The sequence below is a fragment of the Pezoporus flaviventris genome, unplaced genomic scaffold (genome assembly GCF_033815535.1).
Source record: "Pezoporus flaviventris isolate CSIRO_AGI_PZ_B2104156 unplaced genomic scaffold, CSIRO_AGI_Pfla_v1 ptg000007l, whole genome shotgun sequence".
Taxonomy (NCBI): domain Eukaryota; kingdom Metazoa; phylum Chordata; class Aves; order Psittaciformes; family Psittacidae; genus Pezoporus; species Pezoporus flaviventris.
In genome coordinates, this window is record NW_026892555.1 from 52,043,861 (window position 1) to 52,188,039 (window position 144,179).

At 41.8% G+C, this 144,179-nt stretch overlaps 1 protein-coding gene across 9 annotated transcripts; it reads left to right on the forward strand.

The window, feature by feature from the left end:
• Window positions 1-472: 472 nt before the first annotated feature.
• Window positions 473-107,930, forward strand: MTCL1 (microtubule crosslinking factor 1). 9 transcript variants are annotated; one of them, XM_061448787.1, is made up of 17 exons: window positions 473-927; window positions 11,201-11,425; window positions 12,922-13,080; window positions 56,061-56,120; window positions 58,205-58,282; window positions 62,171-63,496; window positions 64,448-64,603; window positions 72,644-72,736; window positions 75,545-75,775; window positions 77,272-77,460; window positions 83,476-83,643; window positions 89,298-89,552; window positions 93,609-93,914; window positions 96,686-96,717; window positions 98,338-99,892; window positions 103,385-103,442; window positions 106,672-106,811. In XM_061448787.1, exons 2-16 carry the CDS (start codon window positions 11,228-11,230, stop codon window positions 103,421-103,423), a joined length of 4,845 nt encoding a protein of 1,614 aa, XP_061304771.1. In that variant the 5' UTR covers window positions 473-927; window positions 11,201-11,227; the 3' UTR covers window positions 103,424-103,442; window positions 106,672-106,811. The 9 variants fall into 9 exon arrangements, with proteins under 9 accessions (XP_061304771.1, XP_061304766.1, XP_061304767.1 ...); XM_061448782.1 differs by lacking the exon at window positions 103,385-103,442 and having other exon boundaries at window positions 106,672-107,930; XM_061448783.1 differs by lacking the exon at window positions 103,385-103,442 and having other exon boundaries at window positions 58,208-58,282; window positions 106,672-107,930.
• Window positions 107,931-144,179: the final 36,249 nt, after the last annotated feature.

A 144,179-nucleotide genomic window follows, 5' to 3' on the forward strand; every position in this document is an offset into this window, starting at 1 on the left:
GGACCGCCGCTCCTGCCGCCGCCGGGCGCCTCCGCGGCCGCCGCTGCCGCCCCGTCGCCCCCGGCCCGCGACATGGAGGCGCTGAACGGCCCCGGCCCGGGGCCCGGCGACGCGTTGCGGCCGCCGCCGTCTTCGCCCGGCCACCACCACCCGCACGCCGAGAAGAAGAGGCTGCACCGCGCCCCGTCGCCCGCCAGACCCTTCCTCAAGGATCTCCACGCCCGTGCCGCCGTTGCCGCCAAGCCACCGCCCGCCCCTCCCAAGTCCCCTGGCCTCCCCGGCCGGGCACCCCCATCCCCGCACCCGGGAGCCCACCAGCCGGCCGCAGGGCTGCTGGCGGCGCCGGGCCGCCTCTCCCGCCGCCCCGCCGCCACGGGGTGCAAGGCCGCCGCTGCCGCCGTCGCCGCCGCGGGCAGGGCGGGTGCCAAGGCCGCCCCTTGCGCCAAGCGGGCTGCCCGCGGGCCGGAGCCGGGCCCCGGGGGTCGGGGCGGGGGGCGGCAGCCCAGTGGCGAAGCGGCCCCGCCGCCCGGCAAGGGCAGGAAGGGGAAGCGGGGCGCCGCGGCGGGCAGCGGCCATGCGGCAGCGGCGCTGGCCCGGGTGGGCCACACGGACAGCAGCTCCGATCTCTCCGACTGCCCCTCCGAGCCGCTCTCCGATGAGCAGCGTCTGGCTCCGGCCGCCAGCAGCGACGCTGAATCCGGCACTGGTTCCAGCGACCGTGAGCCGCCCGCCGCTCAGCCCGCCGCAGAGCCGACCCGCACCGGTGCCGGCCGCGGAGCCCCGCCGACCACCCGACCCAGCGGGGATCCGCTGCCCGCGCCCTCGGGGGGAGGACGAGTCCCGAGCCGCGGAGAGCCGCCGCCGGCCGCCCCTGAGGAGTTGCAGCGGGAGGTGGAGGAGCTGCGCTCGGAGAACGAGTACCTCAAGGTGAGCATCGCCCGCGGAGCCCGGCGTTGGCGGGTCCTCGCCCTGGGAAGGGGAGGAAATGGGGAAGCAGCGGTAGAGGCGCAGCTCTCTCCTGGCCGGGACTGTAGGGTCCGCGCTGGAGTTGGCGAGTGCATACGCGCAGCCTGAAAACACCTCCCGTAGGACCCCCCGCGCCACCCCTGCAGACCAAATGGCCAACTTCACCTGCGGGAGAGAAATAGGGGCAGGGAGAGCCCGCCGGGGGCCTCGGCGCTTCCCCCCAGAGCGAGACAGGGCACCACTTAAGGGCAGACACGGTGCTTCAGCGTGGGATCACGGCTCCCGGTAAAGCCCCGTTAGTGGCGGCTGGATGAACCCAAATGTAGTGCAACATGTGCTGTGTAGCAACACTGCGTTTGGTTGACGTGGTGGTAGCTCAGCAAACCCCAACTCTTTCTGAAGCGCCGCAATCACTGCGCTGGTTAGCAAGATCTTGCTTTCCAGGAACTGTTTTCCTCAGTACCACCCTTTAAGACAAGCCAAAGAAACTGGTTTGCTCCTTTGCTGTGGAAGGAGTGACAGGTTTATGTTGTCTGTTTGTTGTGTTGCTTTATCACTGGGAAGCGAAGCTACTCATTGTGAAGTACTAATGGAATAACAGAGCAGCAATGAAAGGTGTCATTGCATCCTTGTGCAGGTCGAAAAGTACAGCTATATGCATTCATCCTTGGAGAAACAGGAAAGCTAAATGCAGGCGTGCACTGAGCTGGGTTGACCTGTGGGAACCTCTAGTTGGACTTGCACTTACAATCTGATCTTTTGGCACAGTGAAGAGGTTGCGTCCATAAAGATCTATAAATAAGATAAGCTGAGATAATTGTATAACCACATCTACTGTACCATTTGACTCTTGCTAGTGAGAACAATCTTTCTTCCCTGATGTTGGAAGCACCTGGTTGTTAAGCAAAATGACCGTGGAAATCCATGGGAGTTTTCTTGGATAAGGACTGGAGCTGGGCTTAACCTTGGGAGGGAAGGGTGGTAAAGATACAGACTGGGCTTGTTAAGGGCTTGTGACTAAGGAACAAGAAACAGTGTTCAGTGTAGCAAAAGGTTAACAGTGGGGGTGCTGCAAGCTTCTTTGCTGGATCTGGTGCTGCTTAATGAAGTGGGAAAAGGAATGAGCAATGATACAGCAAAATTTGCAGATGGCATTAAGGCTTTTCTGTCTTAACTCAAGCCTAGAAAAGATCAGACAGAACTTAATTGTAGACTTGAACCCTGAGAAGTGGGTGAAAAATCAAGGCAGAAGATGAGGAATAAATCTCGGTACTGAAAATTTAAAGCACTTGGAGAGGACTGAGTATGCACTTTTCTGGGTTTTAAATGTGTTGTGTTAACTCAGGAGCATAATGAGAAAAGGAGCAATGAATATCTCTGCTCAGTGTGACACTGCAGGCAAAAATATGTTAGATTTCAGTGGGAAATGAATGTTATTCTTTGAATAACAAAGACAGTTATAATAGATCTGTAGCTGTTACACAGATCAATAAGTGTACCTGAAATACTGTGGGCACTTCTGGTCACCTATGAAAGAATAACCCAGAACTAGAACAATAAAAATTATTGGCACATTGCAAAGCTTTTTTACAGCACTTATTGGATGGAAAACTCTGGGGTGTGTTAAGTAAATGTAATAGTCTATAAAATGCTGAGCAGCAGAGAAAGCCTTTATCAGAAGCTTCTGTTTTACTCGACAGCCCAGAAAGAAGAGGTGTAATGAAGTCACAACTGGTAAAAGCATTGAACTGGTATTGCTTTTTAAGGAGTAGGTGAACTGACACTGCTACTAGAAGTCAGAGAGACCAGAAGCCCAGGAGCATCTCTTTGCATTACAGGATTTGCACAATTACAGTACTTTAACCTATTATGAAGAGTGTTTAAGCTTCTTGTTTCATATTTAAAGTAATTTTTAACTATAGGAAACTGAAAAAAATAGAGTGTGTCTGAATTGTCTAGGACCAGCCACTGTTAGGGTGTCTCACCCGAGGGACTTTCTGATCACGGGACCTGACTGATATTGACAAGTCATAGAACCATAGAATGGTTTGGGTAGGAATGTACCTTAAAAAGCATCTAGTTCCAGCCCCTGGCATGGGCAGGGACATCCCCCACTAGAAAAAATTTTATTCTACGTAGTTTCAAACTTCTCACCCTGTGCAACAGTGCCTTCAGGTCTTTCACCTTGAGGTCTTCATCATCTACAACAGATGTGTCCCAATCCTTCTTTGATTTGGACTATCGCTTTTTTGGGCTACAAGTAGTTCTGAGACCAGTAGGATACTACAGACTGGTTTCCTGGGGCTCTGTGTCTCAGCTGAATTCTAGTGGGCTTGTCCTGGTGCCTTGAAAGCCAGCTGGCACTGTCATCTCTTCTGAGTGGAATGAGTGCATGGTCTGTCTGCTCTCCTTGGCCACCTGGGTGCACGAAGTCCTAACAGTTCTGCTCCTCTCTCAAAATGTTTGGAAACAACCCAGTGGTGTCGAAGTTATCAGGAGGATTCCCAAACTTCATTTTCCTTTTCTGGGGAAACCTATAAAAACCTTCTGCAAATTAAAACCACAGCATTGCCCAAGTTGTTTATTTGTGGGTTTGTTCCTCATGTTTTTTACATGCAGTTCTCTAGTTTGCTGTTAGAGTTTTGTTTCCCCTTTAACTGGAGGGGTATAAGGGATAACAGGGAGGCTGTCAGCTGTAAATAGACAAATAATGAGATAAATCCCAGAAGAAACTGTTAATTTCGTGAGCATAGCCATATGCTGAGTTTTTTTTGTTTTCACATGCCCTTATCCTCTCTGCAGCTGGAGTGCAACTGTAAATGTGCACGATTTTAAAGCCTGTTTCAGGGAAATTTATGCTTCACATAGGAAGCTCTTTCATGTGTCTGGAGCATAGGTTGTAGAACCTTGTGTGTGTATACACACACACAGAGACTTAGTGCTAAAGATTACTGGAGATTAAAGGGCTACCAGAAAAACAAACCAATTGCTAGTTTTTCTTTCTCATCAAGAAGTTCTAGAAGGTCTCCCAGAATGCTGAATGGAAGCTTTTGCAGGGCAAACTGTTAGTGATGCAAGCATCTCAGACTTCATGTCCTGTGAGCTAGATCTCAACCTGATATCAAGTTACTACCTTATGTATTTCCAGGAACTTTGATTTTGCCCTAGATGAGACTTTGGCTCCAGCAGTGGCTAACTATCAATAAAGTTAAGCTTGTAAGTGAAATGGTTGAGGAGACATGTTTACATTGGCAAGTGTCTCTTCTACTGCTTCTGCAAGAGCTCGTCATTGATTTCACTTTCATATATTTCTTGTGTAACCTCATTTGAGCTACCTGTGGGGAAGACTGTAATCCTACAGTAGCATTTAAAAGGTATTGCTTATTTGTTGATGTGCAAGAGGAATTATGTTGTGGAGCCAGGAGGTCATCAGTAAGTGCTAGTGGAAGGTGAAGTTTTAATTATTACTCCTCAGTACTGTTAGTAATAGCAAAATACAACCCACACAGGTGGTTGTTTTTCAGGATTACTTCAAAGTGTCCGGCATGTGGAGAAGCGTCTTGCACTGTGCAAGTCCTTGGGAAACTTTGAAAGAAGCTCTTTGTGGTGTAGAGCCCTCTAAAGGATAAGGGATCCTAAGGAAGAGGGCCCAAATTTTAGCAATTTTCTAAATTCAGCAATTTTAGCAATTGCATTGTATTTCTTGGCATCCTTGAAACTGTAGGTCTTCAAGTCTGTAGGCTTGAGATGAGCTCATGAGGAGTAATAGCACCATTTCTTTTGTTAACCTGCAGGGAGTTGTGTATGTCAACGGGTTTTGCAGGGCAAAAATCATGTGAAGTGATGGGACCAATTTTTTTCCATTTAGCGAGGGTTAGCGGGGTTAGCAAAACAAAGCTCACTCTTCATCTCTGCCTGACAAGCTGCTATTCCCACCTGGTGACTGATGGTCCCAAAGAGAATGGAGGTGATAACCCTGCCTGGGGTAGAAAACCCATGTGGCTGGGCCCAGCTGGAGGGGACAGTCAGCTGTTGGAGGGAGATGTCACTTTGGGGAAGAATAGCAAGGCAGTGTGCCTTGTTAGCTCCAGCTGTGTCCCTGTCAACCCCAGTGCTGCCTAAGGGGGTTTAGCTGCGTGATGCACTGGGCAATAGTTTCTCTCGGTGGGCCTAAATAGATTATATCAGTGTTGCACCAGCCAGACAACTGCTTAAACGGCTTCAGCCGCCACAGTTGAGGAAGTGTGTTTGAAACAATGCTGGGGCTAATGCTTGAATGAAGCAGAAAAGCTGCCAGATGCTGCTCTTGCTCTCGGATCCTACACGCTTAAACCAGCCGTGATGTTAACAGGTGCTTGTGGTCCTGTGATTTTTTTTTTTTTTTTTTTTTTCAGTTTTTGTTTTGTGCACAAGCTTCAAACACTGTTAGGTCGGTGTGTGACTTGTAAAGTAGTTTGGCTTGAGAGCTAAACAGCAACATCAGTGGCCCAGGGGCTTTAGGTTTGTTAACATACTTTGCAAGAGGCAAAAATAATAATTACTTCCTTCTTCCCAGACAAAGCTGTTTAGAGCGTATTTATCTGTACTGCAATTCTGCCATAAAGTGATATGGGGGATGTGTTTATTCCTTAGCAGTAGCATCTCCTACATATAGACAGTTTGAGGTGTTTAAAATACAAAACCAGAGATTATGTTCATGAATCTCTGCTTTATCAAGGACTTTCTAGAAGTTCTGGGTTCGCCAGAGCAATAGCAGCTACCCATTGTAATTTCCACCACTCCTCCCTTCCTCAGTCTACTCTCATATCATTGAATGTATATTGAACTTCTTTCAATTTTAAAAAAGTAGTAGTGGCATAATTATAAATATGACTATTGGCTAAATGAATAAATACTTCTATGTTTTACATAAACAGTTGAATTTCATCCTTCATTTGCATTTTCTTAAATACTGTACATTTTATTGGTTTGTATGTTTTTGTCATCCTAGCTGGCAGATATTTCCAAGTTTAACTGATGCATTCTAATTCATAGGAGGCTTAAAATTTTCAGTTTGCTAATGTGCATAACTGTAAATGCATGATAATGAATTCAGTATCCATACATCTTTTATGCTATTCACACTCTGCGTTAAGAGCTTTTTCTGTATTGGCCAGTAATTCAGCTTGGTGGGGGTAGATAAGCAGGCTGACCTAGAGGTGCTGATGCCCTTACTCCTGCTTTTATATGCAGTTTAGGGGTCTTTGGATTGTTTTTATTCTGCCCCATTAAATGGAATATACCTATTCTACATGTGTTTTATAGCTGTCCAGAGGACTCGAGAGAGTGGAGCACATTCAGTACACCCCTGGAGTGTAGGTCTCTCTTCTACCAGAACCAGAAGGAATCTGGTTCTTGCATGCTCTGTGGGCTGAATGACTGTGTAGTTGGTGGGGATAACTGGAAAATTTACTTTCAAACCTCATTACATATCTCAGCCAGGCTGGCTGGGTAGACACAGCCCATCAGTTGTACAAGTATGCCTGGTTGTTTCAGTGGGAATGCCTCATGAGTATGGGTTACTTAGTGTAATGGCTGTATGACCTGACTCTTTCTCTCTCTCTCTTCCTCCCTCACACTCTCTCCCTTTTTTTTTCTTTTCCAGAATCCTGAACAAGACATATTCCTATAATTTACCCTTAATTACACTTCATTATAAATAAAATCCATAATAAACAAGTATGACATCACTAAAGGTATTAATGAGATAATGGCTTCTCTTCTGACAGGCAAGTCTTCAATTTGCACAGCACAGATGTGAAATGACACCATCAGTATGTATTTGGGCTATGCTGTGATGTAAGCTGCACACAGGCTTTCACCTTTCGGCCAATTCACCTTGGCTTTTTACATTGACAGGCAAACAGTGAATCCTAAGTCTGTTGCCTTTGCACTGACATCTAGGGGAATCCTGCAAATGGATCAGTTGCCCTGTGTTCATACAGTCACCCTGTGAATCTCAGATGAGTGATCTCTATTACACCCCAAATAGCAGACCTCTAGGAAGTCATTTGGGCCAAGTATCTGAAACTGTAAGTGGTTAGACTCAGGAGAAACTTAGATTTCTACTGCAAATTTGGGAAAAGCTGTCAGTTAGAAGGTTTGTTTTCTTTCCTATTCTTCTATTTGCTCTTTCTGATGACCAGGGTGACATCTGGAAAGCAAAGCAGTTTAGCTTTTTCCTAAACAATATTCCAGGACACTCTGCATGCTGCTGTTCTTACTGAAAGTAATAGTGTAATTACCATTAAATTAAAAGGGATCAAGAGGAGGCTCTCATCCCCTACAGGAATGTATGGCAAAATGAAGCTTCTTATGCCTGCACTTGACCTCTCAGTTTCAATTGCCACTTTGGAATGCTGCAGCAGGTCCTCCATGTTTAAAGAAGGGAGCAGGCTCTCGTTTTTTTTTTTAGGTACACAAAGAGGGATGGCTGCTTTCTTACTTGTTTGGTTTAATTACTTTTAAGTGCCTATTCTGATCTCTTCAGTTTTACAATATTAAAATCCATTGTATGAAGCACAATACCTCCTGAGAGAGACCTTTAATTCTTACTCACGATAATCATAGTAATACGAGCAATACATTTTAATGAAGTCAGGGGTTGGGTTTATCTAGTGTTTCCGACCACCTCACAGCCAAAGCATCTTTTTTTTTTTTTTTTTTTTTTTTGCAAACTACTAAGTTTGGTATTTTCAAGGTTCTGATTTACCTTCAATTTCTCTAATGACTGGTATGTTTTCCTTCAAAGAGGTAGGTTTGCAAGTTTAGTAAGTAGGACCATCATAGTGTCAGTTGTAATTTCTACTTCTCTGAGTCTTCAACCTATCTTCCTCTGTTTTGTGTGTGCTCATCACTTCAGAAGAGGAGTTTAAGGTGTTCTGGTTTTATAGGTGTAACCGTAACAGCTCTGACTTAGGTGATGCTAACTCAAGGTTTCAGCATCTACAGCAGACTCACAAGTACCTTCCAAGGAGAACAAGCTGTTATGAACTGGAAGCATCTACAACCTTGCCAGTGGTTTTGTGGCCTGTATCAAGAGCAAGATTATATCTTTACTATAACTAGTAAAATATTATCCCAGCATCCATAATTGTGTGCTGTCATACAAAATCTAAGTCACGTATTCTTTTCCTCTATTTTGGTGTTTAGAAGGTGACATGCTCCTGTATATATATTTTAATATATAGAAATGAGACTTCATCTTGCTACTCATCTGTCCCATTTGGGTTTGTTTTCCCTGGTCTGAGCCAACTATGTAGGTGCAAGCCCCAGGCAGTGCAGTAACACAACAGAAAGTGGGACTGTATGGTGAAGTTTCCACTTCTTAGACACCCAAAATGTCTGTGCCTGCATTGTTTTTGCATATATGTTGCCATGTTCTAAAGCTCATCCAAAGGATGCTGTATTTCTAACTACAAGGTCTGGGACACAGTCCCATTTCTATATGGAAGTTTTGGGAGCAGAGAAAAAACTTGAGTTTTTTTTTATCTAAAGAAAATAATTTATCTGCAAAATTACACTAGAGAAAAGCAAGCTATGTATTTATAAGCAAAACCAGAGGCAAGAATAACAATAAAAAATCACACACTTGCAAAATCAGAGTTGTGCTGTTGAGGGAGACTGAGAAAACTTCAGGTTTTCTGAAGGTAAAAGACAGGCCTATTCCTGAAAAACAGCTCATGCCAATGCTTGCAGCTTTTGTGGAGCTACTTTGGTGAGAGGAAAGACATTGGATTCAAGTTGCCAATTGAGGCAGAGTGACTCTTAAGGCTGGGAGAGCTCCCATGCCTGCTGAAAGAATCTGGGAATATAATTTTCACTGGGATGACTGTTTCAGGGATTGGGTGGTTTAAAATGCTGTGACTTTCACTTCCCAAATTTGGTTGTAATAAATGCTTTGAAGTCAAATATTGTACATTATTTGTCTTTAGAAACCAACTGTATTTTACTAATAAGTATATAGATAAGAAGAAAGTTAGAGTTGAGCAGTAACATTAGAGTTGCTTTTTGCAGGCCACTTAATACATGAAAGCTACTGCTTAGTTTTTAAATAGAAACATCAGATTATAACCAGATCCCACTAATTTGTTGATGCCTGATATTTTTCTTTGTGGGTTTGTGTTTCAAATTCTCAATTTACAAGCAAATTATTAATCTAACATCAGCATTCTGAAGATGATATTAAAAAGTTAATTGAACTTAAATTTAGTTCAGGTAGATTCAACTCCCGAGTCTGCAGACAACCCTAAGGAATAACTTTGGTCCTGTTCATCCCAGAGGGCTGTATTAGCTCTGACAGGTAAAGACTGTACTTTCGGTATGAGTACCTTAGCCAAAATACCTAGCTCATAAACTGGTAACACAAAAGTGTATTCCTTTTCTTAAGTTAAAAAGCCACTGCCACTATCTAATCAGTTTCTATCAGCTTACTGGGGAATAACCCTTTTGCTTCTCCATCCATGTAAATATCTTACTCCTGCAGCTCTCCCAGGGAGACTGTGGGACAGGATGCCCCTACAGCTGAAATCTGAATATACTGGGAATGTATAATGATATAGTTTGGGGAGAACTCTGTAGAGCCCTGAGATGGCTGTACTGGTGGAGCAAAGCCTCACTGCTGAGTCCAGAGTGGTCATTTTGGAAATAACAAGCTTTGTGCTTACCTAAAATTTGACTCATGCTGGCTCAACTAACTGAAGTTAAAACATAGCTGTATATATACTTGTCTTTTTATACGTGGATGGGATTTTGGTCAGAATAACACTGTAGTTCTAACATAACCATGCTAACAATGCTAAAGAAGTTTAACAAGTCTTCCTTTGGTCAGGACTCTGCTCAGAGAGAAGATCTGTCCCTCAGTTACTAAAGCTTCAGTGGAGCAAGATGAATACGGGCAGAAACATGACTGTCCATCAGTTAGGACACGGGAAGGGGGAATGGTTGAGAGGACTACCAGGGGGATGCAGGCAGACATCTTCATGGAGAGACTGGACAGGGATGGTCCAGCCTCGGTGGGAGCTTTGTCAAGGGAACTAACCCCATAGCAGTGCCTTCTCCATCCAATACAAGTGTGAAATATTCTCCAGCCATCCTTGGTATTTCAAGTGTCATTTATATATCTAAAGTGAGGTGAAGATGCAGCTAGCCCTGGTGCAAGTTCTTCTGTAGACTTATTCAAACCATGTTTTGCACAGAAAATTTGTTTTTTATAATTTCAAATGCAATTTTGAAGAAAACAATTAAAAAATTAATAGTTAATTTCAAATATTCTTGTCCTGTCTCTTGATTATTTTTTTTACCCCCAACTTAGTTCAGAGTTAGTAAAGTCATAGTTTTTGTGTCATGCAGTAGTTTAGCGGCTTGTACCTTTGGGCTTGGAAGACCTTTATAAGAGTTTTAGCTTTGGAGCTTCAGTCATGCACAGATTAAACAAATGGGAATGATAGAGCTTATCCTCTTCAGCCATAAATCTTTAAATCTGACTTTAGAGAGCATGTGCTGTTCATGGTATGATGTAAAATTGGGGCAGTTCCTGATGCCCAGAAAAGAATGACCAGGTTATTCCCAGGGGCACAGGTTTAATTTTGTCCTGGTGGTCCTGTTATTGAAATGTGTGTGCATGCAACAGAATCCCAGTTTCTTCCACACCCAGCCCATCTGTCACTAAGCATGTTCATGGTTCTAGGCTCAGATGGGACAGCATTTTCATGTGGAGCAGTTTGGTATTTGGTATAAAGATTCGTTCAAGTTTTCAAGGGACAACTTCGTTTTCAGGAAGTGCTGGCTGTTAAAAGAGACATCACATAGAGATGCTGATGTAGCTGATTAAGTAGGTTTACTGTAGTCTAAATAATATGCATTTCATATGTATATAAATAATATGCAAATTCAGACATGTATGTTTTAATTAGAGATAGTAAAATGAAGGTGTCACCAGTTTCAGGAGACAGATAAGCATATGTTCTGTTTTTAAATATTAAAGCAATGGTAAGAAATACAACAAATATTCATTAATTTAGTTCAGCATAATTAGTCAATGTTGGGATAAAACTTCTCTTCCTGTGACTTCTGGAGCTGCATGTTTCATTCTGTATCCCTTCATTAATATGGTATCCTAGCAAGCATGTTTCCTATTTTGCTCCCATGGGTGAGATTTAGAGGTATGATGGAGAACTGTTTTGACTTCCCACAGGATGAGCTGGATGAACTTCGGGCTGAAATGGAAGAAATGCGTGATAGCTATTTAGAGGAGGATGTTTACCAGCTGCAGGAGCTCCGGCGGGAGCTGGACCGGGCAAACAAGAATTGCCGCATTCTGCAGTATCGTCTCAGGAAAGCAGAACAGAAAAGCTTGAAAGTTGCACAAACAGGCCATGTGGATGGAGAGCTCATTAGGAGCCTGGAACAAGATTTAAAGGTGGGTGAGAGATTCATATTCATAGTGAAAGAGAACAGACCAGAATGTGGCTCCCTGCAATGGAAGGGATGGTGACACATGAAACAGGCAATAGCTCTCCCAGTGTCAGGACCAATTTCCTTCTTGCGTGGTAGAGAACAGATATTCAGCTTATCATCCTAAAAAGATGTGTTAGTGAGTAAAAAAACATGTGCTTAGATTCAGAATGAAAGAAATGCTGTCAAGTTACATTTGTGCATTTGAAAGATTAAAAGGGTCTTGTTTCATTAGTTTCACGGAAAACCTTAGCTTTGCAAAACTGTGTAAAAAAACTTCATATGCTTTTCCCAATTCATGTTCTTTCCTTCCTTTTCACTTCTTGCTTAGGCTAAATAACTGGAAAGTAAACCTAGTCAAAGTTGCATTTCTTAGTGCCTCGTAACAGGAACAGACTGTTAACAGTACTTTAGGAAGGCAGATAGAGAATCAAAATGCTTTTTCACATAAAACCACAAATTCCTGTAAAAAGAGTTCAGAAAACTGAAACAGTTTTTATGTTTTTTCAGAAATGTTTCCATCAAGGCTAAGCTTTGCATAGGCACAATGCTTATCTGGCTTTACTCATCTTTCTTAATATTGCTATCCTGTAGCTCTCTTGAAAATATCTTCTGTAGGGAGGGACTGCTTACCACTAGAATTACTAAACATTTTGTACTTAAAAATGCAAAACATGAAACCTTTGAAACTGGAATGATTGGTTCCCAGCAGTGGAAATAAGAATGACATACCAAGTCATCAAACGTTTCAAAGTGTCAGAACTAGTTTTCTCTTTTATGATAGAAAACAGTGATAACCTTGTAATAATAGAAATGATATATTACTCAGTAAAAATTTTGTACATAGATTCAAATGAAAGAGATATTGAGGGTTTTTAGTTTGTTTGGTTTGGTTTTGCTGACTTCTTGTAATTCAGTAATTCATCATTTTGGTTGATGAATCACCTTCCCAAATGTTTTTTGAGTAAATATTTATTCTTGTTAGGCTGGACTCAGAAAACCTAAGCTAGCATGTATTTCTATGCTTTCATATCACTCTTGCTCAGATGTGGCAAATTTCAGTGGATGAAACTGCTGCATGCATGTGGCTTTGATCAATGGCCTGTCAACTTTACAGCACAATTCCTTGTCTTTTGTTTTATCGACATGATATGCTAGAACTTTGATGGGAAGCCTTGGTATCTGCTTGTTTCCTCCTGCTGTTCATGACATTGCCTTAGCATAATGTGGAAAGGGAGGTGGAGACAGGTAATCAAATATATTTTCAATTCGGATTTCTTTATTAGAAATGAATATCCATTTTGGTACTTGCAAGGCTTGGAGCTTTTCATCAACAGTCTCATAATTGAATTAAAAATCTCTCAGCTGTCTAGGGCTGTAATATGCTTCCTGTTGTAGGAGACATACTGTAGCTGTTGCTCCTCATGGATCCTCTTCATGTGTTTGTGCTCTTCTGACCAGGTAGCCAAAGATGTCTCTGTCAGACTGCACCATGAGCTGGAGAGTGTGGAGGAGAAACGTGTTAAAGCAGAAGATGAAAACGAAATCCTTCGGCAGCAAATCATTGAGGTGGAGGTATCCAAGCAGACACTGCAAAATGAGCTAGACAAGTTAAAAGAGGTAAGCAGTAGTCAGGGAAGCCATGCAGATTAGTGTTGCTGGGTAAAATGGGAAATGCGACACACAGGCATCTTAGACTAATTCTTAAATGAAATGCTTGCTGATATGCTTGTACAATTGCCAAAAAGGTGTCCTTTGCTATTTGTCCCAAGTGGGTTGGTAATTTAGAAGGAATAGAGAGTTAGATGAGCAATGCTGGGGCTTTTGTCCAGGGCTTCTCACAGGGCTTCTGTCCCATTTTAAACTGGCTTCTTAAAGCCTCTTTTCCTACTGGAGTAAAACTGTCTTTCATTTGATTCCAGCTACCTCTGACTCTCGTTTACACAAACTGGGGCCTCTACCTATTTGAGAGTCAAATGAGATATGCATGACTTGTCTCTGAGAGATGGTTCAGATAGGCAAGCTGTTGTTTTGGCTAGTGCTCTTCAATGGTGACAGTGGGGGCCATCAACATGAGCTAGGCAGCAGGAATGTGGTCTGTAATGTATAAATAACATTGCCCTTCAGGCACAGAGATGCTCTCTGTTGAGAAAAGAGATCATTTCAATTGGAGCTGACACACAGTCATACTGGGTGAAGTAATGATCCTTGGAAGCAAGTGAGTTGAGGAGCAGGGATCAGTAAAGGAAGCCAGATACTAATGGTGGCTCTTTACCAGAGCTCATATCCCAGTCTGTAATGGTATTTCCATTCTTTTAATAGTATAGCAGCCTTTGCTCTGTTTTGAACCAGGTTGTGATAGAGCATTTAAACATAATGAGGTAAGGCATTTATCCTCTGAGCCCTGATCAGATTTAGAGAGGTGGTGCAACTGTGCATTGTTTTAATCTTTCAAACATTGCTTGCAAGTCAACTGGTGCAATGCCTGACTCAGTTTTATAAGGACAACCCCTATTTAATTTCTCTATGTGTTTGGGTTGTGAGTGCAGCATAAGAGTTTTGAAGCATTTGTGCCTAACAAGGCAGATCATCAGCCGGTGTAGATATCAGTGTTTCTTATATATTACTTAGGAGCCTGACAAAAAAGATAAAGTCTGCATGGTGTTTTGCTATTCTTATTTCTCAATGTTATTTGTGAATGCTGTGCTTAATGGACATGATACCATGTTACAGGGTCTATAGTCTAAATTCCATACAAAAATGCTGTGCCATCAGCTACCCAATATATTGCTTGCTGATTAATACCCAGGTCCACTAGATACTGCTTAATAATCTTTAAGCAGGTTGAAGAACTAAATTGTGGGTGAGCAGTGTGAAAGAAACTGGTCTAGCAGTGCCAGAGTCCCAGTCTAGCTCTAAACATGCTGAATTTACCCTGCTTCTTAGATTGCTTCAGCCTAGCAGGACAGGGATGCCCAACTGTCTCTGCTGCATTACAAGTCAAAGTGAATCTACCCTTACTTTGGAAGTAGACTTTGCCCTGTAAGGGCAAAGGCTAGACAGAAGCTAGGGTAAGGGGGAGATGACAGGTAGAATGATGGTATGTGTTCATGCTGATCTGGAGGCATAGCAGGGCATAAGATGCAGTAGAAGTAGTAGAGATAGTCTGTTTTTTCATAGCATGAGTGGTGATTTCTCTGGGAGTCAGAATTTCAAGGGGTCACAGTAACTGAGAAGACTGAGGTTTGGGTCCTCAGCAGATCACACGAGGACAGATGAGCAAAAAGGTGGAGAAACACAGTGATATGAGTGCCAGATAAGTATGTGTTTGTAATGCTGTTGACATTGTTGGGGGGGGGGGAGGAATCTTGCCTCAAGATGTATTCAAGTAACTACCAGAAGCAGTGCCTCTTTAGAAGCATTTAATGTGTACAAAGCTTGAAAGGAATGTACTATAGATATGTCAGTGGGAAAACTAGTGCTTTATATACCAGGAGAAAGTGGCCCAAAGGCCACATAGCTTCTTCCCAATCCGTCCTGTCTATGCATCTGTCTATCTGAAGGCTGACACTTTAAAGGAGTGTCTTTCCTATCCAGCCCTGGAGCATTGCCTGAGACTCAGTTAGACAGTATCACCCTCTGATATAGCCCACTGTCACCAGAGCTCATTTTCTGTAATCATAGAATTACCATAGAATGATTTGGGTTGGAAGAGACCTTGAAGTTCATCTAGTTGCAACCCTCCTTGCCAGGCCAGGGACACCTTTCACTAGATCAGGATGCTCAAAGCCCTGTCTAACCTGGCCTTGAGCACTGCCAGGGATGGGGCAGCCACAGCTTCTCTGGGCAACCTGTGACAGTGCCTCACCACCCTTACAATAAAGAATTTCTTCCTAATATCTAATCTAAATCTACCCTCTTTCAGTTTAAAGCCGTTACCCCTTTGTCCTGTCCACACATGCCCTTGTAAAAAGTCCTTCTCCAGCTATTCTCATAGCCCCCCTTCAGATACTGGAAGGCTGCTATAAGGTCTCTCTGGAGCCTTCTCTTCTCCAGGCTGAACAAGCCCAATTCTCTCAGCCTGTCTTCATACGGGAGGTGCTCCAGCCCTCTGGGCATCATTGTGGCCTCCTCGGGACTTGCTCCAACAGGTCCACGTCCCTCTTGTTGGGGTCCCCAGAGATGGACACAGTGCTCCTGGTGAGGTGTTGTGAGAGCAAAGTAGATGGAGATAACCACCTTCCCTGTCCTGCTGGTCACACTCCTTTTGATGCAGCCCAGCACATGGTTGGGTTTCTGGGCTGCAATCTCACACTGCCTGCTTATGTTGTGCTTCTAACCAACCAGCATCCCCAAGTCCTTCTGTGCGCTGCTCTCAATCCATTCTCTGCCCTTCCTGTGTTTGTGCTTGGGATTGCCCCAACCCAGGTGCAGGGTCTTGCACTTGGCCTATCCTTGACTGTTCTCAGTTCTTCTCTGTATCATCATCTGATCAACAAAAAGATTTTCTCACATCTGCATTCATGTTCATTGCTTCATTCAATGCTAATTTCTGCTTTGTCCTGTATACAATTCCCTCAGGTCCAGTTTCTCGCTGCAGTGGATGGCATATATGTTGATAATGTATTTTGCATGCTGAAATATCTTTAGGAATTGTGCACATCTCTGAAAACACTCTTTCTTTAGAGCCACCTTAGTTTCGTATCAGAATCTTTTGAGGAATTTCTAATGTTTACAGTGTTTAGTGCTGTTATATAGTCTTTCACCCCGGTACTTGTTTTGATCTCCGGTGATACTTTCACCAGGTTTTTTGTGTGTGTGTGTGTGTGAAGTATGTGCAGGTTGCTCTGTCTAAATAAAATTCTTATTGCCTTATAAAAAGCCTTACAGTTTTAACTGGGAAATTAATTTACACCTCCTTCTGACCATGTAATTTCAAGTTGCTGTGTTAAGTACATATGAGGTAGGCTTTCTTCTTGTGCCACTGAATAACACTCCTCAGTGTATCTTGGCTTTGCAAATAAAAGAAGCAAAGTTACAACAAAGAGAAAGGATGACAAGAAGTCACCTGCCATGTCCTTCAGAGTGCTCTTATCTCCTACTGCTGTGTCATAGCTAATGTACTTTATTCCCCAGTCTCAGATGCTTCTGAATTTCCATTTGATGACATGCTTTCAGAAGCTTTTGCACTATCAAAACCACATCTAGACTCTTGTTCTCCTATCTGCCAGGTACTCCCCATCATCAAAATATTCTGGTTTTCAGATGTTTCAATAAGGAGCTCTCAAATCATCAGTGAGTCACTGCCGGGTTTTTAGGACAATGCCACCTCTTTCCTTTTTTTTTTTTTTTCTTCTCTTTATTCATAAGCATGCTCCATCCCTCCAGCCTTTTGCAGTATTTCCTATAGATGAGTTTTGAGCTAAGATACAACTGGTAAGGATTCTTAACCGGTGGTTGTGGATTTTATCCAATTCTGATGTCTTCCTGATAGACACTGTTGATGAATGTCTTCATCAACACTCCTGCATTCATTTTGCTTAATCATGCCACTCTGCTTCCTTTTTCTTAAAGTCCTCTTAGATGAAAGATAACACAGTGTTTTCCTTTCCCATAATGTTTTGTATTTTGGGTTTTTTTTCTTCACATCTTGTTTATCACAGTGTAGGTTCATCAGTCTGCTACTTTTGGCTGAAATACTTCCACTAATTCTTTTGAAGCTACTTCTTTCACAAGGTAATAATGTTTTCTGTCTGAATGTTTTTTAACCTTACTGACTGTACCAAGTTTTTCTGTTTCAGTCTTCCCAAACTGCTGCAGCAGTGTAGTTCATTGGGTTTGGGTTTGTTTTTTTCCCCCACAATTCTCTATTCACCTGCGTTTTCAGATTCTCTTTTTCAATTCTTCCTTTATTTTTTTTTTTTTTTTGGTGAACTTTTCAGCTGGTTTTGGGCTTCCCTCTGATGCTTTTTTTGTGGCATTCTCCGTCAAAGCTTCAGAGTTTTCCTACCACTGTGAGCACTTCTTTGTAGCATATCCTTGCAAAACTGGGATATTTCTTAGAACTGTCCTTTCTAGGAATTTGCTAGGATTTTCTGTGACTTACCAAAGCTGTTTTTGCCTTATAGCTTTAGAAGCAAAGGCAATGTACCGTCACTGATTCAATAAGTACACATATCACTGCCAAGGCTTGCTTGCTTTTTTGTCTTGTTGTCTAGGTTATTAACATCTCCACTTGAGTCAATAAGAGAGAGGAAAAAATTGTTCCATCACTGACAGGTTACGTCAGCAACATCCCTGCAATTTTCCTCTTCTTAATATCTTAATTTAGGTCATGAAAAATAATTATGTATATTAAGAATTTAACGTGGTCAGCCAGCAAGCATTCAGGAAACTCTTTCCAAAGCTTCCTTTCTTTGCACCAATGCGACCGCCTTACCAGTTCTCTCCTTAGCAACACAGATCTACAAAACAGATCTTTCCTTAAAGGCTTGACAAAAACAAGTAGATTTTCTTTGAGATCTGAACATCTTCCACTCTAACCCATACCAAACAGCACTTCCTTGGAGACACCAGGGCATCCTTAAGGAACATCTTCCTTATATTTTCTCAGCAAAGAGAATTTACAACTAGATGATCTATCTTGAGTGTAAGTTTAAACCATGAAATAATGCTTGGCAAGTGTTGAGTGCCTTTATGTATAGCGACCATAAATTCCCCTGCAGTTAATACCTCTCAGAGTAATTCTCTCTCTAATAACTCTTTACCTTGGGGAGAATAAACCATTTTTGCTACTTACTGTAGCAGTATGCTGAGGTAGCATGTGACCCTCTCCTGTTCCCCATGGGGAGAATGAGTGAGTCCATTGCATGTTTGCAGCCTGGGTTTGAAGTTGTGAGCCAGGGAAGAGAAAGAGACGTGGCCATGGCAGTGCTGACACTGCCTGGGAAGGGTAGTCCTGCCGGGCTGGACAAAGAGAGGGGAGGAATAGGGAGGGGAGGACAGGATTAGCAGCTGCCAAAAGATTTTATGTGAATGCTATGAAATAGTTCAGTAAGAAGCAAATGAGAATGGTGTGACTGAAGAAGAGGAAGAAAAAGGCATTTATTGCTTGTGGGACAGCCATACCGAGCAGGTGACAGTCTCTACTGCTGCTGAAAGTAGAAGTACAGGAGGGGGAGCAACAGGAGGTGTTGCTTTCTCTCTTACAAGGACCTCTGGTGTGGCAGTGAACCTCCCCCCATGACACTGAGGTTTTCTTGGCCAGCTCCTAACTAGTTGAACTAATCTGTGCTTTAAATTCTCCTCAGTATTGGGAAAGTTAGAGGCATGAGTGCTGTTCTCTGGGCATGTTCATCTGGAAATCATTTCAAGTTGATGGAGGACCATGGCTGCAACTTCTGTTCACTGGTGTTTTTACAGAAAGGCAGAGGCAAAATGGAAAGGCAAGAAATACTGTTTCCATTCATTTCTGCATGAGAGGACAGAAGTTCAAGTCCACTGGCCGTTAGTAATATCTCTAGCGCATCTATTTAGGATGCAGACTGAGATGAAAAGCAGTACGTACTGTAAATGGGCTTTCCCATGTTACCTGTGGGCTTTTTAGGGCAGTGCCTTCTCTCAAGGCTCTTTCATCCAAGGCTTAATTGATAATGGGGATGCTGTCATGCCTGAGCTTCCCCTCTCCTTCTCTCCTACAGCTCCTGATTTTTGAGGCATAGCTCAAAATCTGCTGCTTTTAACAGTCAAAGTAATTTTTCGGTTAAAATATCTGTACTTTTTAACAGAGTAAAAAGATGCATTCAGATGCTTATAAAAATAATAGAAATGTGCGAGATGAGATCTTTCAAGCATATTATTTAGAGGCAAATTTTGTTCTCAAGTGCATGTGTACTACTACACTTAACATCACTAGAATAGAGAGTGTTTTGGTGATAGAAGAATTTAGCTCTATAAACATAATAAAGCAAAAGGAAATTTGGAGGCTATTTCTTAGAGCTGAGCATGACAGTTTGAACATTTTAAGTAGGGCATAATCATGTAGCATGTGTAAAGTGTGATTATTCCAATCTGAAGTCACTTTTCCCTCTTTTTGATATAAAGATACGGTGCAAAGTAATACACAAATGTCAAGGAAATTATTCTCGGTGAAAACATGCTTGTTTATAGAAAGTATTACCCATGTTTTCATAATGTTCTTTTGGGTGAAGTGGGTCTATACTGTGAAGAATCTGATTTTTGTGATATATGACTTTTTGTAGTTATCGAGGATTTTAAATGATGGGAATTCACTGAGACTTGTCAGCTGTAGATTCAAATAGCATTAAAAGGGCTAAGCAAGATCACCATGTTTACTCAGTAACCTGTTTAGAAGTTACTGCTTGTGACAGTTGTAAGTAATGAAGTCTCGTGCAATAATCATCACTAAAACCATTAACTGAATCAAAGTTTTACCACAGCACCATTTTGTCTTCAGTATCTTTTTTTCATTGTGATAAATAATGAATTGGTACCTAAACCACAGTGAATGATTTATGGCATTTCAGGAGCTGTACAGATAGTGAAATGGTCTGCACAGCGTTAGTACAGACAGGATGGAGGGAAGATGTGGGAATAGATCTCACTAGGCTCAAAATGTATAGCAGCTAAGAAGCAAACTCAGTAATGTAATTACTTTTTTTCTCCAAGAAATTTTATTATGTCTTATAATGCACTGTCCATGTTTCTTTTTAGAAATTTAAACCATAGAGTTAAACACACTTCCCTGAAATTTTCAAAGTGCTTTGTGCCAGTCTCTTATGCTTGTAAATGCTCCCCCCGGCCCCAAACGGTATCTGCATCTAAATTTGTGACGTACAAAATGAATTTTCACCAGGCTCCAGCTAGTCTTTACTCTCTAGATATTTGCTGTTTGTCCACACTTACCAGCAATAGTCTGACACTGCTTCCAAATCCCGTTAGAATGCTGGAAGTAGGGGGTTTTGAGAGAAAGTAATAGTGACTCTGCTGATCAGATCCAGAGTTTTATTTCATGCTGTTCTGTCACTTAGACTGGACGCAGCCTCTCAGCTCAGATGTGGGCTTCCTCTAACTCACCCACTTGCTCTCAAGTACTTTGGTGGACCTCAAGTAGCTTTTGCATATGGAGAAATTACGTTTAAGCAATGGCATTTTCAGGAGGATCAATGAGGTATCGTAGCTGCATGGCTGTCCAAGTGCTGGTTAGGTATAAGGAAACCTTTCTGTAGGACCTGAAATGCCCCACTTCTAATGTGTTTTTCTTACTATACAGCAAAAGTCTTCCAGTAACTAAAAGAATGCTACTCTTTCAATAACAGAGACTGGCATGGAGATAACCTCCACAAAGCTCAAATTGTGTATCAGTCTCCCCATCCTCCACCCAGCTACCAAAAATAATTCTGCTGCCTGTCACGTGGGCTTCAGCAGTGACAGTGCAAACAAACTGTAACCTCTGTGACATCTGTGTAAAACTTCCATGGGAAAAAGATGGACTTATTTTTTACTTTTTATTTTTCCTTCCCTTAATCTATGCACAGCATAATGAAAGGTTTTCTTCAGCAAGCCCTTGTGAAAAATTGGTAACAAATCCTTCAGGTGCTGTTTTGGGATGAAAAATTGGGGCATGCTTTCCATATTCTAAATCATGATCCAACTGGGGTATAAGTCCTCAATGAAGTCAGTACACTTTGCTTTCCTTGCCAAGGTGTGGGCAAGACTTTGTTTCAGGGCAAGGAAATTTTCGCAGCATGCTGCTGTTCTGTGAGCAGAAGCAGGGATTTAAAGCTGGAATATCCACAGCTGAATGTACAAGGAAGTTAATTAGCAAAGTCCCTTGTCTTTCTGCTCTTTGGTGAAATTCAGATCAGCCACCATCTGGCAACTGTTCACAAAGAAAGTGTCGTACAGTGCTTGTGGTGGAGATGGGTACCCAGGACATGATGGTTTCAGAGATGTCCTGTGATCTGCCCACCCTGCTCTCCTCCCAGGGCTCAGAGGAGCCAGCACAGATCATAAGTGAATCTGGCCTTGAGCATATCAGGGAGCTCCAGCTAAGGGAGAAAGGGTACATAAACCTATAAAAAAGGAAGCTGGCATTGCCAGCAAGCTCAGTGCCACCACTCTTGTGAGGCACAGCTTTCCTGCTGCCCTTTGGCTGGCTCACAGTGAGCAAGTGCCAACTGTTTTCATCTCACATCGCTGGTAATTTCATCCCAGATTCTGGAGCTCTGGGTAGTGGGATGGAAAAGAGGAAGATGCAGTCTCTCAGTGTGAGAAGAGGAGCTTTGTGAGATGTATGGTTTTTACCAGATTTCCCAGACTGCCTGTGGTTTTTGTTGTGGTGATATTGCGTGTAGGAATATGTGTCGCATAGGAGTATTGGCAACTATGGGGCAGCACTGTCCAGAAATGCTTAGGCAAGTGAAAAAAAAGTCAGAGCTATTGATTTTTGTCCTTATTTTAAAGGGTTAATTGATTATTTCTCTTCTCGGATTAATTATTTACACGTGCTTCTCTAGCTCTGTTTTTAAGAGGACCTTATTGCACCGATAAGTTATGAATTATTAATGCTGCACCACTCAAGCTGTCAGAGGATGAATGAGGGAGAAAGTTCTGATGGTCTTGGCAAGTTCAGCATTGCCACATGCTCCAGCGCTAGGTTTTCCCCTGCCCTATCCCCGGCATTGTGGCTCTGCCACCCAAAGCCTTACTGGCTGTCAGGCAGCCCAGCTTGGCAGTGCATCACATGTCCTCCAGATCTGCCAAGTAGTTCTCTGTTCCCCTGAAATGGAAAAATGGAGTTGGTCGGTGCAAGTAAGTCAAGAAAAGGATTTAAGTGGCAAAGAGGTGGAATTGAGCAGTTGTGAGCCTTTAAGCAACCACAGATCAGCACATTTTGCACTTTTCTGTAAATAACCTGTTTCTTTTATGCCACAGATGAGGACACTTTCACCCATCTTGGTCTTCTCACAAGCCCAATTCATGCCAAAATGCTGGCATATGCAGCACTTCAGCCTCTTTCTTATCCTCGCAGGAGTGATCCCCACACCTCCATGGGTTTTGCCAGCAGTTCTATTGCCAGGGAACTCACTGCAAGGCAAGTTTTTCACCTTGTTCCTATACTCAGTCTGCTGAGAAGTGCAGGAAAAGATTCTGTTCTGTGGGAGGAGGCAAGACGAAGCCTTCACTTGGTTTTGGTTTGTGCCTTGATGTGAGAAAGCCTGAAGTTTCTTTTAGGTTCATTCAATCTGTAAAAAATATGCTATTTGCATCTAATGGGTACATTACCTATGTTTTCTTGGTTTCCTTTTCTTTTTACTGTCTATTTTGTTGCTAGATGAAAGCTTGAGTCCAAATGAATATAAGCATTAGAAGATAGTCTTACCAGAATATAGAAATTTTAGGTCTTGCTCCAGTGACAGTAGCTGGTGCTGGGGAGGGTCAGTTGTGGTGATATTTAGGGACATCAGTATAATGTCTATGTGGGCAGAAGGAGCACAATGATCCATCTGAGATTGCCAGATGTACGTATTAGTCTATTTCAGGCTGCTTTCTCAGGGATCACTCCAAAATAGTTACAGTCCAATCTATTCAGCATGCTCTTGCTGCAGTCAGCTGTGCCAAGAGAAACTGGGTCTTGTGCAGAGATTGGTGAAGGCAGCTCTCCCCACCATCGCTGTCTGCAGTGTTCAGTATAAATTCCCATTCCTGATTTCAGTGGTGTCAAAACGGCAGACTTGCAAGTGATGAAGGAGGGAATAAAGTAATTAAATGACATGATAAACAGTTCTAAAGCAGATTTAAATCTGAAAGCCTATGTGTTCCTTTTCTCTTTAATGTTTTTCATCATATATAATATATTTTTCTATGAAAAAAATAATTGAGGATTATTTGTTCATGTTCGCTTTCAGTTCTCGAGAATCTGGTCCTTCATAGAATATTTTGGGTTGGAAGGTACCTTTTAAATATCATGTAGCTCAACCCCCCTGCAATGAGTAAGGGCTTATGCAACTGTATCAGGATGCTCAGAGCCCTGACCAACCTTACCACGAATGTTCCCAGGGATGGGGCATCCACCACCTCTCTGGGCAACCTGTTCCAGTGTTTTACCACTCTCATCATAAAACATTTCTTCCTTATGTCCAATCTAAATCTAGCCTCTTTTAATGTAAAACCATTGTCCCTTGTTCTATCACAATAGACCCTACTAAAAAGTCTGTTCCCATTTTTCTTATAAGCCCCCTTTAAGTATTGAAAGGCCACAATAAGGTCTCCCCATAGCCTTCTCCAGGCTGAACAACTTCAACTCTCTCAGTGTGTCTTCATAGGAGAGGAGCTCCAGCCCTCTGATCATCTTCTTGGCCCTCCTGTGGAACCACTCCAGCAGGTTCATGTCTTTCCTATTTTTAATGACACTAGAGCTGAATGCAGTTACTTCAGGTGGGGCGTCATGACACTTGTGTAGGGGACAGAATCACATCCCCTGAACTGCTGGTCATGCTTCTTTTGGTGCATCGCAGGATACGGTTGGCTTTCTGGGCCACAAGCACACATTTCTGGCTCATGCCCAAGTCCTTCTCCTTAGGGCTGCTCTCAATTCCCTTATCCCCCAAGCCTGTGTTAATACCAGGGATTGCCTCAGTCCACGTTCAGCACCCTGCACTTGGCCTCGCTGAACCTTGGTGCCATCTGCAAACTCGCTGAGGGTGCTCAATCTCACTGCCTGTGTCATTTATGAAGATACTAAACAGTACTGTCCCAACACAGAACCCTGAGGGACTCCACACATCGCTGATCTTCATCTGGACACTGAGCCGTTGACCACTACTTTTTGGATGAGATCATCCAACCAATTCCTCATTCACCGCACAGTCCACCAATCAAATCCATATCACTTCAATTTAGAGAGAAGGATGTTGTGGGGGACAGTGTCAGAGGCCTTACAGAAGTCCAGGTAGATGACATCTGTAGTTCTTTCCTTGTCCACTGCTGTAGCCACTCCACCATAGAAGGCCACTAGGTTGGTCAGGCTGTCTCAGACCACCTCCTTGTCCTCCATGTGCCTTAGCACAGCTTCTAGGAGGATCTGTTCCATGATCTGCCCAGGTACGGAAGTGGTTCCTCTGATCTTCCTTTCTAAAGGAGTCCTAGTTTTCTGGTGCCATGCTCATGCGTCTTATATGATGACTTTATTAATTTGTTGATTATTCCCAAACCAGAAGATGTACTGCATATTGCCACAAGTATCACAAACTGTGGGCAGTTATAGAGAAAGGTTCCCATATTAGTCTGAAATGTAAGTCCTATGTTACTTAGCAGTATGTGAAATGCTGAAAGTTATCTGTGGGAAGGAGGTTACTGTTGTACCTTGACCATTACGCATCAAAATGGATCTTTGAAATGCCCAGCACACCTCCCTTTTGGTGTCGTATCCTTCATCTCCTCAGAGGGCTTTCCTGTTTCCCTTTTACTGGTCCCTCCTTGCTGGGATTCTCACATATTTTGTTCCTTCCTTCTCTTCTTCACTCTGCATATTGCAGATGTGGATGCTAAGTCGATCCCTCAGTCCTCCAGTGTATAGATGCAAACCAGCCTTTGAGGTTAAGGGCAGCTGTGATGGGCAGTCTCTAGTGCTGGGAGCTGAGCTGTGCTGTTTGAAAAGTGACTTTACAGCTGCTGCCAGAAGCTTTTGCTCCACTCAGTCAGGGCTTCAAGCAAGCACAAAAATCTTGAAACAGGAAGATTTTCCTGTGCTATTCTGTGTTCCACCTGCTCAGCTTCCCTGGGAATACTGCAAGAACGTTCCCTTGTTGGGATAATTTGTCACTTCCATTCTGGTCCTGACTGTAGTAAGTTCAAAGGTCAAGCAAAATTAAAAAGCACTATGTCAGTGAACATTAAAGTCAAGGTGGGTTTGATCCTACAGTGCTGATGTCACTCTTGGATAAAGTTTTGCATCTGTTCAGTTTTGTTTGAGTGAATAGTGCATCAGTCCATACAACCATAGAGGAGACAGTAAGTCAAGTAGCACAAATTCAGAGGTAGTCCTGGCTTCTTTTGGCCACAACTGTTGTCAGAGTAGCATGTGTAACAATGTTATGTATTCTCTGGGGGTAGAAATGTAGAAAATGGAGTTTCTGTGGCTCTGCACAGGAAGATTAGGCATCAGCATTCCTGCAGCTGTCTTTCATTGGACATGGCTTTGTGCTATTGGGGTGTTGGAACAAACAGATACATTGCATGAATTGCTGTCCTTCTGAGTTGGTATGAATAAGCACTATGGAGATCTTCAGCATTGTTGTTTCTTTGCAATAAGATGATCAGGAGAAAATTTGGCAGTAACTTTCTTAGTCAAAGGGAAGGAAGAGGAGCCTTGTGGGGATGAGTATTGCTGGCATGGATATGTCACACATACTTCTTCACAGATGCTTTCCTTAGAAGTAAGAGCAATAGAAAGGCTGTAGATACCCCTCAAGTATCCACAAGTGATACTCCACAAGCATTCACAACATAATGCTCCACCAGAAGTACATTACTTCTTCAAAAAATCTGGTCTAAACAGAAAGATTTCCGTAACATTACTGCTTGATTTTTCATAGCGATCACAAGCCAAGAGAGAAGGAAAAGGGAGGCCTTTCTGTACACTGTCTTCAATTTCCTAAACCAACCAGCATGTAATTCTCAGCTTTCCAGGATTCACTGAGGCTGGTTACTAATAAAGGCATTTTCACAGCTAAACCTGACAGTCTGTTAACTGGTTTTAAATGTGGGTGTTGATTGGATCCTGGCACCTTTATTCCAGGTCATCAGCTGACATAATTGAAGGGGACAGGAGCACTAACCAGAATGCAAAGGTTGTCATTCTTATCATATTACAATCTGGTCTTTAAAATTGAAGCTGTCTTTTCACCCCATTCCTGGTCTGCAACTGATTTGGTTCCTCACTTGGTCACTTTAGCTTCTTGCTCTGCCATCCTGGACTTGAGTTTTACTCAGCAGCTTGGAGAGGAGAAGGGGCACAATATGAGATTTCCGCTTGGGCAGTCAGGAGGGGAAATAGTTCAGATAAATCGCCCACCACTAACGGCTCATTCACTCCTGTCTCAGAAGGGGGAACTGCTGGGTGAGGACAATGTGGCAGTAGCCGCTTGGAGACTTGTGATGGGGGATGAGGTATAGAATGCCTTGGAACACTTCTGAGTTTGCTTTAATTTTCTTTTAGGGGGGCTTCTTGTGGTGCAACTGCTTGTAGCTAATTATCCATAATCAAGACATTTCAAACAAAGCCATTAAGACTAATAATTCTACTGTCTCTCTGAAATTCTTCATAAAGGTTTAAAGCCTTAAACTGGATTGGCAGGTTGACATTTGCAAGGATTGTTTTTACCATGTGAAACTGCTAGCATAAAAGAGTCTAGGCATCATTAAGGATTTATTGAGTTTCTATTTTCTCCGTAAAGTACTTACTATTATTTTTAAATGAAAGATTTACGGTAATGAAATCATTAGTGACTGTGCATTTAGGGTTTTTTTCTGACAGCACTCCTAGCTATTATAGCCAAGCAGTCAGACTCTGGCTGTAAAGCATGCATAGCAGTGACAGCTTACCTTTTCCTCTTTGACAGGAGATGGAGAATTTGACCATAAGTGAGCAGATGTCAGAATGATCATAGCTGTCTGCAGGGTTTTTTTTTAAGGTCATGGTATAAGATCTCTTTGGCTTTTTACTGTTTTCCTTCTTTAATTGCAGGCTTAGGGGGGGGTTATGACTGAGTGTGTGTTACAAAAGTAGTCCTGGGGAGTGATGTGATGAAGAAATGCAAAGTGAAATATCACTTACTGCCCAAACAGGGGAAAAGTCCAGATCAGTCTGTGTTAAGCTTTTTAGGACTTCAGCATTCAGTTCATGGGAATTTTGAAACACTGGAGAAACTGATGACAGTACTTACATATTTACAAGGGATTGGAGGTAGGGGGATTGAATTCCTGGAGGTGATAAAGGTCTGATTGCTGTGTGTCTGCAGTTTTTAAAAAACAGAGAAGCTGGCTATGCAGCCAGGGCAAGTCAAACCTTCCCAGGTAACAGTGCAACCTCCAGAGGCAGACTGCCCAAAGGAGAGGTTTTCTTCTGTCTCAAACCATTGATTGTTTTTACAGACCTAAGAAATCCTTCAGACAAACACATAGGCATCAAAGCAACCATTGTTTTGGTTTGACATTCATTAGCAAACAATTGTGTGAGGTTTGATAAGGTAATTTAATTATAGCCAAATAAATTATGAAGGTTTCAGTACCTTGCAATTGTGGGTATTCTCAATAGTGGGCTTTAAAAACCTCCAGTTACTGTTGTCTTGTGGAGTGCGTACTCCTACCTGCATGATGTGGGATCCGGCAACCACGCAGTCCCTTTTCTGATCTGCATTTTGTCAACCCCAGACTGTCAATTCAGTGTTGCAGCAACAGGTAATGGAATAAATTCTGGAATAGATGAAATACAGCATGCTGCTTTAAAAGGGTAGTTTTTGTCTTGAAAATTGTATGTAAAGCAATGTCCAGGGCTTACTGTTTGATTAAACAGACCTTCAAAGTAAATGTTTAGGGTACTTTTTGATTACCAGTCCTGAAATCTTAGCATGGGATGAGGTTTGTTCATAAACAACATCAGTAACAGTAAAACAACAGTAACAACGGTAAAAAGATGTCCTGATGAACAGACTGTATTCCTTGGCACAGTTTGATCTGCTATGATCAATAGAGGTAACCTCGTCTTACAATAACACATCAGAGGGCACCGGCCAACCCAACAGCTTTTACCTTCAGTAGCAGATACTAATCCGTTTGTCTGCTAGGAGGAATGGAAGAGAATACATCTCCTTCCCTTTCTTTGCTGAGCATGAGGGGAACTACATGTACAGATGTTCCTCTCACAAAACAGTTGCCTGATCTGCCATACAGCTGGTGCATGGGGCAGTTGTATGGTGCTTCCCTACTTGCAGATATATCAGCTGCAGGTTGCTGCCTCTCTTCTGCTGCCTGCTCCTGCTCTTTGGTGGGTTTGGAGCATTTGCTAAATGAGGGATATTAGAGCCAAAAGCTCAAAGTGAAAATTCACCTTTGACAGAGAACATATGTCTTAAATCCTCTAACAATTAATAGTTATCTGGGATTGTGCATGTCTTCCGTATTTTGCCTCACAATCATTTGCAGAGTTTTCATGAAAGGGAAGCAGGAGGGGAAGAAGATTATAATGCCCAGATTTTTAGAGAGTGGTGGTACAAAGGGTGGGATTTTGGAAACAGAACAGCTCTTTCAGATATAAAACGTAATAAATTGCATCGGCATAATGATGCTCAGCAGAAGCAGAAAAGTGAGTAGCAGAAAAGGAATGTAATTTCAATTATGCCATAAGTTCACTTTCAGCTGGCACAGACAGCTCTCAGAAGGCAGACAGAATTTCCTTCCTAACCTTAATGAAATACAAGCACTCTGGTTTTAATTTGCAGTTGGCATTTCTTCTTTGACGCAGCAGAGGTTGGAAGACACCTTCCCCCCTTTTTTGGTATGAATTTTATTTGCCTAGAAGCATTATCCGTTTGTATTATTCATTCCTTGTTTTTTACAACATGAATTTCCTGTGATGATCTCATGATGTTTATGGCATTCCTTGCAATGGTGTAAACAGAGGCTGATGCCTTGTTTTCATATTTGGGTGTGGTAGGGAATATCCATATGCAAACTGTAGCTCAACTACTCCCAGGGAGCCCTATCTACTGTCAGTTTGAGACTCATTCCAAGTACAAGGTAGATCGTCTGCTAACAGTGTCAGTCTAAAGTTGGTCTCCATTGAGTTTCAGGGGTATTTACACAGTAGTGGGAAAAGATAAATTAATGAAGAAGAAAGAGCATGTGGAAAGTAAATGTAAATTTCTATGGATTGTCATTACAGCGATAACAAAAAAAAGTCATCGATGAAAAAAAGTCAGGAATGTTCAGAGTTGTTGTGTGTGCAAGAATTTGCAGTAATCCTAAACTAATTTTTAGCCAATATGACTACTTAAAGTATGAGTAGCTCTTTCATACTCACAAAAATGAAAGGAAGGCACTTCAGAGTGTTTACTGACATTTACTAAATGCATTTAGGCTTATCAGAATACTTTTAGTCAGAGACCCTCACTGTAATTCACCAAAGTTAATAAAATGCATCATGGAGTTCTCTGTGTGAGTTATCCAGGCTTACTGATGGGGAAGAGAGAGGCGCAGGATTATTTAAAACATATACTACTTTTTGTTGTTGTTATTGTGCCTGATCTCTTGAGTAGGGATAACCATTGGGCTTTGAGGCCCAACCACTATGCAATGAATTCTTATCCTTTTAGTGCAGCTACAGTAGTTTGTCCAGGGGTACTTTGAAGACATCTTTTTGTTTTATTTTGTTTTTCAGATTAGAATTGTTATGTACGTGTGTGGGAGTTTCTTCCTGGTTTGAGTATCCTTTTGTTGACAGCACTCCAAATCACAGCTTTTAACAGCAGTCTTTAAATCCCCATCTTTTCTCCTCGGTGTCTACTAGAGAAAATGTTTCTTCCGCTACTTACTCTGCTCCTTCAGTCCAAGACAAAGTGACTTTTATGCTGGCACAGAGGGTTGCTGGAGGCAGAAGCTATTGCAGAATAACTTGTTGGGTAGGCAGCGTAAACAAGTCACCAGTCTGTGAAACTCACGGCTATGTGATCATCACTAAAGGGCAAGGGTTTAGGGAGACTTAAAGGAGACTAGGCATGCATCTGTATGAAATGAACAACCGGACCTGTCATACGAATGCAAATATTACCACAAGTTTTAGGAATTAAAGCAGCACTGGATTTAGGATTGAAGTGTACATAAAATTTGGAGATTTACCTGAGTTCCCATTAGCTTGAAGGGATTTCCTGTAAAAGCTGCTTATTTTGGGCAGTGATCATCCCTAACTTGCTTTCCAAAGGGAATGTGCAGGTGTCTCTCAGTCCGATATGCATAACCTTGCTAAAAAAATAGTGAAGCTGAGAAGCTTCACAGCTCCAAATCCCTAACAGAAGGGATTACATCTGAATCAGCCTTGGGTTGAAACTCCAGTTTCATATTCTTCCTTCATCTGAGCTATTCAGAATCCTCATTCAAATGTCAGAAGTCCATTTCTGTAATGTGCTTTGGCAGCTCAATTTTTTTATTCTCAATACAGCTTCCGGACATGACTGGCTTTTCTTAGCTGATGCTTATCTTCTGCTCAGGAACTTTAATTAAAAATAGTACATCTTAATAATGCAGTCACTTGTGTAATTTTTCTCTGGCAAAATAAATTAAATTTAAGTAGGCTGTATCATCTTGCTGCTTACTGATGGGGCTTTTTTCTTTTTTTTTTTTTTTTTTTGGAATGGAAAGTACTAGATAGATGAACATCTAATTAGTAATTCAACTGAACCAAGATCTTTATTTTTAGTACTTTCTCCCAATAATAAATAAAGGAATGATAAGGTTATGGAATTTCTAGGAAGTCTGAAAGTCTAAGTTTTAGCTGGTGCATGGCTTTAACAAGCCTTTTTAGCAAGGTTTAGACTATCATCTTGGTTGTATAAGCTTAATCCTGACTGTCATAAAATAGGATTTAGTGCTGTTCTGTACCTTCCCAGAAGAGCTGGAGTATACAGGATTTGTGTGGGTAGGTATCTGAGAGGAACAGCTGTGTAACAGATCTGCAGTAACTCATGGAGCCTGTGGGCTGCAGCATCATGGGGGGATTTGGGCTCTGGTTTTGTGCAAGGGAAGAGCTGCCACTCAGTGCCAGCCGCCTTCTCCAGGACATGAAGGGATGGACATGGTGCAGCAGAGCTCAGCACAGTCTGGTGGGCACTGCTCTTTGTGCTGGGATGGAGAAGCCAAATCTAGAGAGAGGTCAAGATCCACTCAGAGATATGTATTTCCATGATCACTGAAATGGGTTAAAAAGTATTCTCCAAGTTTTTAAGTCCTTTGGACAGAGGTTATATAAAATCTGTTGGTCCCCTCTTTACATTTACTAGATCTAATGTAAGAAAAATAGGAGTCATAGGTATGACCAAGATATTGGAGTTGTTACGCAGGTGGGAAGTGGAAGGAAGGAACTGGACAGCGCAAGTGCTGGGTGTACTGCTGCAGCTGGTGGTACTGCTGCAGAAGTGAGAAGAGGACAAGAATTAATCCCATGCCACCTCAGCACCGCTTGGAAAATTCCACCCAGATTTTTGGATTTTATTGTATCTTTATTATGCTGAATTTCATAGTGTCCTGGGTCACTTGGCAAAGGGACCAGTGGTGGTTTTCCATCTCTTCTGTAGGCTAGAACTGATAGGTAGGTAGGATTAAAAGGTTTTTGTGTGAGTTCAATAAATAAAGCAGTGCTTAACTGCTTTCCACAGACTGCTGGTCTTCAGGCAGACCTTCACAGCAAACTCACCTTGCTGGACTTATTCCCTTACTGTCCCTGGAAATAGATAACATCATCAGCTGGTTCCTTGGGTCACCTGTTATTTTGATGTGCATGGTTAAATACTCATGTATTTTACTACAATTTCAGAGTGCTGCATTGTCAGAGAAGCTGTGCTTTGGAACATGGGGTCCATTTATGGTTGTTTCCTTTGTAGACAGCCATCATCCTGCTAGCATTCAGGAGACGCGAGCGACTTTCTTGCTCACCTTTCAGTGTGTGGACACAGGCTCACTGGGTGCTGGAATCACTTGCCTGAACTCACTGGAGTGGTGCCTGCCTAAGATCACATGCCTAGTGGGTTGGTGCTGGTGGAGCCAGGGCTGCAGTGTGGTAAATCCCTGGGAACAAAGCCACCTCTGGAACTGGAGCCCAGGAAAGAGCCACGTGCCTGTCCCTGCAAAAGCAGCATCCAATATGTCCTTCTAATACTGCCCTCCCTGAAAGATTGCTCAATGGCAGCACCAGGTTCCTTCTCTGACCGTTTTTCTACCACATAGGAAAATAGAGCAGAATTGCTGTTTGCACCCAAAATGGCCCCACGCAGAAACAACTTTTATCCACACTAGCTGTGGATCTGGAAACAAGGATAGTCTTGAAATGAGTCTTACGGTGTTCTTTGTGGGTAAGATCTGGGAGTTGAAGACTACCTGAGAAGGAAGTACGTACTTCCTATCACACCCCTCCCTTTGAATCAAATCTGACAAAGGGTGATTAATCACTGACTTGCAAAGAACTTTATTCATCAGGTTAGCGGTGAGACATGATTTTGTTCTTCAGGAGTTTGGTATGCTTCATATGTCTATTTCTGACTCGCGTTCCTTGTGTTCAGTGGGAATTCAAGTGGTCGATGGTAAAGGTAATATGGGGAGGTCTTTACCGAAAAGTTGAAAAAGGCAGAAAAAATGAAGTTTTGAACTTCCTTGGAGACTATTCCTTTGAGTCAATATTCAAGGACATGGAATAGCATGGAATTACTGGTATCAACCCCAAGGCTCTTTTCACCCACTGCACAGGTTCTAGCTTTGTGCAGAAAAATTACGCATGGTCTTCTCTAGGTGAAAACTGAGTATTAGAGGCACACAGAAACTCCAGTGGGAACTATCAGAGCTGTTAACAAACTTTGCTTTCTGGCATGCACATGCCTTAGACCTTTGCAAGCACGCAGAGTATTCATCTGAGGATGCAGAGATGTGTATTCCAGCAAATCTGCTACAGCACGCAGTGAATGCTAAACAAGAAATTCTTGAACAACTGGAGGTGGGAGGTCTTCAGTATTTTCCATCATAAATTTTAATGTATGTAGCAGACAGAAGAAGTATTATATAAAAAGTTAATGCTTTCAGATTTTTCTGGTGCTGACCTATGGCAAGGAGGCCAGTATTTGTATTATTTCCGTGGTATTTTTTTCGTAGGGGAGGAGTAAAAGCAAAGAATAGAGATTTTAACTTGAAGCCATTTGTTCCTGTGAAAGTATGATTTAAAACAAAAACTTGTTTACAAGTAGGAAGATGTGAAATCAAAGTCTGGCAAGGTAGAAATAAATTTTGTTTATAAATAAAACTTCCAGATAGTTATGCCCGAATTTTTTGGAACACTTTTTCTGTCAGAGAGACCATTATAAAATGCTAGTTTCACTACTTTGATTGTGAGGATATTATCACTTTATGTGGCCCCCAAATATGCCAAATACTTAACGGAAAAGGCAGAAGACAGTTCTGTCATAATCTACAGTGTAAAAGTGAGGCTTACATTAACTGTATTAACAGTTAACGATTAATTTTCTAAGCCATTGGCTGCAATATATCTGAAATTTTAGCAATGATAAACCTTCTAATAATGTTTCTCAGAGACATGCAGTGGAACCTAAATACAATGTAAAAGAGGATTTATGCTGAGAAGATAAACTTGTTTATGGGTACGCACTGAAAGAGATTGTAATAAAGTCTTACTCAAAGCTCCTGCATACATTCAGACTGTGGGCAGGTCTTCCTATTTATATATGAGTTGGGCATATATTACTAACTGGGAAAAGGCGAGCAATGTTTTCAATCTCTATTCCAATTTTTTCCTGTAACGTGGCTGCAGCACTGTTCTCACTAGCAGACTCTCCTTCTTAATTTAGCAGTGATAAAGTAGCCCTGTAAACCAAGAAGTTTCACACTGACCTTCTGCACAGTGGCAATGAGATCTAAAAACACCCTGTTTTCTGTCTTTGATTCAGTTGCGGTTTACATTCTGGTAGGGGTTGTTCCAGACGTTTTCCAGAATGTTGTGTATATCTCAAATACATTAAGATCAGCAGCTGCAGTTTAGGTAACTTCTTGTGCTGTTCCCAGAATTCATGGCTAACTCAAGGAGGCCTGTGTCTCAAAAGAGCCGAAACATACAAATCCAAGCCAGAAGCATGTACTGTGCTTGTGAAAACACAAGGTGCATTTCACTTTGACCAGCTGAGTAGCACAATGTAGAGAGATGCATGGTGCAGCCCTTTCTTATGTGCAGGAGACATCATACGCGCTTGGATGGAAAGACCCAATAGCTGCTTCTAGCTGGTGCAGGCTCTCACTTGCCTCCAGAAGTCTCTCAGCTACTAGACACAGGGGTTTACCAAAGTGTGATTATATACATCATCGCTATTATTTTAAGTCTGCTTCTCCTGACCCTCGGTACTTTCTAGTTTCTGTGTGAATACCGGCAAAGCTTAAAAATGAGGGTGTTCTGAAGTTTTAACTGCAGTTCTGCATAAGGCCAGTGATGTGTACTCCTGCCATGTTGCTGTTGAGGACTGTATATGTTGCTAGTCTTAGGGTACCTTTTGATAGCAGGGATGCCTCTGAGGAGCAGTGAGGGGTAAGTCACATTACCTAGTCACCGTGCACAGAGGTCGAGAATCTACGTCTTCATTCACACTGAGTGGCCTGTGTTGAAAGCTTAAACTCGGGACAGAGTAGGTAAAGTCCTTGTGATTCCCTATATTCTGACTATATTGGTGAATTATGTGAAGAGGGATTTAATTAGTCTTTTGAAGTCATGCATCTTCTTAACCCATTGGAACAATTCTTGACTCACACTCCCTCTGTAAGCTGGCATTCATGACTTGAGGTAAACTTAGGAGATTGTGTTGAGTTCCTGTCCAGAACATCAGAAACTTCAGAATAGGATTTCCAGTTTTGGGAACAAGCATGTGATTCCCATTCATTGTGTATAATAGTGGCCTTCATCCTTTTTCTTTGAGTGAATTTTCATTCCTGGAAACTTACGTGACACGGTTTTTTGCTCAGTGTGAGCACAGAGCAGGTGAACCTAACAGTCTATTAATGTTATAATAAGATGCTTAAGTGAAATTGAACACAGCTAGTAAAGACTGTAATGGATAAGTGAAATTATCTATGCTGTCTTATTTAACCCTTTAGATAAAATATGCAGATGTAGGGCATGTAGAACATACAGCCATAGTGCACATTATGACTTTGTCACTTTGACATCTGTGGAGATATATAAGCAATGCTAAGCAGAAAAAGAAAATAATTGTAAATAATAGTCACACCATCTCTCTCCCTAAACGTTGTTGTTTTTTTTTTCCCACTGTAACCAAGTGGATCTGCAAAATATGGTATTTCATCTTCTTAAAGTGACAAACTGCCAACTGGATAGGTTTTACGCCACCACCCCCAGATTTGCTTTCCCCTACATCCCATAATAAGCCCTGTGCCCCTTTGGGCAGTAACTCCCATATTTTGCATGGCAGTCAAGGAAGACATTTTCTTCCCCTTAGCACTTCATGGATTTCACTCCAGGGACAACAACTTGATCTTCTTTGATGGAACACTCATCATGATCTGATTTCACTGATTAGGTTACTTGGATTCCTCCACCTATCATTCCTCTGATCCTTTCCAGGTTCTTATGCTTATTGTGATAAAGCCTTACACCCTCATTCTTTATTTTTTTCCATTTCTGGAGGTGTAGCTTTTTTATAACGATAGCCTTGGTATTCTTGGGTCAGTCAGTCTGAGACTAAATAAAATCAGCAATCTGGCAGTGGATGCTGGTGGGTAACTAGGCTGTCTTGAGACCTTCCTGCTCCCAGGCCACATTGCCATCAATATTACTGGGGCTTATCCTTTAATGAAATAAAATATTTAAATTGTCATGTTATTTGATTTTCCCAGAGGGACCAACTTTGAATAGAGCTGCCAAGACATACTCTGGGTTATTGTGAAGGTTTTAGGTCTTTATCCTCTTCTACTAGATTGTAAAACCAGAAATATATGTCCTGTCAGTTGATGAACACATGCCCCAGAGTACTCGCTTTTCTTAGAGGAGCAGGAAAATCTGCTCTACCAGCTCACTCTCAAAACTCCTCCTTTTGCAAAAAAGTGTAGCACTGTGCTCTGGTTATTCCAGCATTGCTACTGCATAAGTAGCATATTTGTAGCTTCTTGTATTGCAGCTGTTCACACCTTCAGCTGCGTTTTCAGTATTTAGAGAGACAGTAATGAGGAAAAAATATCTGTGTAGGAAGTATATTTTTCGAGATCTCTTCAAACTTAGTATTCAGTTGGAGTAATGAGGAGCAGATGAATGCTAACAGCATGTTTTTGAAGTCCCTTTCTACTGAAGCAGCTTTGCTTGGAGCAGTTGTCCACAGTGTCTTTAGAGACAAGTGGATGTACTCAAGGTGATAACCCACTAGATAAGCAAGAGTCACTTCAGCTTTACTCACCATCAGAAGAGCAACTTATGTCAGTTTGGTTGCTCTTAGGAGTTCCTGTTTGTGTGGTTTTTGTTGCTTGATCAAAATTAAATTTGGTTACTATTGACTTTGTGCATTGCTTTCGCGCACTGTTTAGCACACTAGGTAACACACTGTACAAACCAGGTGTGACCAACTTCTTTCTCTTAATGCAGGGGTCTGATCCAGCTTCCTGCTATGTGGGACTGCACTCATTAAACGTAGCTTACTAAAAGAGATGTAGCTCTTGTACCACCTTGATTTGTACATTTTAACGTTATTTAGTGTTGCTGTTTATCCCTGACAGCAGGTTTGCATCCCAAAGATGTTAGGTTGATACTAGTTCAAGGCTCATTGCGCCTCTTTTCATTGCATGTCACTGATGTCTCAAAGCATGAGGGGGAAGGCATCAGGCTGGAGAAAGAGGGGCCACATGTAGTAAGACCAGTACATTCTTGTGAAATCTTTATGGCAGCAGGATGTGTCAGTCCCTTCTCCATATATCTCTCCTTTCTCTCCATAAGTTTGGCAAACTGAACTTCAGTTTAAGTGTCAGAAAATGCCATTGATGATGACAAAACTCCTTAGCAAAATGTTGATGTGGGATGAATGCTTGCCTCACCAAAGTCCAACTGTGAGTCCAGATGCATCATTCTTCATTTACTGCTTGACATAAAACCATACACAGGCTCAGATGAGATTAAAATGAATATCAGAAGGTTGATGGAGAGAAACAATCAAGATCTACCTTCCCATCCAAAGAAACATCCTTCCCTGGCTTCGCTTCTCAGGTCTGAGTTGGGCCGTTCTTGCCGATTTGAGACAACAGATCAAAGGGACAATAGATCCAAAAATAATCACTCACATGAATCAGGCCTCATTGTGCAATTTCTTGTACTCTGTTTTTTTTTACATTTTAGAACATTCTCTTTGCATGGTGCATAGGCATTGCCTAGCTGCTCAGATTTAGGACTGTAATAGCGCTGCTTGAAAACAGGCCAAAAAAATCTGAAGGAAAGTCGTGAAGGGACTACAAAACTTCATATTTGTGGTCTGAAACTAGTCTATAGCTGGTAAGAATAAGGGGAAGATTTCGTTGCTGGGCAGATTATCCCTATTAACATACCATCAGGCTTCTTACCTATTTCTCTGAAGCAGCTGGTGGTGTCTGCAGCAGACATAGTACTGGAAGATGGGTAGACACCTTAATGATTCTCTGTATCCTCTTCTTACGTTTCTGCTAAAGTGGTGATCATAAATACAGGCATTCAAGGACAGTCTGTTGTCCTGAAATTAATGCATTCCTTTGAGAGACACAAACTGGGTAAGGCAGACCAGGGAGAGTCCATCCCAGTTTATGTATTTATGATAAGCTTTTGCTGCCAGTGAGACTTCCCTTTGTTTTTTTCTAATTTGTATTCAGCGTCTTTTTCAATTTGTGATGGAAGAATGATCCTATATGAAGAATTCAGTATTGGTCACTCGTTTCACAGCTGTGGCCATGGTTGTCTTTCTTAATAATGAGAGTAATTATCACCAGTGACACTTATTTATGGTGGGGCATTATAGTTTGGATAGTTCGCACATTTTCTATCTCATGTGCAGGATGCATTTTTATTTTTCCATTTGCTAAGAGAGCTACAGTTATTTTTATTGCTTTAAAAAAATTATCTGATAAGTGCTAGCACTAAAATTAGATTGCATTACTTTAAAATAGTAAGGTCATCAGCAGAAAAACTGTTTGGGGAAAAAGGAAATGTCAGAATAAATAGCCAGTTTTCACAAAGAAGACAGACAGATGGTTTGCTCACTAGCAATAGACTCCTGAAATGCCCTCTCTTGCTTTTCCTTTATTCTATAGCTAAGTGCCCTACTGTTTGGTAGATCAGTGTCTGAGGAGCTGCTTGCTGGTCCTTAGAAGCTTTAAATTGAATCCTGTGATTGCACAGTGTTCAGGAGAGCATGGAGTGGGCTGATGACCTTCTGTCAGATGGGTGGGGATTAATCAAACATCTCTTGGGCAGAAGTCCCCTGGGAATCCAGCAAGAGTTTAGAGGGCCCAGGCCAGCATGGGACTTTGGTCTGCAGATAAAATGGAAGAGTGTTTTGCTGTCCTTGTGATGTGGAGATTAAAGGCATTTGCAGAGACCCAGGACTGTGCATTTCCCTACCAAATGACATGATTAACATGCTCCCTTGCTTTTCCAGATGTAGCTTGGAAGAACTGGTAGGACACAGAAGAGGGAGTTTAGTGATGGACTAGATCAAGCAGCAGCTGGGGCAACCTTCAAGTAGCCTCATTAATTGTTAGAATTATAGAATCATATAATACCTTGAGTTGAAAGGGAGCCATAAGGATCACTGAGTCCAACTCCCTGCTCCTCACAGGACTACCCAAAACTAAATCATATGACTCAGTGTCATCCAGATGCTCCCTGAACTCTGACAGGCTTGGTAGCATGACCACTTTCACATGAGCCTGTTTGGGTGACCGAACACCCTCACAGTGAAGAGCCTTTTTCTGATGACCAGTCTGAACTTCACTGCTCACAGCTTCATTCCATTGTTGGTGAGAGTGCTACTTCTGTACAAAACCTGCTTTTTGTACAGTACAAATCTGTTTAAAGTGTTATTGTCTGTTACTGCCAGATAGTTCTCACTGCTGTCATGCCGTTCTCTCCACTTACAGAAGTCCTTCATTGCTTTTGGTTTTGTAACTACATTGACCTTACAACTGATCTCATCTTGGGGTCTTTCCAAATGTGGGTTTCCAGACCATAGCACTTTTCTTTCCTGGGCTAGATCTTTCCCATGTATCCATTTCCAAATGAAGGGAAGAACCACTTGTGGGGCAGGGATAAGGCAGTCCTAACTTCTGTATCCTGTTCTACTGGAATTTGAACCCCATGAGCTCTTGGAAAGCCACTGGTAGCGACTAATAGAAGTGACTTGGGAAAAAACTCCAAAGCAGAACATGCTCCTGCCTCCCCTCACGATGGCATGCCTGTTTCTCTGCATGAGTCTTCATACCAGCAGCAGCTTCTTTTACTGAACTCACCGTACTTCTCTTCTGAAAGGTTGTCTTTTGTCAGAGCTTAAAACAGGAAGATCTTAACACCTCTGACCACAGGACTGCCGCAGAGAAGTGGCTCTTCAAAGCTATAAGCTTGGCCGTTGTGTTTTGTGGGGAACTTCTTATCTATACTGCATTTTTTACTTTTTGTCCTTGATTTAATGCTTCGCATTCAAGAAGACAGCAGTATAGAATTGCATAGAGGAGCAGAACTGTGCGCATAAGGGGAGCCATAAAGGTGTAAGACTGGCACATTCCTGGTTTGACAGACCTTTGAATCAACTTCATTTCTGTTGGCAGGAGCTGCGTAATGGCTGGATTATGCCAGGTTGCACTTATTAACACCAATACTGAATTTGGCTCATTGCCAGGCTAGCTACCTTAACATGCAATGGCATATGTGTTTGCAATGTGGGGGAACATCAAAGGGAATCAAAGAATAAATTATGACTGTTATTTGTGTAACTGTGAAATCATGTGAGGTATATTTTTTTGCAACACCTGTCTCCTTTTTAAATTCTGCCAAATTATGCACAGATTTTACCCCAGGATAATAGAGTTTTTTCTAAATGCAGTGTAAGATAATTACATGACAGCTATCAGCTGATCTTTTAATTCCTATTGCCTGGAAAGCAGTCAGGTGACCTTAACTATAGCTGTTATTCTACATATAATATGCAGATCTTTTTAAAACACAGATTTAAAGATTAATTCTTTCAAAGATTTATGCCTCGCAACAATCCTGTGAGGTACATCCGTGGGCAAACTGCAGTCTAGAAATTAGGTGATACAAAAATCGGTGTTAAACCAGAGCTCAACATTCTCATTTACCACATCCATGCTTGCATCTGCTGCTTTGGCTGTCTATCTGTACGGGGTAGAAATAGTGCTGTAGAGAAATGGAAATTATGACCTCTCTTGCAGAATAATCTGCTTGTTCTGCTCCAAAGTGGGCACAGTCCCAGGACATTTTTCATCCTTTTTCTATGTGTCTGCCTGACCTTTCACAGCTGAACTTTGGGATTCTGATGACCGTGCAGCCTCTTCAAGGCTCTGCAAGGAAGTCTACATATTTTAGGGTTTGTTTTCATCATAAATATCAAAGTGTGGGGAAGGAGAGAAAAAACAATATTGCTTTTCTTCAGTTAGCAACTTTTTACAGCTATGTGCAAAGATCCAGGAACATATGCACAAACATCCAAGTATAATGAAGTTTAAAACTCATGGTTTGGAGAAATTTGCATCAGCGTTGTGGGCTCTGGGCCACTTAGATGCCAGCTATCCCTTTTTGTTTGGGGTACTGCAATGTGCCGCTAATGCGTCATGTGGGAGAGAACAAAGAGGCTTCAATGGAGCCTGAGATTTCAGCTAATCTCTCTGTGGTGAAACATTGACAGATAGGAAAGAAACAATAGGATCATAAGGAAACAAAATTGCAAAATTGAAAATTTGCCAGAAGAGCTGACAATACCAGCCTATCTCTAATCTGGGAGCAGTCTGACAGTATACTACCAAGCTAGTATCCTGCGGAACACCTCAAAGCTGCAGGTTGTTCTACATTAAGGCTATTCTGTTTTCATTTTAGAAGAAGACTGAAATAGCCAAGTAAAACTGTAAGAGCGATCATGTTATAAAACCTGTAACCCCTTAGGTGACGTTATTGCACTGTTGTACTCAGAATATTGATTCAGAAAAGGACTGGTCGGGTTTTAGGTTTTATGATCAGTGGCTGAGATAAAAAGGCTTTTGACTCAGAAGATTTGAATAGAAACATTCAGATTATAAAAGCCTATACCCATTTGCATTCATTGTTAAAATCCAGCTGAAAGGAAAATACTGCTTCTGCAGATTATCCACGCATTAGACCCCATGTAGTTTCTTGCTATGAAATATGTCCAGAAGTGCTGTTGTGCACTGGGTATGTGTTAATGCAATAGCAGTGGTAGGGACATTGTGCCTTCCACGCAATGTGTACGAATACCTGGCATTGCTTCCAGTCTCCAACGCTTTTGGTATCAAAGCCTCATTATTCGTAGGAAAATAAGAGTCCCCAGGCTTCTATGGTGAATACTATTTCCAGAAAAAATTAGAAGGATGAGCAGTTAATTTGCAGGAAAGCTTGTCAAAACTGCTTTTAAAAATATTCAGTGGAACTACCATCAGCTGGTAGCCTGGAGTATTTTCAGCAGACTGTTTGCAGACAGTAATTGCAAAGTTTTAAGTCTTCTATTCTCTCAGCTCTTACCCTGGGCTCAGCTCTTTAGTGTTGGCCATCGAGCATCCTTCTATTGCAAGTTTATTGTGTGACTGAATATTTCAGCCCAGGGTCTTGTTGAATATGTCCAGCATTCCTTGTAAGAACTGTAGTCTTACAAGTGAGTTTGCAGTGAGGCTCCCTGGTTCAATTCGCACTTATTGTCAAAAGCTACATAGAAGTTAGAGGGCAGAGGAAAGAAAAAAGAGCCTAAGGAGAAGAAAAGCAGGGCTGGAGGAGAGCATGTCATTCAGAGGAGCCGTGTGAAATCTGACAAGTGTGCATAAATATGCGGCCTGCCCATAATAGGGCTGTGATTTCAGAGTTCATACTGATGGGAGACCAGTGGATGCCTTGCATGACTAATAATGAACCACTCACGTCAGTACATGCAGCACAACTTTGGAGCCTGAACAGCTGTGACTACTACTGAGTCCCTTTGCTCTACAGAAATAAAAATGGTTATTTAATTTTCATTTTGTTTGGGTTTTTTTTAATATTATTTTTTTCTTTTCTGGAGGTATAAAGTTTTTTATTTTATGTCTCAGTAGTGCTGAATGGTGTTCAGAAAGTTTTATTTTTAAAGAGAATCCCTGCTGAATCATTTGGAAGACCCATAAAGCCTACTTAGTTCATTTTGCAGTGTCTGCAGGGCATTGCTGGAATCATAGCAACAAGTGATACAGAGTGTACATAATGCTGTACAGGGCTCAGTGACAAGAAAGTGAGGTTAAAACCAAGAAGTATCTTTTTAAGCACCAATCAGAATCAATCATTTGCTATTCCTAAGGTATGAGTAGTTTTATTATCCAAAAAGTGGGACGAGATTTCAGCATATACGTTCAAATAAAATTAATAATCTATGCCTCTTAGATTAAGGCTGCAACCAGCTTTCGCTTTAGTTTTTGTTATAAGGGTAGACTATTTGATGAAAACCTGCCATTTTTATGTTGATGGTTAGGGAAATAAATAGGCAAAGTCTGAAGAGGACTCATCCAAATGAGTTTCAGTTCCAAGTAATTAAAAATAATTATCTCAATTAGAGTTTTATTTTGCCTAATTCTAGATCTACTTTTGCTTCAAGTTTCTTTGTCTCCTTCTGGGGCACAAAGAGGTTTCTCCAGTTTTCTCATGTAAATGAAAACACCTCAGAAATTCATACTTCAGTTATATGCAAAATAAAGAGAAAATTAGGAAATCGGGTGTTGTTCAGGGCATTCGGGGTGGCCAGAAAGAGTTTTTCTGGCATTGACACTGGTGAGACAAGTAGCGCAGGGATGTACGTGTGTGTACGGGAGAGGGATAGCACTATGTGCCTGGCTGTAATGATGCTGGCTGATGGAGAAATAGTATGGAAGGATGCATGCTCATGTGTATGTGCACATCTGTATGAGAGAGCACATGAGCACGTGGTGAAGGTTTCTAAGTTTCACTGAACTCTTTTTGTTTTCAGTTTTATAACTTCACGTCCCTTTAATGAATTTGCAGATATCCAAGTGCTGAACAGCCAGTATTTTCCAGGCTGTTGGTGTATGCTGCACACTTTTTTCCTGCCTTTTTCTTTTTTTTTTTTTTTTTTTTTTTTGCAGGGTTTCTTTTTCAAAGAGATACTGTGTATCTCTGAGGGCTTTCAATCCTTGCTCAACCATCCTAATCTGTGGGGTCCAACCTCTTCCTCATATGCTGTGTGTAGTAGTAACATGCCAAAAGCATACCACAAAGATCTCTTAGAAAAAAAAAGCCTCAATATACATGTGTGAGGCTCCTTTGGTGTTAAGGGCACATGCATTGCATCTCCTGCTGTGCATTTAGAGGCAAACCACTGCAAAAAGTGTGGGAAAATCAGTGTCTGGAGAGGGAGACCTGAGCTTTGCCACACTTCAGAGATTTACTGGGAGAAAAAGTGGATGTTTCTCCATTTCTGTTTATCCAGAGCTTACCTCAGAGCTCCCTTGAGGTCTCCTGGGAGCCTGGCAAGGTAGGGCAGTGAGGAAAGGAAAGGGAAAGCAAGGGTTGGAAGTGATGTCTTGGTTGAGACCTGCTGCTCATTGCTGGTGATTTTATTTGCTTTCTTCCTCCTACTGTTTTAGGCATCAAGACTGTCAGGATCTTAGAAAATAACTGCCAAAATGGTCTGGGGACTTCAAGCTTGTCAAACAAGCAAAAAAGAAAACCCACACCAAAATTTCTGTGAATAGAACAGAAATGCATATTTTATTATGGCCTCTATAAAAACTGTGATCACATGAAACTTTAGTGTCTGATCAGCAGCTGCATTAGAAGATCAGTCCCTCCTTTATTGATCAGTGGACAGAGCATACACCCAGGTAGTGACCACAGCACACCTGCTTTAGGACCACCAGGAACTGAAATTATGCGGTTCTTTTGCTGTGGCAATCCCTCAGGCAGCTATTCCTGCCCTTATTTTAAGCCCTGACACTGTAGCACCCCTTGAGATAGGGTGAGCCGTCAGCTAAGAAACAGCTTACCTGCAAGGAGCTGCTTTTTCCAGGTGACTGAGGACGCACAAAGAAAGACTGAGCAATGAATTAAGTGGTAGAGAGAAGTAGTTTTCATGTTTTAATTAGCCAAATGAAAAGTGCATTAATTTCCTCATTGTAATAGTTTCTGTCATCTGAGATATAATGATCTAAAAAAATAGCAGGTCTCTGGCAGTCCTTCCACTGAGCTCTCATTATTCACTCTAATGCATACATATTATTCATAGTCATTAATCATCTGCACCCAGGCTGGGATAAAGCCTATTCTGCTGTTAGTTGCCATGTTTTGTGTCAAAAGCACATCCACTGATGTAGCTCAGACGCTTTCATTTTGTTATTGCCAGGACAGTAACTGCTTTTTGGGAAGCCTTACCTTAACTAGTGGTAGAGGAAGAATGTTTAACTAGATTGTTGAGGTTTTTCCCTTTTCTTTCCCCTCTTTGTTTTGCTGGTCAGAGAAAGGAGGTGAAGGTTTGTCAAGTCCCCTAACAAATCTGCACTTGCTGTTTCTTCAGGCTTCCCAAAGTAATCCTAGATTTGTATTCTTGCCTGGCAGACTTGGTATGACTTCAGGATATGACCCAATCACAGTCTTCCATCAGGCATCCCTGCTGCCTTCTTTTTAATCACAGCAGAACAGTAGTCATGGATTAGTGACTATTAGATACCTCTTTGCAGCAACCCCTGTATCCAGTCTCCTACAAACTTCTGTTTCAGAGAACATAATGAGAGCCCTTGACTCCTAAGGCTTTTATCCAAACCTCACTGAAGTTAATGAAATTGGGAGGTTTTTTAAATTTTTTTTTAATCATTAAAAAATGGAGATTGGTGTGATTTTGGTACATGGAATTATATTCCAAGGTGGTATCTGGTATTTAGCCATTTGTATATAGTTAAATCCCTGTACTTCATATGCTGATTTATAGATAAAAAAGTGCCTTCTTTTCTTTTTGGTCAAGAAGTATGATGAAAAGCAACTTTTCCAAACGTTTTCCCAACCTGCAGTCCCCAGCAGGAGAATGCCATTACTGCTTTGCTCTTCCTGAGTGCTTTGCAAACTTTCCACGTATGAAGAGGTTCTTTGGAGTAGGCAAATCAAATACAAAGCACATAAAGATGTTCCTGTTCTGATGTACTTTGGAATGAGAGGTACCCAGAGATGAGAAGGGCTTTGGAATTACTGTCTAAAAACAATTTTTCAGAAGCTGATTCTCAAGTCATCTTCAGATACCTCTTGTACTAGGCAGCAGCATCAACAAGCTGTGCAAGTGGGATCAGTAAGCTCTTCCCTGTAATTTATGTGTTTTGATGCGTGATTGCAGCTGAAGAACACTGACTGGCATCAGCTTTCAGGGACTTGTGAAGTTGGCAATGCTGCTCACCTTTTTTGTATTTTATTCTGTATTGGGACTGGATGTGCAGCAGCACAATCCAGGTAGCTGGGGTGGGGTTTTGCCACTTCATTGATGAGCTGTATATATTCTCAGCAAAACACATACTCTGTAGCAGGTATATAAAAGTACAAAGAAAAGGGCATGATTTTATAGCCTTCGAGAGAAAGCCATCAAACACAACTGCTGTCAGTCTTCATTTATTATCATAATAAAAATACTGCATACAATGTGACTAGGGTTACAAATTCAGTCACTTGAGAGGTTAGGAAATGGTAGAGGAGAAGTTTCCCAAGCAGCCTAATGCAGTGCGTAGATGATCCCTTCCTGCTTGCTGCTTTGGGTCAGGACTGATTATGGCTGTAGTGACCTTCCTGCACTGCTCCCATAGGTCCTCTAGCTCCTGGGGAGTACAAGGTTTCTTATGCAGAAGTTACTGAAAACCAGCCCTGGCTGTGTGTGTGCAGCTCACCCCACACAGGGGAATGGAAACATTGGCTGTTATTGAGCATAATGATTTTATTTTAGTTTGGGGTCTAACTGCTGTTGCAAAGTTAGGACTCAAATAGGATGCAAAGTGAGAGATATGAATACTTACAAAGTTGAAGCTGTGAATTCCTCCTTTCAGCAGGTTCTGAGCACCATCACCGCCCCAGAAACCCGTGCCCAAAGTACTGAAGCACTGCAGTGGGGAGGCTTGGGGTGGTGAGCTCTAACACCGAGGGATGGGAAAGCCGTCTGTCCTTCCCAGGAGCTACAGAGCAGACCAAGAACCATTATCTCAGCCCATGCTTTCAACCATCTCTAAGAGCTACTCTAAAAGGCTTGAGAGCATGAAGCTCCTCTCTAGGGTCTCCCTCCCCCACCTAAGACCCAGTAATACACAATACCTTTCATTTTGAGCTTTGGTCCTTAGAGTCCGAGCATCCCTCCGTATCCGGAGGCAGTGACCATGAACTTCAGCAAGGAGCTGCAAGCTGGTCATTTAGGCTTCAAAGCAGCACAAGAGCGTACAGCCCCTGCACACTTACAGGGTCACCACAGCTCCCTGAAAGCAGTGGGAATGGATTCCCAGGCAGTCGTGGCCCAGCCCCAGGAGCAGGCAAAATGGTTAAGGATAACCCAAACACCCGCCCAAATCATCTCCTCAGGTACATGCTTCATACAGAAATATTTTGCTGTTAACATCTCTTGTGCCTTTATATTCTGTGTGTTTTCAATTTTAGTGTTTAAAGCGCTGTGTTCTTGCTTGGGCTTGTCATACCCCTTTCCAAGCACATCTTTGTCAAACTATATCCATCACATAGAATTTTTCATTTTCTATTTACAGGATTGCTGCAGACACATCTCTGTAGGCTGGCTTTATTGAGGAAATGCAGCTTTTGCAATCACACTCTCTCCTAACAATTGCTTTCCCTCCTGGCCATTTCCAGCGGCAGTGGGGCTCATAGGTAGCTTAGCACTTTTCTCCCATAAGGATAGCTCTTGCCCCACAGAATGTGTTGGGAAAGTGGCTGGACATTGCATTGCTGCTTCTGGAGCATTGTTTGTTACAGCTCACCATGGGGCTGGTGTGCTTGAAGGAGTTCTGTCCCTTTCTCACCTGTGCCTTGCCCTGGCCTGACCTTCACTGTTTCTTAATTACAAGTGTTAGGCTGTGGCTTGAATTTAATTCCTATAATTGATGGCTTTCTTCATTGTAGCAGAACTAACTTTATTTGTGCTTGAACTGTGACTCCCATGATTTGCTGAATATGGATGTCTTGGGGCTGACCCATCACCTATCGGTAAATGGCTGTGTGCACTAAATGACATATAGGAAAAGGTAGCAGCTCTCTGAGGTTGAAGCTACTGAAGTGTGAATTTGCTGTCTTTTAGCTCTATTTTTGTAAACCCCATTTTCAGAGTACAGTGTCCTTAAAATTGTGAAATAATAGATGGTCAACCAAGGATTACAAAGGCTATCTGGAACATGTTCATTGGGGATCATTGCAGCTGGCCTTTAATCTCTCTGCTTCTTTAGAATTTCATTTAATGCTTTATAGAAACCGCAGGTTGCTCTAATCCAGAGAGATTGAGTATTCTTGTGCTTATAGTTGTCTGCTCAAAGAAAATATTTATTTCTGTCCCCAACATGAAAAACAGTCCTGTAGCTGTTGATCTGTTAGCGCAGAAAGCACAGATGTTGTGCAGTTCTGAATACCTTCCTCTTCAAAAAGACTTCCAAAAATATCTGGGGTTTTTAGATGCTATGAATTTTGCTCTTTACATCTATACTGTGTGAGTTATAGAGATTGCAGAGCTGTGTGTTTTCTTCCTCTCCCAGCGCCATAAATTGCTACAGTAACCTCCTGACCTAGTATGAGCTCGGGGGTGGGCTCAACAGCCCTCCTCTCCTTTGCCACCGCTGTCCAAATCATGTCTAGCTCTGCTTCAGCCCATCACTGTCAAACTCTCCAGTTTCTCCAGTGTGCTGAAGGCTGTTCTGGTACTGGGACCACCAGTTATGTAGCACTGCTCTCTAAATGCTTTTAGTGGCAGAGCAAGCTCCGTCTCTGCAACTGAAGATGAGGTATCCATCCCTGTGCATGTATCACCTTCTTAGTCTTCTGAAGGAAAAAAAACCCAAACACCATCATTTATGCCTGTAGTAGATTACCTCTGCTACAGGAAATGCCTGGCTGGGTGTGCATTGATCAGCAGAAAATGCTCTTATATCATCTTCCTTTGGAATGTAAACTCCTAATCCCTTCTCTGAGCCCTACCTGGCCTGCAGTCCTATTTTGTAAAGCCAGCCCTGGCCAGTTGCTCACCAGCAGCTCCCAACTGTGACATGACAGCAGTACACTTGCTGCAGTCCCTCAGAAATGATTTGGGTTTTAAAGCATTTTTTCAGGGAGAAGAGATGGGGAGGGCAGTTAACCTCTGTTTTCAGGCAGTCTGCATTTAGCATTGGGGGGATGCCGAGCAATGTGGTGTGGGAGTTAGATGGAAGAGCAGATATGTCAGGGGCTGTTTCCAAGGGTTTGCTTTCCCTAGCGGTTGTCTAGTTTGCCCAGGTTGCTGCAGTAAGTGTTGTCACAAGAGCACAAAAAGGCTTAAAACAGTCATAAAAGTTGTTTGTGTTCTCCAGGAGTTTTGCAACCCCGGTTTTGTCAAGAGAGATGGAGAAGAGAGCCCCAGCCGGCACCACTGGCTGCGGGGCTGTGTGCCTGCACTCCCAGCAATAGAGGGACACTATTTCTCTCTCAGCATGCTGAAGCTATGCCTGGGCCTGTATCATTGCATAGGGTTTTGTGGCTGAGGATGAGTACTATTCTTGTTGGCAAGCCATTTCAGGACAGGTCTGTTTCTCTGTGTATATAGTGCCTGGCACATTTTTCATGGGCTGTCTGCTACGGTGTAACACTAATGAGGTAATTACAGGGCTCAGGCGGTGTCAGTGCAGCACATACCATTCAGATTAGATATGGCTCTTGAACAAGCTCTTTCCAAAAGGGGGTGCAAGCTGGGGTGGCTCCCAGCCCATTTGCAGGGACAAGGAGCAGGCTGCTGCTCAGTGGCTGCAGCTCAGCTGATGCAAGGGAATTTGGGGTGCTGCTCCTGCCTCCTGTGCCAACAGGGAGAGTAGTCCAGCTAGCATACCTTACCATGGGCATTACGGGCATAATATGGTGGGAGACAGAGAAGTAGAGGCCTGGCAGTAACCCCCTGCTGCAGGTTGCTGCTGCTCCTGTCTGGCAGGAGTGCAGTGATGCACAGCTGTGGTTTCTTCCTCTGGAAGGGCTGGAAGTGAGGTGGTGCCACAGCAGAGGGTTGTCAGCGTGTGATGTGGGGGTTAAGGGACAGGCACAGCATGGGGGACTCATGTTTAATAGCTATGCAAATGCAGGGGTGACAAGGGTTGGAGAGACACATTTGCTCCTGACACATCAGCATCACAGCACTGGTGTTAGCCAGAGGGGGAGAAGCAGCATTGTCTATAGTGATCTACATTGCTTCCTTCTGGTTTTCTTCACCTGAAATAGAACCCAAAATAAAAAAGGAAAGTCTGGTCCTAGTGTTATAATTTTCTTTATATATTGTGACACGTGATGTAATTTGGATCTTAACAAAACGAGACAGACAGGGACTTTAAAAATACATTTTAATAAATCTAAGAATTTACCAAGAAAAGTGTTTGGACAGAAGCACGGCATAGATCAGTGATAGAACTCTTAGAGTATAGAATCTCAGGTGTCTGTCACAGGATTTCACTTATTATGTTAATAACAACTATTACATCACTGGGATGTAAATTTTTACCATTTATTACTATAATTATTTACTCAATATCATATTAATATGAATTATCATATTGCTTTCAGGTCCTCTTGTCAACCTTCACTGACCAAATATTAACTGACATGGTGTTTTGTGAGCTGAATGCAGACCTGGCTCAGCTGTCTCACATCCACCTGAGAACTTCAGACACCAGGTGCAGCCCTGCTGCTGCCCTCCCCACAGCACGCTCCCAGACCTGTCACAGCAGGTTATTTGTAAACACCAAGCCACCTAATATCACAACAGTATCAGTCTGCAGGCGAAGGGCACTAGGAAGCCGTGAGAGACAGACAGTGGTGTGTGTTAGTAGTAAGAGGCAAAAGAAAGAGGCTCCTCCAAAGCCCCTATTCATAAGCTTAGCACAATAGAGTAATGCAGCGTTAGGGAAATTTAAGCTGGTGCTGAAAGCTAGTGTGCTTTGCTGCTTTTTTACTCAAGGGATGGCTTTTATCCTGACCTGTAATGCTTATGATATTTCAGACATGACTTGCTTTGCTAGGTCATGTGAATGATGAATATCGCAGTGTTTAGAGGTTTCTAGTAAGCGAAACACACATGGGAATGAATGCAGATATAGATCATTTGCGTCAAACCCAGCTTTATCAGGGCTCAGTGAGATATCTTTTTCAAGGGCCTACAGCAGTTGAAAAGAAATTAGAATTTCATTGTGTTTTCCATTTCCATTAACCATCCCGTAGATACACATGAAAGTCCACGTGGAAAAAACTCACTGCACATTCACTGTGTAGCCGTTGTAATACAAAAGCATGGGATAGCAACAAAGCAAAATTTTACTTGGTTACTTGGAATTTAGAGACACTTCAGGCCTTAAGAAAGAACGGAAAGCAAGTCTGTCCTATTACTTAAAAAGGTATGTTGCTACAGAAATGGGAAATGCTTCTGTTTCACCACATGAGCAGGTAACAGTACCAGGAAGAAGATTTCAGAGAGCTGCAGTAGAATCACAGAATGGTTTGGGTTGGAAAGGACCTTAAGATGACCTAGTTCCAACCCCTGTGCCATGGGCAGGGACACCTCACACTAAACCATGCCGCCCAAGGCTCTGTCTGACCTGGCCTTCAACACTGCCATGGATGGAGCATTTACCGCTTCTTTGGGCAACCCATTCCAGTACCTCACCACCTTCACAGTAAAGAACTTCTTCTTTAAAGAACTTCTTCTTAAAGAACTTAAACTTCCCCTGTTTAAGTTTGAACCCGTTACTTCTTGTGATAGCTGAAAGGTGCCCCTCCTAAAAAAACAGGTCCTGGTCATGTCTGAGAGTGACAGAGCTCTGCACAAGGTTTTTTTCTTTATCTACCAGTGGGGATATCGGTGAAGCAGTGAGACCAAGGGGAATCATGCACCCCCTCAATGTCAAGGTCTGGCAAGTCCAAAGCTGCAAAAAGTTGAGTGGGAAACTGCAAGAAGTGGCCAGTGGAGCTGGTGTGTGGAGGCGAAGCACAGAGATCCCCTGCTTTTTTCATCCTCTGCCATAATCTTCCCATGTGGTCCTGCACAGTGCCTGGAAAACGCTTGCAGTGAGGCATTCCTGAGCAGTAATTAACAATGCAGTTAATGAACACTGGTTTACATCACTTGGGGATAAATCCACCTTCTGACCATCTGTTACAAGTGGATCTGGTTTTCTTCTGATTCACATTCATGCCAAGCAGTATTACCTTCACTTAAATCACTCGTGTTTCTTGGAGAGTAGCTGCTATGAAAGAGTTGGTCCATCGGCAAGATCTCCCAATGAGTCATGTACCATGGGGCAGAGATTATGGTCTCTGGATGTTTTGTTCATTCTTGACCATGAGGGTGTTCAGCAGTTAGGAGGAAGTTACCTCTTATGTAGAAATGACAGTGTGTAAATCTGATGCTATTAGCCTTGCAGATACCTGTAATCTGAAAGCAGTCTGCTTCACCTACCGCTGTATTTAGAGCAAGTGGATTTGCTCCCTTGAGCCTACCTTTTTTTTCTAAGAAGTGTTAGATCTCTCACCAACAATATTTTCTAATGAATGCAAGTGAAACTTGTGATCATCCATTTCAAAGCAATCTGTAGCAAGCCATTGGTGTGCACAGAACACTATTTATGCATCTTATAAACCCAAGTGATGCTGTGCATAATTCCTCACATCACAGTGATAGAAATTGCCCTCAGGGATAGACTTTTCAAGCCAGCCTCTCTGTTTCTAAGTTGCAGGCATTGCCACTTCAATGGCTGACTACTTCATTTTGCAGGTTTAGTTTGATGTGCATATGATAGCAAGCCCACGCTTGCCTGCAAATGCCAGAATGCACCAAAAATTACTTGCTTCTCTTAATAGCAGTGAATAAAGTGACAGGCTGGCAGCTGTTAAGAGACTCTGGTCCTCTCTTCTTATTTTCCAAGTCCTTCTTCACTGCTGCCTGTCCACAGCTCTACTCTCATCCTACTCAGCACTTACCTCAGTATGAAAACTTGGGGCATATCATGTATTTACATGTATGATTGCTTTTAACTCAAACTTTATTACCGTGTCTTGATCAGTCTCTAATTCCAGTGCACTGATTCCCGCTTGCTGTTCTCCGTGTGGGTGGTCTCGCTCTCACTTGTCAGTTTGCAGGACTTCTTAGACCTTTTAAAAGTGGAATTCACAAAAAGACACAAATTATCTCTTCCTGCCAATGCTAAGCTCCTAGGGAAAGGAAAATAATTGTGTCTCTTCCTGCTGTTATTATTGTAGTCGCTACATCTTATAATCTTTTGGGAAATTTAGCTTTTAAAACACTGGGCAATTTGTTACCCCATATATTAGATCTCCTTGGTAGCCAAGAAGTACGGTGACAAATTGCAGTGAAACTGTAGAGGTAGAAAATACCCAGCAAGTAATCTCTTTCCTTACAGAGTAGGTTAAACAAAGGACTAATAAAACCTTGCTTAACCATCCATCATTGAAAGACTTTTTGATAGAGGGCCATCTCTGGTTGGTCTCTTGGCTATAAAAAGTAGTATAGAAATGTTTCTTATAGCATGAATTCATATCAGCTTGTGATGCCAATCTGTATCTCAAATAAAAATACTCCTTTGTTGCACCATTTTACATTTTAAATCATTTGAGCTTTTAGCACATTCTACCTGCTTCTTTTTGCAGTTGCACCCTCTGCCTTTAGTCCAACCAGAATATCTGGTATGTCGGTTGGTGTTTCATATACATGTGCAGCCTGGTCCCACAGTGGTGAGATGGAGATCTTTCCTTGCTCTTATATAGGGCTTAGAGGGTTTTGGCCAAGCAACCTCTTGTTGCTATGCCTGTGTTTCTAGTCCTCCACTGACTAGAGGCTGTGAGGTTTCTCCCTGTAATACACTGGTAGTCCCCAGAGGTAAATATTCCATTCTATTTCTTACACCAAGGACAGACTCAGCCTAAGGTTGAGTCTCTGTCTTATGGAAATACAAAACAATCTCCCAGCCGAGCACTGATCACAAGGTTGTTCTTACGCAAATCCAAACAGGACAGTGTGAAAATGCTTACAGCAACACCCTATTTATGGCAATATGTTACAAACTTTTTAGTCTCAGTCTGTGAAATCAGGTTTTTCAGTGAGGAATAGACCTTGCAGCTTCCAAAACTAGATCACTACCTGCCTGTTTCTCAGTCTGTGACCCATGTCTCCTACCTAAATTTTAATTCCCTTTCCCTTATGCTGTACAATAGAGCAAAGGCTTTATTGCTTTCTCTTGCACAATGCAACCGATGTATTTATATCCCCTTCTCAAGTCGGATGTGTCTATATGTAACCTTTAACCTGTAGGTAAGAGCAAGAGGTTTTTAGGATTTGGCACCGTGTTTTGCATTTCTAGCATGACTGGTAGCTGTTTGCTACAATTGTGCTTTGAGGCCTCTGCAGAAATTAGTAGTCTCATCCCTGACTCTAAGGGCTTACAAATTAAATGCAGTAACCGGACAGCCTCCTTTTGCTCAAGCTAGTCTTGCTTGAAGTCACATGGAAAAGCAGTGAAGATGAGGGCCAGGGCTATGCCCCCTATCTCTTCAAACATAGTGACCATTCTTGCACAGAGGGGCATGCTGCTGCTGACTGGTGACTGCTTTCAGTTGCATGTCTGCTTCCAGAATAACACCACATTTAAAAAAAAAAACAGTAACTGTTTATCCTGGCTAAGCTTATGTAACAGGTTTTCATAGGATTCTGTGATTCATGTGATGTTTTTAGTGTTTGAAGTCTTTTTTTTTTTTTCATTAAACTGTTTCAGTATCCAGAAAAAAACCATTTCTCTTACTCAGCTTCATTAGTTATAGAAAATCACTGGATTAAAGCAGAGAGCAGATTAGCAAAAATAAACTGTAGTATGTCTTGGGCATATGGTGCCATGTATGAATGGGTTTTAACTACTTAACTGTGTATAACAAAGAGCAGAAGGAGAGATTTGTCTTAGTGTGCAATAATTATAATTTGCAGTAGCTGCATAGCTTAACAGTCGGAAACCACAAATCCATGGAAAGCTTTTGGTTAGGATTTGCTTAGGGTGTGTGCTCCCATCCCTGAGCTCACGTCATGTTTTCTGCAACTGACAGCCAGGCACGAGACTGGACTTAGCTAATTAACAGGATGCCTCTCCCTGCTTTCCCTTCCTCTTTGCTGGGCTCATGTTTTGCAGTGCTGGGTTAGTGTGTGTTACAGAGGCTGGGATTTAGCCCATTGGATATGGGAGCTGGTCCTGGGCCAGGCACGCTTCTCCATCAAATGGGCCGGAGGGGACACACGCTGTGGACAAGCCCATGATGGCCTGGGCTTCACCTCATCTGGAGATTGTCTGTGCAGAGCAAATATAAACTGAAGAAATAAATAAAAGAGGCCACAATGTCAGGGTGATTGCTGGCTCTGGCCACAGACAAAGCAGTACAGCCAGCTTTGAATTCAAATGACTCTGCAGTTTCTAGCTTCCCACTTTTTTTTGTGTGATATCTATCATTCCTCTCTGATACTTCAACCTATGAAAGTCAAGTTTATGCCTTTTCTGAATAGACACAGCTCACACTGGTATGAACTTCATCCCAAGACAAGAAGTCAGTGCAGACACTGGTAAAGTCTTTGTGGTGCTCCACCTTCCAGTTCTCAGGAAAACTGTGCTTTTCCATTTTAGTGCTAAGAGGTTTCTGAAAACCAAGCAGTGGTGATGACATCATTTCCATGTCTCAAAAAACTGCTTGTAAAGGGATATAAAGAATTGCAAAGCCAATCAAATTGAACTTATAACTTAAATTCAGAAATACCCGGAGAATCACCTTTATCTGGGCTCCTCAGTACATTTGCTAGCATGGATTAACCAGTAATGTTACACCACGTAGTTTAAAAAGGGCATATCCTTCCCTTTTTTCGGGGGGTTGCTTTCCTCTGAGGTTTCCACAATGTGTTTCACATCCACTGTGAGTAACATGCTTGGAGCTCTGCCCTAGATTAATCAAACATAAATCATTGCCCCATGCAAAAGGAAAGCTTTGCCAAAAAATTGTGGTGGTCCAGAGAAGAAAAGAGGGCGGGTTTTTTCCTCTGTGAACTTTCAACTGATTTTGTTCTCTTTGCCCTTTGATGGGAAATTTCATGCATTGAAAAATTCACTGACAAGGCGCTGATCATCCTGGGATTTTAGTGATTATTACAAAAAATCAAATCCCCCAGCTGCTCAGGAAAATATTCTTGCTTTCTCCTAAATCAGTTTTATCATGGTGAACCCTCCCAACCTTGCAGCTTTGTGTTTTGCTTATCAATAACTCAGCATTGCTTCTGTTGCAGAGTTCCCTGAAGAGAAGAGGCAGCAGAGAAATGCACAAAGAAAAAAAGGCCTTTACCCAGGTATGGTTTTCATGAATGTGAGATTTTGAGCAAAATCACATGATAAAACTCAGAATTTCTTTTTACGGGTGTTGACAGGGCCATCAGGCACATTAACTAGAGTGTAATTAGGCCTTAATCTACTGAGACCTCCCAGAGATAATGTAGAAGCAATTTAGGACACAAGTGTGATCTCTAAACATATGCAGTTTCTCAGGCTCCTTGTGCTTGTATCCACAGATTCAGGCTGCAGTTTTCTACCAGAAGAGAAAATCACCTTGCCTCACAAAGTAATTGAATCACAGCTTAGGGACTAAATAAATTTACATGCGGTGCCAAAGAGTTTGTGCTAATCAGCATCTTGGCCAGGAATGCAGTTCACACACAGCAACGGCACCTCATGAACTCATGTCGCAGCCTGGGGTTTGATGTCTCTGGTGTTGAGGGGCAGCACATGAACTTGCGCTCCCCCAAGCTAGGACACACGACAGAGCCGAAGCTGCTCACTCAGCCTCACTTTGCACACCCATTTTATTGAAATCCCGGAGGCTGATCCTTCTCAGGAAAGTGGTCTGCCCAGTTTCCTCTGCTTTTTGTGCTGACTGTAGGAGTTAAAGCTTTTCCCGGCACCCGTATGGTTACTGTTTATAGCCGGAGAGATGGCGATAGTGTTTCTTCTTGCTGGGAAAGGAGCCAAGACTGACATTGTGCCTTCCTTAGAGAAAGGTTGCACCTCCCCTGCTGCCTCTCAGCAGGCTGAGTGTACACAGCCGAGACCTGCGGGCTGTCTCTGAGTCGATGGAGTCTTCAAATCCATTGATTTGTAATAATAACCTTAATAAATAATGACAATAGGTTGCGCTTGAGTGGGTAGAGCGGACAGCTGAGTGGACACACATGGGGCTTAGGGTGACCGGAGGCTGCAGCTTGCTTTCCTGGGACACAGCAGACTGAGCTTCCTCACTTAGCTTATAGGTAAGCTTAATCAGACCTTAAAATGGGGCCCTGGCTTAATCAGACCTTAAAATGGGGCCCTGGGCAGCATTTCCTGCAGCACCTGCAATGGAGAATTGTTGAAGTAAGTTGTCAGTCAGGTCAGAGAGTTTATGTTTCTGCAAGTCTGTAAAATAGATGGATGAAATATATATATATATATGCCCACACACATGCAGATTGCAGATGAATCTACATGAAGGCACGGTTGTGTCCACTGGGGTTTGTGGGCGGCACTGTCCTTCCTTTACTCATTCCTGGAAATACAGAGCAGTGCAGAGGGAATGGATTCCTTGTGTTTGCTTTCTCCGCCCAAATCCAGGCATTAAAAGCAGCTGTAGTTTGCTGTGGAAAGCCCTAAAAATGACTTCACAAAATTAGCCAAGTAACCATGGGTCAGCTCTGTACCATTCACAACATGGGGAAATGGTCCAGGAAACCACCTAGGGAAAAAAACCCAACCTTTATGCTGTATACACACATTGTAGTTTGCGGGTGCAACAGCACTATGCAAGGTAGCAGTTTTCTTCAGCAAGTCTTTAGGGTAGGAAAGTCTGAGAAACAATACTATATATATTGACATGGCCCAGCTTATAGGTGCATGTCCCAGCTATCTCCCAACTCTCAGGTGTTACTCAGAGCTGTCTCCAAACCCTGGTATCCAATTAGAGGCATATGCTGGTTGAGACCAGAGTGCACCACAGCAAGTGCCCAAGCTGGTGTTCAAACAGCTGCCAGGTCCTGAGGCATGGCCTAAAAGGATAGGTACAGACACAGCCTGGGAGGTTCAAAGTGCTACTCTTTAGCAACAGCCTAACCCTAAGTACCTAACATAAGTTCAGATCCCCATTAAATGTTTTGTGAGACGTAACCACAAACTTAGGTTCTGTGCATCCTCATACTCACAGATATGTGCAGCATATGGCAAGACTGGTGTTTTTACTTACTGAGAGCTAGTTCATCATGAATATTAGCTGGAACATCACACCCACTGCAGGGCACACCAAGTAAAAAATACCTGTGAAATCGATTGTCTTGAAGCTGTGTAAAAGCAGAATTCGTAGTAGCGCTTACCCACCTCTAGCAGTACTGAAGGAAAAGTTTTTATTCAGCAGAATTGCAAAACGGAGCTTCTTGGAAAGTACCAGGCACCAGCCAAAACACAAAGAAAAGTGGTTCTCCAGCGCAAGGTAGGAATGCTGGCACTCAGCCAGATGCTTGGGTGCTGGTCGTACTGCCCTGTCGTCAGACTTGCAACCCCAATACCGCTTGCCCATCTTCTGCCTGGCAGCTCCTTTGAGCCGGTGGTGGTGGTAGAGGAGATGGCATTGGTCTCACTCTATCTTTGTGTCTCCTTGCCAGAAAAGAAATATCATATTTGGGAATTTTTGATCAGCTCTTCATTCTCATCACATCATTTACATTGCAGAATCACTTTAAGTTCTTTCCTTTGAGTTTCGTTTCCTTATCTCCACGTTCTACATTTGTCTAAATTAGACTGCAGGCTCTGCAGAGAGGGATCTGGATTTTTTCTTTTTTGTTTTTTTTTAAAATCTGCATTAACATCCCTGTGAAGTGCTATGCAGAGCATGGTGCTATTGCATGCAAATAATCACTATCAGTAGTCATTAATTCCCATTTATCCTTAACAGTCTCTTAAAGTCCATGACAAGCACCATGACTGATAGAACATTTTTGCACTGTCATTCTTTCTTTTCCTTCTGTATGGCCTGCCCCACATACGTTTTTCAGGAAAGCATCCACATACTGGATGTGTAATACAGTCATGCTACCATAGCCCTTATTTAGCCCCTAAGATTTGAGCCTCTTGTTCTTCCAAAAAGACAGAAAGACTATTCTCTCCCTCCCCTCCTCCCCCCTTTCTTTACATTTTTGATTTAACTAATAATGAACTATTCTTATTTTTGGTGATTTGGCCTCTGCTTATTTTGCCTAATGTGTCAAAACTCTTCTTGCCTGTGTGGGTCTGTCTCGCTTTCTTGCTGTTCCTGCTTTGTTTCGACTGATCAAGAAATCACTGATATTTCTGTACATAAAGTTTCCGAGGGACAGATGCATGAAGGTTGGAGTCCTACCCTTCTGGCATGCTTAGATCTGGCTGATAAATTTCTCGTGACCATTCTTTTCCTTTGGAAAAAAAAGCTGTCCAGGGAATGGGATTTTCAGTAGTTATGGTCCCTGGCAGAGAAGCAGGGAAGATTTAGAGCTTTCTCACCTTTCCAGATGGGATTGATATTTAGTAGGCGAGATTAACCTCCATCAGCTCTGTGATGTTGTATGAAGCTTGTGTTTGCTCAATGAAAGAAATCTCATTTGTTTCAGCTCTTGCAAAAAAAAAAAAAAAAATAATCTACAAATGTGGTCCTTTTTTTTCATAGACGAAACCTAGCAATAAAGTAGAGCTGTTTTAAGAACAGTCATTTTGTCCTGCCCTGATAACATGCTAATTCTGCAGATGCATTGAGTCGTGCAGTGATGCTGAGCAAAAACACTGGGGCCCTGAGCCCAAACCCAGCAAAGCCTTTCCCTTTTCTTCAAAGCTTCAAAATGCTGAGTCCAAAGTGTGCCTGGGTGACTGTTATTTATACTATTTGAAATGCAGTGGGTGTCAGGCTGGACTGCTCCCTGACCCCGGGGGAGGAGCTGCCCCCTAGTGCTCCCAGCTGGGGTGAGATCTGCGGGCAGGCTGGCCCTTCCCCATGGGCAGTGGTCCAGCCAGGGAGCTGCGAGCTTCCAGCTAGTGCCACTGATGGCTGGGCGCTTGCAGCCAAAGAAGCACAGGGAAGAATGTTGGATTACAAAGACAGAATAAGGAAAATGTCAGATATCATTATTTCCAAGCTATTAACAGGTAAATAAATAAACTGGAAGGATCACCCCACCTGTGAGCTCTGACATGCAGCACTGGTCTGGCTGTAACTTTCCCTGTGATCCTTGTATTTCCCTAAAAGCAGAGCCTGCAGCTGGGGATAAACTGATTCTCGATGACAGGAAAAACAGAGCTCAGGTACTGTGCAACCCTGAGCAAAGAAGATGCTTTAATCATACAGCCTTATCCAGCCAGAGCAACCAAGATTCAGAGTGACTCCAGTGGAGGCTGCATGGTGTTTTGCCAGGTTTTAATCTGATACTTAATTTGCAATTCCAAGTCATAAAGAGAAAAGCAATTTGCAAATACATGTGTGAATAGGTGGTGTATGTATGTGAGCAGACAGTAGAGAGGAAAGAAAGCCCATCTTCTAGAGGCTCTGCTTCTAATCAATTATATACACCTTGATGATATTCATAGAAAACTCTCATTTCTGGTGCCAGAAACAAGATGACCAGAATTTTTGTCAGTCAACTGATAAACTGATTGCAGCTGTGTTTGACTCCTGAAACCCACATATTAACAGACACTTTGGCTATTGTTTACCTCACTCATGTTATTACCTTTTAAGAGAATTATTTTACTATTTACTATATTAAAATCCCAACCTGCACCCAGCAGAACCAGTAAGAAAGCTGATGGAGTTCAGAAGTACACGACCAATTTCTTCTGTAGCTGTTTAGTTATTAATAGCTGAAATTAAGATACGAGTAGTATATCTCTAAGTAGAATGAAGCAAAATAAATCTAGGTAACGCAAAAGACACTGTTCCCAATGTGCTGTAGAAATCAAATCATTGCCTCAGATTGCTGAGCCATAATTAGTTTTGTAAAATTTTTATTTCTTTTTTTTTAATAGCCTCATCTGGCTGAACAATTAAAGTCAGTCATGTTTGCTTCTGGATTTGTTTGCCATTATTAGGAGTTATAACAAAACAGTGCTTGTGAAAGATAGTGGTGCTCCAGAGACTGAAATGAAGTTTCCATAGATACTTGCACATATGTCCACATGGCCTACCAACAATGATAAAACCTGCTGTCTCAAGAGATCATCTTTCAAAGCCTGCCTTCCATTATACTGCTAATGCTGATAAATGTGTCTGTCTCCTACAGGCCAAGTGGCTGTATCTCCATGACAATTCACAGAAGTGATTCATGCAAAGAAATTGTTCATCGGCTTAGAATTTGCTTAACCTTGTCTCCTATTTCAGCACAATACACACTGGAGTTTTCATTTGAGTTGAGATGCAGCACTTTGAAATGCTCAGCACACACAAAAAGATCAAACTCTCATTTAATACCCTGGTGCTTCATGAGGAGTTCAAGTTTTCACATGGGATGGATTTGGATGTTACCATGGTTTAATGATTTTTTTCCTTTCCTTTTCACGTGTTTTCTCCAATCTCCCTTGTGAACAGTTGTCCATACCAGAAAGAGTGATCACAATCTGGTCTATCCCAGTAATAGCAGCAGCAGAGACAACAATGTGCTTCCTATTTGGAAAGCGAGTTAGGCATTCTGGCTATTTCACAGCACTGTGAGATTAGACTAATGAAAGTCTTCACTTTGCAAGGCAACTGTGCAGCTTAGCAAACTTTTTTTTATGCTTTCTACCTTTAGGAGACTGAGATTTGGGATTATGATGAGTAAATTCATCTGAGTAGTCTTTGTTTCATGATGCTAAAAGGAGCAGATGTATCATTAAACATAAATGGAACAGAAAGTGCCAACAAATCATAGACCCTTTCATTTGGATCATTTTTTCTAGTGGAAGTTGTCCCTGCCCATGCAGGGTGGTTGGAACTAGATGATCTTTAAGGTCCCTTTCAACCCAAACCATTCTGTGGTTCTGTGATTCTATGATTTTATAATTCTGTGTTCGTTTTCCACAAAATTTGCTCAGTATCTGAGAAAAACTAAACATTGTGCTGGCACTCTTGCATCACTGAACACTTGCAAAAGGCACACGTGATTTTTTTTTTCCCCTCTAACTCAGGTCAGGCTGCTTTGCCAGTTTAACCAGGACCAAGAGATGTGTCTCAGTTGTGTGGTTTGCGCAGCTCTGTTTGTGTGTTGTTTGCATACCTAAAAGATACAGCTCAAAGGGTGGGGAGGAGAAGACTTTGCAAAATAAGATGCTCTATTGTAATATAATCTTGGGGTGGGGGGGGCTTGATTATTCTTGGCAGGAGGACAGTGCTGATTTGAAGTGCCAGCTCCAGTTTGCCAAAGAGGAGGCAGCGCTGATGCGTAAGAAGATGGCCAAACTGGGGAAGGAGAAGGACGAACTGGAGCAAGAGCTCCAGAAGTATAAGTCCATCTATGGAGATGTGGACAGTCCCCTGCCTACCGGTGAGGCAGGGGGCCCACCCAGCACCAGGGAGGCAGAGCTGAAGCTTCGTTTGAAGTTGGTGGAGGAGGAAGCCAACATACTGGGCAGGAAAATAGTGGAACTGGAGGTGGAGAACAGGGGGATTAAAGCTGAAATGGAGGATATGAGGTGCCAGTATGAAAAAGAGTGTCTCAGCAGGGACCACATTTCAAGCATTCCTACCTCGCCCTACGGTGACTCCGTGGAGTCAGCCACGGAGCTGCGCCGGCACCTGCAGTTTGTGGAAGAGGAAGCAGAGCTGCTGAGGCGGTCGATCTCTGAAATTGAGGATCACAACAAGCAGCTAACGAACGAGCTGAACAAATTCAAGTTTGATCCAGGCCAGGAGCCGGGCTGGTTGGATGACACGGCATCCAAGTGTGGTGGGACATTGCAAGAGGAGCTGAAGTCAGCCAGGTTGCAAATCAATGAGCTGAGTGGAAAAGTGATGAAGCTCCAGTATGAGAACAGGGTCCTGATGTCCAACGTCCAACGTTATGATCTTGCCTCTCACCTGGGCCTGCGCACTTCCAGCCCCAGGGACAGCGACGCTGATAGCGATGCTGGGAGAAAGGAGAGTGACAGTGAAGAGGGTCGCCCACCCCAGCCAAGGAGAGAGGGGCCCATTGGGGGTGAGAGTGACTCTGAAGAAGTTTATGAGAAGACATCAGGTTTTGGGAGTGGGAAGCCATCAGAAGTCAGTGACCTGTGCTCCACTGAGCTCATGAGAGTGAAAGAGGACACAGAGTCTTTAATTAACATCAAACGCGAGGCTGAGCGGCTGGAAAGGACCGTGGACCGCCTTATCACTGATACAGACAGCTTGATTTATGATGCCAAGGTGCATGTCACCAGCAGCCCATCCACCGAGCTGGATTTCAGAAGTGGTGAGGAACGGAGAGAAGATAAGCACGAACCAGAGCTCCTGGACACCGTCAACTCCAGGATGAAAGCTTTCCGGAAGGAGCTACAGACCTTCCTGGAGAAGGTTGATCACATTGGGGAGGGCCTTAAGGAGCAGATGGAAGACCTCTCCCCTCTTCCCCATCTCACAGAGTCTTCCAGTTTTCTATCCACAATGACATCCATGTCCCGAGACTCTCCTATTGGTAACTTGGGGAAGGAGTTAATCACCGACTTCCAGGTAGGTTGGCCCGTTGTTTGCCTTCTGTTTATCGTTTCTCTTTCTTTCTGGCATCGCTACCTTAGAGCTGATTTTCCTCACAGCTGCTTTGTTATGATTTCAGACCTGCAATGTATTTAAGTGTGTAAAGTTAAACAAACACTTTATAGGCTTTTTTCTTTTATTTGTTTGCACAACTCCTTTGATTCAGAGGCGGTTCCTCATGGCAAAAAGGCTAATCCACTGGTGCTATAGAGATTGGTCTTCTTTTTGTCTGTAACAGCAGTGTTTTCCCATGAAAGAGGAGATTAATTAAAAAAAAAAAAAAAAAAGAATCTGATGAATGTAAATTAGCAGCATTGCTAAGAAATGTGAGGAGGTCTTTACCATGCTCTCTCATAAAAGGGTCAGGCGTGTTCTCAAAAGCCTTGCCAAAAGAACCCAACCAAATGCAGTTTTCTAAGTGATGTGTTTTGAAAAGCCTGCTTACAGCTCACTCCCCTAACCGAGCAGCGAGTGAGAAGCTCTGTAGCCAGCGAAGGACTGCCTTGCCTAAAGCGTTGCCCATGGGCGCATGTCTAAACTGCCACAACTGCCACACTGGATATGGCTTTTCTGCACAGCACAAGTAAGGAAGGAAGAGCCTTGTGTCCCGTATCCTTCATGACTTGTATGCTTGCTGTTGGTTTGACTCATGCATCCTCATTGCATGCGCCTCATAACCAGTGTTTGCATTCTTTTTTCCTCTCTTTCTCTTTTTTGCTTTTCAGATGTTTCAGCCCATCATTTTGCTCATCCTCATTTTGGTTTTGTTCTCTTCACTTTCTTATGCCACTGTATTTAAGTTGGTTTTTCTGTTCACGCTTTTCTTTGTCTTGTAGTTTTTCAGTCGTCTACCTTACCCATTTTTGTTTTCTTTATTCCCTTCTGTCCTTTTGTTTTTTTGTTATAAACCGCCCATGCACCTAACAGTCCAAACTGAGGGATCAGATGGAGTGGCAGCTCAAACAAGATCGTGGAGAGGAGCAAGAGATTCACCACCAGCGAGCCACCACCGACCCACACCGCAGAGCTGATGGAGACATTAAACTCTACAGGCCAGGAGACAAGGGCTGTTTCAGTCTAGAGGTCAGCAAAGCAGCCCATCTTACTCACTGCCTCCTGCTGCCTTAGCCAGGAGATGAGTAACAGAAGCCAGGGGTTGGGGGATTAAATTGGACCAAACAGAGCACCTGTGTTGCGACATTTGTGATTGACCTCTTTTCCCCCTTGCAGTTTCAGACAAGCAAATTGGTCCTCACGTTGGACTCATCACCCTGCTCCCAGTAGCTTTGCTAAGTGGGAAAACATGGCTCAGGGACCCACTAAATTGAGTATGAAATGAAAGATCCCTGGAAAAGGGATTCACATCTCTGATGTGAAATCATGCTTCCAGGTTTCACTTTATTGGATATTTTAAATCTGGATAGTCTATAGATAGAGATCGTTTTACATTTTGCCTGGCAGTAGTCTGCGCAGGAGAAAGTTTGAGGCTGGTGTTCATGGTGATTCTCAGAAAGGAACACAGCACCCTGCAGCTTCCAAAACAACTTCCTTAAAGGAGAATTCTCCATTGTTTGGGTTGTTGAGTACTTTTCCATTCATCAAAAGCATGAATCAGTTTTTATTTAAACCTTCATCCATGCAGAGGCCGTATCCGCCTCAGTTAACATCTCCTTAGCTGCTTTCTCATGAACATAGATTATCCAGACACTACAATGAGTCCTGAAGAAATTTATTTCTAATCTGTCTCCATAAAGGCAAGCTTGGAGCACTGAAAAACCTTTCTGCTGGCCACTGGGAAGCCAAATCCACCTTGAAACTGGGGTGGTTAGAGTAGCTTCTAGTGAAGGATGAGTTTTAATGTGTTTATAACTCCAAAAACAAGTGTGCAGTCCTTAATATATCTGAAACCCCTAAGTGACTCTGGGAAAAGGAGAATGCTGACTGGAACAGCTAGGTTTGTAAGTGATAGCAACCACTAGAAAGCAGGGTAGGAACAAAAAGCTTCAGGCGGCTGGTAGCCAAGCAGCTTGATGCTGTGTTGAATATCAAAGGGAGAGTGGCCCTTCATCTTAACACAGGTAATTCTTTGCTGGTTTTGTTTTGCTTGTTTCGAATTATCCTGACAGTGCAGAGTTTTGGTAGTATTACTATAATTTATTTGTTCAGCTGCTTCTCTTCCAACTTCTCACCTTTACTTAATAAACTTCAGGAGGGATATCTGATAAACCCAGGACACCGTAAGTCACTGAAAGGTAAAATCTGTCTTCGGCAGCCGTGAAATGGGCCAATGAGGTAGAGAAGCCTTGCTGTTCAGCATGGAGCCTTTTGCAATTGTACTGCTCAATAGTTATTGTAGATTAGGTTAGAAAATGCCCACAGAAAATGTTTGCAATACTTCTGTTTAAATTCTGTTATCTTTATTAATTCCGCTTTACCTTATGTTAGCCTTGTTATTATATTAAATCTTATATATATGAGTCCTTTGTGAAAATTAAGGATTTGGGTAATTTTAGCACAACATCTTTTTTAACTCTCTCAGCATGGAATGACGGTGTGTAAACTATGTACAGCAATCTGCCTTTAAACAGAGGGTGGATAGTTTCACACCATAGCCTGACAAGGAACAAGCCAGTAATTGTAATCAAAGGTAGAAACTAGCTAGCTTATGTCCAGATGTGCTCAAAAGATGGGGAAGGCCAGGGCTTAAATGGCCTCACTTGAGAAAACGTTGAAGACTAAGGCCTTTGCTTCAGTCAGGTTTACTTAAGCAACAACGAATATTATGCTGCTTTACACTGAAACTGAAATCCTAGAACCTGTAATATTCAAACCCAAGTGAAGCAGAAGATTCATCCAAATAATTTTGTATAATGTAATTTTTACTGTTTTTTGATGTCATACACCCCACTAGCAAAACCTACCATTTTTTTGTACCAGATGAATGAGCAGGAAAAAATCCTATTCAAATACCAAAGGGGTGTTTTAATTACCACAGAAAATTCAGATGGATACTCAAACCTTTCAATGCCCACAGCAGAGATGGCTACACATAAGCTGTTATTTGCATTCTCTAGAAGTGAAAATATATGCACTGGCTAGTGTATAACATTGGTTGATGATCTTCTTACTGCATATGGACTTCCCACATTAGAGCAACATATTTCAATGAGGCTGGTGTTTTCTTTTTAAGCAAGCAAACCCATTTTTCTAATTTTTCCCAATTTTATTTTTTTCCCAGCTGAATTTTAAATAGAAGTTTTCCCAAACAATGCTGAGCAGCTTCCATTTAGCCACTTCTCCCATTTCTAAAAATAAGCATTGTGGGAGCCTAATTGTTTGATTAAATATGAAAAATGCATACTGACTTGTGCTTGAAACTACCCAGTAGCCTAACTGTAAACATCTGCCTTTGTTTGGGCTTTGCACTGCAGTTGTTAGTGCAACAGTATCATTAGAATGTATTTGCATGTTAAAGAGGTGGGTTAGAGTCACAGTCCAAGGGAAATTATATCTCAAAATTGCCTTAGAGCAGGTCTTTGTTTTCTTGCTGAAACAAGCATTCAGCTGCTGTTGCTGGAGGTTGGAGCCCATTGGAGTGGATGTTCGATCCATTATTCATGATTTTTGCAGAGCTGGGTTATGGTGGGAGGGGGAAATCATTCTTTACCATCCATAGAAAAAGCAAGTGAACAAGTGAGAACTGCCCTGACTAAACGACACAGAGGAACTTAAAAAAGGGAACACAATGCTTTGTGGAACAGATGTCCGGCACAAATCAAATGATTACTATGGCAACAAATTGGAACTAATGGGAAAACTGATAAATAATTTTTCATCTGGTGAATTTTACCCATTTTACCTCCTTAAGCCACCTCTTTCTGTTTATTCAGAAACAAGAAGGCATTCTGGAGAAGAAAAATTTCACTCTTTCACATTCATATATGACCAAATATAGTCTGTTTGATATATTTGATACATACATATTTGATACCTAATGCTCCAAAAGGGAGCTGTATCTCTTAGCTGTTTGCTTCTTCAGAGGGCATCAGTTCTGCCCTTACCCAAGTACGTTTCACCAAAGGCAAAAGCACTTATCTTTGCATTTCAGATTTGGATTATTTTCACACATGGCTTTTAAAGACTTACACATTTGTTTCTGTGTAGAAAAGTGCCACAAAACCTCTGACAACTCTAGGTTATGGAAAAGCAACCACTGAAGTGAATTCACTTACAAGGAAGAAGAGAATTAAAATAAAAACAGATAGAATCATAGAATGGTTTGGGTTGGAAGGGACCTTAAAAACCATCTAGTTCCAGCCACCCTGCCTTGGGCATGGACACATTCCACTAAACCAGGTTGCTCAAACCCCCATCCAGTCTGGCCTTGAACACTGCCAGGGATGGGGCATCCTCATTGAGATTTAGGGCTACCCTCTTTCTTCTGATACAGAGAGGAAAGAAGGAAGTTAAATGATGTCTGATGCTGAAAATCTGACAGGTAAGTCTGTTCTACATGGTTTGTTTGCTGATACCCAAATATTCAGTGTATTTTTGAATTTTAGGTTTCAATTTTCATATTTCTCTCTAACAGTTAGCTACCACTAATAAAAGTTACAAAGTACTTAAAATCAAGGTTAAATTAAATAGGCTAGAGAAGGTGAGAGCATGTCTTAAAAAGCAAGTCTTCCACAAGGTCTAGTAATAAAGTGGGAAGAGCATACACTGAAGAATAATTTCTTCTAGTCCATTCTTGTTCTGTTCATCCATTTTCCTTACTTATCATGCCCATAAGAATTATAAAACATCTCTATTACTCTTAAATTAATCCCTGGGTTCAGTGTGGACCAGCCAGATACAGTGATGTGCAAGTTAGGTAAGTCACTTTATCACCTGCTTTGAGTCAAAACTTCTGTATGGACCATTTTGGATATATGGGGAGAATTTTGGTCTGTGTTTTGAAAGTTGTATTTTTAGCTGGGTTTGGAATATCTGTGTTCCTTCTGTGCAATTTTCATTATTCCCTGTGAGAACTTTTCAGCTGGATGGCTTTTGCTGCAGCTCCCAGCCATGTGCTGAGAATTTGCACATCCTTTTCTCTTGCCCTGATTTAAGATTTTGCTTTCACAGAAAGCAAGCCGTGAATGTTTTATACATCGTGATGTCCCTTTCTTTTGGGGGGGGGGGGGGAAGCAAACCAAAACAAAAAATAAAAACAAAAAAAACCCACCGCAACCCTCAACAAATGAGGACACGTAGCAAGTTGTATGTCTTAGTGCCCACTGTTCCTCCAATGCAAAGCTGTGGGAAGAAAAAGACAAACTGGTGCTGACAGTATTCCTTCCCACCAAGATTAGGGGCAGCAAGAATAATTTACTTTGATGAATTGTACTCTTTCTTGCTATGCAAGATTCTGTAAAGGTTGACAATATAATGGCTTGAAAGACCCTTTATGATGTAAATCTGGATATCGAAGTCCTAACTGAACTCGGTGAGACTTTGTGTACTATCCATACAATGGGGTGTTTTTTTAAAGACTTAGAGCAAAGTGTTCTCTTTCCATATAAGCACAGACAAATAACTACACAACTGCCTCTTGTAGCAAATGGGATAAATGTAATTTATTTTCAAGGGGTGAGGAGAAGAGTACATCTTGAGAAGCAGCCTCTGAGAATTCAGTTATATGTGTATTGCTTATAAAAAGTAATACAAAATGCACTGGAAGTGCCTTTCTGATCTGATTGATTGTATGTATGCAATGGTCAGCAGTCACATATGAAAAAGTAGCAGTTTTTAAACTGCATGGTCAAATGTGAGGTCCAAATATCAAAGCATATAACGTAGCATTAGGAAAACAGCTTAAGATGTTTATCTTTTGGTTTCCTTGGAATTACCCACAAATGCTGGAGAGCATCTTTCTACCCTGCCTCCTTAGGGTATGCTCCTCCTTCAATTTCTCCTGAAAAAAAAAAGAACAAAAAGAAAGATTCCATGAAATTTGATGTTCACAGTTGTTGCATATAAATTGATTGAGTTTGCAGGCAAATTGAGGTTGTAATTAGCTATGGTAAAATGGAGAAAAAGGATGAGTGAAACCCAGCTGTACCTCATGGTGCCTGGCAATCATGCGAAAACAAGTTGTGGGAGAAATGTAGGATTGTGTGAGCTGGATTGTAACCTGAAAAGCTGTCAAAATGCTGAGAGGGGTGTAAAGGGGTCAGTGCCATAAGGATGTGATGGTGAAGCCCCCAAAGCGTGGATGAATTTTCTCTGCTTTCCTCTTGAGGTAAAGGCATTGGCATGGATTAGCTTGTTCTGGAGTGGTAACAGGTGAGAGAAAAGGGTTCAGCAGAAGGATTTGGCACTGCCTGTCCAAGAGGACAGGAATGGAAGTGGATCTGGAAGTGCATTAATTGGGAAACCATCTGTCGTTTTGAAGCTGTGAATGAAGTGTAGCTGTTTCTGTGGTGCTGTGGTGGAATAGCAGTAGGTCTTAGTTCCAGTTATATTATGTTTGTGTCTTGTGGGTTTGTGTCTGTTTCTGTGGTGTCAGTACAATGTGTAGTGGCAGTCTCAAGGTTTTTTCTGTTCTTCATGTAGAGCATTTGTTAATGAGCACAAAGGAAACAAAGAATGGAAGTTAACAGGTTACCGATTTTTGTGTTAATTTTGTAGCAGTGTTGTTTTCCAAATCGAGCCAAAACTACAGTTGTGCCACAGACTAAACCCTGCTGATTACATGATTATGTATGATAGGGCCTGATTTCCATGTGTAAACATATAGACATCCATCAGTGTAATATTGGATACCTGAACTGTGTACACAAATATCACGATGCATTTCTACCTATTCTTCATTCGTGATCCGGACATTTAGCAGCAATCTATAAGGTGCTCAAGTAAGCTTATCTCCCTTGATTTGAGCGTATGAATCACAATGCTACTGGTAGAAATGACATTACATGACATTATAGATTATGAAGAGTCCTCAGGTTGCACTGGAAGGAAAAAGTTGTGCAGCTCTGCATTCATGCATGAAGTGCTTTTTGTCATGTTTTCTTTACCACTTCTGAAAATATATTGTCTTTAAAGAGGCAAGGCAATTGTAAGATGATTTGCACTGTTTAGTGTGCATGTAATAGTCTGTCTTTATGATGTATTTAATCTCTTCTTAGTAGTTCCAACAGTTATCACACAATCCCATCACCCAAGTTTCCTGAAACTTGGCTTTTCATGAGCTACATTTATCAAAAATCTGTATGAGTTAATAATTTTCTTGCTTTAATTTTGCAGACATAAGGTATTATCCGTATACACTAAGTGATTCCAATTAACTCTAGTCTGAATTAGAACAAATGATCTTTTACCAAACTGTTGTTCATTGGAAAACACGAGTGTGAAGTGCATAGAGAAAACTCACACCTTACCTTCCTGGTAAATTTTGCTGCTCTGATTCAGCTTCCAGTTTCAGGAATCCCAAGACCGACAGTATTTCTACCTACCTAAATGCGTAATCGTATGGCTGGAAGGAGAAGCATACTAAGATCAGTGATTATTGTGACCAGATTTTGCCTTTCTGCAATGCAAAATATCTGCAGACACATTAAAGTGTAAGATTAAATCAGTAAGGCAGATAACATTCTCTTGGTCACTTCACGCATACATTTCAGAGGGCTGGGAGTATCTTTTCCTCAGGTACAAAACATACTTGCACAAGTCAATAAGTGAATCAAGACAAAAAGGAACTGATAAGGCCCAGAAAGTGTATGCAAGGGCGAATTTCATTTTCCAGGCAAGTCTCTTCCTGCCAGTGGTTTATGGGATTCTTCGATCTTTTTCCCTAGAGGAGCAGAGCAGCCTCTGTTCCAGTGACAAATACTTTTTGAATAACCAGAAGTGTCCCAGCAAGAGCAGCCACATCCCAAACAGCAACAGCAGCTGGTTTTGCTCTTGGGAAGTGGAAGTAGTGCCTGGGGAGAGGATACGAGTGCCAGGGCTGATGTCAGAGGGAAAATGGCAGTGCAGGCCCCGAGAGTGGTCCCACGACCTGTGTTACATCTTTGCAGCTGCTGAGGTTGAAGCACACTGGACATTGACCAGCAGAGAATTTGGGATTACGCTTTGAAGCCTGAAGTGATCTCTGCCTTAAATGTGTCTTTACTGTGGGAAGCAGGAGTTTGGTGCCATAGTGTCTTCTGTAGTCACACATGTGAAGAGGATGGCATCTGGCCAAGCATCATCTTTGTACAGACAAGTCAGTGTGAGAGACAGAAAGGTTCTGATCAGGAATATAAGTGTCACCAGATTAATTAACATAGTGTAAATGATGACATCTGACTCTGCCTTCTTGGGTCTTTATTTTTTGATTAAATAACATCCAGAAGTACAGTGGATGGAATGCCAAACCTAAAGATAACATAAAACCAGAAGTATTAAGATTAGAATGGTGTAGGACCTGAAAGGGGAGACACTTAAGCATTTTGGTCAGATCTCAGGCTCACACAGCTTATCCCTGTGACATTTGTGGAGTAATTGTTTTGAGTAGAAATCGCAGAATGAAGTTGACATGTGCAGAGAGCTGTTATGTATCTGAAGAAAAGGACCTTATATGCTTTGTCAGTCTATAAATGTTATCCCATTAGCTGCCTAATCAGGAGTGTTGCAAATGAATAAATAATTAGGTCCAACGTGTATTAGATGCATCTTCTGCAGAGTTTTTAAAATGTTTATAGCATAAATAGCATAAATAAATATGCCACCAAATATGTAATCCTGTAAGTAGGAGCTCATCTGGCAAATGCCAGTGATGGTACACTGTCTCAGCTAAATGAGTGCAAACCCAGAGCAGAGGCCTGAAGGGAATATCCAACATACAACATCAGCATCCCAGCTTTAGTTTTCAGAAGAAGCCACACAGGAAATTCCCACACATATTTAGGGCATTGCTGTTTGTTTGCACACTGTACTTTGGTTTAAACTATTGATAACCATGGGTTGTGCAGATGTCTGTCCTGCAGTTCTTTCCTTTTCTCCTTCTTTTTTTCCACCACGGAGACACATTTTCTGCTAAACCTATCCCTTTGTCCTGCTGATCAGCTCAGGGATTCCCATGTTTTACCTGTACAGAATGTATCGATACAGGAGCTTCAGGCTCAGCTTGAGCAGGAGACAAGACTTCACCGAGAGGAGCAAGAAAAGTTTACAGAAAAGATCATCCAGGTAAATACGAAACCCACCTGCTGGGAGAGATGTGTGACCATGACATGTGTCATGGACCTGGGTTGTCAGGACCATGCCCATGGCAGCTTGTGTCCTGATGGCCGTGCCTGCTTGACCTCCTCTGAGTAAATGAAGAATCTGGAAGTTAGGGAAATGTAAACTCAAGCCTGTTATGCAACTTTGAATCTGGCTTCTCTGCTTGGCGGAGAGGAGTTTTGTCCTCCCCTGTGTGGGGCAAGTCAAGGTAGAGATATGAAATACGGCATGAGGAATTGCAACAGCCCCTTCAGCTCTCTGTGAGCTGGGGGAAGGGTGTGTTTGATCTCTGGTAGCACAGTTTGGCTCTATGCCTTATTCTAGTACAAAGAAAGTCCAGCACTTCTCTGAAGTTGGAGGAGTCATTACACACTCGTAACTGAGGTACAAATCAGGACTTTTTTAGTATTTCTCAGTACCCTATGCTCCTAACCCACTTACTCATAACTGGTGAATAAATCATATTTTGTTACATGGGCTCCCCCTGCTCTTTTGAAGGCTGGAACAGATTAGTCAATCTTTTTGTGATCTCTAGCTCCTAGAGCGAAAAAAATCTGCTACTAATTTTTGCAGGCTGTTTGGCTCTTAACTGCAGTTTTCTTTTTAAATATACTTCATGGACTAAATTCAGCATAATTGTTGTATAGTTTAGAGCATTTTTCCTTTGCCAGCTTATCTCATTACGCCCAAGTGGTATCTCTCAATTTTTTCATAAGTAGTCTTAATTTCCAGTTGATCTCCATAGGAGCTTTCTCATGAAGGCTTTTGAAGGCAACTAGTAAATTGATTTCCTTCCTGGTTGCTTTTGCCATGAAAGCTTTTTGGAAGCTATGCCTGCCTCTTAAAGTTATTTTCTTTTTCAATAACTGTCCACTGAAAAAGCATAATACTCTGTGAAGTTACCTCCACCAGGGTCTTCTGCAAGAATTTGTGACCATGGAGACTTAGATCATAACAGCTTGTAAAAACAACGAAAAATGCAGCAAAATCAAAGCTAGCTATTCATGTTGACAGCTAGTAGAAACAGAAGAATAAAAGCATCTTCTGGATTCTTCATTTTTTCCAGATTATGCCCATCCTGTCAATATTCTCCTTTTTTATAATCATCCAAGGTTTCTGGTGGAAATTACTCAGATCTCTGCTGTATTTAACCATAACTTCATTTTGTGGAATCAACACAGAACCTATTTGTTTCTCTTATGTAAAGACTAAGTTTAAAATAAGTGTGTGTTTTACTATTCCAATTTTAGCAATGTTTAACATTATCAAATTGATGTTTGTTAGCAGTGTACAATTTCCATGAGTGTTACTAGGAGTTGCGTGTATGGGGTTTTTTGGTCATTGTAGCTAATTTTGTTCCAAACTACTTGTAAGCTGCATTTTAAACCCATGTAAGCTAGCAACTACTGTAAATAATTCTTATTTAATCAGACTTTTTAAGGCATAGTAACATAGATGCTGAAAATTTGCATCATGCCAGAGCACACCATTTAAAGGGCAGACAAGTCCTTAGTAAACAATCTAGTATGGACCAGTAGCCTGTGTCAAAGGCATCTGAATGTTACCATGAAAATCAAGCATATATTTCTTAGCAGTATTAATTTCAAAGGGGTCCATGCTCCTGAAGAAGAACCCCTGATGTATTCTTCATTCCTGTGTCAGTGTTGTTTGTTTCAGGGTATGTTCTTATGGTTCAAATCGTTGTGGTCATTAGTGTACTACAGCTTTCATAGATTCCATCTATGGAGCTGGTGAGCAAAGGGAGAGGCGCTTGTTTCCCAGAATGGAAAATAACAGAAACTGGCATCTGTAAGCAGTGGCTCTGTACTTATTTTCCATTTACCTTTCTGGATCAATGTGAGCCACTGGTTGAAATGGAAACACTATCTCATCCATACAGAATATGAGATGTAGTACAGCTAACTTGTACAAGTGCTGTTGGGCACAGGTCATGGCATGGTTTGATTTTGACATATTGAGGGAGAAGTCACATTTACAGAATAATGTTTCAGGTGGCTTTGTGTTGAAACAGATGTAATTCCAAAGACTGAGCTTTTCTTGGTGCTTCTAGTACTGAAACTGAGACATGTTGAATGCCGAGCTGCAACCTTTTTCTGTCTCTTCAGTTTCTGTGTGTGTCTCTGATCTAGTCATATTAGAATGAGAAGCTTTGCTGTGAGTCATTCAGATGTCTCCAAGTATGAACTGTTGAGAAGTGAGGGACCAGTAGTTACATCTGAGATGCTGGAGGTGGTTCCTTCAAAAGCATTGCCTTTCCAGAAGCAGAGGGAGACATAACCACAGAGGAGAGGATGAGTCTGTGGCTGGGGAGGGAAGAAGCATGGATAGTATCCCAGTTTGTCTGAAGGGCAGCTCTGGGCCCACCTTGTAGAAATGGCTGCAAAAGCATTTGTTAGGTGTGATATGTGCAGCAGTGTGGGCTGATGGCTGTGCTGGGGACATAGTGCATGGATGCAACAAAGAGAAAAATATGAGTGGTGTAAAATGTTTAAGCAATTGCAGAGGTCTCATGCATCTTTAAAGTACAAGTCCATTTACACAGCTAGCTACTTGCATATGGTTATCTAAGCAAAGCTTTTTGGCTTTCCTTGACAGTCGTAATTGTTGAGGAACTTATTGAGCCAAGCTCAATAGTTACTCACTACTGATGAAAATTAGAGATTTCAGTTTGTCTCACCCACCAAAGTAAAAGTGCAGGAAACTGCCCCAGGACACTACCCCATTGACATGGTGTCTGTCCTTCCATTAAAGCTGGAGGAGGAGCATATGCAGACCCTGCGGAGGAAGGACTTGGAAGTGCAGAGCTTGGCTTTGCAGAACAAACTGGAGGAGAAGACCTGGAGCCAGGAGAAAAGTCTGCTGCAGCAAGAACTCAGGCATTTCAAGCAGGACACCTTTCTTCTGTATGTGAAACTGAAATGGCTGCTGAAACACTGGCGGCAAGGCAAGCGAATGGAGGAGGAAGGGGAGGATACCTTAGAGGTAACTGTCTCTTATTAACACAATGATGTTGCAAACAGTGGGGTACTAGGATGCAGTTCTTTAAGTGTAGACTTTAAATACGATGTGAGAACAGCAACTTTGTAAATACATCTAGATTTAAAGGGGATTCAAATTAAACATGAAACCGTATCTTAAGTTGGCTTGTGCTAAAGTGTATTCTGCATATGACTCCTGAATAATTTTATGAAAGAAAATAACTATTAGTGAGCTGGTAGAGTCAAATCTCTTTAGATGGGTTGAGTTCTGTCATTTTCTCATTGTGTGCACAGTGTGTTCCTTACAAAGCCTTCAGCAGTACAGATGGAGGGAAGCTCTGTTTTCATGTTGGCAAGAGAATTATACAGCTTTTTGTGGGAACTTACAGTGATTCATTCTTGTTTATTCCTCTTCTCCGTACACAAATCTCTCACCGTCAGCAGCAGTGCACCAGTAGTCATCACAGTGATTTTCCAAGTAGTGACTAAATTAAGATCAGGAATTTCGGAAGTACATAACAACCTGGAATCCCCAAGCGGACACATCTCAGCAGGAGTGTGATTGCCAGCAAACATGTGCACTGTGAAGAAAGCTGCTGCTAAACTGTGTCAAGTTGCACATCCAGAATCACCGTTTGCTTTGGAAATCTTACCTAAAAAAATGTGTTTGCCCATTCTGACACTTTATACAAAATTTTTGAGAATAATAGATCTATTTTGCAGGTTCATGCAATTCTGAAACCATTTGCTAAGGCAGCTAAGTAGTTTTTCTCAGTATTTCTGATATTTACATGCCTAGTGTTTTTCAGGGTTTGTTGCATTTGGCAGTACAAGTAACCTTTCAGGTCTGGTAAGAGTATGTGTAAGTTGAATACTCCAGTGTTTTGAATTCTTAGATGAAGGGTGGATGAACATCTTTACCTTCATCTGCTGTAGTAATATGAGTCAGAAACAAGAGATGAGTATCTATCTAGCTTCTACTTTACTTCAACAGCACCGATTTACTTCTGTGTAAACTAGCTCATCTTCTAATATCAAAATCACTTTCATTTTTTCCACTGTTTGGATTTTTTGAATGGTTAATTTATAATCAGTCCACTTCCAGTCATTATTGGAGTCATGCATTTTGCTAATGCATTAGAGAGAATACAGTGATAGATTTGGATACTTCCTGATCTCCATATCTTCGTCAGACAATAAACCAGTGGTTTGTATAGTTTTTCATTAATGCGTGATGAATTATATCCACTGTGCTACATTACACCCGTCTTCTCAGCTTCATAGATGTCCTATTTTGCACATCTGCGCGGTGTTGGTTCACATACACAAGGTGTAATATATCACGAAAGATCATTTCCTGTAGCCTGCAGGATAGAAGTCAATATACCCCACTGCAGGGATGCAGGGGAAGATAGTCTCTTCCCTTAGCCCTTCAATAAATTTCTGTCCCTGAGGTAAATGACAAAATAGCGTTGATGTGTCCTATCTCTTACATTTTAGATTGAGCACCCTGAGGCTGTCCCAGGCTTCGGCGTTCAGTCTGAGCAGAAGGTGGATGACACAGAGCGAGAGGAGGAGGAAGAGGATGTTGTGTTTGCACTGACAGATTTCTCCCAGCGTCCCTCCACAGACAGCACTGATCATGGACCACAGCTGCAGACTGCAGAATTACTACAGCAGCAGAAGCAGGTATTATACCATTTGTATGTCACGCCCTGGGAATGGAAACTGGATTTTCCAAGAGAATTCATTTTTTTCTGCTGCTGTGTTAAATCAGCTAGAATCATACTTGTTAAAATACTTCTAGCTACACAGCAATTACAGTGGATTTCATCCATTATATTTATATTTAATCAGGAGCCACGTGATGACTGTTCTGTTGGCAGATACTATCAGTGAAAAATCCTATTTCCTCTAGTGGCTGTTTGCCCAGAAACATCTATCAGTATGTGATGGTTTGGAGAACTTACATGCTCCTCTTGCCTAAGCACATCTCTTTTATTCTACTGACAAGCTTTTAGTGAGAAGTTCTGATTTTATTTTCCTTAAATCATTTAAAAAACTATCATATGTATTTTATGTTTCCGTTGGAAATGATGGGAAAAGAATGCAAAATTTCCTTCCCAACACTGGGCTTGTTTTTAAGTGCCTAAAAGTAAATCATGCTAACTTCTCCCTGACATATCCTGTGCCCTGACTGTGTCTGTCAAAGCATTGCCATGTATCCTAGTTTTCTCCTTTGTGCATTTAATACCAGCAGTCTTAACAATAATAATAGCAAACACTCAAAGGGGACAGACTTAAAGCTTCCAACAGTTCTTCAGGAGTATCTTCTGATATTTTTAAAATGGAAAACATTCAGATGAGAGCATCTTGTCATGTAGTATTATTTGCAGTCATAAGTAGAATGGAACAAGAAGTCTCTGTAAAACACAAGTTCAGTGAAAAAGGACTTTAAGCTTTTTGCCCGTCTCTATCTTGGCCCTTGACTTGAGAGCCCGCTCCACAGCAAGAGCTCTCAGACGAATACATGCATTCTATGACCACAATACTTTGCTTGCAACCTACTTCTCTAGTTCAAGATGTAACTTCAGTTAGAATTTCTGTTTGAATAAAAATAGTAGAGATCTGTGATCTTTATGCTGCTTCATATTCTGCTTTAAGTTTATATAATCTTTTGCTTTCCTTTTTCATAGTGTTAGCTGACAACTCCGTTCTCTAGCTTTTATTTTCTTTGAAGTGTGCTACCAAGGTAGTATTAATTTGATCAGTTTGGCATTTGGAAAGGTTCCACCTTGCCAGTCTCCCAGACCCATCACTGTCATCCTCTCAGCAAACTCTTCTGTTTCAGAGGCTGAAGGCAGCCATGGAAGAGATGCTTCTGAGCATGTCATTTAAAGGCATTCCATCTGTAGGCTGATTTAATCCAGAATAAGTAAAATAAATATAAACCAACATGTTATCTTAGTGGAGACTCTATCATGTACTAACTTTCTATCGAAATCTCTTAAAATTACCAAGAACATTCTAATAAATTATGTCCTCTTTAAAATGATGATTGCTTAGACTTTAATCTCAATTAAGATGGCAGAAATGGAAGTAGGATTACTTATAATTCATTTTTATATAAATTGCATACTGTTCTAATACAGCAGTTCCAGCTAATCTTGCTTAAACAAATGATCCGTAGGAGCAGAGCACATCTCAGTGCCCCTCTTGATAATGAATTGTGCATGATAGCCAAATGGACTTGTCACAGTAAAATGGGTTTCATCGTTTCCAATCAGGAAAAAAGTGTTATTTCAACACTGCAAAAATGAGTGAGTTTGCTAAATATTTTTCATTTTAAGCACCATTATTTGTTTTGCCCGCTCACACTCGTCAATCTTTTAACAAGTGCTGTGTTTTTTGAGAGGTATGTAAGAAGGGTTTTCAGTGCTATAGGGCTTTGTCAGTAGTAAGAAAGGCCCATGATTATTCTCTGGCATAGTAATAGTAAGCCCTAGTGAAGGTTAATTTTGATGCTATCATAGCTACAGGGCATCAGAAGGGTCTTCTGAAGGACTGTGACAGGGGAGTAGCCGCCTACACACCTGCGCTCTTGAGGCTCTGCCATAGCTTTGCTCTGTCTTCACACATCTTAGTATCAGTTGGCCCTGAATTTTCCATCTTGCTATGGTGGATGGCTTGGCCCTGCAAACCTCCTGCGTGCAGGACCTTTGCTCATAAAGCTCACAGTCTCTGGTCCTTGCCCTAAAAACCTTCCAGACTTTCAACCATAAACATCATCTCCACTTAATTCATACATGATCCCAAAACACATCAACTAAATGAAAAATAGTGCAAGAAAGCACTTCACCTGTGTTTTCCCAGCTTTAAAAGCTCTGAGAGTGTCATCAGATCCAGAGCACATCATTCATGAAGGGTTGGATCTCAGCAGTGCTCACCTCCCACTATACCACTGACAAGTCAGGCTGTGCTGAAAAACCCTCAGGGTTTTGGGGCCTCCAAGGTTTGCATCCACCTGAGAGGGCCTTAAGTTGCTGGTTCTGCCTGACAAGCTCCAAGATGAAATGCATCAGCACTTGTATCGCATTAGGAAGGAAATCTTGCAATAGCCTAGGAGTGGCTGAGATAACTAGGTCAGAAAAAAGAAAGGGCTTACAGTAACTTGAAGTAACCCATATTTATTTTTAACACTTAATATTAATATTTAATGGCTTGTGTTTTCAGCCTGCACTCTTGCTGCTGACTTTCTACCCTGCTTGGAAAGTGGAATTGTTTTGACAAAAAAAATGGTAAAGCCTGAGACCTTAATCTCAACAAGAAGCCTTTAATTTTATATCATTATGATTTGAGGTACTCAACTTGATGGGAAGTATGCATCTCGCTTGCCTTTGATTTGTATGTGACTCGTGTGTGGAGGGATGAAAGCATAGCAGAGGGGAAAGGCCAGGAAAAGGTAGGTTGATGAGAGGCAGAGTAGATGGGGACTCTGAGAAGGGCCAATTCCGATTTCTCTTCATGGTGTTGTCCCTTGGCTTCTAGCTGAGGCACACTGCAGAAAGGGTCAGGCAAGGAACTGGCAAGACTCAGAAACCAAACAGGAAGTCTGATCAGGGGCAGGAGATAAGAATTGGGCTGAAAGCATAGTAGAGGAGGGCTGCCTGTAAGTCAGTGTTTCTATGTGAGAGATCAGGGAGAATAGCCTGTGGAAAAAGGAACAGCTTGTGTTCAGCTGAGTAGAAAGGTTGAGGTGCCTGTTGGATGGTGTAAGATGGTGAGTAAGAGAGTTTACACATTTGTGGTCCAGCGGAAGAAGCATTAAAAAACTATACACATGTGGAACAATGAAAAACCCCAATTAGAATTTTTTTTTGTTCATACAGTTGTTTTCAATACTTAGCTATTTGGAAAAGCCCAAAGCAATAGACCTAAATGCACTAAAGTTATTTACATCAAGGTCCGGCTTCACTTTTGAGTAGATCTGTGATTAGACAGAGGAAATGCACAGTTCTTGTTCACTGTTTAGACTCTTGACCTTGTGGTTTTAATTGACTCTCTACTAAACTGCTTGTCATCCCAGACTGTGGCTAAATTCTTAAGTGAATTTCTCAGAGAAAAAAGAATTGTGATTAAAAGCAGAACCAAGCTTCAAACAGCTGCCCTGGTCCCAAACTTTTCTGGAGCTGGAGGTTTCTCTCTGTGGGGCTGACTCAACTTAGTAAGACTCCAAAGTCCTGGAATTTAATTGCAGTTTACTGCATTAAGTTTTTATTTATAGTTAGCTGTTGTTTCCTTTATCAATAAATCCTGAGTTGTGGATACAGCAAGACTTCAAACTGCTTTTGTAATTCCCCTGTCTTAGATCAGTTGTGAATCTGTCAGATTTCTCCATGCTCTAAATTTCAGTAACTGGTAAGGTACTAAAGAGCCAGCTCCTTGTATGGGAGACTGTCCAGAGAATCACAGCCATGACCCGTTTCTTCTGCCTGTACAACATCCCTGGGAGGAAGGGGAAGACCATGACAGCCCTTATGTATCTATGGGGCATATGCAGAAGCTGTTTGGCAGTTTTACCAGCAGGAATCTAAAGCATATCTAGAAGTAAATGTCATGTTTCAGAGCACATTGTCTCAAAAGACCTTCGTCTATTCTCCAAAAACAGTTTGGCAACACAGAAAAAATAATGTCATAGACCTCTCCAACTTCAGACTGTAAATACAAAGTCAAGAAAAACAGACTTCTCTGCAGGAATTAAAAGTATGTAACCAAAATTGGATTTATATTGGCAAGTTAATTAAAATCCCAGCAAGCCCAGGGGGCACCTGGGGTACTTGTCTCATAACACTGACATTTATGTAATGCCTTTAGAAATAAGACATGCCCTCATCTCAGTAGACTACAAACCTGCAATGATGCTCTTTTGGCTCCAATATGTACTAGTCCATCACTTCTTTCTTTGCAAATTTAATTTTACAGGACTCTAAAGCTATCAAATATATGCATGGGAATGAGGGATGTAGCTTGCTTTAGTTTGATTTTTCTTCTGCCTCATTTCTCTACTTGGCCAGAGAAGCATACCAGAAAACACAGAATGTGGCTCTTGAATGAAAGCACTTCATAGACATTTGGGGTTAGGTTTTTTAAGGAGGGTGAGGCCAGATTTTAATGTGCTCAATACGCAGCAGCTCCTGTTGTGACACTAAAGACAAACCTTCAAAAGAACTCTTATTCTGATTACTACACAAGGGGCTTGAGATGTTTGGAGACTTTAGCTTTAATTGGTTATCAGCACAAAAATTCATGGTGGAAACATAAAGTTCATTATGTATTGAAAAGTAAGTGATCTTACATTCATGATGGAGAATGCTGCTGCATAGTAGGAAAATGCTAATTGGCATTAAATGTTAATGGAATTAATTCTGCTTCTGTGGGTACGTTCCTTATAAAACCCCATGTTGTACACCATCACATTTCATTAGCCCAAACAGATTGTAGGCCAGCCAGCGAGCACCTACAGTCATTTTTCCACATCTAGTATGATGAATCAAATAGCTTGGAAAAAGTAGACCACATTTGTTTACTTTTAAAGAAAAAAGGCACCATGTTGTGTCTGATTAGCCATTATGAAAGTGGGTAAGGTGGGTTCAGTGGTGCCAAAAATCTGATAAGCGTATGAAATCAGATTTGTTGCCTGCATAAAAATTTTATATATATTGTCGTTGAAAAAAAAAGCACATGAAAATTATTTAGATTTTTGCAACTATCTGTTTATTTGACTTGTCTAGTCAAGTATGTCCCCAGGTAGTCCATTCTTGGCTCCTGGCTAGCACAAGAGCACAGGCATTTCAGTGTGACTATGACATTCTCAACCAGACATAGATGGGGATGCACTCTTTGATCCCCTCTGGGGAGGGAAGGTGGCCTACCTGGCATTCACGCCTTTGGTATCAAACAAGGTGCTGCTGTAAAGCTGATCTGTGTGCAGCTGCCTGGACTGAGCAGAAATGTGAAGTACAGACTAGTGAGACACCTTAGCAGAGATACCCAGCTCAGAAAACTCACTTCTTTTTCCCAAAGTAATTTTATCTGACAAAAGAAAAGCATTGAAAAATAATCCCTTTTCTTTATATGTATTTTACAAATATCTGACATTTAGTGCTGAGCAATAACTGTATGTATAAGATAGCCAGCTACCAAACAAACCTCAGGAATGATACTCTAGCTTTGAGTTACAGTATTAAAAAAGACATTATTACAGATGTCCTCAGTCTAGAAAGATGCTTAGTGCCTTTTTCAGAGTGATTTACGGATCTTTGGCTTTCAGGGGTGCTTCAGGACTAGGGCTAACAAGAAGTAGAATCATAGAATCACAGAATCATAGGATCATTTAGGTTGGAAAAGACCCTTACGATCATCAAGTCTACCCATAAACCTAGCACTGCCAAGGCCACCCCAAAACCATGTCCCTAAGCACCATCTCTGCACATCTTTTAAACACCTCCAGGGATGATGACTCAGTCACTTCCCTGGGCAGCCTGTAGACACAGAAGGCATTGCTATTCTTAGTTTTCTCATGCAAAAGTTAGCCCAGGAACTTTCTTTTCCATGCAGTAGCTGTGTAGGCATTTTTCATCCTAAAAATGAAACTGGAGGCTGCGGCCATCCAATGACAGGATTTTGTTTGCTGTGTTGCTGCAGGCAAGTGAAAGTCGGAAGCTCCTGAATGCTCTGAAGGGTTTGCTGGATGATTTCCGCTCGGAGCTGCGGGATGAGGAGCGTGAGCGCCAGGGGCTTCAGCAGCAGTACGCCCTGCACAAAGCAGCCTGGGAGGTGGAAATAACTGAACTGAAGTGTCACCTCGAGCAGGTAATGTCCTCTGCGCCTGACACCAATAAAGAATGGCTGAGATTCTTAATGAAACCGGAAATCTGTGACACCAGGAAAGGGACTACATTTATTCATTTTACCCTGGTGCCTGAAAGCCCTGTTGAAGCCTGAGAAACTTGAGTTGTCTCTTGGATTTCCGTTGTCCCATTATGAGTGCTCATGTAATAGGTACTGTGTAACGTAAGTGGGGACAAAGGAACTGAACCTGTTCCTGCTGTACTTTCTCAGAAGTGTTAGCCAGTAACATGTCAGCTGTGGCAAGGAGACATGCAGGTGTCCATATTTTTTGGTATTTATGGGAGAGAAAATTGTCCTGAAGTTGGCATGCTCACAATTAGCTTGTCACTGTGCCTTTGCACGTAACTGTGGCATTTGATGCATAGGAGAGAAAGCGTGATTTAACAATACTGAAGTGATAGATCAATATGTTAATATTAAACCAGCTATTCAAAGCTACTGGTTAGTGATGGATAGTACCCCACTGAAGAGAGAGCTCTAGTTACCTGCCATGGGAGGCTGTTAAAAGTAGGTGTATGAAATGTGGTGCCAGGTGCTTCAGTACAATGTCATGTACAGCTGTTCACAGAAGATGTACTGTTTCTGAAGCAATATGAAGACAAATCAGCAAAAAACCCCACAGGATTCATTTCCAAAGCTGATGGCATAAAACTCTAATTCTCCACACTGAAGAGGGGAGGGGTGGGAGAATTAGTACATTCAGGTCTTGAGAAAAAGGTTTGTAATTGTATAGCCTCTCTGCAGAAGACAAACACAATAAAAATGTTCACTGCTAGGAGGGTGGTACATTTAGGAGATTTACTGAACGTCAGAGACTCACTCTGACGCACAGAGCTGAGATGCGTGCTCTGCTTTTCCTGCCCAGGTACTGTAGGCTGCTGTCCCAGAATGAAGGAAGAACCTTTCGTTTTAGCAGTTTTCTCTCAATAGATTCAGTTTTCTCAGTTCAGCTGCTTGTCACTGCATGCACATTTCCAGACAACAGATCACTTGAAAAGAGGAACAACATCAATTCCCACTTTTGCTCCTCCCATAATGAAACCACAGTGACAGGTTTACCTTAAACTTGAGATAGCAACAGAGTGAAACTTAGAGAAAGTCTGACAAGAAACTGCCAATCTAGAGCTTGCATGCTTTGCCTTTTCGTGGGTGATAGACACCCAGACTGACACTTTGGCTCATGTTTGGCACTAGGAAGGCACTGCCATTCCGGTTCAGAAGAAAGATTTGTACCCTTCTTTCTGGAGGCTTTATCAGGCTCTTTTCTGCCTTCAGTGCTCCACTGGTAATAATATGTAACATATCGTAATTACTGAGCCATGGGTGTTAATTTTTACAGTTTTTCAAGCAAATGAAATGAAAAAAAATGGTCAATATTTGCGACAAAAAACTGTCTTCTTTAGCCAATTCCCCACAACATTTCTATTTCACAGGAAAAACAGGTCCCTAATGCAGTAGCATAAAAAGATAACACATCAGTCATTAGAACGTCAATTAGGATAGGGAAAACAGTGTAAGTGTCCCACTGAGATCTGGTGTATGTGCCCACAATTACAAGGAGGTAATTAAAAAAATGAATATAAAAGTAGCATCATAATTCTGAAATAGAAATAAGATAAACATACATTTAACTCAAACTAATTATAAAGATTCAAAATATGGGGTGTTTTCACTATAGATACAATTTCAGGATCAAAATGGGAGGAGCTAGTGAACAAGGTATAAAATATCAGCATTACATATAATCATGTTAACATCCTTTGCTATTCTGTGCCCAGCACGTGGCATAACAACAGCTTTAACTAAATAGCCAAGTCTGTCAGGTTGGTGTGGGTAGCAGGGCCTCTCATAATATTTTGTGGTTTTGGATGAAGCTGTAGGCTGTACAACGCTCACACCATACGTTTCATATAGAGCTGCCAACCTCCTGAAAAGCCCACAGAAAACCAAGACTTTTTTAGTCGCCACTGTTGTCCTCACTGTTGCTGTTTTCCACTTCTTTTCTGAAGCAGTAGGTCAATTAACAAGAGCATTTTCCTCAAGAGAGTCAATTCCTAATTTACAGTCACTGGCAATAGTTTTGTATTTTGATGTTTCAGTCCTCTGTGTAGGAAAGCAAGAAAAAAAAGGACAGAAAACTCTTTTGATACAAAAGCACTGTATCTCAGAGGTGACAATGTACTGCTGCTTTAGAGCATTAGCACTGCATATATCATTAAAAATAAGTCTTGGCTGACAAAAATGCATATACATGTTATTCGGTGGAAGGATCCTTAGGCATTGTCTGTAAGATAAGAAATAATGATATTGCTCCCAAGTATGGGATTGTGATAATGCTGAGCCAATAAGCGTCCCTGTAATTCTCAGCCTCCAGCTGGGTAAGTGAAAAATCCCAGTATTCTGAGAACTGGGAACTGAGAAAAGTTTGGAAGAAGGAGGGAGTTTATATGAGGGGCCAAACTCTGCGTATGCTTTGAGAACTTGCATGTAAGGACATGGGCCCTCTTTAGGACTCTGACCAATTGACCAATGGTCCACCTTTAGGATGCCCAGAAGGAATATAAGCTGCAGTGTACTTGGAGAGACATCTGGCCACCCTTAATAGTTAGCAGGTTCAGAATAGTCACATCTAGACTTTCATGCTAAGGAGCCACCTTTCCTCTATGATTGGATCTGTTTTGTCAAAACAGAGGCAGAAGGACTCCTTGCCAGGAGCATTGGCACCAAGATCTGCCTTCTGAGTCTAAAGACCCTTCCTCCAACTGAAGAAGGTTTTAGGTCGCAAATCACTGAACACCAGGAAATTATTCTAAAGATGCCTTGGTTTTGAAGTTATCTTCATACTTACAGACTTCCTGTATTCTTCTCAAATGGGGGAAGAGCCAGGGCACTGGTCTGGGTGAGCCCATGGTCTGGCACAAAATGACTTACTGTATTTTGGGATCTTGGGCACTGCACTCTAATGGCAGACATACATTCTTGGGATATTGATCTCCTGGAGCACTTACTTTCTCCCCACTGCCTCTCTCAGCTTTCCTGCCCTTCACAGGTTTCACTGCCCGTCTTGTTTGCTAAGGCTTGTTTGCTGAGCCTTGCTGAAAGGCTGAGAATTTGTCCCCTGGTGGTGAAGAAATCAGTGGTGTAAGGGGAGAGAAAGAATGAGTCTTGCTGAGGTTCAACATTTTCGTAATATTTTTGAGAGTCAAAGAATCGGAAGAAGGAATTTGCTTTATAGGATAATCATACAAACTGCATTTAGTGCAGCTGAACATTTGTTTGCTTTATAGGTGGCTTTTAGCATTTTCATGCTTCATACCAGCTTAACAATCTATCCCAGGCATTGGCGGGTCTTTGCAACTTAGCATGCTAGTCATAGCTACTGCTAAGGCAGCAGAATTGTAAAGTTGAGTCTGCACACTAGCTTAGTTTGATTTGCCCAGGCACACCAGCAACCTCCCCTAAATGTTCCTATTGGAAGATGAGAAGTCTGTGGCGCATGAAAAGTCATTGAAAGATTACTTAAATATATCCTAAAGAAGAGGTCCTAAACAGCCTTCTTTCAGACTTAGGTGTAAGGAAACTGCACAGACTTTACTTCATTAGTCCCTTGATATTTTGGCTGATCTCAGCTCTACAGTGACATTCCTGAAATTCATTATTCTTTAGTGTCACAGCTACTTAGTTAACCCAGCAGGAACACGTAAGAGTGACCCAGGGTAGAGGGTCACAGAATAGTAAAAGTAAAGCAAACAAACCTAAAAGAGTAGGTGTCAACATTGCTGACTCTGGCTGCAGCACCAACTTTGACTCCCACAGCACCATGAAATGGAGCTGGGGAGTTGTGGTTCAACAGAGGAAGGATGTAGCAAGGGCCAAGAGGCAATTACCTGAAATTAATGGTGAGTTTGGAAACTAGAAGTGATTCATATTGCTGAGCTAACATATGGGTAGTCAGCTGGGGTAGGAGAGAAGAAAAGCTTTCCAGCTTTCTGAGGAGCCACGCTGCCCAGGATGGTGTCTCCCATCATGGATCTGCAGCACAGAGCTGTCTCTCCTGGGATGTTCTGCATTTCTGCCCCACAGCACCTCCAGTCTGCCACCAAGCCGTGCAGTTGTGTGCAAGACAGACTCACACGTGGCTGTGGGTGCCACAAATTTGCACTGCACAAATAGCAGAAGCATGAGAAAGATGGTATTGTGTCAGCTTTGTTGAATTAGAATGCTGCAGGTTTATAATTTTTGTTTGGTTGGTCAGTTGGTTGATTGGCCATGTGAAAACTACTGGACTTTGGAAATCAGTAGTAGAGGACGCAGGTGTTTTACAATTTCCTTGTCAATGCAAGTGGCTGTAACGGGATGTTCTCTGCAGCGCAGTACAATTTTAAATGACCCAAGCAATGACCTCTCAGCCATTTATTTGGGGAGGCTGTTGCAGAGACAAGCAAGCTTCACTCCTGAACCCAGTCTAAATTTCCCTTTGCTCAGAAAGTCTGGGCTTATTTTCCACCCAGGGCAAGGTGAAAGTGTTGTCCTTCTCTCTTTCTGAAGGAGCATGTTTCCCAGCAGACCTTCTGCCTCTCCTTTTTGAGGACAAGTTTAACTTCAGAGGCAGAAATGAGCTTTCACTGCTTTTCACTTCAGTTTACCTGCAGAGCCAGGGGACAGAGATGTATCCCATTCTGAGTCACTCACACATCTACTGAGTTGTCAAGAAAAGGTCAGGCGTCAAGGTTAAATTCTTCACTTGCTTGAACTTACACAAAACCATTGAGCACTTATTTCAGTCTGACAAGAGTCCAGCAGTGGCCCACTTTGGCCAGAAAGGATGTGCAATCCCTGCCCAAGAAGGTTTGTTAGGATCCAACTGAGCAAAGTCCTGCACAACCTAATCTGATCTCAGAGCCAACCCTGTTGAAATCAAGGTATTGGTCTAGAGACCTCCTGACGCCCCATCAAGCCTGCATTTTTCTGTGAATCTGTGACTTTGGGCCAGCAATTCTGATCCAATTGAGCTGACCTCTCAGCATGAAGTGAAAGAGAAGGGAGGGAAGGTACATGAGTTAACTGCTCTAGAAATCAGTTCAGACACCAGAGCCTGCAGAGATGGGGGAATGATCTTGATACATCTCCTTCTGCTGCTAACACACTTGTTGGAAGGTGTGAGGAGCTGCAGAATAAAACCGTTCCTGAGGGTAGTTCTGAGAAAAGTGTCTTCAGAAGATGAATGCATTCTCTTTAGGTTTCAAGTGCACAAAGCAGAGCAGTGGCTGAGGACTTTGTCCTGGCGATTGCCTCAGGAATGATGATGAGGCTGAAATTTACCTCTGTGTTTCCTTTATTGCTGGTACCCATATTCACATCAGAAAGATGATAATAGATGCTTTAATAGCATGATATAGTAGAGCTTGAGAAATTACTCACTGTGGTTTTCACCATCTTGATTTTAAAACATTTTTCAAATTGAACATATTTGATCATTTATTGAGATCCTAAGATCTAATAATTGCCATAATTTTGCCATTATCTTCGTGGAGTTAGATCTTAAACTCATTGTCAGACACAGGCTTTTACTCCAGAAAGTTTAATGTTCTAGTAATGTTTTACTTCAATGCCAGCTGGAAGGGAAGAGTGAGAACACCTCAGGAGAAATGGGCCTCACTTCTGATGCAAAAGGAGCCTTCAAGAGGGAAAGAGAGGAGCACAAGAAGCTTCTGGCTGAGAGTCATGGTGTGGTGATGGACCTCCGCTGGCAAATCCAACACAATGAGAAGAACTGGAACAGGGAAAAGGTGGAGCTCCTGGACAGGCTTGATAGAGACCGGAGAGAATGGGAACGTCAAAAGAAGGAGCTGCTTAGGCGGATAGAGCAGGTAAGGAGTCATCTTGGGGTGAGGAATTGCTGGCTCCAAGCACATGGCACTGTACCATTACGACACTCAGGCCAAGGTCAAAAGACTATATTAAGAAGCAGCACAGGAAAGATTTTGGTTCCTTGGCTACATCAGTGTTTCTCATGCTAGAAAACAATTTACATACACAAGGGAGTAAAAGGGAAATGCTCATAATCCCTGTAAAAGACCACTTACGAGAAATCAACTCCAGGTTAAAGCCCATTTCCTGCCTCATTTCAATTACCCCAGACAGGCATGGTCGCATTGATTTATTCTGTTTGAAAGCTTTTATGCATCTCTCTGTGCTAAAGCACTCAATTCCATGTTCAGGGTTATTCAAGGTTTGATGTACAGCTTCCTGCCAAAAAAGTCTGTCAATTTGTGTATTAGCCACCAAAGACGCAGCTGCTGTAACTATTCAGTCTCAACTGAATTCTTTTTCTCTAGCAAAGGAACCCAGGGGTTAACATGAAGGCCGGACTGATCACAAGTAAATAGCTATCAATGCTAAATATTCAGAAAACACATCTGACCTTAGTTACATGAATGCTGTGCGCACCTTTGCTATCATTTGCAAATCTGATAACTGCATACCTGTCCCCTTGGTTTTTGTGCTTATCCAACATTCATCTGCTCAGCACTAGAGACAAATTATACCTAATAGAAATACTATCTATCTGGAAGCCATACAAAAAATAAAGAGTTTAATGAGGGAGAGCTAATACATCATTTCTGACTGAACATTGTTCAGCTCTGAGTCATGCATTCCAGGAAAAGTAAGAAAAACAACTGAAATCGTGGGTCCTCCATTAACTGAATACTTCCACTTCAGAAGTGGAACGGCACCAGATTTGTGCATGCTCTCTAGGGAGCCCTACACTTGGATAAAGCACAAAGTAGTTTCACAGGTTAAATTGATGAAAGCTCAGCGTAACTTCATGACCAGTTTTTTAAAAGGGTTCATTATCTGTGTCTCATGTTCCCATGCCTAGGCTGCTACAAGAAGCTGAAGAAAAGACACAAGGCTGTAAACATTATGAGTGCAAGACTTACCCTCGGTTTAAGCTATGGCTGTTAAACCCACAAAGAAGCACTCAGGAAAATCCTGTACTCTACAGATATTTCTAAAATCACTGCTGAAAGTGTAGGTCTGAATGGGCAGTGACCAATGTGAAGGTTTTCCAGATGAAGAAAGGCGATTTTGATCTTCTAGATTTAAAAATATCAATAAACAATATGCTGGATCTTTTAATTTCCTGTTTATCTGAGGGGGTTCATGTATACTTTATGCAGCTTTTTGAGCTACCCCTTATAATGCAGCCCGATAGTATGTCTCCAAAGATAAAACAACCAACACTAATGAGCTAGAAAGGCTTGTAGCAGAGCCCTTCATGCATGTTATTTGGTTTTCAGGGTTAAGTGCAGAAGGTGCCTAGTTCTCCATGGCTTGACTGGGCTGGTTTCAAACTGTTGATTTTCAGTGCATTCCTCATGCACAATGGAAATTAAATAACTCAGAAAATATCACAATATATGAAGAATGTGGACACAACTTTTCCTCCAGACAGTCACTGGTACCTCTTTGGATGTTAATGCTGCTGTTCCTATGAACCGTGGTTTTTATGTTACCTCTTCAGTGTACCCTCAATAGCTTGAGGGACTTAACCTGGTTAAAGATCGGTTTTTTCTCTTCCCTGGGAATGGGGCACATTGAAGGAAGCAACACAGAAATCCCTGTTAGTGTTACCTAGTCTTTAATCCTCTTTAAAGCTGACATAATGTCTCAGTGTCATCTTGGGAGAGCCTACAAAATAACTCTTAACTAGTCTAGTCCTGGAGCTGATTTCTTTTGTTACTATTCTGAAATCTCTAGGCTTCAACTATATATTTACTGTACAACAGAGTTGTACACAGAATTAGCAATAGATAGGGGAAATGAAAAATATTACATCAAGCTAATTTCAGAGGACTAGATGATCAGAAATAGCATTTGAAAGCTTGGCTACCTGCCTGCAGAACTTCATAACTCCATCTTTGCTTATAATCAAACATTTCCCTGTGTGACAGGAACCTTCCAAATATTTGCAGGCTTTTAGTTGAATATCCTCTCAGATTGCAGTTATGCCCTGCTTTATATGGAAACAATTAGTGTATCTCTGAAGTCCTTCTCCCCAGGGTTTTTCTGTGTGTATTCCATGTATGGCAATACATAAAGGATGAGGAGACTACACCAGTGTGTATGTTTGAAAAACAGAATCGAAGGGATAGCAGAAGCATGTGCCAAATTTCATACTAATGCTTTATGCCTGTCTGCTTTCACACAGCCCCTGAATAATACATGTATGATAAGAGGAAAGCTCACACCAATGTATAAAGTATATAAAATACTTTACTACTTTACCCTGGATGGTTATGGGAATACTGCCGGATATAAAAAACATGATGGCCTACTTTTTTCAGAGCTCAAAGTTGTGGGATTTTTTCTTTTTAATACACTGTCACTTTGTTTTCTCTTAGAGGATCTCCCTCCACTGTGCTCCTAAAGCTAATTCTGCACAGAGTGCTCTTGCAAATATTTAAACCTGCAAAATCACCTGCATGAAAAGTTGTGTGCTTAAAGGCATAAACACATGGACTCAGAATCATTATCACTCTTAAATGTATTTTCCTCTTCAATTCTCTTGTCCGCTGTCTGAAATCCAGAGAATGAGCTAGTATCTGTACTGTTTTCTCATAAAGGTTTCCAGATCCTTATCCTTATAGAATCTCTGAATATCTGGAGGGGCTTGCAATTAGAACTGTAAAAAGAAAACATGGGATGACTGTGCTTTGATTCTTGCCCATATGCTGGGGAATGGACCACAGGATCTCTTGAGCTGTACTTTCCAGCCTCTACCTATACAGGACACCTTAAATTAGCTCCTTTTAATAAAACTGTTTCAGATTTTGTATATCATCAGCAAAGCACTGAAGATGCATTCACCTGTTTGTAGACCTGAATCAAGCAAAAATCTCACTGATTTCAGCCTAAGGGCAAATTTAATCATTTGGGACCTAAAATGTTACAACCTACATTAGTCAATACAACGTATATTTATTTTCTCAAACACATGCAACAAGATTAAAATAATATGTTTTGTAGATTCTCAGTCTCCAGGGTCTTAGGGAATGAGTTGCATTTGCAGGTTATTCTCATTAATTTTAGCATGCTGCTCCAGCAAAACATCACAGTTGCTTATCCGATTCCTGCTGTCATTCATCTATCTTGTATTTACAATTAAAGGAGAAGTTGACTACATAATCTAATTTTCAGATTGGCAATTTCACTAGTGGTTCACCTTCTCTTCACACAGCTTTTGCAAAGTGTGGATTTAATAGCTTTGATGGCCCTTCTATAAATATGCATTTATTTTAAACATGCTTTGCATGCCTAATTCATTCTTTTGAGAGTGCTGTTCTGTACAAGTAGTCAGCTTTCCAGACATGCATTAGGATTAGACCATTTATTATAAAAAGCCTTTGTCTTCTGTTAAGTGGAATTTTCCACTTCTGGAAACAAGTGATATACATAAAAGTGCAACTTTTGTAGTGCTGACAAGAAGAAAAATTGATTTGTTTTGATGAGACTCCAAGTTATTTACCCTCCTTGAGCTTCTACTTTGTAGTGCTTTAGGATCTCATATGAAGATTGCTTTTAAATAACAATCAATGTTGATTCAGAATACAAACAGATGCATTGCTTTGTGTATATGTACACAGTGTGTATATATGTATACATATATGTGTAAACAAGCAAAATTATACATATACACATTTAATCACGCAAAATCCCATGAGTAATAACATCAAAGTCCTAGAGACATCCCTCTTTGCAGAAGGACCAGTACATCAAAGCCAGCATCCTTGGATCCAGGTGGTGATCTCGTGGTGCCTCCCCAGGGCACGTGTGCCTCGCTCCTGGGGAAGGATGAGTTCTGCAGAATGCCATGCACTACCTAAGTAATTGCTGTTCTTTTCAATTTGTCTTGTCTCCAGCTTCAGAAAGAAGTGAGCCCGAGAAGAGGAGGTGGTTTTCTGTGTGACCAGAAGGAGAGTAACCTTCGTCCATTTACAACCCAGGGGAACCTTCACGTGCCTCGAACAATGGGGTCAAGATCCTACTCTGATTCAGATGCCATTCAGTTTGAGGATCGGTCTCTGTCTAAGCTGAAGGAGAGCGATAGGTGCAGTGCCACGGAAAACCTGTTTTTGGAATCGCTGTCTCTTGATTCTCCCGATGCATCTGATGAGCCCCGGCTTCGGCAGCTGGAGCGAGAGAAATTCTTGACCGGGTTAACGGAAGTATGCGCTCTTCTACCTTTTATCAAGCCAGTGTATTCTCTCTTATGTCAGAATTGGTACAGCATCCCTGCTGTAGGAAGTGAGATGCTATGTCACAGGCAGTGCTTACAGTTACCCATTAGTGAATTTGGAATGGACAAGGTTCCTTGTTATGAGCTGATTGGACCAGTGTCAATCACCTGTAAAACTAGGAGTCAGCCTAGAGGTCCCAAAGATTACCTCACCTTCTGGCCATACATACTATGCATAACTGAATTTGGCACAACATACTGGTTTAGAAGGTCTTAAATCTCTTCCAGATACACCTATACGAAGGAACATAGGCTGTATTTTGTTAGTAAAGCAGTAAGTGCTGTAGAGAGGCACTTCTGGTTTTTCTGTTGTGGTTGCCTTCTAAATAGATTAGCTTGAGTAAGTGAGATGAGACGTTAAATAAATAAAGTTTTTCTTCATCAGCAAAGTACCTACCCTGAGATCGCACCAGAAAGCTGTAAAGATGTAAAATACAGTGCTAAGTGATGCCATTGGGACATAGTGAATGTAGTCTGTGCCCTGCTGAAATCTGCGCCACCACAGGCTTGCTTTCACTGGTTTCAGGTCTTCACAGTTTTATATTGTTCCTGAATGAAACCCAGGGTCCCCACTTCCATACACTGGCACAAAGTAACCTGTGAACTGGCATATGATATTAGTGGCACTGAGAGTGTTCACACTAATCACAACTGTACACTCTGAGGGTTCCTGTGAAATTTAGAACATATTACAACTTAAAAACACTAATATTTCACTTATTTTCTATTGTTCCTTGAATGCTAGCAGCTGTTACAGAATGAGAAGCACTTGGAGACTGACAGGAGTTAAAGTTAGCAAGAAGGCAGCAGGTTGCTTGATGCAGGTTTTGAGTATTTTCTTTTTGCCTGAAAATTCAGATTGGTGCACGTGGGTTACACATTCAGCTTGTGCTCTGAGCATGTGAATGGAGGTATTGAGTGTACTCATTATAGCGAGGAGGGAAGCCAAAGCTTCCCAGTCAGAGATGTACCTGTGTGTTCTGGCTTAAAAATTTGACCAGTCTGGAAAAGAGTTTGTCAACAAGTCAGATTTCAAGCTTCCTGCCCAATCAGGTTCACTGGTGTGCCTTAACCTGGGAAAATTTGATGCAAGCATTTCTTTGAGGTGTATAACATTGTTACTCTGCTAAAGGTTTGTGAAACCAAGTTTTCTTGAGAGGAAGAAGAGGAAAAAGATTAAGAGAAGCAAGAAGCGTGACCACCCTTCTTACATTTTAAGTAGCTGTAGGTTGCTGGGTGTTCCAGTTAGATTTTCCTCCCTCAGTGCCAAAAACGTACAGATAGCAGTGTGGGATCCTATATTCCTTATTTCTTAGCTCTTATTTCATACATGTCCAGTGCTCAGTGAAGAATGTTGGTACCAGTGTCAGGGATATATGTTTTGTATTTAACTTTGATTGCTGTTTCTTCCCTTCAAATTCAGTCCGATATTTAAGAAGGGAGATCTCTCTCCCCCTTTCTGTTTTTGAGATGTTACTGCCATTAACAAAAGTGTTGGCAGCAAATTTTGGTCATTGGTGATATTTGCATAGCTTCATTCCTTCAAAGCATGCTTTAGTGAAACCTCAGCAAAGTCATTTTCCCTCAGAGGGTTTGCTGAAGCAAGACTGATTGGAGTTTAATGAATAGCTTAACTGAGGATACACAGGGGCAATAGCAGCCTTCTGACTGTTCCTCTTCGCAGTATTTTTTTCGTGGTAGTAACTGCAGTAGAAGCAATCCAGCCTTCAGCCTGATTCTCCATTCAGTCAGATCAGATTTACTCTGCAGTAACTCCACTGAAGCCACCAGCATTATTCCAGACTTACACCAGAGTGAATACAAGGAGTATTGATTTACTGCTATTTTTACCTGTGACTGAATAAATACCATGAAGGTATCTGCTGAGTTAAGCAGTGTGATTTTGAATAGTCACAATTTGAAATACACTTGTGTGTATTTGATAATGTTCCTGATTTCATGAGTACTAACACTCTTTTTTTTTCCGATCATAGTTTGTATGCCCTATAGTTTATTAGAAACATAAGCAAACAGTTAAATGATAACTGTAGAGCAATTGCTTCACAAGTATGTATTAAAAAAAAACAACAACTCATTATGGGAATTGTCACAGGGAAATAATTGCCATAAAAATATCTTAATGTTGTTAGCAAGCTGTAGGTATTCCCCCATGAAACAAGTAAGTCTTCCCGCACATTTAATGTAGCTAGCTTAATGAGTTTTGACTGGTGCCATTTGTTAGTTCCTAGAGAATATATAATGGAATCTTATGTCAAAGGACCCTGGTTTATCTCTTACTTCAGCACAGTCTCTGGCATAAAGCAGATTACCTTCAGAGAACAAATTCAGTCACAAATATATGGTCCAAGCCAATATATTGTACATGGAGAAAAAAGCCATTTGCAGCTTACCTCCATTTGTGATTGCACAGGACTAGAACAGTTCAAGGCTGTTGTAGATTTGGGATACAGGTTTTCCTGTGCAGTCTGTGGTTGCGATGGGATTGTCCATTCCTGTGTACATAGGGGAAAATACTCCCACTGGCAATTTAAGATTCCTTATCAGAAGAAAAATCAGGCACTTTTTAGAGACAAACATACCTGGTACAACTAATGGGAAATGAATGACAAAATTCCCACAAGCTGATGCCACCAACAGGTTCAGAAATAACTTGTCCTGTCTGTTTTTGGTTTTCTTCAGGAGGAAGAAACACACAAAGGAAATCTTCAAAGGTGAGTAAAACTTGCAGGGAAAAACCCAGCAAATGCTCAGCTCCCAGAGCTATAGCTCTCTGGTGCCCAAACCACAGATCTGGGGCACAGCCATGCCACTTCCTAAGTAGCCTATGATCCAGATTAATAGATTTACCCAGGGATTAAGTTGTCTCAATATGCTTCTGTTCTACTCTGATTAATTTGGACCACATTCAGTTGTGTAGCACAATGATCAAACTGTATGAAAGTGCATAAAGCTGCAGCTTACACTGAAGGCTAAACCTACCTTAGCAAGTACTGTGAGGGTGGCGAGGCACTGGTACAAACTGCCCAAGGAAGCGGTGAATGCTGTATCTCTGGCCGTGTTCAAGGCCAGGTTGGATGAAGTCTTGGGTAACGCTGGGTTTAGTGTGTGGTGTCCCTGTCCATGGCAGGGGAGTTGAAACTGGGTGATCTTAAGGTCCTTTCCAACCTGAACTATGATTCTGTGATTCTGTGAAATAGTTCAGACCTGCAGTCATCAATACATAGAGGAATACAGTTAGTGCTGAGGACTTGACATACCCCTGCATGTCAGGGATATTTTGGTTTGGACTAGTTCTGGTATCATCCCACCATCCCATCTGGCCTAATACCCACCTAAGCCTAGTGCATTACTTGTGCTTCCCAGCTCACTTTCATCTCAAAGGAACCCAGCCCATTCTCTCTGAATTACCTTCTGATGCAAACCAGAGCATCTGAACAGGAGATCCACTTCAAAACCGCATTCCTGGTCTCACCTAAAAGTCCTTAACGTTGATGCACCCTGACTGCAGCTGGTGCTCTTGATTAAAAACTCAGCGTTATTTTACTGTATCCTCTGGATCACTGATATTTTAAAACCACTGCTTGCTGAAACCTCACCCAGCTTGAGTTACCTCATTGAGCTGAATCTCATAACTACACTTACTTGCACTTTTAAGTAGTCTCATTCAGAAAGATGCCTTTTTGTTATTTTTGCTTAAAACAAAGCAGTAGGACAGCTCAGCTGAATGCTTGTGATTTGTACAAACTAGCAAAATGCAGGAAAGCCAAAAATCCAGGGTTATCACACAGCAATTCCCTTTGGTTGAATTTTAGCACAAGTGCAGCTCACCAAACCAGTTCAATGTAACAGCATCTAGGCTGCATGTCCCACATCGCTACGCACCAGCTATGCAGCCTGGGCAACCTCAGGAATGGGGCTGGATTTGCTGATTTCCCAGCAAGTCAGAAAAACTCCACGCTTGCTTTGAAAAGCATTCCTCATACTGTCACAAATGCTCATTTTCTGTGAATGATGTATTTCTGAAATCCTGCTCCCGTATTTTTACTGCTGCCATATTTCAGGCATTTGCCAAGCAGTAATCCATGAGAAAGCAGTAAATTAAGACCTATTAATAACCCATTTGGTACTCTTAATGACACATCAGGAATGCTTGAATTTCACAGCTATTTTAAGGGTAATAAAAGGGAACTTTAGTGAAAGAGACAGCTAATGTGGTTGTTATTGTAAGCAGATAGTGTAAGTTGGGTTTTCTGGGTTAGTTTACTGCTGAAAATATATCACTCTGTGAGTTTCCAAGCCTACGAGTGACACTCTCGTGTTCTCCTCTCCAGGGCGATGTCCGTTTCTTCCATGTCAGAATTTCAGCGCCTGATGGATATTTCTCCATTCCTCCCAGACAAAAACTTGCCTTCATCCAGCAGCAAAGATGACCTAACCCCTCCCTTGTCTCCTGATGATTTGAAATACATCGAGGAGTTCAACAAAAACTGGGATTACAGTAACACTAGGAACCATGGTGGGGCCAGCGAGAAGCCTGCAGATGGCTGGGCAGAAAGGACAGAAATTGGGAAAGCTGGGGGCGATCCTGCTTCAGATTCTTTCCAGGCATCATCATGGTACCTCACCACCAGTGTCACTATGACGACTAACACCATGACCAGCCCGGAGCACTGCCAGAAGCAGCCAACGAGGAGTCACGGTGTAACTGAAAAAATGGGAGTTCGGGTCTTTCACAGCCCACCGGTTGTCCGTAGGTTTGATAACTCAGTGATAACTGGCAGTGAAGGGAAAAACCAGGCTGAGCCAGACTTCCTGTTTTCTGTGACCAAAGCTATGGGGAATGTAGCTGAGACAAAAGGTGCTTCCTCAGATATGTTTGGAAGATGGTCTTGTGACCTGGCCAAACATCATAAGGATTTTCTGGAGAGTGGTCTTCATCCCATTGAACGTCCTATTTGCACTACTGTGGGCTTTGCCTCGCCCTTGCACAACTTGGAGATGTCCAAAAATATGAGTGATGACATGAAGGAGGTCGCTTTCTCTGTCCGAAATGCAATACGCTCTAATTCAACAGAGCCTCAGTTTAAGGACACTGCGTGTCAAACCAACGGTATGAGAACGACAGGGACGCAGACCACCCAGACCATCAGTGTTGGCTTGCAGACAGAAACACTGCGCAGTATCACCAGCAGTCCACACAAGTGTCTGACACCAAAGGGGGGGTCCACACCTGTCTCTTCACCATCCAGAAGCCTAAGAAGCAGGCAAGTGACCCCCGTCATTGAAAAGGTCCAGGCTAAGTTTGAACGCACATGCTGCTCCCCCAAATATGGCTCTCCAAAGCTGCAAAGAAAAATCCTTCCCAAATCAGACCAGCCAAATAACCGGACTTTGCCTGGCACACCTCAGAAAGGATTCAGTGAGTCCGCTTGGGCTAGATCAACTACTACAAGGGAGAGTCCTGTCCACACCACTATCAACGATGGCCTCTCCAGTTTGTTCAACATTATTGACCATAGCCCCATCTTTCATGAGACCTTCCAAAAATGCCCCAGGTCTAGCAGCCGGTCCAGGTCAGCAGAACCCAGACCGGAACTGGGCCCAGTGCAGGAGCCATGTACAAATGCCCGTGGCAGATCACCCAGTCCTCTCCGGCTGGGGACAGAGACGCAAAAGGAAGAAGGGACTGAGGTGACAAGTATCAGACAGGACTTATCTGCTCCTCCAGGGTACACACTTACAGAAAATGCTGCCAGGATCTTGAATAAGAAACTTTTGGAGCATGCCTTAAAGGAAGAGAGAAGGCTACCTTCACACAGCCCACCAAATCTTAGCAATGACAACAGCACAGGAGAAATTGTCAAAGTAGATCCAGGGTCCATAGAGGTAATGAGTTTGTTTGTTTTTCCTCCTATAGCTAAATGCACTCTTCTTTGAACAAATGCACGATGAGATCTCTTGCAGTCCTAGTAAGTATTTACAATGAATATCCTAGTCCTGTTGTGGTACCACCAGCGAGTTGCAGTCTTGAAACTATCGGATTAGTCACTGAAGAACTCATTAAAGAATTGAGTTTCTATCTTGACAGCTTATCGGGCTTGAAAGCATCAGAAGAGCTTTATCCTTTATAGGATAAAGATGACTTTACAGGATAGAAATGGTTCTCCCCTGAATGACTGGGTTAAGGGGTTTCTGTCATACCACATGTTAACAGATGCTCTAGGGACTCCAGGTTTGAGTAAGTTTCTCTTTTATGGAAGGGTAGACTCTTCTACACAAGAATGGGTGTTTACAGGTGTGTGTGAAAAGGTTTCTTCAGTACCCTGAAGGGCTTTCAGCATACCTTTTCTGGATGTATCTGATGAAGTTTGGCTTGGGTCTGAGAATGTGATTAAATGGCATGACGTTTGGTACTGCCTGTTGCTGCCTCACGAAAATAAGAAAAAGAATATATAATCAACTAGTCTAAGCGCATACGTACTTAGTGTTTAAGAACTCTTTATTGATATTTTGCTTTCAAGAGTATAGCAGTCATCACCTGTCTCAGCAACTATATGTAGGTATTGGGGGTCAGAGTCTCAGGTGCAGTAACGTGCTAGAGCAATCAAGGTGCAATGATGGACTAAAGCTTTCGTTATCAGTGTCTAAGCCTCCTGTTTCTGTGCCCATGAGGGTGTTGCCCTGAGGAGGCCCTCAGAAGCTGAATTATGCCCAGCTCTTACCAGCACATGTTGCCTTTCTGGTACAGCACTGCAATGGCACGTGCCTACCTGGTCGGTGATACTCCCCAGGTCAGGGGCAGAAGCCCTTCATCCTCTCTGCTCCATGCTGCCCCTTTAGCATCCTGATGGTTTGGTGGGCCCTGACCACAGGTCAGCAGCTCTTACTTGACCTCTGCACACCCCAGGCATTCCACCTTGGCCTCAGTGGGCTGCCTCCTACCACTCCTGCCTTAAGATAGCCTTAAGGGAAGGTTCAAACCCCAGTTTCTAACTCAACATTTGGCTTGAAGGACCTTGTGGGCACCTGAATGCTGAGACTTTTGGTCTGCAGTTTGTCTTGCACTAGTGGGGGCGGTTCTCAATAGGCAGTCGGTTCCTCTTTTGTAGGCTCTGCTCAGAGGACCTGATCTTTTTTAGCCAACAGAGAATCCAAAGCTGAGGTTATATTCCTTATATGCAGTTTAAACAGATAGAAATAGGGGAGTTTGTACATAAAAAAAGAAACCACATGCACATAAATAACAGTGAATGAAAGTGGTCTTTATGCATAAACCTCAGAGTGAATAAAAGTGGAAAGCAGCCTCATTTGTTTGACTCTTTCTAGCTACCTCTTCATTTTGTCCTTAAATACTGGGAATGCAATACTGGTCCTTGTTAGAAAGTGTGTTGTACTCTTACAGGTTCAACTCTGCTTTGCCTTCAAGGCATCCCTGAAAAGTCTTGATTTCCTCCTGCATCTTTTAAATGGCTCAGCAGATTTCAAGTGCAGGTAAAGAGATGCCATCCCACATCATCACAAATCACTGCTGGCAAAGTACAACTAGCATCAGTACCTGAGTTTGATGCCTGGAGAGGTATGGGTCAATGCTGTTTAGCTAAAACTCATTGACCATCAACCTGGCAGAAAATTGCTCTTCTTTATGAATTATCAATATCTTTTGCCTAATTTTGTGAGTTCCAAGCCTCAGAGCTGAGACTTGTTTTTCCTTGCAACTCTTACTTGGTTGTTATGATCTTTGGATGGTACTGTCATTTTTCAGGAACACGCATTGAAAAGGAAGGTGTTGGGCATTCACAGAGGAGTTTAGCTTTCCCTCAGTGAAGTGATGCTCTGCAAGATGTACTTAATGGAGCATGGGTTTGCTGCTGAAAAGAAAACCACAAAAAAGTTTCAGTTCTGCAGATGCCTGCGGTTATTTATGGATTACACTGACCACACAAATTACACTTTGTACAAATTCCACTTAGCACATTTTGTACAAAGCCAGGCACAGCAGTTCAGCAAATGATGATCTTGGAGGAGGCAGGCTGTGCTTGGGGCAGCCTCATGTCAGCGCTGCCCCTGCCACCCTCCCATAGATCCCTGCTCTGCTCCCCCCTCACCTGTGGTTTCTGGCCAAGACAAGCACCTTCTTACCACCAAACGCCTTCTTGGTTTTGCATGGCGTGGTATATTAATGACTTTTAGACTTGCATGGAGCATCTGTTGGTGGCTTTTCTTTAATTTGACCTTCTGAGTGGTTTAGTTACATAATTTCCTCTTATATTCCTGCTGCAAATAAGAAATCTAGTTCATATATATATTTATATGCTTACATACATATATACGTGTGCAAGTGAATGTATATGCATACATGGTAGTAATAACTTTGTATTTTCTAAGTTGCCCAAAGCTGCTTACAAGCAAATTCATATCCACCCAGTGTAGCCTACTAGTGTCTTATCCTACTGACTAAAGCACTATCTTGCTTGCATATCATGGGATTAATAAATATTACTATTAAATATGCAGCACAGCATTACCCAACTAATGGCATAAGAGCTGTATGGACATTTTTTCTCCCATTGACTATCAAGGCTGTAAATCATGGAGGTTACACAAAAGTCCTGGAAGTGGGTCAGACTCACTTCTAGAGTCAGCACTGTGCAAGGACCATCCACACAGACAGCTGCTACATCCTCTACTCGCTGGGGCAGAGCAATTGCCACACACTTGCCACTGAACCATTCAGCATGGGAGGGGGAATGTTAAAAAGAAGGCAAGGCGTTGCCAGACTTAAAGGGCTTTTGATTTAGTTTTAGTCTCCCATCCAGCATCACTGTTAAATAGGAGCAAGGGAGAAGGGTGAAGCAAAGGACTCATGAAACCTGAGCAACATAGGCATGAGCAGGGTGAGGAACATGAGCAACATAAAATATTGGTCACCTTTTCGCTTGTTAAAGATTTCCAAAACAGAAATTCTCTCTTGAAATCAAACAAAGGGGGACAAAAAATATAGCTTTATTCCTCTTTCATAGAAATGTGGTTTTTCCCTAGCCCTACCAAGGTTGGCAAAATATATCAGATGTGTTTCGCTGCTGAATAGAAATGTTTGGTTTGTTTGATGCTGTGTCCACTTCTGAGACTGTGCTAGGATTGTAAAAGGTTGGTTTGTTTGCTTCCTTCCTTTCTAAATCTTTTTCTGGTAGTGGCTTGTCTTTTATCTTTGATTATTAGTTTCCCTGTGATAACAGTGGTAACATGATCTGAATGGGGAGTAACATCTGGAGACTTCTTCCTTGCTGACATGAAATCTTCACTTTAAAAACATAATTGATTAAACCAGTTCTTTCCAACCTACTTGCTTTCTTTTTCTTTTCTGTCTGTTCTGTCCAGAACCAAACTGTCTTATTAACTGCCCCCTGGGGACTCTAACCCTGCCTGCCTCACTGCTGTAAGTCCTTTCTACCTTGTTTCCAGAGCTTTCCAAGAGCGGTCTTTTTTGAACATTTCTGTTAACAAAGGGAAATAAATGATCACAGCTTCAGAGATATCAGCATGCTCCCAACATCTCTGTGGGGTCCTTCGGATGCAACAATCAGGAAGCACTCAGGATAGGAGCCCGTCCGCTGTCTCCTGTGGCAGCACGGGCTGTAAAAAGGTCACACTTTAGTCAAACTTTGTCCTGTTGGGTTTTTTTGTTAAACTTTAAAAAATTGGCAAAATTTGAGACCAACATAAAGCTATGCAAAAACATTGTGGGGGAGGGGATTCAGATTTATAGGAAACTTCACAAAATCACAGCATCATAGTATAGTTTGGGTTGGAAGGGACCTTCAAAGGTCATCTAGTTCCAACCCCCTGCAATGGGCAGGGACATCTTTCACTAGATCAGGTTGCCCAGAACCACATCCGGCCTGGCCTCGAGTGTCTCCAGGGATGGTGATTTTTATTACTGTTCTGTCTACACATACATAGCACTGCTCAGGGCTCCTGACTGCCCTGGGGTGCATTCCCTCCAGCCATGGCTACAGCAGCAGGTGGAGGAGGCTGAGGAGGGGACTCCAGCACCAACCCATGGCTGAAGGCCACCTTTGCTCATTAAGCTGTTCTCGGCCCAGTTTTGGCTGTTGGCTGGGGATGCTGCAGCAGAGGAAGGGAAGAAGCTTTGCAGACATGAGCTGTGAGCATCCACTCCACCTCAGAGCCAGAAAACTCTTTTGTTTATTTATTAATACAGGCATAGCCATGGTGGCTGACAGCCTGGGTCAGGAAATAGCTAGAAACTAAAGCTGAAATCATCTTTCCCATTTTCAGTGGCCAGGCTCGGAAGTGCTGCCTGTCCACCCACACCCCCCAGCAACCACCAAAATAAATTACTCACAGGACATTAATGTTTTTAAAAACATTTGTAGCTATGACAGCTATATGTGGTAAGTGATGAGGAGCTTTCACAGACCATTCCGGACATTTTCCTTCTCATGGTTGGATTTCCATAGCAGAGGAAGCCATGCTGCAGGTGGAGGTGATGGACTTTTAGCAGCCAGCACATTATAAGAATTACGCTGGCAGTCACTTGTTGTCCCTGGAGCAACATCCATCACCAGCACAGCCTTGTGTTGTGCTGGGCATGTGTGCATCACAGATAAGATGAGCTTAACCCTGCCATTCAGTAAAAGCTGACCAATATCTGCAGGCGTGCTGAAGAGAGGCTTTTGAACTGAGAGGCAGCAGTGAAAATAAATTTTGTTATCTCCATGCTAACTCTCAATTACTGCTATGAAACTAGGATAAAGCAGCCAGAAGCAAACAGGGCTATAGAGATACCATTTTAAGCCACTGTTTAGCAGAAAGAAGCTAAGACAAAACCCATAAATCCCATAGCCTCAATTCACCATGTTGCACTGCCTGTGTGTGTTGCTGTGCATATGGATTTCTCTTAACAAATCTGAGTCTAGTGACAGCTTTCACAGACCATATGTTGCCCCAGGCACAATGGGATAAGGTGAAGTAAGGACACAGAGTCACTCTTCTTGTTAGCACAGATTTATATTTCAGCCTCACTGTTGTTTTAGCAAAAGATGTTGTGAAGTTTATGATGCAGAGATGGGGCAGTGCAGGCCTAAGCTCTGTAGTCCCCTGACCAGCTTCTGCAGTGGCTCACTGGTCTTGTTCTCTGCAAGTAGCAAGGGCAGATGAGCACAAGCTCTGGCTCAAGCAGCATTGTGCGACTGTAGATCACCCTGTTGGCTGCGTACTGGCCAAAGGCACCAAAGTTCACCCTTCGCAGAGGCTTCCGCAAGTCTGACAATACCCTCTATCCAAAAACTATGCATGCACAAGCTCCATTTCCCATACCTCAGCTCCGTGCCTTCAAAACTGATCTTCCTGTCATGTAGCATTCATGTTTGGTCCTCCCACTGCAACGGAAAAGTTCAATGGTGTATCACCTTGTTTGTTCACTGCCAATCACATCATGTTACCTACTCCAGTATTCTCCATCCCTAGTCACATTTCTCCTTCTCCATGGGAAATAGTGCACTGGATCCTTTCCTTCCTCTCAGATTGTTCTACTGCTGCCTTGGTTTCCCTGTGCTTTACCTGTGCCGAGCTTTTCCTTTGCATTGTGTCGTTTCTGGTCTGTGTCTTCATTTATCACTAGTCTGCATTCTGACTTTGAAACTTGTTTTTATTGCACTCTCCTGTCTTCCCAATGACTGCTCCTCAATGTACACCTTTCTATACATTGACAAACTCCTCTGATTTGCTTTTATAAATTACAAAATACACAGAGAAATACAGAAGGTTGGCTTTGGCACTACAAGACAGACTTGCTCCCACAATCACTCATCCTGATGTAAGGAGCATTCTGAGCAAGGCAGGAAGCCTAGCTGTGCAAAGAGCAAAATCCATAAATACTAGAGGCAATTACCGACTTAGTGCCAGACAGAAAAATGTCAACTGCAGATTGCTTCTAATCACAAAGGCAGGCTAACCGAGCCTGAGCAGTGGAAAGTTGGTGTAGGAATGAAATTTCCATTTTCTTCCATTTCTATGAATGTCATCTTTAACATACAGTACCACTGAATCCCGTAATTCAGGCTTCAGCAGCTGGCAGTAACAAGTGATGTTCCAGGAGATGTAACCTGTAGGTAAGCCTCATCTTTAATCCATTTGGAGATCATAAGTAGTCCTGTAGTCATTATTCTGCTGCCAAGAACTCTTTCCTGCTTGTCAGTCTGAACTCTGAAGCAATGAAGCAGACAAAAGGAGTCAGTGGTTGATTTTCAACCCACTTGCAAATGCCAAACCTGGCCCTTTTATGCCTGGTCAACATTTAGATCAATGTGATGAACAGTGGATTTTCCTGAATTATCATGCAAATGTATTTTTCATCTCTTCTCTTTCAAGCACAAGGAGAATTAGCAAATGGAGGTTTGTCAGCTGCTCCAACTCATCCCAGACCTCTTTCTTTCATTCTCTCCTTACCTGTTCCATAAATCACGGACATTCATGCAGACCCCTGGAGCCCACACACAGCCAGGTGTTCGCTGCTTGCTTTTGTCCCACAACATGACAGATGCTTAGCTTTAGTTTTAATTTCTTGTTTCCTAATTCTTTGCGCATCCAGATGGCCTCTAATGCAAGTCACTAACCGCTGTTTTGCTCTTTTGGCTGCCAAGGAACTACCTTGTTCTGCACTAGCCCCGTCCCTCCAACCCTGCTTCTCCCGGCCAGAGAGACCAGCGAACCGGCGCCCACCGTCGCGATGGGCTTCACATTCCCCTACTGCCTCACAGTCGCAGTCCACCGGAGACCTGACTTCCTCGGAGGAGAGCGGAAGCAAGGAGCCTCTGGCAGAGACCCCCAGCCAGGGAGGTGAGCCGGCCTGACTCCACATGGGAATAGGGAGGGCTGCGACTCGCCTCCACCAGGTCGCCCGCCAGCCGTCTCTGCCGCCAAGGAGAGAGGTCTGCTTGGAGAGGTCAAAGAATGTTCTCAGATGCAGCTGCTGAATGTCCGACCTGGGAAATAGAGGTGTTTCTAGAATGAAACAGTTAATGTGCCTGTAATAACTTAATTTTTTTCATAGCTGAGAAAACTATTTTTGTCTCCATCTTTTCTACATACAGTATATTAACAAAAAAAAAGAAAAAAAGGGGGGGGTAAAAATGATTTAAAGTAAGATTTAAAATAAAATGTAAATTAAGGTTTAAGGGAATTTGAATACGTGCTCGCGCTCTCTCCAAATACTGACTGCCTTTTGGTTATATTTGCACTGTTACGTTTTCAGTTTTGGTTTGGGATTCTTTGGGTTTGTTTTTTTATTTTATTATTTTTTTTCATGTAAAACTAGGGTCTTAAGTTAATTTTATTGTATTTTAATGTCAGTGTTATTGGTTTTTAAAAGTAAGGTTCTTAAAGATGCTTCAACTCTCTGAAGTGATACCTTTTAAGTAGTGAAGAAAGCCATTAAGCTCGTTCACTAGACTTGTATTAACTGAGATGGAGGGGAATACAGGTAAACACAAGAAAAAGTGTAAAAAAGGAAAAAAAAAGAATGCCTCAGAAAGTCTTATGGAGTTAGCTGTAAGATACACCTACAATACTTGACTTGCATGCCTCTGGGTCCTCGCACTTTAGTGCATGTACATACTGCTACTGTACCATCACATAAATGTGAGTCAACCTGTTTCACTGTAATATTGTTGTGAATTTACCCGTACTGTACTTTTATTGTTGGTATTCTTGCATTGACTATACAAAAAGAGTTTTTAAATTATTGTTAGCAGTGCAACTGGCAATGGACAGTGTTTACTGAGAACTTCCTTCGTTTTGGGAAAACCGTGGAGATCTCTGGGCATCCTAAATTGTGACTGGTCTTGTTTAAGAGTCTGTTGGAGACCATTTGAAGTGGAAATAAAACCCTCAGTATTTACAAGCTGCTTGAGTGCTTTATGATGGTTTTTTGTGATGGTACTTCGCAGTTTCATTTACCTGGGGCAGGAGAGCCCCAGACTCCTCCTTTAAGGGAAGAAAAATGCTTCATTATATGAGATAAATAATGGTAATGCCAAGTATTGTGCTGTGCTCCACACACTCCTGTGAGCACTGGATGAGGCCACAGGAAGGTTTCTAAATTCCCTCACTGAACTCTACAAAACAGATGTTCACACAGATACTGGGACCCATCTTCTCAGTTCCTCTGAGGCTGTTGCTTTCAGTCATTCATAGGAGTGAAAACCGGCCAGCTAAACACGATAACAAAAGTATGACGTTTCCAGTGTTGATTCAAGCTTACGTCTTATCTGTATTGCACACAGAGACCAATAAAACCAGGGCTTTTGTGAAACAGGTGGCTAACACTGAGAAGTAAATGCGGCTGAGAATTCATGCACTTCCGAGAAGTGGAAGCCTCTCAAGCTACTTTGCCTGAGACCATCTGTTTGGCCACATGCTTTCTCTGGGAGCCCCAGAACTGCTCTGACTAGTTATCCCATCACTGAACTGGCTCATTCCTGTTCAATTTCCTCTGCTGAGGCTTTCAGAGGTTTTTCTGTTGAAGTGCACCATCTGGGATCCCTAGAATCCTTCCTGGTTAGCTCTGTCAAGAGATAAGCCACTCACATCCTGTCCTGCTGTGTTGTGGCCAGCTTTCTAGGAACTTTAATTCAGCTGTTGGATGAGAACAAACTCCCTAGCTCCCAAATAACAGCCAGTTGAGGTCTGATTTCTCTTGTATCAGTTAGGGCCGTGGCTATTAACCCAGTGTCAAAATGTTCACCTGTAGGTGACAGGTTGCCCAGAGAATTTGTGGCTGCCCCATCCTTGGCCATGCTCAAGGCCAGGCTGGATGGGTCTTAGAGCAACCTGGTCTAGTGGAAGGTGTCCCTGCCCATGGCAGGGGTTGGAACTGGATGATCTTGAAGGTTCCTTCCAACCTAAACCCAAAAGCTGGATTGGACTTTTTAATGATGCAAAAAAAATCCAGGTGACTGATTTGTAACTTTGCTGCCTGGAAATGGTATTTGCCTTTCAAATCAAGGATACACCAGCCTGCAGAATTAGCTGCTGGCCATCCTGTGAGGATAAGCAGCTGCCTGTGGCTTGATAGGTAAACTGCTTATGGAACAGCAGGAATCGCTGAAACAAAGCAAGACAGCAAGCAGTAGCACAAATAGAAATTCTGTGGACAATCTTAAAAAGAATTACATTAATTAAGCACTATTTTTCTAGTCTAATTAGCAAATACAGTGATATTGAGAAATATCACATTTCTACTGGCTCTTTGAAACACCAGGGCTTTTATCTTCCAATATTGCTGCAGGTGGGGTTGGGAGATTCCCTCCTGCCCCCCATTATTCTGACCTGCTCTATAATTAATTAAATAATAAAATAAATGAAATAATAAATATCCATCTAAGGTTATCTTAAAAGCTCCTAAGAGAAAATGAAAAGCCTTTTAATAAGGTCTGCAGCTCACTCAGTGTCTGTGGGGTATCTGAATTATTGCCTCATGGATAATCAGGGCAGGAGAAGCTTCACAGATTGCCACACAAATTAGTGTGAGGGGATATGAATGCATCTGTCAGTTTTCCCTGATGTGGCTGAAACAGATAGCTGGATTTCACTATGGGGTTTGTGGTGACTTAGATGATGATCTTGGGATATCACCCAGTCCTGCAACACAGCAGATATCAGGAGCAGGACTGTGATCCATGGCATCCTTCCCAGTCCAGCCAGCTTTCAGGAGGATGCTGCAACACCCCAGGGTATCCCTCCTTCCACAACACTGCAGTGTCCATGTGGGCACCATGAGGGGGAAAAGTCACCCTTTTCTTCTGCTTTACTTCATGCCTCTCCACAGTCAGATGCCCCTCAACATGCTGCCCTACCCTTGACACACTAAGCAGACCACTGGTAATGCTGTACATCCCCTTAACTCACCTACCTCACTTCACAAGAAAAGACCCAAAACGGGACAACATGGCAACATCACAACTGTGCTGTGCCTCGGTGTCTGGACAAGGACTGGGCTCGGACCAACTTTCCCCACCACCCTTTCCCTCACATCACCCTCTGCACAGAGGAAATCTCTGCACATACAGAGTACCCCAAGGCATGCATCTTCCCCCTGACACTTCCTTCTCTGAGTACCTGGAGCCATCACGCTCCCTCATGCTCTCTTTGGAGGTACCACATCTTTTGCTTTCTCCCAGTTCACCTGGTTTAACTTCCTTTTATGTAAATCCCTGCAACATGCTAGAGTATTGTTAAGCTTTTGAATACATATAATTTTCATATGAAATGACAGTTAATGTTTTCAGTCTCCACACAGAGACTGCTTTCCGGAGAGGCTTAATGGCTTTAAGCAAAGTCTGCTTCCCTTCCCTGTTTATCATCTTATCCATTTTGCAGGAGTATGAGACATTCTGCCTTCAGGTTTGGGTGAGAGAGATTACTGCCCTGCTATAGATGTCTCTAGAATAAAAACCTACCATCTGCTGCTGAAAAATACCATTGTTTTTTCTAACAGAGCAGATTTAGGACTTCTCTCATTCTTTTTACTTCTTTGGGAGGGGAGCTGTTTACAAACACCTTCTGGAGGCTAATCTCAGCACCCTCTGACAAAAATGTGAGAGATCCTGAGAGCACTTGGCAGGATTTTGCAGCTGAGGGAGGGCTCCACAGGCTGCTCAGCAATGCCATTGCAGCCTCTTGTCCTGGAGCTGTCCTGAAGAGAGAAGGTGCTCCCTATGGAGTAGCTGGAAGCAAACGTGGGGCTGGGCTCCTCAGGTGTCCCTGGTTTGGAGGCCATCAGTTGCAGGTTAGAGCTGCAGGAAGTCAGAAGGTAAGTGGCAGAAACGCTTGCCTGCTGGGGACAGGGTACCCACTTGTCTGAGTTAGTCTGGCGCAGGATGATGGGCTGAGACCTGAGGAGAGAAGGTCATGGAACAATAAAATAATAAAACTCTGGTGTACTTGGCAGCTGCAGGCAGATGGAGATCTGAACGAGAAGAAGAAAGAAGGTAGTTTGGATATTGAGTTTTATATGTCTCTTGATGGCAACAAGCCTGGCCAAGCTATGTAAGTGGATACTGCACTAAAAGGGAAGAGCACTGGGTAGGCTATGGAATGTGAATCATATTAAATGCCAACAACAGCAATTTTGATTTGTCCTTTGAAATCCCTAGATTTTTTTTTTTTTTTTTTTTAATATACCTTAAGTGGATTTTTTAATCCCTACAGTAAGGCTTTAGAATAGGTTTACACAGAAAAATGTCATGGACTCAGGCACACCCCTCTTCCTGCTTCTCTACCTGGCTGTGATCTCTCTGGATTAGGCTGCAAAAGAAAGAGCTGAGGGTAAGCGGACAGGCTCATCCCACAGGCATTGCTCAGCAGGCACCTCTTTCTCACTAAGCTGGATGGAACCAACTTGGCTACAAAGCACTAAACCCCGCAGTAATAGGCAATGGGGCACAATTTTGGGGTGATGAAAAAGTTCCCATTTTACCTAGGAGAGGAGTGGTCCATATATTTTAGTTACTAAGAGCTGCAATGCTAAGTGCTTGGCAATTATGAACATAAATCTCATTGATTTTCTGCCCAGGGAAGAGACTTAAGTAACTTAAGAAATTTTGGGAACCTTCATCACAAGTCTCTTACTACAGTGTGTTTGTCTCTAAAATACAGCCTTGATCCCTGATGTTGTATGAGAGAAGACATATATTGTGTTGTTCCTCTTTTGATTTTCTGCACACTGCATTGACAGGATAATAAAAAATACACTTTGCATATATGAATGAGAGGAAGAACAATAAAGGCCATGATTTTGTCACAGCTATTTCCATGACAAAACTGAAGACTTTTGAGAGGGTATTTTCTTAATACAATGTCACTGTGTTTGTCATGGAAATCACATCTTAGACAAAAAAATCAAAGCCCTGACTTCACAAATCATCTATGTTCTACTCAGTCCATGATGCATCTGACAACACCATAGCTTCAGCACATACACATAAAATGCAAGTTAAATATATTGTACAAGCAACGACAATGTTTTACAAATAGGAATTCGTGTGCAAACTAAAAAAATATCATATTAAATGTATTTTTTTATAAAGTAGTAGGACCATGAAATATCTGGGAAGAAAACAGTAATAAAAAGTCAGAGAAGACAGACCTACCCTCTGGAAAGCAGCGCCCTGAACCATGTTTGGTAAAGAGGGGCCTGATTCCAATTTCCCAAGGAGTAGCCCTGGGCCTGTCTCTTGTCTGTAGGGAGCCTCGAGTTGTACTACTGCACAGGAGGCCTCACAGACCTTGCCCACCTATAATGTTGACAGCATCTCTCAAAATCAGTCCACATTTGACTGACAGGGAAACCCCAAGTTGATGGAGCTGTAGCTGTTCTGTGTCAGTTTTCCAACGAGCCCCCAGGTCTTCAGCAGGACAGTGAGACTTGCCAAGCGGTGATGTCCTGAAGAACACAGTGACACCCAATGGAGGAGAAACAGTGGGATGCTGTTTCCTGAGATATTCAGCCTTTCTCACATCAAGAACAGAAGCAAATTTACTTATTCTGAAACTGCAGCATTATGGTGCAACAACTCCTCATGCACATGGGCGACTTTTATTCAGCATATAATTAGCACATCTTCCTTGCACAGAGCTAAATAACTAAATATTTCCTTGCTTAGAAGAATTTGCCTGAGCTCTTGGTCACAGGTCTGGGTTAGGTGACCAGAAGCCCTCCTGATTCGTATCAACCCTTCTTAAAGAATCGAGAGAATCTTCATTCACTGCAGACCCCGTCCCACTGCTTAGCCACCACTGGCTCCCAGATCCAGAACTGGTCCCACTACCAGGGTTCCTGGTTTCTCCTACTGGAGCGAGTTACCCTGAAATCACCCCAACGCCAGCACAGAAGATCCCTCTGGTGCTGGTTCTTCAGGTTAAGCAGAGGCAACTCTGAAATACAAATAGAGGCAGGATGGGGAACAGAGTAAGGAACTAGCCCACTGTTACCTGAGGCCACTCCTGACCTGAATGGAAAAAAAAGACAACCACCCTGCACCAAAATTAAATTACCATTTGAGCTACTTAGCAAGTTAACTAAATTTACCATGACCTACATACCAGACAGCACTGGGTATGTGGAAATACTTCTTTCTGTGGGAGCCAGGTCACTCAGTAAAATCTAGTTTAAAAATCCATACACACTTTCCTGAAGCCTCCATCCGTCTTACAGCAGAGAACAGCTAATCTGAAGAAGCAGTGAGACATTTTTAACCTTGACATCTATTAGGTCAGGCCTGCAATGATTTTAGTCTCTTGTCAGGGTATCAGACTATGCTGACAGATGAACTTATTAAGCTGGGTGCATATTGCAGTGCAGACACAGTAATTACAGCCTAGAAAAAATCATTTAAATAGAAAATAATGCATTGCATGCAGGAAGTTCATTGCCAGCTGCCTAGGGGCAGCACCTCCACAGCTACTGTGCAGAAATAAAGCACATCAGGTAGCGCATTGGATATTAAAACTTTGTAAAAGTACGTCAGCTGAAAAGCAACCACTCACAAACAGCAGATATAGCTGGAGAAGATAAAACAATTAAATGTATATATTGTCTCCTAAAGAAAGACAAAGATGCATCTATCTATCTATCTATCTATCTATCATCTATCTATCAATCATCTATGTTTAAAACAGAAAGTTTACTTTATTTTTTTATACCTAGTTATTTATATGCATATACACAGGGGTAAAACCAGACCCTTATTAATAGTTACCTTGAATAGTCTATATAATGGCCTCTTCCAAAACAAAGTGGAGGATATGTCTTTCAGACCAGCACTGGAGCTGACCAGCTGGACCTTTCCCTACCTTTCAGCATCTTTTCCTACCCCATGTCAGCATCACTCAATTTTTAACCACATACTGATGCAGCACTGGTCGTTGTAAATAAAAATGCTGAGTCACCACATAATATTTGCTCTGCTGTTTTTAAACAGTATTTGTGTATAAAAGATCTGCTGAGATTAAGAAGATAAAGACAATGCAGAGCTTTAGAGATACGTTAAACGGACAGTGAAAATTGGCTTTTAATCTACTTAGGAATTCTTTGTGATTAAAGTCTGGCATTTTTTTCTGTGCTAATGAAGGACTGGGCCATGGCCCGTTCTGTTGTTGCTGCTTTTCATTCTAAATCATTTGCACAGGTAAATTTTGATTTCCTTTCCATACCCGTGTGATCAGATGAAGCACACAGACACTATTAAAAGATGCATACATTGGCTTTCAACCTCCATCACAGTGAGTTTCTTTTTTCCAGCAGGCATCTGAGTTTGCTACCCCTTATGTAAACCTACTTTGGATGCATGCTTTATGCAAATAAGCTTTACTGAGCAGCAGGCCACGAGCTGGCACATACATCAAACAGCATGTAAATCCTTCCCCATTGAAGACATGGTTTATAGTGTGCCACTGGATTGTAAAAATGTAAAACATCTGTCAAATACTGTACTGGTATGGCATGGGGGCTCTTAAAAACAGCCACTCATTGGATTAACAGAGTATATGCTTTGCAAAACCTTCTCTGAGGCACCTATACCCTTAGCGGTGTATTCAAAAGCCGTAAGAAAGAACAATTAGTCCTCCTGATGCTTTACAGTGGATTAGAAAACAGAGGAAACAGGCATGGATCTCAGTTTAAACCGAGTTTACTGGAGCTCAGCTGATTGACTGGATTTGCTAGGAATTCATTTTAGCAGCAAGATAAAAATAATATTAAAAAGGTGAACACTGGGAGGTACTGGAAAGCCCAAGTGCAACCTGATTTGAACTGCATTGCACAGGGGGATATCACTTGAGTTAGGGCTGCCCACAGTTAACGTGTTTTCCAACGGAGAAATGGAAATGAAACATTATGCTACAAATGAAATCAAAGAGGCTGTGTGTGCTCACCCTCTTTGAAAATGTGGTTATAAGAAACAGACACCTAAGAATAATTTTCTCTCTTCTATTTAGTCCTGCCACGCTTACCTCTTCAGTATTTGAACGCTGTCATGGCATGGTTTAATAAGCAGCATGACTAACATCTGTCCCATAATTTATTTACTCATCCTCTCCCTCATGAATGACCCGTGTGCAGTGCAGACTGCTTTTATTATGTATACACACAAAACCATACTTAATTAAACAAGCACACACATGTCCACGTAAGTTTGTCAGAGAGAGCAAGATGAAAGCAAAGGTGTGCCTCATATCTGAGGCAGGGAGTGCTGGGATTTATGCAGTGGGAATGGCGAGGCTGGGGCTAGAAAGGGTCCCAAAAAGGTGCTGCCCAGACACGTCTTGCCCTTCTCTTGGATAAAGCATGGCTACGCTCTTGGCATAGCACTGCTGTGGCACATAATCTTGAGCAGCATAAATGGTGACCAGTGTAACTGAGTGGTTATGGAAAATTTGGAGTCTTACATGAGTTTTAGCTATAGCTGCTACATATAGTGCCCAAGAACACAGAGCCAAGGAGCTTAACTAGTAATGATGCACCAGGATTTCTTCAGACAGTTTTAAAAAGCTTTGTCTATGCTACAGCACTGTATTTTACTAGGAACTTGTTTTTATATTAGTGACAGTATGTCTGTGCAATACTGTTATGCTGGAGCGACCTGCAGAAGAAGCTATTTCCTTAGTACAGGAAAAAATTTGGGTACTAATTAAATTTTTGCAAGTAAAGGCAGGAGAAAGGAATTTCTTTGTTTCTGGCAGTGAGAGAAACAGATTTACAAGGAGTTTTATGGAACTTGGCCTCTTTGAATAGGTAAAATCCATTGCCATTCAGGAAATACATTAATGTAGTAGTGGTGCTATACAAGATCCACTTCTAGTTATTTTCACAGTGCATGATGGATGCCCTTTAGCTGGCTGTGCCCTGTGACTGAGGACAGGAGTGCTCTTGACCATTTTTCTAGTGATGTGTGGTCTCTGTGAAGATGTACTTGTATTTTTTTCACCTGGACGGCACATCCAACAGTGGAAAAGAGCTAATCCAGAGAGCCTGGCAGGTTTCAGCAGGAGGGGTCAGGCAGTATCACAGCAATAAGTGACAGCTAACATGAGAAACTACAACTACTCATCCAACCTCTAGGAGCCAGGATGAAGGGCCCAAGCCACTAGCACTCAGCAGCACTGTGTCTGACTTTCAGCCTCTTTTCAAAGTACCCACCTGAATTCGATAGTGTTTTCCTTTCTCAGATCCTATATGAGCCCAGACAATGCTTACACAGCCGTTTGTTTCTTAGGAACATATAGCAGTTTGCTTTCTCTCCTGTGGCAGTTGCTGCTTTGTCAGCTGTGAAACAGAGGCATTTAGAAGTTAAATGGTTTATATAACGATGTGAAACGGAGCTTGGAAATCACCCCATTCCCGCCCCTTCCTGGGCTGAGTTGAGTTCAGTAGGCTGCCTTTGCATGTACAGCAGATCAATGGCAAGGTTTAAGAAAATCTTCCACATCCTATGCACTTTTCCATGAAGTAAGAAGGGGCCATCAGACTAGAGAATGTGACCTGCAAAAGGAGAGCATCCCTCTGGTGTTAAGGAGCAGGTCTCTTCATACTGCCAAGCATTTTAGTTAATAAATGCCTTAAGAAAGTTGCTAAGACACTTCTTATACTGCCTAAAACTTTACCAGCAAGAGCAGACAAGGCATTACAGCCCTGGGCATGACTTTCAGCCACAGCAAGGGAATGTAGCCCTGCACTGGGTTCCTTTGGGCTGCATTAATGAAGGCAAAAATGCCCAGAGACCAGCTCTGGGTGCTGTTGGGTACCCTCCACAAAGAGAGCAGCTCTGGCTGTAAGGATCCTAGCATGGGCTTTCTGCTGGCTGCCTCACTCATAGCTCCCCAGAGCCCAGAGGAGGACCTGCTTCCCACCAGGCTGCTGCACTGCACGGTCAGCACACAAGGAAGAGTGGAGCAAGACGAGCAGGGCAGCTGCAGTGCTGCATGCAGATATTCACAGATCTGCCTGCATTTCCTGCTTTTTCCAAGAATGACAGCGCAAAATAACAGCATCATAAATGTTTCAGCTGATTTCCAACCCGGGAGTGTGAAGTGTGCATGTGCCTCAATCACTACTATGGAAAACACCTTTCAATTCTAACCAGCATTTCTGAGGACTTCCTGAGAGTTGCGGGTGGCACTCTGCCATATTTAGGGATTTAAACACAAATAAGAACTGGTGCCACTGGTGAATGAGGATCATGGATCCTCATGAAAATAAAGTTGCTTGCAGGCATGTCACAGACTGGTGGTGACATCAGTCTCAAAGGTGGTGCTGGCCTCCTGCCATTGCCCAGAACAACAAAAGGCCAGCTTGGCAAGAAGCAGGGACATTGTGTGGATCTGTTTGTACAGCAAGCATGGTGCTGCAGATTGGGAAAACAAAATCTAGCACCATCTCAATCCATTTCTTTATGCTTACTGCACTGAGGGTGGGACAAGGGCTGGGTTTAAAACAAAAAGGAGGAAAAAAAAGATAAAGGTCAGTTGTGTTTAATGTCACATTTAACTCTGTGGGTGGCACCAAGTTTTTGTCTGTGCCTGCTTGTCTGTGCCCAGAAGCTGTGCATATATTCTTTTGCAATGGGAACCAGTATAGCAAAGCAGCTGCAACAGGCTTTTATTGCGATGCTGAAAGGGACCCCAGCACCTGCAGAGCACTCTTTCTTCCCATTCCCATACTTATTCAGCTCACTGGGGCCTGGCATGGAAAAGAAGGATTCATGTAGTGCCTGTTGTCTGGTGAACACTGTGAAACCACTCCAGGTTTGACTGTCTGGGCACTGGATTCCTCCACAGAGAAACGGTGACAAAACCATTCTTGGAAATCTAGTGCTGTTCTAGGAAATGAGGAAAGTTCGTTGTAGTGATATCAAAGCATCAAATAATTCCTTCAGACATTCTTAATAAAGCCGGGTTTCAAAGTCAGGGTGCAATTTCAATGTTAAAAGGTAAAGCTTTCTGAATAATCCTGATATGTTTATGACTGAGCAGTTATGCCATCACAACAATGTTCTCCTTTAGCATCAACAGGAGCGTGCATGATGCCTTGAAGGATGAGGAGGGCAGAAAGGTCACAGTTTTAGAGCATTGTTCATTATTAAATCTAATTTTGCTCATTTTATTAATAACTGATTTTCTCCCAATCCTCTCAGATGTCACCTTCATGTTTTGTCATAATTCTGTGAAGTTTTAAGCCTTCAGATTACAGATAGAAAAAACAGCAGACACAGTATTACAGATTGACTCTCCCTCTCTTCATGCAATTCAGTAACTTGGGCCAATTACACTGCTTGGGCTCTAGAAGTACTGGTAATTCTGTAATTTCTTCACAGAAGTAGGTTCCCCTGTCTTCCCTGGTATTGGGCACCGATTCTCCATCCTGCATGTACCTAAAACACCCAGGGATTTAGCTAGAGGATATGAGATCAGGCTCTGCTGGTTTACAGAGGATAAAGAAATCTTCTCCTGCTGGGCCCCCAGCTGGCAGCATTTATGGCATCTATCCAGCTCTTCTGGCAAATCTATTGCTGTACCAGAAACAGAGCCCACCCCCTGCTCAGGACAAGCTGCAGTACAAGGCAGGACACAAAGGTACTTAGGTGTGAAGGACAGCACTTCACAGTGCCTTCGAGATTTGCATCCAGACTACTCATCAAAGGTGTCACACTCCATTTCACATTACATTTGAAAAGATGAAAGACTATATAAGCTCTGCTATGTGTCCAGATAAACAGGAAATTTAACCGTCCTATGTACGGGCGCATCTGATGCTTGTATTGTGTGATAAAGATAAGCAGCATACAGTAGTGGAGGACTAACTTTTGCCTTCATGGGCTGTGCAAACAGCTGATGAATCTAAGAGCCTAGCAAATACCTTTGTCTGAACTCATTCTTCTTCTCAGATGCCCTCCTCTGCTCATCCATGGGTGTTTCCATCTCTCATGCTGGCAAAAGATCCACAACTTTCATCCTAAGCAGCTTCTTATTTCCAGCCAGTTTCAGCCTCTGCTCTAGCTCATGGAGAACCTGCATCAGCACCTGAAATCTTGAGTCCTACCCTGTATGTTAACCTAGGGCAAGGAGGTACCTAATATTAACTGCCATTGTACCTTTACATCAGTAATGCAAAGCCACAGGGGGAGGGCCAGAACTGCCATTTTCAGAGTCCACATTTAGCGGTAGGATTTCATTAAACTGATCCTTAATTCCATCATAAGACAAAGCCAGAAACTCAGGATTACACATAATCAAAATCAAATGTTCATCCACACCTCATTTTTTACCAGAACACAAATGTTTCAGATACAGACCAAGAACTCGGGTCATGCCAGACATTTTTTACCGATTTTAGAACTTTGTCAAATATACTGCAAGACTGAGTCCCCTAGTGACTTCTGAAGCCATTTACGTGTATGTAAAAGCCCATGGGTGAAATTCTTTGCTGCAATTCCTGTGCTAGTTCCACTGAGAGTCACCAAAGTGACTCAGGCAGAGTCCAGCCCAGATACTTCGACTCGGTAACATTTCTGTTGGTGTGGTTTAAACCCAGTCAGGCAACTCGTTCACTCACTTCCCCCCCCTTCCTTCCCTCCCCCTACTCCCAGAGGAGTTGCAAAAGAATGCAACTCCCATGGGTTGAGATAAGAGCAGTTTAGTAACTAAGGTATAACACAAATCACTACTGCTACCACCAATTATAATAATGATAAAGGAAATAACAAGGGAAGAGAATACAACACCTCACCACCAGCCGACCGATAATTCACCCCCCCAGCCCAACCAAGCACCGACCGATACCTCCTCCAACCCCGCAGTCTCCCAGCCCTTCCGGCTCACTCCCAGTTACATCCTGGGCATGACGTGCTGTGGTATGGAATAGCTCTTTGGTCAGTTTGGGTCAGGTGTCCTGTCTGTGCTTCCTCCCAGCTTCCCCTCCTCCCTGGCAGAGCATGAGGCTCAGAAAAGTCCTTGGCCAAACCAAAACATCAGTGTTATCAACACTGCTCCCGAGCCGAAAGTCAAAACACAGCACTGCATCAGCTACCAAGGAGGAGAAAAATGACTGCTACTGCTGAACCCAGGACACTGTGCACAGGGAAAATGAAGGGGCAGAGACTGGGACACTGCCAGCCACATCTGCAGGACCCCCCTCACAGGCAGAGAGCAGAAGTTGTCCAGGGGTCTCTTCCCTTCCCCTCTATTTCAAAACATACCCAGAGGTACAATTCTGCTCCTGATTTTCATTACATTTAAACTGTCAGATTTTTTGTATGAAGTGTTTTAGAGTCAGAGACCAAGTTTCCTGACTTGTAAGGTTTTTGTTCCATGAGCTGTCTTCTAGACTGTTCACTGCCTAGCAGCCTTGCGTTATTTCAGCCACATTATACTAAAGTTAACAATAAAAGTAAAGTTAAAAATAGATGATAATACAGTCTGACAAGAACAGGCTTTCTATGGTTGGGCCATTAGCCTAGTATATATTTTGGTGCCTTGTAAATATTTGGGATGGCAGGTACACTTTTTTTTTTTTTAATAGTAAAAAGAGCGATGAATTTTAACTTACACTAATAAAAAAGGTTCAAACTGTTCTTTCAGTCATGGAAAAGTCAAGAAAATTATTTGAAGAGCACTATCAGCTTTAAACCTCTTAAGCAGTGTTAAATAGCAACCCTGGTTTTGCAACCAGCTTTTCCCAGGAAGGGTTTTCATAGGCACACGCTCATACTGATTCCGTTATGGCACTGTGGTTTCAAAGCAAGAGAAATAGGGCAGAATTACAGGGGAAAATCCTGCTGAAAACAAAAATGCTTTGATTTTTGTTAACACTTGCTAGGAGTCAATACACTATCAGTTTCCTGCTGCAAACAGAAGGGATTGGATGTCTTAAATAAGATATCACAGAGGCTCTATGCACTGAGAATATCAAATCCATAAATTAGCATCATATCAGAAATAATACATCTAGCTATCATAGCAGCTTTTCCCCATGAACCAGAGAGAGGAGAGTGCTTAGTCTCACAGAGGTTAACATCTGGAAAAGAATTCAAGTTACAAAATCCACAAATGACTGGCAGCCCACATTAAATTTGTTGTCTTGAATCAATTGAAAGTAGTATGGGGGATTCCACAAGGGATATTATCTTGTTTGGCCTTAAGCCACTCACTGGAAAATGTGCATATTGGAAGTGAAATCGAATTACATAGATTTGTCTTCTAAATATTCACCATATGTTCTCATAAAACTAAGTGACAGCCCTATCTATAAAATGAATTGTTTATTGTGTAGCTGTTTTCTTTAGGCTTTGCTTCAAATCCTTAGTAGAAAACATGAGATCTGTAAACATTTGAGTCATATACAAGATGTTAAAGGAGTTTATTCCAAATTTTTAGAAAGGAAACCTTTACAGCTTGAATGTTTACACATCAATCGCTCCTCTTTTTGTAATTACAATCATGCTCCAGTCTTCTTCTCCAGTTTCAGCTTTTCTCTTTCTATCCTAAAACAATTTGTGCTGTCTCAGCTATTGTGGATAAGGTAGGTACCATCCCAGAAGGGACCTCATCTCAGTCACCATTAATAAACTTGTAACACAGAAAAGTAACACAACCCTTCTGTAGTTAATAGCATCTGGTGTGGTCTATAGAAAGCTGACTAAACCAGCTGAGAATTAGAGCTGTACAGAACATATGCACAAAAGTTATCTAGTAAAATAATAGGAATGTTTTAGTAGTTCGAGCTGGACTGAGTAGCAACACAAAGAAAATAACTATAATGACTTTAACACCTTTGCTATATAAACCTAAAAGATGCTGTAGGGCCTCTAGGGGAGGAACATCAAAAAACCCAGGAAGAATTTCTATTGTGACTAGGTTTGGGTTATGCCTAACACCAATTTCACTTGTAACCTGTTCTTAAGGTCCTGTTAAATGTTTTGCTTTGTTTACACAGGAAGTCTTGTGTGAGGGGAGAGATGAATGAAAAAGAAACTTGGTGAACGTAACAGTGCAGTGCCTTCCCAAAGCAGCCACCCAGAGTGCTACAGTATGTCCAGGCAGAAGTGAGGAACTGGCATCCCAGGACATGAACAAAGATGAGAGAGGCTGGGCACAAAAGGAGTTTAGGGGTTTGTGCTGCCAGGTAAGAGGTGTTCATGTCAATGAGCAGGTACCTCAGCCCTTCCTGCAAGTAACAGCTGGTAGAGATACTGTACAGCTCTATGCAAAACCCCAGAATGCCACAGCTTTCCTTTCTGAAGCACTCCTAAAAGGCATTTATAGAGACTGGTTAGACAGTAAATCCAAAATACAGGCTCTAGTGAAAATGAAAGGCAAATTTGTCTGTTAGATGCCAAACCACTGGGTATGACGTCTGCAACCTCCAAGCTGCCTGAAAGCAAAGAGGGTTGTCACTCTCTGAACATAGCCCTCATTAGACCCTAAGGAAGTTTTAAGACATGCCTTGGGCAAAGCATGGGCAAGAGCCATGGATGGGGGAAAGAAACACTGTTGCTTCCCTACCACCTCCTGTTTTAAGTATAAGTAACAGAGACCAAGACCTTACAGGTCCCACTGCATGAGCTCAGTGTAGGGATGCATCTGTGCTTTGAGGGAAATGGTTTGTTTATAGGACTTGTAACCAACCTCTCAGCCAAGTTTACTTACTTCTCCTGATTGCAATATGTTGTACCTCTAGCTTGGCAATTTTTGCTGTTGTACTTTTTGTATTGCATGACTTCAGGCACTGTTGTTGGGATCTGTTTCTCTTCCAAGACCAAATAAGAGTTCTCAAGTGGAGGAAAGGTGTTTTTAAATAAAGGAGGTATTTTACACCTTAAAGGGACATTTTGCCTTCTTGCTCAGTCTGCAACCTATTTGCTGATATTTTTCTTCTCTTGTTCACAACGTCACTGAGAAAGTTCCCAGAAAAACAACATGAGGCTCACTAAGAATGATGGCTTGTTGGGAACATTATCTCAAGAAGCAAACGATTGCCTACATTTCTGCTGTTTTCTTTAGCAGAGCTCAAGAGTTTCAAGGCATCATGAACTACAACTTGCTCTTTCCTGTGCTGTATTTTTAGATTCCCATGATGAATGCACACAACTCCACCAGGACTCACACTGTTCTTCCTTCTCATAATGTGTTTGTCATATAAACTCAGAGTAGCCTGAGGCCACATGGCTAGCAAACAAGAAGGTCAAGTTCCTTCTTCTAACTCTCAAAAGAATCACAAACATTTTTCATGTTTGACTGAAGAATACATGTTGTTATAGGACCTGCCTTAAATATAGTTTTGTTCTTTCTCTGACTTAAAAGATTGTTGATCTCACTTTATACACTTAGGGTCCACACGTTTGTTTTTGGCATACTGTTGTTGTAATATGTTTTACTTGGTACTTTCCTAAGAAAGTAACCCCCCAGAGCTTACAACTTTACAATAGTTTTGGGAGGGGTTTTTTATAGAAAAAAAAAAAACAAACAACAAACAAGCTTTCATTGCAGGGTAACATTTTCAGTAGAGATGAGATTACTTACCTTGAGACAGCTGAAACCTAGCATTATTTCTGCCATTTTCTAGGCAAAACATGTCTTAATAGTGCAGACCCGAGATGTCTTCGTTGGTGTCCATATTATATAAGGAATTCATAACTTATCAAAGTCCTAGAAGCAAAGACCTGAAGTGAAAATAGCCATATCCATATGGCCTAAATCCATATTAAATTACACAATTTTCATGTTTTAAAGAATAAGAGGAAAAGACGTCCCAGCTCACCAGGCAGATATCAGCTCTGTTGCCTTGCATTACTTGATTTACCGTCCACCAAGATTGTCCCGCAAAGTCTTTCCCAGATTTTTTTTTAATAGCTTTCTCTTTACAGCTACAACAGAAGAAGCTGCTGCTTTTCATGGAGTTCAGTAGGACCTTCCTGAGATCCTTCTTCCCACACACAGGCGTCTAGAACCAAAGAAAATGATGCTATACTTTCAGAAGAGATGAGTATGTGGTTCATATGTAGTAGACAGAATCACAGAATCATAAGTCTACTTCTAAAGAAGTCTATCATGCTCCCTCTGCCATGTCTCTTTAGGCACAGGAACGTGCACAGAAACCTGCCACTGCCTGATTTTCATTTCAAGTCTCTCCTCATTCTCTTCTTAAGATTTATCACAAAGAGTACGATGCAGCACTACCTATGGTGCCATTATCAAAGGCTCTGATACAATAAGTACTTTCTGATCATCTGAGATCAATGAATGGCTAAAACAATAAAAATACAAGAGTTATATGAATACCAAAGTGAAAATGACTAAGTAAAATTCTCAAGAGTGAAGGCTCATTTAGCAAAAGGAAATATCAAAATCTTGAGCAGAAAGTCAAGAATCAGCAGTCCAGTAAACTTAAGAAGCTTGCATGAACTTAAAGGCATGCTTTTTGTCAAGCCTTAGCCTGTGTGTTAAGCAGAAGTTTGTCTCCATAAGGTGCTACGTCAGGTCACTTGTTTTCCCAAGTTTGGCATCACTAAGCCCTAAAATAATGCTAAACCAGTCAGATTACATGGCAGAGATGTTGAGACCTGGTGACAGCCACAAAGGACAAATTGGTCTTCTGGAAATCATCTCAGCTTCCCACCTCCATCATTAGCTGCTTATCAAAACTGAGCTGACTATCCAACACTACTGAAAAACAAATGGATATTGTAAGCTGTCCCAAACACTGTGTGATAAAAACCAGTTCTAAAATATTTGCAATGATAAAATCATTCCTCAGAGGGGAAGCCATTCATTTTCTAGCCATGGAAACAGTTGTGAAGCTGTTTCCATTTTGGATACAGGTTAGAAAGCTTTGGTCTTCTGAAGCTGCAAGGGGAGTGAGAATTTATTCATTGTTCCAAACGGTGCTAGAAGAGCTTATACTGATCATGCCAGATAGAGCTCATCTCCTAAGGAAAGTTTTGGTAACTGGATGATGATGAAGTCCTGAGAATTTCAAGTCCCTGACTTGGGAAACTGAAGAAAATAAATGGAGGAAGGATGAATCCAATCCCAGAAGAAGGCACCTCAATGACTTGTGAAGAGCTGAAAAAATGCTTACTTGATCTTCCTACCTCCTACAGAATGAGGAGAGGCAGTCTTCGCTATTTGACCAGGGATGCAAGAATGATTCAACATGTCAAAGTTATCTCATGCAAGATTGAAAGGGAAAGATGAGGCAAGACATTTTAGACTGGCACACAGAGCAACAAGATCACCTAAAAAAACTAGTAAATTTGTGTGCAGCCATATTTATTTTCAATTAAACCTCATTTTGGGTTCCCTCTGTTTTCCTTTGTGGAAAGAGTGAGAAAATCTCCAGTTCTGTAACAGACCAGGGACCTGCTCACTTCTGGAAATATCCCAGGAGGTGAACATTCTGTGGTGAAATGCTCTCAGCAACAGCGCTGCCTATATCGCAGAAGGTGCACAGGGACTACTCTAGCAAATTATTCATGGACAATAAATAATGTATAATGTGTCTCAAAGGCTAGGGAAGTGCACTCTGCAGTGCACACAACATTCCTATTCCAGAAGGCGTTTTTCTTTTTGTTTGGGTTAGTTTCCTTCTCATCATTAACTCTGTGGGTAAGCATGACCTTGCATAAGCCTGGGTTTGGGTTTTTTTTTCACATCTCATGTGACCATCTAATGCATCAGCTAAAAGAAAATAAATTTTCTTCTTAGTCTTGTTTTTATCAGGATTTATTATTACATTCATATTACCAGGTTAATTTGTTAGCTTTGTATCTACATAGGTTTTCCTGAGGGTAATATCATCTCCAAACTACATTATCCTGTTAGGTTTAGTGGTAGTAATAGTGTTTCCAATGTCAGTTACAGAAAAGGTTCTGTAGCAGCAAGTACTGCATCAGCCTCCTGTGAAATATACTCCCCATCCTTGGGAGCTCATAAACTAGGTTATGATAAGTTGCAGCTGGCTGATGAGGTAACAAGCGAGAAGATATCATGTCCTAATTAAAGGAGTTGGCTTGCTTTCTACTTGGCTACTGTAGTAAAGGGAGTTACCTGGAAAGCTGCTTGTCTTCCTACCTCATGTCTGAATAACGTTTATTAATCACCACTGATTTCTCAGTGTACTTCTCCCCTGGGAGAAACAGGGGAGGATCTTTCTCTTTCCCTTTTACTATGTGATTTGCAGCCTGGATGACTCAGGGTAAGCTGTGCTATTTCCTCTCCTTTCTTTCCAGATGTTGTGTTTACCACACCTTGGACTGCTCTGCAGAACAGCCTAATCTTCCTCAGTAACTATTCAGAAACAAGCTAAAATAAACTAATGGGTACTTTTGCCCAAGATTCCCAAGACCTATTTCACTCTTCTGATCTCTTGGACAAAAGCAGTTGGGAAATAAGGTAATGTAGTTCATATACTCTTTCAGAGGGCCAAGCAAACTTACTTTGAAGATGTAACTGTCATGTAAAGATTTATTTCCAGAAGAAAGTCTCTGGGGTAGTTCCTATCCAATTTCCCATTTCTTTAAGGCTCTTCTTCTAATGGAGGTTTAGATCAGATATTAGGAAAAAATCTTCACCAAAAGGGTTATCAAGCACTGAAACAGGCTGCCCAGGGAAGTGGTTGAGTCACCATCCTTGGAGGTTTAAGATGTGTAAACACAGCACTTAGGGACATGGTATAGTGGTGAAATTGTCAGTGTTAGGTTTATGGTTGAACCCAACAATCTTAAAGGTCTTTTCCAACCCAAACAATTCTATGATGCTATGATTTGGAAATACATAGTTTTCAAAGTCAGGATTTATTTTGCTTTTCTTTTTATTTAGTATGTCTCTGTAAAGAAGTGGGAGGAGAAAAACAATACAATTTAAAAAAAAACAAACTTTTTGAATATTTTCTCTAGTTCTAGAATCTTGATAACTTTAAAGTCTTGGCACAAATATTTGAACAGTGTCTGACTACTCTCTGGAATTAAAATTCTAACCATTAACAGAGCAGATTTATGATTATGAATTCTAAAATATGCTTAAACCAAAATTCATAGATGCTGGTGATTCACCTAGTGAAGATGTGGCTGCAATAATATATGAGCAATAGAGCTGAACAAACACAGTACATATTTTCAGTTTGAGAGTTAATCATTTGAATGATCCTGTTTAGGCATTAGGTAGATAGAATTTAAAGATAATACAAGAAATCTTCCATGTAAATACACTGAAAATGAAAAGTTTTTTAGCAAAAAAAGTGACTTGGTTTGATTAAATCCGTAATAATTTACTATTACTGAGTTATCATACTGTACACATCTGTACGCAGCTGTACTCATCTGGGGTGTTTTCAAGTTTTCAGATTTGTCTAATTTGAATGCTTTAAAAATCTCATCTTGTGTAGGGCACACATGCAATTAATGACACTCATATTCTCATGCTATCATTACAAACTCTGTTTTCCAAATTACTCTCAAATTGACCTACTTTATGCTTCAAACCAGTTCCTTAGGAAAAGATGGAAGTAATTGGCATGACTGACAAGTATCAAATGTAGTTGAAGACAAGAGCATAGGAAATGCTGAAAGGAAGTTTCTCTTTACATTAGAACAATGAAGTGCTCCAGGTACTTTGCTGGAACTGCACTAGGAGAGAATATTCTCTGGGACAGTTAGAAGGAAAAATAATTGGTAGATCACTGTAACTAAAAACTATCAACTGAAAATCAGACGATGACCGATAAAGATATGTTATGTAATGCTTTTCCTGGGTTAAGAAGATCTATTGCTCTTCCAATCTATATAAAAGTAGATAGCTCCTACTTTGTTAGCTCTCCCTGGTAGCTTAGCAGGTGGAAAAAGCTACATTCGTAGTCTTCAGAAACAGCTTCATATAAGACTGAATTACAGCAACCTTCCTCAGAATTGTACAAAGCAAGAATTATAATAAGGATCAAATTTGGTCAAGCACAGACATCACTAAGAACAATTTCATTTCCACCTTATGTCTAAGCATTCACCAAGGACAGACATTCCAGCAGAACCTCTGAACTGCAAGAGAGAGCAAGTTTATTTAGTGAAAGCAACTGAGAAAATTTCCTCACTTCCCTGCATCCCACTCTCAGCCGAACCTCAGTTTCATGTTAGTCTTTGTTTCAGCTGGCCCCAAGTTCATTCTTACTCCGCTAACTAGATGAAAAGAAGACCAAGAGGCAAACGCTGCCTCAGGAGCTCATCAAACTGTTGGTTCGTTGAACAGAAATAGTGAAAAGGTTAAAGGTGAGGACATTCCACACAGTTCTTGGCCTTGCTCTAGCTTCCAGCTTTCTGCATAGAAGAAAGCCTTGGCATGGCAGAAATGAAACCTCCTCCCTCATTCTCCCAATTAGACTTTTCTCTCTTCTTTGACTCACTGTTGTGGTTTTAAATTCCAGCTGTGCCTTCAGGCTCTAGCATCATACCTACTCATTAAAAAGTGCAGTCATCTTAAAATCATCTTCTGCAGATGTAAAGCTGTGACTAAATAACCTCTCATTTAGTTTAGCATTCCCATCTTCTCAGTGACTTGGCAGTGCTATAAGGAACTGCTGCTGTAAGTCCTCGATCAAACACTCTGAAAGTACTCATACCATAGAACCACAGAATCATAGAACAGTTAGAGTTGGAATATGCCCCAGTATTGTTTATTTTGTCCTTCCCGGTTTGCTCCATGGAAAGCTGTCATAACACCACTGCCATACCAAACTCACCTGGAAGATTTAACATACTGCACGATAAACAAGCAGCAACCAGCAAAATCATGAATCTGGAAAGCCTTTTCTCACAATAGTGAGCAGCTATTCAAGAGCTGAAAACACTGGGATGATTCATGTGAGTCAGTCACTGCTCAGTAATGCCAGTAAAGATCTCACAATTTCATCAGATCTCATGGAGGCCATTGCTTATAGAAGACATCCAGCCCTTGATGCATGAGGTCTGTGATGGTGTTAAAGAGCTGACGTATGCACTGCAGAGAAGGGCCGCTCACAGACAGATAAACCATCTTATCCGATGTGACAAAATCCCAAGTGTTCTTCAGCAACTGCCAGATGTTGGCAGTTCTCTGTTCAGAAGATGAAAGGGCTAAGAAGACATGCATATTGTAGATGATAAGAGGATGTGACTATGACCCTTGGGCCTGACAGCTGATATTAGGTTGTTCATGTGCCTCTGCTACCCCCAGTACATCGCTGTCCATAGGGCCTAATGACACATCCTCTTAGTTTTCACACTCCTATAGCAAATTCAACTTGGCATGCAATATACAGGGAAGTAACACACTAGTACGAGAATGAGCTTGTAGCTGGGGAATGTCAGGATTTTAAATCAAAGGGTTTTTTTCTTTTTTTTTTGTTGTTGTTGCAGCAGCAGCTAGGAGTATGAAACGATCTGTTGAACATCAGGGGGAGTAGAATACTAGCAGGACATGGCCTCCTATCATAGCTTTCATCATATGCTCATCCAGGTCAACAACATAGAAACAAACCATTTCCCTTACAGCAGAGAGGGAACACACAAAAACTGTGATTGAGTCCTGACTGGTAGACTTCTTTCTGCCCTTTCACTATTTGCATGTGCACAACTGGCTCTGTGAATTTATTTTATGTCTATGTATGGGATCAAGCATGATATACAGCAGCAAAAAAATAAGCCATGAGTTTCCTGGAGTTCTTCGTGTCGCACTGACGGTTGTTGATTTGAAACTTGAATCATTAGGCTCATGAATTTAAACTATTTGAATGCTGATTCTCCTCAAGATAGGCAGTTGGGAATACACAAGGGTCTGTTTCCTCCTTAAATGTGATGGCTGAAGAATAAAGAAAATACAGCTTCATTTCTCAGTCTTACAGCTATATTGGTCCTCTACTTTGTTTGTCTTAGGGTAAAAAAATATTAAATAAGATTCATCTGAATTTCACTGAAAGGACTTCTTGTTCTGTTTGTCATAAAGATGTGGGACCGTGTAAGGATGCTACACTGCCCTTGAGGATGCTCAGTAGGGTAAAGGGAAGCACCCTGACTAAGCTTTACCTGTTTTTATGAAGTAATTAACATTTCCATCATGTGCCGACCTAAAATTTTCACATGTACTACTAGCATCTGTTAATACCCCTATAATTCAAGAAATAATAATTGTTGAGTTATTGGAGATTAAAATTCTAAATTCATACTGAAATTTTGTGCACTTTACATTACTGGTCATAGCCAAGAGTGTTTTTATGAAATATGTATCTGTATGTAAATATGGAAATTCATTATAAAAGATGAAGTCTATTTCTCGTGGAAGGTCTGACAGAATATTGGAAATACTGGATACCATTTTACACCCTGAAGCAAACTGGATCAAAGGAATGTTCTTCCTGGATATTTCCTTCCTCCTTTCCATCCCATTTAATCTGTCTTTGTACTTCCTTGGAAAAAAATTACCCTAAAACTAAAAGCTTATCATTTAATTTCTAAAATGAAATGAATCAACATAATGATACTATTGTGGCTCCACTGTCCCGTGCTTCTCATTGCCTAAGTGGTATATGATCTTATTTGCTATTTGTGAGCCAGTAAACCCACTTAGGCAGCTATGATATAGGTAATTCCCTTTAGTATACAGCGTTCTTTTTCTAACTTTTTTTTTAAGCACTGTTTTACAAAGGAAATCAGTGTACATTATGTGTGGGGAAAGTCCCTTTGTGCCACTCCCTTTGCAGAAAGGGACAAACTGGAATTTCAAGACAACTTGGACTACATTTGCATTTTAAAACAAACTTTGGATTTTACTTCATGAGCTTCCTTTTTTCTTTTGCCTAGCAAACACATGAAGAATGCTGACCTCCCATCGTTCAGTTACAACGCTACCTCACCAAACAGTCCAGCTACGGCCTACAAATTTTAAACATACCTTTCCTAGTTACTCAGAGATGGGGTTCTGATAAGATATCTGCAAACCAACGCTTTTAACTCATCAGTTGTTACCTTAGTCCTCAAATGGTTGGGACAAAGTTTCTATGCATAACTAAAAAAGACATGGAGGATTCACTTCGGTTCCTCCCCTCAGAGGGTTGTGTCACGAGTACGGTGAGGACACCACACATGCTGTAAAACAGAGGACCTCAAGGAGACAGAAGTTGCTGTGCTTCACCTTCCAAGGACAGAGAAAGGGTGACAAGAACAGTACCTAACCCCAAAGGGGTACGATGGGAGGCTGGAGTCTGCCCTTCATTTGTAGTTGTAGTTCCTGCTGTAACATGGGAGGTAACACCATGTCTTATGTCATGAGTGACCGAGGTGCATCAGTGTATTGAATATGCTCGTACACTGAGGATGTGAATGCGACTTGGTGGAATTACTCACCATGCAACACTGATGTGAGAGCAAAAATAACCCATCTGGTGCTCAAGGTGTCCAGGGTGCCAAAGTGCTGTCTCTGAACCAATAGATTAGCCCCTGATCATGTCTTATTGATTCTTGCATGCATCAGTTAATTTTTTCTGTAAGACAGAGATACATTTTACAAGATAGACAAGAAAATGAGCACTCCTCCTGCAGCAAAATCTTTTCTCTCCAGGACAAAATGAACAGGAAATCCATTTCATGTCAGGGAAACAGGAACTGGCATGGCTCAAATGTGGACAAATGCATCTTAACTCCCTGAAATCTGAAACAAAGACAAAGAAAGAAATCATTTAAAGGGATGAAAGCTGCATTTCAACAATCTTTAGTCTGCACTTTGTGTGTCATGCTGAGGTCAGGGAAGCAGCCTATACTTATCCGTGAGATGACAAATGAAGATTAAGTGAGAGTATTCACCTGGCAATTCCACTTGTGCTCTGAGCACACAAAATGCTGCTCTGGAATGTGTGCTGGATTAGCGTTTCTGGCCCATGGGAAGCAAAGCCTGAAGCTTCTGTGATCTGGAGAACATGGAGTTGCTGCTCCTGTGCTGTCACCTGTGCCAGTCCTAGCGAACAGCATGCACAGCACTGCTTTTTAGCAAGGCAAGTGAGTGAGCTACAATCTCCCTGTGGCTTCTGAGACTCCTGAAATTCCTGAAGCTTTCAGGGCATGTTGAGTTATGCCAATTTTCACAAGCAGGAAACTACTGTTTCAATAAAAACTCTTGCTGATACATTTTATCTATATTGTCACTCTTGATTTTAGCATGGCGTGTTTCCATTTTTCCAGAGGGACTAGACACACACATCATCAGTGACCGATGGAAAACTCAGTCTATTGTATCTCTTCCCTGTAATATCTGCCATGGCAATTCTTAGCATGTGGAAAGTGTTGGGCATTTTGTTTTTAGGAGAAGCCATGTATCCACACAGTGTTATTGCCAGTTACACATACTCCTTCTTCCAGGGCTGGGCTTGAAGGTAGTGACGATTTTGCCACACATGGTGGTCTCTCAATCCATTTCCTCCTTGGCCCTTCCAACATTCCTTCTTCTCTTCCCCTTTACCTTTCCTTCTCTTCACCTCTTCCACATCCTCATTTTGCTTCTTACCTAGGATGCACAGACATGGGCTCACCCCACCTGTGTGCTGGACCCAAGCTTGCTGCCTCCTCTTTCTTTTCCCTTCCATCTGTCCCCCCATCCCAGCTCCAACCCGTCCTTTGCCCCTGGCAGTGCACAGGAACTGGAAGTGGGCTCCTTTGCCATGCTCAGCCTCTTTAAAGAGCTGCCTTTTCATTAATCCAGGCTATGTGTATGTGTGCATGATTCTTTGTGTGTAAGTCTAGACAGCTGCAACTGGGCAATCTTGCTGCAAGATCTCCGTGGAGTAAAGTTTGTTAGCTGTTGGACCTTAGTATCCAACTCCAATCCATTTCTGTTTCAGGAAACAGAATTTTAACCTCAGTAACTAGTACAAATGTAGTGCTAATTTCTGAAAGGAAATATTATCCTGCTTCTGTCTCAATCTCCTTTTTTAGTAGGTACTTTTCCTAGGCCACACACATAAACATGCCATATTCATTACCTTTAAAATTATTATTTGGCCAGAAGATTGGTTTTGACCTAGCAGATAGGGCCAGGTAGGTCACATTTTTATAGATGATGACTCTAATTTCTGTATTTTGTCTGCATTTACTCTATCCCTCTGCTTGTGTCCTTAATTCCTCACAGGTTTTCTAGATAACTCGCATTGTTTCCTTATGGAAAAGAGATTTTGATCCTTAAATCCAGCTCAATATGGCATTTAATGCAGTTAAATGAATATCATGAAATTATATTTTTTCCTACACACATACTTATTATACATAATTAAGGTACCACAGAAATCAGAAATGGCATACTGAGTTGAGCTATTTCTAGGACAAAGAGCAGACATTAATAACAGAAGTGATTTGTGCAGATTTGTGGAGATGTGTTTTTCATTTTATTAAGAAGAAGCAGCCAGGAAAATATATCACATTTTCCAGCAATTCACATGAAACCTTAGCATCCTATCTTAAATGTGGTATCCCTGATTCTTCTTATCCACGAGCTTTAGCAATTCAGAGAGCCCTCAGCCTGTGCCAGCAGCCTAAAAGAAAACAAGAGTGAGGGAACAACACTTCTTTGCATGCAGGAGTTGGCCATGCCCCACCAAACACAAACCCAATTCATCATCTTCCAGACACTATTTCATACCAACAATTTTGCTGTCTCTTTAATGCATCTGTCTGTTTATCTATTCTCAAGCACCATCTGCTTGTCCTGCTCTCTCGCACCGCACATGTTCACAGTGGCTACACCTCCAAGGTGACAAATGAGCAGTCGAGCTAATTTCATTGCGATAAACAAGAAAGCAAGAGCCAGATGGAAAGCCATGGAGAGAGCCAATGTCATTTTGGGGGAGGAGAGAGCGTTTGGAGGAAGAATCACCATAACAACAGCAAGTGCAAAGAAGAGGTTTCTGTTCTGTCTATACCACTAATTACTATGAATATTTTATTCTTGCCCTGTGGTTTATCCATGTCCAGATCAATGATTTACTGGCAGATGGTTTATTTTGTTTTGTTGAGGCTTTTTCCCATAAAGTTTGACTGGGTTTATTTTCATGAGATTTTGGGGTTAGATTTTTGAATTCTGTTTCAGGAGTTTGGATTGGTTTTATCAGACACTCATAGGGAAGCAGTGCTCAGAGGAGGTCAACAACTTTGTGAATTTTGAAATGAGCCCACCATCTTGTTACAGATTTTAATCACTGTAAAGACTCAAGTTGCTCATTGGTAATGGTCATTCAGTTTACAGATAAGCTTCTGAGACTGTAACTTCTCTATATGGCACTTTCCAGCACTGGCACAACATAAAGGTCTTGCAAATAATCCTGAATACACTGGCAAAGGTCCAGCTGACTTCAAAGCACCAGGACCTCTCTCCCTGTCAAAACACAGAGATTTAACCCATTTAACTAAATTGGTTTAAAAAACACATTGGGTAAACCACTACAAAGCCTAATGCAGATGTGTGTGTGTGTATGTAGCTTTAAAACTATTTTGTATTGCCTTAGCTTGCCTCAGCAGAGACATATCCTAAAGTGAGAGAAGACAGCTTAGACTGAACTAAATAAGCCTGTACAAACCTTAACTGGAAATGGATTTTTTAAAACATGATTTTAGTTTCGCGCAGCTTGTCTTGACATATGTTATATAGCACAAGGCAGTGCAATGCAGATATGCCTTAGCTAGTGGGGGGGGAGCTATCTTAGAGCTGTAAGCAAAACTCTTTGGACAGGCTAATAAGCACCAACCGTGTTCAAAAAAGACACAGTACAGCATCTTGCAGAGATACCTGTGCTAGCTGGGCATTCCCACATAGCAAAAGCCAGTGATGTTACAGCAAAAGAGAATTTCTAGTGGCACACAGATACAGAGCAGGTTCACTGTCATTGCATCCAATAACGGCTTATTGAATTTAACAACACAGGCTCAGTAAATACTTTATTTTGCTACTACAAGTGGAAAAGGCATTTTAAAATCTTTCTGATTTTTGTACATTATCAGTATCAGTCAGTGGGAATTGGTTCCTATATCTCAACATGTAATATTCAAAGAAAAATAATGTGAAAGAAACATGATCTAACTAAAAACTCCCCTCACCAGAGCTTCCCAAAGTTCAATTTCATTGCTGTGTACATTCAGCCATTGCTTCAAAAACTAATCTGTCTGCATCAGAAACTCCTATTTCATGCTTTTCAGTGAAATGCCTGTTAGAAAGAATTTGCTCCCTTCCCCAGTGGAATATAAACTTTCTGAAGATAAGTTTTCCAGCAAACTCCATTATACCTCTTCTATAAGAAAAGAGTAATTCTTGATGTAATATAAGCTGTTATTATAAGCATTCCCTTTTAAAAGCAGATTTTGACTCTGTCAAGTAGGAGGTACTCTGTTTTCAACAAACTGGAGCTATTTTGCTTAATGGTACAGAATCATGCTGTGTGCTGGAAAACTTCGCTCTTTGTCTCCCTTCTCTTACTAAACACATGCTTCTCCATCAGCTTACTGGACCAGTTTCTTTTGTTATGTTAAACACTCATGGAAAGATTAAGGCTCAGATCTGTCTAATATTCCAGTGCATTCCAACTGCACTAAATGCTATTTACATGAGAAGCAATTTTAAGACGCTATTTGATTAAATTTTGGGCATGGTATTATGTGACACAGTTTCACATTAAAGTAGGGGCCTAGGCTTAATAAACAGAAGGGTCCCTCTTCTCCTATACCCTAATTCCTAAGGGAAAGGACTGCTCATGAGAAAAAAAGGTCCTCAATAAAAAGCCTATAAATTATGAAATTTGATCCTTAAAATCTTATCTAAGACTTTTCTGTAAGTCTTCTTGTACTCCATGGAAGACAATGCCATGGTAAATTTCACCATATTTTCTTCTACTTGTAAATGAACAAAACAAATGAAGAACATACCCAAAACCTTAAAAATAATGAGTTTTAGGACTGAGAATGTTGTGTATCTCTGTCAGTTAAAGAAATTTATACACTTTGCAGAAGGAACCAAAAAGGAAAATATTGGCATAAACTTAGCTCTCACACATCAAGATGGTGTACTGGTATCATAAGAAAGAAGTTCAGGTTATGCCTTAAGATGGATAAATAATCTCCATAGCCAGGCAGTTTAAAGAGAGCAGGCACACCTGCCCAGGCATGAATGATTGCAAAACCTTTTCCTCTCCTCAGCAGCCATGAGATGCCCAAGGCCTAAATAATGGAAGAGCTTGAAGTACATCACAACCTTTCCTGAACAAATGCTCTGGAAGGAGCCCTCAGCCATGGCCTCCCTGATGGGCCTTCTGTAGTCTGCCAGGACAACAGCACAGGAGGATAATGTTTTGTCATCTCACACACAGAAGATGAACCCTATTTTCAGCAGCACCTCCGCCATCCCCCTGTCTGTAGCACAAATATCCAGGTGCTTCTGAAGATCAGGTTTGGCCTAGGCAGACTTGAGTATGTTTATAAGCTTTTGACTTTTTCTTCTTCCTTTTTCAAGTTCTATCATTTCTATTTCAAGCACTCTCCTTCTCCATCCAAGGGTAGATAGATGGATGGATCTCCATCTGGTGACCTTGTGTTTACTGCCAAGGTGGAAAACGTCAACAGACTCAGCAAGAGAAATGCGCCCGCAAGCATTGCTTACAGTAATTGGTACATACCCTGGATGAAGTGACTGTATAGTCCTCATTCTCTCTGAATATACAAGGCCTTTGGATAAGTAAGGAGCATGTTGAAATCCATGAAGCAGCTGCATAACGTGCAGGTGCTCTGGAGAGAATTGGCTCTTCTTAGGGCTATCAGGATTGCCTGATATTGAAAAATTCCACAGAACAAGCCTTATGTAGCTTAAAAAAATGCCTCTCCTTCTATCCTTATGTTAATCTTTCCTTAAAATGAACTGCATTTTCCTGAGGATTTCATTCCCAATATACTTGAGAGACGATATGTCATTTGGTAAGATGAAAGATGGAAATTTATGCCAGGACAAGAAGCTGTGAAAACTCTTTAAGAAAATCAATTTCCGATATAAAAGTTCAAGTTATATAGTTTTTATTTAACCTTTTCAGAATGCTTACTTGAGGAAGATTTACATGGACACACCTTACTTCAAAACTGTACAGCTTGCAACCTAAAGCACAGTCTTAATAATGTGTCTCCAGTGACGGATACTAGGAAATCTGCTACTGCATTTACCAGGTCCTGAAAATGGATCATACACAGGATAGAGGGAGGGAAAAAAACAAGCAAATTCTGTAGTGAAGCTGTGACCCAGAAAAAACACACCTGCTCCTGTGCTCATACCATCTCAAACCACCTTTATTAGAGCTCTCTGCACCAAAGTTATCATCCTCTAGCCTGCAAAGCTGCGTATCTGGGGAAGAAGTTCTGGATTAGGACTGCCAAGTGAAAGAAGGTTACTTTTCTGGTGGGTTCAGTGTGAGGACTAATGGTTTTAACTCCACTACTCCTATTTTAAATCCTTTTGGACTTTTGAGCTTTGATGTTTTCATCTAGAAATACTCCTCAGAAATTTTGCCTTTCCTCACTGTAGCTTTGTAGGGCTTAGCAACTTGACACACACAGAGCATTTTTAAGATGTACATTATGCTCAGCTTTATTATTACAGACCTGGATGTTCACTTTTCCGAAGAAAAGATACCAGGTCTCCTAAATAAAAAACTGCTAGGTACTTTATGGAAATAAAATATTAAACATATGACACTGAAGACCTACTTTGGACTCTTATATCTGCATGTATGCACCAGCCAAGTGCAGCTTCATTTAATTCTGCATTAGCTGAATTTCTGGGTACCTACTATGTCCATCTGTATGCATTACAATGAATACGTGCACTGAGGGCTTAATGAGTCAGACACCTGCTCAGATAAACAATTGGCTTAGCATTATCATTGGTAATATCATCCATACATTTTAGCTGCTCTTAATTTAAAAGGAGTGCCAGTGCATAAAAATAAATGGAGGTGCAGACTAGAACTTATTAGATTACTCCAGCCAGGCTGCAGTAATAGTGACATGTCTTCAGAACCATCCTCTGGGAATGCAACAGGACTGGCTACATCTGCACAGTTGAAGAGTGAGAGCCCTCAAAGCAGGATAGTCCTGTTGGGAATGTTCCTGCCAAAGGTGCCTGAGAATCCAGGGGGAAAATGCTAGTTGACCTGGATCACAGCCATGACCTGGAGCACATCTGTGCTTTAAATGTGTAATAGCAGAAAAGACCAAATCTCACAGCAAAGAAATGTTCTCTGGCCCTGTTTAATTTACTGTGATTTAATTGCTAGTGAGCCCAGAACAGCAAAGTGTCTGTCTGAAAAGCACAGAGCGGGGGAAGCCATTTTAATTTAGCTCCTCTTACACAAAAATACCACCCTCGTGTTTCCATACCATTAATATGATTCTCATGCAATTTTCTGTTTTCAGAAAGATTTGACTATTATGTAGCTTATTCTGAGTAACTATAGATACTCCCAAGTCAAACATCCCAAACAGCCTCCCACAGTCAGAAGTCTTGTTATGGTTTTGTTTATGGTGATATTTCAGAAAAAATAATGCAGGGGAACAATGAACAAAAACATAGATACAACAGGATCATAAAAGCCTACTTCATCGCAGTACATAAACTGGCATTCACAACCTTGTTTTCATTTATGCTGCTTGAAGTATTTAGCTGACATTTCTCTCATGGTTTTTTTTCAAGGCCTGAAGGAACAGACCTTCCAATATAGGCCTTTTTCAAAGCAGATTCTGTGGCACTCAATTAATTCTGTGTTTTACTAGTGTGGTACTCCTGATTGCCCTAATTACGGTAAGCAATTCATTCCATCTTTGAATGCCCCATCCCTGGGTTCTGCTATTTCAGCATTCTCTTGTTCTTTTCCATCAAGTTCAAGTCTCTTTTCATAGTAGTTCTGACTCACCCCACTTCTGCCCTGCTTGAGAGACATTTCTTTATATTTGCCAAATCATCCTTCTGCTTCCTTCACCTTATGATTTATCAGTCTTATCACTGATTACTAATGGGAAAAATGACCATGACTTTCCCACTAATACTTGGTCATATTCTCCCAAAACTACTGTGCAGACCCAGTTCACCTGCTTCCACCAGAAAAGCTCTCAACTAATTAATACCAAGATAAGGACTGAGAGACTGCTAAGGCTTAGAAGGTTTTTTAATATGAAAATTAGAGGGTGCTATCAAATTCTTGCTGGTACCTGCTTAAACACACAGGACGTGTACATTTGTGTTTGTATGCATGCATGTATGCATACGTGTTTTCCCTTTTTCACCTATTATATATTGCACTCCATTTGTGCATATTGTAATGCTTCTCTCTTCTATAATCAGAAACAGCATCTGTCTCAATGTTACTGGAGTTCCAGAGGGGCTCTTAGATTGCATGTCATCACAGACTTTTTGTTTTAAAACTCTGTAGTAGTGGCTTGCCATAAGATAACATTGGGAAGTGGAATATATCCAAGCAATATGGCTGTTCCGTAATTTCATCCAGTAAGAGTAATGAAAGTTTCTTTCGCCGTTAGATAAGACATCACTACCATCACAAAGTATTTCAGAAATATTAGTATCAATAGTATTTCATCTAAAGGTCAGAAGTTAAAAAACATGCAAAATTCATCACTGTATTTATTACAGGGTTTCCAAGAGAAAATATTCTGAGACAGAAAGAACACTCTGAAAAGCAAAACTGACTCTGCACACTGAAATTTAACAAGTGAAAGTACTGATAGCTGGTCAAAGATTAGCAATTTCCTAGCTTTCCATAGAGAAGTCAGTCACCTGTACTGCTGACTTATTTACTATATACTGAATAAGTTATAAACCAGAACACAGTCCATCATGCAACATAACCTTCTGTAAATATTGTAGGAGACTATGCTTCACGTACGAAACTAGTTTACAAGCACTGAAGTTGGAAGGTCTATGCCATACAACTCTTTTGTGGTGGTAGAAGGAAAAGGCATCCTTAAATAAAACCAAATGGAATGACTACTTTGGCACTGCTGTTCCAGTCATTATACAACATGTGTTGCTAGTAAGCCAAAACGAAAATCAGATTTATGCTCTTAACAATGAAGAATCATTCCAACAGGCTTTTGATTCTTGGCAGTCTTCATATGCACAGGAATTTGACCCTGCATGGACACTGGAAATTAGATATTAGAAACTGCAAACGATGCAAGATCAAGAGAAAGACCCATATCAGACCAAGGTCCAATTTTACTTAAAAGACCACCACCTCTTCCCACAATGGTTACAGCAGCAACACCTCTCTACTTCCTACGGAGCAGACACTGCCCAGTAATCCTTTTGACTCAACAAATTTGCAATGACTGAGAAGACGGCAAAAGATCTGATGAACTACCCCCATGCCATGATTTCCTTCGTACCCTACCAAAAAACCACAAGCCTACTTCTAAGCTTTATAGTGCATTCAGAACACATTACACTGTGCATCATTTTGGCAGTGATCTGCTGCTCTTCAGTGCCTTCCAGAGTGGATGTGTCACCAGTCTCTCTTCCTTCAGATGTCAACACCCAGCTGACGTCCACAGCAGACATGGAAAGGATTAGAGATCCTGTAGCCTTCCTGTTCGTGTATATACAAGGGTGCTGCAAGGGTGAGAGCCACACATTGAGGGCTGCAGTATACCAAGGGAGAAGGGGACACACAATAACACGTTTTTTTCACAGGGACCCTGTTATTAGCATTCATCAAGGGTCTGGTGTGGAAAGGATCTGCTTTACTCACAGGTGTTTGTGTGTAACAGAATTTGGTATATAAGATATTTCCTCTGCTCAAGTTTCTATTTGCATATTTCTTTGGAATTTTATATCATTATCTACTCTACTGTTCTCACACCCTTGAAAAGAGTGAGGAAACCAAGAGTATTTCAAGTTTGAATGAAGGCAGTGATGATTAACAGTCTTATTCCATCTGTAATGGTGCATGGGAAAGGGATTTTTCCTCTCAGACATGGATCTCTTCACAACTGCCCATACCACTAAGGAACCAATGTGCTTAATGGGGAGCAAAATACAGTTACTCTTTAAGGCAGTAGCCCTTCTAAGTGCTACACTAAAGGATAAACTAAATTTTAGCTCTAATATGCATGTTTTGTGTGTTGCATTAGCTTAATGACTGAGGTCAGGTGATTTCATCATGATAGTGGCAGTCCTTAAAATGCTGCCTCCTCTGAAAAAGTTAATTGGAATAAAAATACTTTCTGGGCTGCCACAGTTGAAAACGCCAGAAATATGTGAGATTCAGAGTCCAGAATAGTTTTCTTCTGTCCTAGGGAACATATTTTAATTTAAGACTATAGAACTTGTTGCAAAGGGGTTTAGAAGTTTCATATCTTATTTCAAGGACATTGAGTACACCAAGCTCAGCACAAATGTAATTTTATTTCCAAACCAAACAAATTGGCCTGATTAAAAACCTTTAAAATAGGAACATTTTTACAGAAGGTGACATGGATACCACATCTTTTGAGTACATTGAGCACATGATCAGATATACTGTTATAGATGGTATATAACATATTTGCCGCATGCTCCAGAAACTGCCAAGTGTTTTCCATAACCCCTCATTTTATTAAAATATTCCAGATACATCTGTACTGCACTAAATCCTATACTGCTATTTGGCATGCACTGTATCTTCAGGCTGTTCTGCAGAGTTAAACTGTGCCAAGACTGAAGTATTGATTGCTACTTATTGCACACTGCACTCTAATAAATCCTCTCTGTGTCCTGGCTAGCCACATATATATAGCCCCGGAGAAATCACTTCTGCATTTTAATAGTCCTGTCCCAGTGGAACAAGGCACTAGCAAGAACCTTTCATAATTCTGTGAGATGAAGAAATCAATCCAGCTGAGCCATTAGCATACACACAGTAAGCAAAAGCAACTGGCTGCCACATCTTCGGTTTAGCTCACAGAGCTGGAACAGGGGTGTCTGCACCTGGCCTAGAGGCTGTAACCAAGAGAAAGAGAGAAGTTAAAACAGGCAGAGGCTAAAACTTCTCTGTGGTCCTATATCAAAGAGAGATTTTATATTGTTGTCTCCGTGCCACATTTTCATTTATATATTTTATCCTACATCAGCATACACTTGACTCCATTTTTCGTGATGGTTATCATTCTAACAGAGCAAGTTTTTTAGGACAATTCAAAATAACAGTTACTGCACACTAAATTCTTAAATTATACATATGTGCTTATGGAAAGACTGACTCATGAATCTGGAAATAAAGAGCCAATACCGTTAGATCACCCTGCTCTATGCAAACACACCCAGCATTCAAATAAATAAAAGGAGTTACAGACATGCACACACCTGCAGGGCTGTGATCCTATTGGCATCACAGAGGCTGGGATGGCTCCTATGATGGGAGTGTTTGAATGGAAGGATACAGGCTCTTCAGGAAGGACAGGCAGGGGAGATGAGGAGGGGGTGTCACCCTCTGTGTCAATGACCAGCTGTAGCATGCAGAGCTCCACCTGAGGAGCTTATGGGTCAAGACTAAAAGGAAGGCAGAAGAAGTTTCAGGGAAGACCTTATAGCAGCCTTCTAGTGCCTAAAGGGGGCCTATAAGATATCTGGAGAGGGACTTTTTACTAAGGACATTGTAGTGACAGAGCAAGGGGGAATTGCTTTAAACTGAAAGAGAGTAGATTTAGGTTAGGTATCAGGAAGAAGTTCTTTATTTCTGTCCAGTGTTTCACTTCAGGTGAGGCACTGGCACACGTTGCCCAGAGAAGCTGTGGCTGCCCCATCCCTGGAAGTGTTCAAGGCCAGGTTGGATGGGGCTTTGAGCAACCTGGTCTGGTGGAAGGTGTCCTTGCCCACGGCAGGTGGGGCTGGAATCATTAAGCTCACTTCCAAACCAAACTATATCCATATTTCTATGATTCTATTAAGCTAGAGACTAGAAGTTATTGCCTCAGTTTAACTTCATCTTGACCACCAGTGTTTCCCGTCTAGTTGTCTGGAAATGCATCCATTTTGGAGATACTACTGACATAGCTGCATTTTATCAGAAGTCTGGGAAAAATCTGTCAAGTTGGAATACAGAAAAACTACAGAACGATAGAGGAATTCTTCTCAAGGATTGACAACATTTTCGAAGCAGCTTACAGTGACTTGTAGAGCCAGTTACTTTTCTTCAATAATTACGAAGCAATGATACATTTGGGTAGCTCAAATGTTCACTTTCAGTGCCTACTCAGTACCATTTTTAGCTCCATTTACTCAGGAAATTAAGCCTATTCTATAGAATTTGTGTGTCTGTTTGTCCATCCCAGTAATACTTGGTTGACTTCCATCAAATCTGACACTTGGTAGAGGCTTTAATAGATAGTAGATAACAATTTATTGCTTGGACAAGCATCTAGAGCATTTTAGATGTCCACATGCATTCTCCATCTGCTGCTCCAGAGAGGTGCAAGTCTTCAGTATATTTTGCATCTTAGCTCCAGTCCCACATCGAAGTCTCTAGGGCAGCATGCCAGCTTTAGGCAATGACATAAATGTCTAAGCACCTGTATCCCACCCTAAACTGCATCAAGTTTTGTGAAACTCCATTGCCTGCTGAGTTAACAGGCACAGAATAAAGCTTAACATTTATCCATCATTAAAGTCCCAGTTCAGAGCTGGCCACTGCTAGGTATTGCCTCTTTCAAACTGGTAGGTGTGGGACTGGAAGAGCCTGGAGATACTGTGAAGAGACTTAGATTAAGTAGAAAGGGAACTGCAGGAATTACAGGGTTCTTGTGATTATTGCAGTGAGGTCAAGGCTGGAAATCAGACATGGACTTAAAAGAAAACCAGACTTCCTTATTTCCACTGTTTCCCCTGTTCATTATATCACTGCTTATATTGATGCTCACTAATCTCTCCGGACATAAATAACCAGGCCCTGATTCATTTGCTGACTTTGCTAATCATCTTTCTCTGCAGCTCATCAGTCATGGTACCCCAAAGGCAGATCCGAGGCATTGCTGCATCAGAAAGGAGCTGCAGGTGGATTTTGGTCATGGCTCTTACC

Coding starts and splice junctions, on each gene's coding strand:
- MTCL1 (XM_061448782.1), top strand. CDS start 11,228: ATGGAAGAAATGCGTGATAGCTATTTAGAGGAGGATGTTTACCAGCTG. Junction 63,497..64,447: donor AGTTAATCACCGACTTCCAG/GTAGGTTGGCCC, acceptor TGCACCTAACAG/TCCAAACTGAGGGATCAGAT. Junction 75,776..77,271: donor AAGGGGAGGATACCTTAGAG/GTAACTGTCTCT, acceptor CTTACATTTTAG/ATTGAGCACCCTGAGGCTGT.